Source organism: Poromitra crassiceps (genome assembly GCF_964638095.1).
Source record: "Poromitra crassiceps genome assembly, chromosome: 1".
In the NCBI taxonomy this organism is placed as follows: domain Eukaryota; kingdom Metazoa; phylum Chordata; class Actinopteri; order Beryciformes; family Melamphaidae; genus Poromitra; species Poromitra crassiceps.
Genome location: NC_139623.1, coordinates 88,564,642 through 88,668,928, shown reverse-complemented (window position 1 = coordinate 88,668,928; position 104,287 = coordinate 88,564,642). Strand labels below are relative to the sequence as shown.

The following is a 104,287-nucleotide window of genomic DNA, read 5'->3' as shown; positions in this document are numbered from 1 at the left end:
GATTTAGTCAGCGGGGGATCATACAGGTACACTCTTCAACACACGCAACCCCTGACTGAAGGGACCTCATCTACCTGGACCTAGACCACAATGCTTCCTGGGAAATGGAGCGCTGTGGCAATGCTCTCGTTGGCTTAAACGCTCTTAATCATTTACTCGTTCCACAGTCCCTCCTTTTCAGAGAAGGTTGCATTGCAATGTTTTTTGTTTTTTGTTTTTTACACATACAGTATCAAACTCAAAATGGACTCAAAGCATGCAATTTTTCTCCCCCCCCCTCCCCAGTGAAAATCCATATTGGAATAATATCTGCATATATATATATATATATATATATATATATATAATATATATATATATATATATATATATATATATATATATATATATATATATATATATATATATACATATATATATATATACATACATACATACATACATACATACATACATACATACATACATACATACATACATACATACATACACACAGTATACAGTATATATATATACATACACCCACACCCCACACACAACACACACACACACACACACCCCCACACACACACACACACACACACACACATACTGTGTATATATATACTGTATATATATAGTATTTTCAACCCATCATTTGTGGAATAGAACCATGAGGAATCAAAATATGTGTGTGTGTGTGTGTGTGTGTGTGTGTGTGTGTGTGTGTGTGTGTGTGTGTGTGTGTGTGTGTGTGTGTGTGTCTGTGTGCGTGTGCGTGTGTGTGTGCGTGCGCAATGTGCATGCATGTGTATATGAAAAGCATCTCATATGGGATTTTTAAGAAGTATATATGGCAGTCAGGGCAAACTTTTTACTAGGCAATTTGGCGAATCAGGGCTGGTCTCCCTGAGAGCTCATAGCATAGTTTTGTGTTATATGTTGTATGTTTATGTCTTCTATGGCATAAAATATCCTATACTATGGCTAGAGCATTACTCTGCAGTTTGATTTAATCACATGTTGATAAGGAGAACTTGATTTGCAGCAGTGAGAATGTATGGGAAAGCAGGGATGCTTAGTCGAAGGTGGCACAGCTCCAAGTCTCCTAATGTGTTGCCAAGGGAAAAAGACATGTTTTGTTCACAGCCAACCATTAATGTTGTCCCAGTGTGTTTTGCTTATAGACATCTCCACTATCGCTGCCAAGATTCATGTGTCAACAATGTTACATCTTTATCCTATTTTGGATACTTACCCTTATTTAAGCCACTTTTGTGTTGTATCAATTCATGTGTGGCTGTCATATTTTGGGGGGAAATGTTCTGCGTTAGGTTAACTGTACTGTAGGCCAGTATTTTGGCCCCAAAGTAAATGACAGATGCAATTAGCCTTTCACACTTCCCACCCAATTCACCAATTGTGTGTCTAAAAGGCAGGAAGTAACACAGGTGCAAGCAAAACATTAACAAGGACCCCGCCACTGGATCACCAAATTGGATTGGAAGTCGGAAACCCTCATTAATGTTCTGCTTGCACCTGTGTTACTTCCTGCCTTTTAGACACAAAATGGGTGAAATGCGTGGGAAGTGAAAAAGGACGAATTAACTTGAATGTACTGTACCTTCTACCACATTACGTTCTTCAGATATCATTCATGTAATGCAGTGGTTCCCAACCTTTTCCAACTCAGGGCCCACTTGAAAATCTCACAACTTTTCGCAACCCGCCTCATGAAAAATACCGCATGAAAAGTACAGAGGCCAAATAATGCGTTCTCAGAGGACTTCTTATTTTCCACAGTCACTAACAGCAACTGAACATGTTGCAACATTTTCAGTGTTACAGCTTTCAAGGAGCTGTCCATCAGCAAGTTTTTTTTATCTGTTAATGTAAAAAACTAAAACAAAACAAAATAAAAAACTGTCTAATGACTTGGCGGCCCACTTGCAATACCTCCGCAGACCACCAGAGGCCCACAGGTTGGGAATCGCTGATGTATTATGCTGTTTGTTTTTCTAACAGCAGACTGGACTTTTAATTCCTATAGTCATTTCTCATAGGCAGAAATAATCTGATTGGTTGAGTTAGACCTTAATAAATCAGTTTTTCAGTTAGCTAACTCTAAGTTGAATGTCAAAGAAGGGATTCTGCATGGTAAAAAATATACGGTAGGCTAAATTAGATTCATTCATGGCCATGGGTCAGTAGCCTATAGCTAACTCGCTTATAGCTAGGCTAATATGACTAGTTTTCTTCTTATTTTCCTTTCTTACCCCCGTATTTCTTGCTGGACTAAGGACTTCTCAACTTCAACTAAATGTTGAGGTTAAACTCTAAATGGTTTCTGCCTCCAGAGCAGCTCTGTATCTAAGAAATGTTACGCTAACCAAAACGATCCAATCTATTTTAGCTGTTACGTTGGTTTATCTTATGAAACCGTCCGCACACCTGTATGCAGCTTCTCAGAGTATAGCTGCGTCGTAAATCATGAAATATTACTTGAGCACACTGGTACTGTATTCTTCCTGCTTCACTTTATGTGGATAAAATGGCCAGTGTTAGAGACTTGTGACCAAGGGGTTATTTCCACATGAAGTGAAGTAGCAAGAATGCCAGTGTTCTTGAATCATTTATAGCTTTTTCATAAAAATAAAATAAAAAATCTGTGTCAATATTATTAACCAGAAAATGTGTCCACGTCTGACAATCTGTGTCCAGACTTTTGGTCACCTAGTTGCTGTCAAAAGCCCCAAGGGTTTGGAGTGTCATCCCTCCCCCCCCCCCCCCCCCCCCCCCCCCCACACACACACACATCCAATTGGATGTTGACGGAAAAAGAAATCTTCAAATGGTCATTTCAAGATGGCTTAAAGATTATCCTCTTTGTTGATCTATAACCAGTGTATTACTATTTTTTCGTGAGTAATCTTCCAAAATGTGCAATTTGACCAAGAATGAAACATATTCATGCAGTAGGTCCTGAGAAGTGCAAACTTCTTAAAGTGATACTGCAGGAAAGACAAATACAAGAAAGCCGACCATACAAGGACATTCTGTCTGAAATACTGTGAACTCTCCTGTTGGAAAATGCTTGAAGCTACAATAATTAAATGGAAAAATGCAGAGAATATTGGGGCTGGTATTTATTAATTTCTATTTGTGTAGAGGAAGGCATTTAAAGACTTTGCAGAAATGTGAGGCAAGAGTCAGCGTTATCCACAACATGTATTCCAAAAGATATGAGTGGATGGGGTATTGATTTAGCAGCGTTTGACAATTCTGACTATTTTCATAAATGTATTTCACTTTTCCATGATTGTACATCCACTCTGACCAATTATAGCTTTCCCACTGGCCTCATGTATTCTGAATATACATCCACAATGAAGGATCTTTGAAAGCAAAAGGCCTGGTCAAAAAGGCCACTTATTGTAAAACTGGACTGTCATAGGCTTTAAGAAAAGTGTATTTATGTGTGCAAAAATAATCAATGGCCAACACAATATGGCATTATTATTAGGTACAATGCAACATGTTAATTTTTACTTTGCACATTATCGAAGTGATCCCTACATTGCAACCTCAAAGCGGCAAAGCTGTTTTCCATTTATTTTTAAGTCAATTTTAAAAACAATTGCAGTCATCGAGATGAATAACCTATGATTTCGCTTGAGCTCATGATTTCTTATATTATGACTGTTTTCTCAACAGAATCTATATACCACTAAAACCATATTGGAATATTTGAAAAGTGGCTTCTCTGTATGGAATGCATGGCTGTCCTATAAATGTGAGCAATAAGTATAATTTAAATGCCAAAATCCATGTATAATTTGATTTTATGTTAAAGCATGGGTGTGAAAAACACTGTATATGACCCTATAATGCAGTGGTTCTCAAACGTTTTCACATCAGGGAACCCTAAACTGACACAAATTAGACCACGGACCCCCATTTGATAAGATTTTGTCCCCCATATCTAAAGAGATTTGCTTTTAGATGTTTACAGAAAGCGTATGACACACATGACCAAAATAGGCATACATTTTGTCATTGCGTTATTTATGGATGGTATTATAGTGAAAATAAATTATTCCCCTTTTTGCTGGGGACCCCCTGTGACCCCCTTCAATGCAGTTTGATGTTTCACCACTTACCTGGAATATGGATTCAGTGTTATGCAGTAGGCCTACATTTATGAATATATGTGATCAACTTTTTTTTTAATGCTGTGGCCATTCAAATAAACAAAAATGTTATTTACCAGAAAATCGGAAGAAAATCTTCAGTTTGAACTATTGTAGTGATCTTTGTCAGATCTAACATAATTGGATATAATCACATATACCTCTTCAATTTCATTTCGCCATCATCCAGTTCACTTGTTGGTGTAGCATTGTATACTCCTGTGTGTGCTTAAAATACCTGAACTGTCTTTGGAAACCTATTTTGATCTGCATATGAGTCCAAAATATTTATACAGATATGATATTGTAATGTATTGTGTATAGTTCTAGTGTATACAGATTACAAGGCCTCAAACCACGCTGGCAGTGGTTTGAGGGAGAAAAATAAATGTTAGGTGAAAATAATTATCTAAGAGGCCTGAGAGTGGGGATGGAAGGATGAATAAAAGGCACAAAAAAGGTGTGTGAATTTGTCATTTGTTGACTCATTTTTAGGGCTTGGTATATCGTCTAAAAAGTTACATGTACAATACCAGTATCCTTAAAGTGATACCGATACCAATAAAGTACTTAATTATATGCCTTTTTCTTTCTGTGGCATCTCCTTGGCACGCTGAAATGCCAACTTCATCACCACACCACAGACTGTTTGGGTTGTAGCTGCTGTGGTAGTGGGCAGGCAGCAGGCCCGTAGCCAGGATTTGAGAAATACAGAGGTCATTTTAGCGCGAGGTGGGGTGCCCAGCTAAGAAAATGCCAATTTTAAAGTAAAATGCTTCAATCTGGTGCACTTTGAGAGCAAAATTAGGAAGCTAGATCTATAATGAACTACAGACATCATGTTAGATTAATATCCTCTCAGGGGTGGGCAATTATTTTTCATGGGGGGCCATATGAGAAATCCAGATTGTTGCCGGGGGCCGAACAAATATTGTCATGCCGTAACCCAGGAACTTTGATGATAGAGTAGAAAAATGTCCTCGCTACCAGAGGGCCAGATTTTGCTGAGGGTTGGGGGGCGAACGGAGCCGGCGCGAAAACATTTGGGGCATTTGAAGTCAGGTTTAGAGGAATAACTAATTTTAAATTAACAGTTGTGATGTCATTATTCAGTCTTAAACACCAATATTTGATCCTTTTCTCATTCACTCCTATATCACCACCTGTTCTCCCTGCAGGGCTTGAAATTAACTTTTTTGACCACCTGCCAATATGGCTGCTAGATTTTAAAGTTACCAGCCAATTAGAATTTCCACTAGCCAAAATGTTTTTCTTGAAATAAGCCAGAATATTGGTTAATTTAAGCATAAGTATCAGTAAGTGGCCCGGGATTCTCAAAGCCTGTGTTGAGGGTCATACGAACAAAAATGCACTCTTGAAGCTAAAAAAAATCCAAAACCAACAAGTTAATTATTTACATTTTTACTTCAATGTAGAACAGTCATTTCTTACACATGAGATTACTTTTAGCCTTTTAGTCATAAAGATTATTGAAAGATATTCCATATTCCAGACTGAAATGTTATAACAGAAGTGGAGTATTGGCCAGAATGACATGAACATTTGGACACTTATTCAGCGGGTATCTTGCATGTTGCATTCAGGTGCACTGTAATTTTTTTTTTTTGCAATACCGCATGTGGCCCGCGGGCCGCCAGTTGCCCATGTCTGCTCTTACTGTGCTGTTGCTTTAAAGTGATACAAAAAATAAATGTCTCCCCAATATAATATATATTCTGCATAGGTCACATGGCAGAATACTGCTCAATTAAATACAATGGCCCATCTACACAAACATCACTTACAGGGGAGTTACTTACCCATTCACTTCAATAGAACTGTCCCCAAAGTCTAGCCCCAATGCAAAATTTGAACATTGTGGTGAGTTATGTCTCTTCCTTCTATAGCACACAGAGAGGAAGCAAATTGTTGCATTTCTGATCAACTGTCATATATCATGTTATTTATGAGGGCTTTAAAACATCAATGACAGATGAATAGATCTGGGGGCCGGGGCTATTTTTCTACATTTGTTTTTGTTTTTTATACCGAGGTCATGACCTCGGTGTCCTCAATGGTAGCTACTGGCCTGGTAGTGGACCAATCACACGTCATATTTAACCGAAGAACGCTTGCGGTGATTGGCTGCGAGCAAAACCATACAAATAGTCATTTCTGTGTACAAAAAGGATCAAATGCAGGTATTATTTGACTGGAGAAGTTTCTATACTACTTTGTACTGTGTTATTTCGGTCGATACCTTAAAAGGTATTGAGTACCGACACCCAGCCCTACTCATGTCTGACTGCAGTAACCCTATCATCTTGCATAATAGCCTATGCTCAGACTGCTGTCTTCCGAGTGGAGCTGTGTGTTCAGTTTTCACAATGCCCCATTCTGTCGTCATGCCCCAACTCCCCCCACCCCGCCCCCTCTCTACTCTACACCCGGAGGTGCTCCACATGTGTGAAAGCAACAATGCCTCATGTCTGAGCGGGTACACTTCACGTAACGCCCGGGTCATGCTAAGGGGAAGCAACCCCGAGATGATCCAGAGTTCATGTCTGAAAGTGGCTTTAGTTAAAAGTGGGCACGGGTGTCCGTGTGTGTGTGTATCGCTGATGATGTCACAATGCCTATGACATCATCAGTGATGTCACCAGTGGGACAACAATTTGAACAAACAGAGAACATTGCCCACTTGCTCAAATCTATGTTTAGAAGATAGAAGAATAGAAGAAGATAGATTGGGAGCGCTGTTGGAATACAGCGAACAGCCGCGCTCTCATTTTAGTGTAGAGCGTCTCAGATTCAATTCACGAATTTACCCATGATTTTAGCTTTTGTGACGACCGTCCCACTCTCCTGGCCTCATCTTGAAAGAGCCTGGCGTTGGGGTCAAGGCTCAGGCTGATTGGGTGCACCTGCCTTCAGCTGCTCTCCCACCACGGATGCACCTTTTGTTCTGTTTGTTTATTGCTTTAACTTTTACTTTGGTGTGTATGACTCCCCTCAGAAATAGCTAGCCAGTGGCAGAAAAGGACATGATACAACACATCCGAATTGATATTATCCAGCTAGAAAACGATACATAATTTATACGTAATCTATTGTAGCAAGATAGAGAAAAGGAAAAATAATATGACAGATTAAACATTAGTGAAACAAACTACCGTGTTGCATGATTATATGATTATATTATTTTTGAATTGCTTTATGTAAATGTCAAGTTGCATGAAAATTATGTTTCATGCCATTTGCAACCTGCAACTAGTTGTCTGGCTGAAAGTTTCACCAGCCTTAGGCTACAGTAAAATGTAGCTCTCTTTTGTGCTGTAGGTACATAGGCTACTCATCACCACTAGGTGGGGTGAATGTATGGCTAATAAAGATCAGCAGCAATAACCTATCCTGCTGTAGACTTTCCCAACACAAAAGTTGGCTACCATTCTTTGGTTGTAAGCCTATAGCGCTCTTCAATGGATTTTTTTTTTTTTACAGTAAGCCTATAGCGCTCTTCAATGGATTTTTTTTTTTTTACAATTTATTTATTTTTGCTGAAAGCTCGTCCCTACTCAGTTTTCAGACCACAGAGTAAAGCCATAATCTCCAGTTATGTCCCAAATCAAACATAAGCCTATTTGTTGTTGTTGTTTATAATCATTTATTATTTTTGGTTTGACATTATTATGCCATTAGTCATTAATTAGTTCATAATTTATTAGGTATGTGTGGGATTAATATGAACTAATTACCGGTGCTTGGATTTTGGGCCAACAACAGGCAGCATGAGGCTGCCTCCCCCTTGTAGGCTGCACTCACAGCTGTCCAAGTGAGACTGCACAGACAGACAGCAGTGAGTGCGCAGTGTGGTGAACAGAACCAGAGGCAGCCGGGGAGCTATAGCCTACGGGATGTCTTTGCAGGGGCTCACGGGGACCTTCGGAGTCTTGTTCCCAGGATTTTCTCTCGGTCCCATGAAAACGGAGCGCAGTCGGAGCAAGGAGCGTCTGGAGGCCAGCCTGGCCGGGCTGTGCGAGCTGGAGCTGCTGAAGCAGAGACAGGAGTGCCGGGTGCTCAGCGCGCTCTGCCTCGGCGACTCTCCACTGGCCAGACGGCCGGCTTGGGGAGCCCTCCGCCCGCTGCGCCAAGCCTCGGACGCACCAAACGGCGGCGACGACTATGGCTTCCGGCAGACAGTAAGTGCTGCTTTGGAGTGTTTTCTCTTATGTTAAAGTGCGATACACTAGGATCCACCAAATTGATCTGCATTCGACCAAAGCCCCCTGATTTGAGAAGAGAACGCACTGACTGTGTATTTTGGGAGTGTAACCTGTGATCAATCATTCGTCATTCTTATAGCTATATTTTCCTGCAATGCTAACTTCTAGGGAGTGAAACAGTGCAATTAAAACTAGGCCTACATTATTTCTCATTTTGGAAACTCCTCACTCTGGTGGTGGTCCCTGGGGCCCCCTTTTCAAATTTGGGAACCACTGGATTAGATGTTAATGCAAATGCCATGCACTCAGTATGAATGTAGCATGTAGGCAGCCTATGTGAAAATTAAAACAAACCTCAGCATGTCATTGATTGACCTCACTGCAGTTATGAATAATGGTATGTGAAATCATGGGGGCTCCTATCTCAGAGTGCAAAGAGCACGTTACCATTTAAGGGCAAATTTGGTGGATTCTGGGCTCCCGTTTCCTTATCTATTTCATGGTGAAGAAAATGGATCACCTGGACATCCCCACTGCTTATATTTGGGAATGATCTCACCCTGAACCTTGATCAAAATTATCACTTTATCACACATGGTTCAACACTGCGGTTTCAACACCACTCAAATCCACTCGTGGATTATGTCCAACCATTTTAGACACTTTAAAACCACAAATTGGATCCATTCATTAACAAAAAAGTGAGATTATGCTGCCTAGGACCTGTTCTCCATCTGCTTCGTATCCTCTGCAGATGATACTGTGTAGTTTAAAGGACTGAGTCATACGGCCCGCAAAAGTTTGAATCCCTGCAAGCAAATACCAATTTGGCACTTAATGAAATATAGTATCTGGAAATATTACGCTATAATATAATCATAATGCAGATAGTGTAGGATTGAATCTGCATTTACAGTTAGAGACCTAGCAGCACATTTCTTATAGCTACAAGACCGGATGCAACATGCAGGCTGGATTTCAAATCAGGGGTGCGAATGCTACAACACATTTATTCATCCACTATGGTTTCTCTTGGAGTCCTACAGACCGAAACTAGACCAAAATCCATTAAAAGTAAGGTATCTATGCAAATTATTACGATTTTAAGGACGTGACAAGTTTGGAAAGTGTCTGTGTTTTTATGTTCTTTTATGGGAAAAGGCGGGAGCTGCAACAGCATAATAGATATCAAATCTAGAGTGTGAGTCTGAAGTCCGTTTTTGATTAGAATTTGAGACGTAAAAATAGCAACAGCTATGTAGTAGATGCCACACCACAGTCGCAGTGCAGTCACAAGCATAGGTGCCGAAACCGTGGGTGCCCCGGGGCCCGAGCACCCACGGAGGGAGCCGAGCATCCAGGGGAAATGGGGGGAGCGAGAGAGAATTTATATGCAGACAATGCCACGTGTCTGTCCGTAATGGCAATATATACATTAAGAAGGACAAATCCCCTGCTCCCGGCGCTCCTAGGGGAGAGCAGAGCAAGGAACTAACCATTCTACACTGAAATGTATATTGATGTGATGTGTATATATACCACTCTCATACCATGTGTGTATCATTTAGGGAGTCATAGTCTATTTTTTATTTGTCTTTATTGAATGTTCCAAAACTGCATGTTTAACTAAGAATAGGCTAATGATTATTTCCAGCCACCACTTATTTAATTTGGTTACTTCCATGTCAAAAGTTTGTAAGGAACAAGGCATGCTGGGGGAAATATGCAAATGTGTTTGTCCAATGCTCCAATGGCATTGCTCTCTGTCAGAACTTGCTTGGATGTCCTAGTAGCAAAAGTAAATGCATAAATTAATAGCAGATGACATCAGGGTTTAGCAAGCCCAGATTGCAGTGCTCAAAGAGGAAGGGGAAAAGAGGACAGGATGACGATATATATTATTAGATATATCGGAGTGGGAACAAGTTGGTCCAAACTGGTTTGGTCTGTCTGGGCACAAAATGATTGTGTAATCAGAGGGCCTGACTCAGGGCAGGGAGAGGTGACATGGAGGTGAGTGAGAAAAGGCGACTGAATAATTACATCACAACTGTCTAATCTTAATGTTAATATTCCTCTAATCTGGCTTCAAGTGGCCAAGTTTTTTTGGCTGCCACACTATAGCATGGGGGGGGGGGGGGGGGGGGGGGGGTTGGTGCTTGTGGCTTGTGTTGGCATGGACACCCACTGGCAGAAACATAAATCGGCGCCTATGGTCGCAAGATCCACAAAGTTGGCTCCAACAGTCATGAAAGACATCTATAGATGCTTGGCCTGCCCTCTCCAGCGATGCTGCTCTGTTGGTGATGGGGCACAAGGGCAACCTTGTTCATGGTTGCCTTTGTTTGTCTGCTGTCAACTCGTGCGTTTGATTTGTATTGATGATGAGAATGATTCGGAGATTGCCTCTGGAGACCTTTCCAGGCAATTTTGCTCTCTTTCCAAAGTATAGTCTGCAAGGCAACCAGGTATGATTCAGCTTACTTTGACCTACTGTAGGCTATATGAGACTCAGCTTACTTTGACCTACTGTAGGTTATATGAGACTCAGCTTACTTTGACCTACTGTAGGTTATATGAGACTCAGCTTACTTTGACCTACTGTAGGCTATATGAGACTCAGCTTACTTTGACCTACTGTAGGCTATATGAGACTCAGCTTACTTTGACCTACTGTAGGTTATATGAGACTCAGCTTAGTTTGACCTACTGTAGGTTATATGAGACTCAGCTTACTTTGACCTACTGTAGGTTATATGAGACTCAGCTTAGTTTGACCTACTGTAGGTTATATGAGACTCAGCTTAGTTTGACCTACTGTAGGTTATATGAGACTCAGCTTAGTTTGACCTACTGTAGGTTATATGAGACTCAGCTTACTTTGACCTACTGTAGGTTATATGAGACTCAGCTTAGTTTGACCTACTGTAGGTTATATGAGACTCAGCTTACTTTGACCTACTGTAGGTTATATGAGACTCAGCTTAGTTTGACCTACTGTAGGTTATATGAGACTCAGCTTAGTTTGACCTACTGTAGGTTATATGAGACTCAGCTTAGTTTGACCTACTGTAGGTTATATGAGACTCAGCTTACTTTGACCTACTGTAGGTTATATGAGACTCAGCTTACTTTGACCTACTGTAGGCTATATGAGACTCAGCTTACTTTGACCTACTGTAGGTTATATGAGACTCAGCTTAGTTTGACCTACTGTAGGTTATATGAGACTCAGCTTACTTTGACCTACTGTAGGTTATATGAGACTCAGCTTAGTTTGACCTACTGTAGGTTATATGAGACTCAGCTTACTTTGACCTATTGTAGGCTATATGAGACTCAGCTTAGTTTGACCTACTGTAGGCTATATGAGACTCAGCTTAGTTTGATCTACTGTAGGCTATATGAGACTCAGCTTAGTTTGACATACTGTAGGCCATATGAGACTCATGCAGCAGTGGTGAGTGAGAAATACATTCCCGAAAAGGGAGACAGTGGTTACAAAGGAGGAACTGACCGCTCCTAGGGTCCATGCTCATGAGCAATGCAAGATGTTCCTAATAAAACAAGATGGACTTTCTCCAAGTCATGACAAAGGAATATTTTAAGAGTCCTGTGCAATGCTTTACTGAGATTTGGACATGGCCCAGACCCAAGCTCTCTGATTGTAATAGAGATGAAGGGTTTTCAAAGCATATTGCAAGTACAGAAGCTTACAGAGTCAAGGGGCTCTGGCTCTGATCCTAAACCTTGAATCAGAACTGTATGACTCTCCAGACATTTCATCTGCCCAGAGAATGTGGAAATCGTCTCATCTGTGAAGTTTATGTTCAATGCAGCAAGGCCAAGTGTACCACAAGCAATTGCAACATACCTTGAATGTCCCATTTTCCTCACGACGGGCTATAAATTCCATGGTAATGTTGATGGGAAATACCAGTGTTTGTGAGATGTTTTCTCGCTCACGTCTGTCTTTTCTCTCTCCTCTTAGACAGACCACTGTTTACTTCTTAAAACATGTCATGAGATATAGAGTTTAAAATTGCATTAGGTCTGTCTGCTTGGCCAGATGTGAGCTTGGAAACACTGAAGGCCTGCGCTAATGCGCTTGCTGACCTTTCTCACCCAAATTTAAACATGAATTAACGTTACACCTTGAAGGTTGGTTATTTTAATGGTTAGGCAAGTGAAACAACTTGGGTATAGGTTTGGTCATAAAAAAACACATCCGTGTTAAACATGTTTTAATAATGTGGCTTATGGACCAGTATGTCTTGCTAGCCTACTATGGCATTTAATAGCTAACGTTAGCCTCTCCCAGGCTAATATGGTATTGTTAACACTTTGTTTTTGCTCAATTTCCTAAGCTAACTTAACAGATGAATGTTTGCAGTGAGTGTAAGCTCAGTGGCCTTGTGGTTTGAGTGTCCGCCCTGAGACTGGGAGGTCGTGAGTTCGATCCCCAGCCGAGTCATACAAAAGACTATAAAAATGGGACCCATTTGCCTCCCTGCTTGGCACTCAGCATCAAAAAAGGGTTGGAATTGGGGGGTTAGATCACCATATGATTCCCAAGCGCGGCGCTGCTGCTGCTCACCGCTCCCCCAGGGGATGGGTCAAATGCGGAGAACAAATTTCGCACACTCAGGTGTGTGACAATGAGTGGGACTTTACCTTTACCTTTACGGCTATCGTGGTTACCGACTCACACTTTGACTAGAAACCAGAATTGTTTTAAGGTTAAACAAATAAAACGATTAACATTCTTCACATTCAGTAAGTAACGTTAACGCTAGTACTCAAGTCCATCTGGTTCGTCCATGTGTACTGTGCTCTACTGTGTGCGAATTATCTATCATATGTCCTTTGTCATTCAATTCGCTCGGTGGCGCCGAGAGGGGGTACTCAGCTGTCACATGATGCCTTCATGGTCCCTCGATAAAGTCTGCAGATGCACGTTACCTCGCCCCTCTCTCTCTAAAAAAAAAGAAGAGTCACGTGAGTGTGGTGTTTAAGGCCATCTGTCGCTACAAAATAAATAAATGGGATGTATTACTCAGTGTATTACTGGACAGACATATAACTAACTTTGCAGTCTGATCCATCTTACACAGCCTACACACAGTGCTGCAGTTTCTGTTTTTCTGGTGTTTTCTTTTTTCCATGTTTGGGACAGGCAAATGTCTCAAACATAGACTGATATCACAGGATGTTGTGAAGAGTACATGGCTATATAATTGGTAATGATTTTATTATTAAAAAAAAATGCTGTATTCTGTTCTTGCAATGTTTTATTTTTTTTGAAAGAAATTGCACCTTTCCCCCAAATCGTGCAGCACTAGTCCTATTCCTCTACGGGGCACTTTGACTTTCTCCGAACTCCGCTCCGAGGAGAAATATGCCAGCTGCAGCGCTTCTCAGGAGCGCTTCTCAGGAGCGGCATGCCTTTTCTGCACCTTGCGGTCGCTTCCCGTTGCTTTTGATGAGAAAAAGGCAGAGAAAAAATGCTATGTGAATGTGAACAGCCTATTAGACAAACAATAGCCTAAAATGGCCTAAAATTGACTTTAGCTTCCCTAACCTTATTTCCATCAGACATACTGGTTTCATCCCGAGGAGTTATTTAAGGGCAACACTTTAAGTTGTGTGCCAGATCATTTTAGAAGTTTACCAAAACCATGTGCATCCTTTAAAGGCTGTTTTCTCAAAATGAGTTTTTCCTCAAACTCTGAGTCAAAAATCTCCACTTTAGTAGCACTCACATTCACCAAACCTTCCAGTTTTATTCATATCTATATTCTGAAGATTTTTTACACAGGGGTTTGTTGATATATCATTCATAGTCTGATTTATATCACATTTTATTCCTAGAAACATGGCAAAGATGGGTTGATGACTGTTGACAATATTTTCTGATTTATGGAGTGATAAGAAGAGATATCCAAAATCCCCAGTGTAATTTTTTTTTACTCTAATATGTCAAGAAAATTAAACAATCATTTTGAACTTGGCTTTATCCAATGTTCAGATTTATGTTCTGGAAATGTATGCAAATTAGCACATATTTAAGTAGAGAATGCCTCATTTGCATATTAAAACATACAATTTCAGAAAACTTGTAATACAAAAATTCTTAGTCTTAATTACTTAATAAATAATCAACTGGGGAAGTTTCATTGTGACAGCTATTGGTTAATTCCCCCTCCCCCTCCCCTGCAGTAGAGTGTATCAGTACACTCTACTTGTATCTGTATCAGTACACTCTACTGCAGTGATATTCAACCCAAGGCTCTAGAGCCACATGTGGCTCCTTTGTGGGTAGTTGTGGCTCTTTTAAGTCCTACTTAAAATAAATAAATAAATAAAAATGTAAGAACAAATAATGGGAGGAAAGGGACTTTTTTTCTTGCAAAGATTCTTTTCGGGTCAATGTGGCTCTTGAGTAGGGAAACGGTTGAGTACCACTCCACTGCTCTACTGTATCTATATCAGTACACAGATCATTTGGTTCTGTAGGCTCACCTGTTTGACAACAGCTGTTCACTTGCCACAAATGTTGACTGTAGCCTGTAGCAAACCGTTCTAATCCTCAACAGCTGGTTATCAAGCATCTTTCAATTCACTGCAGTGTTTTCTCACCTGTGACCAACGTCCTAAAACTTTCCCCTGTGCTCCTCTTTCTAGCAAGTTGATGAGCACCATTTTCGTACAAGTTACTTATTTTGTTTGACCTATGACATCGTTGTTGACTGTGCTCATTTGTCCACTTACACACTTACAGTAGTCCACTGTAAACTTGGACAACTGTCCATGTGTCATCAACTGTATTGGTATATACAGTGGTGCACTTTCCATCTGCTCTTACAGCCAACCCATTTTAGTTTATTCTAGTTCTGTCTGTATTGGTGGCAGATGTTCTTCTCAGTTGTGTGTTCACACAAAACTTCTCAATTGTGATTCATCATTTCATACACAAATCAGCCTCATATACATTCCTGGGTAGCTGCAGATCAGTGATGTAGGTTCTCTGAATGGTATTCATGAAGCTCGTCCCTGTTAAAGCATAATAGATACAATCCCTTTTTCTTCCACTATGCTTAGCCTAGATTAGAACAATGTCTTCTTCATATCGCATAGTGCCCAATGCGACCATCAGTCAGTATCAAACAGAATTTATCGATGAATCAAAGTAGTCCAGTGCACACCAGGAGTAGATCGACCTTTTGGTTGAATATTTACTGTATAAAATATTGTGGCGAACAACGCGTCTTGAATCATGGCTTCTTCCTGCTTGACTTGATTGGCATCAGGTGTAGGTTAGTACATAGCTGCACCCTGACTTTCACAAAAACAAGTCCTGCAGTGCAATGGAACAACAAACCATGAAAAAAGGTACCAAGTAGGATGCCTTACAGTCAGGGTTTGGAATGGGTGTTACACTCCCTCCAAGATGGGATTCCCCGGGATTTTCAGGGAGTCTTCGAGCTTCTTGGTGGCCATCAAGGATTTCTTGGCTCAGGGTGATGTTGGTCAGAAGGTGATGCGTCACCTTCTGACCTTCAACCTTCACAGGGCTTGTCTGAGGCCCTCTCGGACTGCAGTTGAAGGCTGTTTGGCAGATGAACTGTCAGCCCTCGCTCTCTCTCCTTCTGGGCCAGTTGCTCCCTCTCTGCCTCAAACCTCTCTTCTAGCAGGATGCTCTGTGTCTTTCAGTGTCTGCATTTGGTGTTGCTAATTTGCCTGGAATAGTCTCTTCAGTGTCTTTTTCCTCTTTTCAACCAGTCCTTGGACTCCAAGTTCTGGGTTCGATCTTCTAACTCGTTGGATGAATTATAGCAGCTGTCTATGATCTTATTTTTATACATCTTGTACACATTTACAGTGTTGGAGTTTAACATAACATAACATAACATAACATAACATAACATAACATAACAGTTTGTGACAAAGTGGATGAGAACTCACCACTTGTGTCTCAAATATTCAGCTTATTTCTACAAGTTTCATTTGGCCATAATTTACCTTTGCTTTTGGTAAAAATTGCACCTTACTATCCCGGGTTTGTTTTTTGGCATTATGTTACAGTTTACATCAAACCATTATGGATACGTTAAAGCACACATACAGCCATACATTAGTTTCAATCACCTTTATTGAGTTGCAGGTTAAACATTGTTAATTGTTTGTTCTTTGTTCATCCTCACCAATTTGTTCAGCATCACCATGTGGGACTTTTGTTTGGGGAGGGGCCTGCTCTGAGCACTTCCTCCATTTTGTGGTGTTGGTGATGCGACTGGGCCAAACCAAGTGGAAAGGTTTTCTTTCTTGTACAAATGTTTCTTTTAGTTCATTAGATGCTGGTTTAGAGTAACTGTAGGATTATTTGTCTTTGTAGAGCCATTTAGCTGTGTGAATGAGCTTGCAAATGAGTCTTAGCATGTTATTTGATGTATTTGTATTAATGTGACTTTTTAGTTGAACCTTCAATGCAATGGTAGTCTGGGCACCTTTCATCCCGCTTTTTGTCATGGGGCGTAAACCACGGAACCAGAATGAACACCGGAAGGCAGTGCGCCAAAATACGTCTTTGTTGCCGTTAGCTTGACGTCTCTTGCCTCGATTACGGTAATTGTCTGATGCAAAGCTTCTGTATTGGCTTAAAAGATGTGAGATTGTGAATCCGCAATGTTTCTAAAATAACTTCTTCAAAAACGTCGTACGGTACGTCCATCTTTTGTTTTGTTGTTTGCCGTTCTGATACTTGGGTCAAATTGTCAAGTTAACGTGAAAGTTGACGAGCTAGAAACGCTGCCCTTCCTGTCTAGGGCGGGCTCTAGGCCGGAACCAGGTAGGGTGACAAAATCAATTGTGAGCGGAAGCCAGGCTCTTTCTCGCCGAGAAGAGCCTGGTGACGCGAGGTTAATGCAATGGTGTAGACTGATGTGAGTCTAGGTGTCAATTTGACACCCTATAAAGCCAGTTGGGTTTTGCTCCTCTGAGAGACAGGTCAGGCCGTGCTGCCATAACCACGTGCCTTCATTTTGCGGTTCTATTAGTTCATTTGGCGAGTTGTTTTCTTTGTGTTTTGTCTCTTAATCTGTAACTGGAAGTCCTGTCAAAATAAATCTCCATCTTTGAGAACTGAAGTTGTCTGCTGAGTCTGCCTACCACCTTCCTTGCCACTCGGGCCGGCTTCCCCACACAGTTTAGCATAGTATAAGTTTAACATAACATAACATAGTTTAACATAACATAACGACATGACATGACATATTCTATTAAGTGCTTTTATATATTTTTTAGAGTGCCTTGTTGCAATACCCATGACTGCATGCGTGGCACCAGTGGAATCAAACCCCTAACCTTGTGTTACTGCATGCTTAACTCATTAAACTGGCCTTTGGGATTTCTAGTAGCAGTAACTGGCTGTTCAGTAGTGTTGGAGTACTCAAGACCGGTCTTGAGACCACATTTTGATTTCAGTCTCGTCTTGGACTCGTCCTCCCTTGGTCTTGGTCTCAGACAAGCCAGACTCAGGATTGTATTTCATGACCAGTAAAGACCACAAGGCCCATTCTGAGCCAGCAAAAACCCTGTCTTCCATTGTGTGAAATTATTTTCAAATAAATGTTTGTTTCAACATAACCACTAGACTAATGCTTAATGAACAGCATACTCCAACATACATATCATATACTGTATCATCATACAGGTTATTACATAGGCTATTGTGTCATTTACCAATCAGTGGCTGACAGTTTGGGGGACTCATAAGCAGCAGTAAGGTGTTTTTACACTTCATTCTGCCCACTGTGTTGAGCCTTTCTGAAGGTCAGTGATATGGAATTGCAGTGTTTCAGATCAAATGATTGCCTTCTGTCACTGAGTATATACTGTGTACAGCCATTTTTATTTTACAAAAATTCCCAAAGAATTTTTCGTTATCAGAGCAATGATGTGTAAAGGTTAAGCCATCATTAGAGTAATGAAAATGGTCTCGCATTGGTCTGGTCTCGGTCTCGCCCCCCCCCCCCCCCCCTCGGTCTTGGTCTCGGTCTTGACTCGGTCTCGGCTTAGGTCAGTGGTTCCTAACCTTGGGGTCGTGACCCTAAGTAGGGTCGCCTGGAATTCAAATGGGGTTGCCATTGCAGTGTTTAGTTAAAATTTTGGTCACACTTAGAATAGGTCATTATCAGGGCCGTGCAGAGAGACCCTTAGAGGGGCAGGGGCTCAACATTTAAAAAAGGGCACAACACCGCGGTGCGGGGCGGTTTCACTGTTGCTGATCCGCCAGTCAGTCGGAGCTCGGCAGCTGGGCAGTGGGCAGGATGGCGAAGTAATGATCCGCCCATCTCTGCCTCTGATTGGCGCAGGAGATGAGGAAAGACGCAGGATAGGATAGCCAAGCGAATGTGATTGGATCAACAACGTTTGACGCTAGGCCAATCAGAGGCAGAGAAGGGCGGGTCATGCCGTCGCCATCCTGGGGAAAAAATATTGTGCACGTCACAGAGACGCAGACGATTAATTAACTTCTGGTTGAAAGGTCAACATGTGTAAACTGTCCAGACATTTTATTAGACATTAGACATTATTATAAGTTCTTCTTGAAGGGTGCTGGGCATGCCTTCACTGTAAAAATAAATAAATGGGCATGTGCTTGGGCACTCCTAGTACCCCCCTCTGCACATGCCTGGCCATTATTTACGCTATATCACTCTGTTCCAATTGCTGCTTATCTGTGTGTATGTGTGCACGTGCATGTGTGTGTGTGTGTGTGTGTGTGTGTGTGTGTGTGTGTGTGTGTGCATGTGTGTGTGCGCGTGTGTGTGTGTGTGTGTGTGTGTGTGTGTGTATTAGTCTGTGTGTGCATGTGCATGCCACAAAAAAGAAGGAAGAAAGACAAAGAAGAGTGCACTGTCTGTGAGGAGAAAGAGAGCGAGACAGAGGGTGAGAGATGCTGGGAAAGAGAGAGAAAGCGACAGAGAGAGAGAGCGACAGAGAGAGAGTATGTTTATTTTGCAGGCAGGCCTGTGCTGCTGACAGACAGCCATGTGATAGCAGACAGCAGCTGGGAAAGCCTTCACTGTGGCCTCCTGTCCTGTAACACAGGGGAGTCATGAGAGGGCAAGTCGAAGTATGGAATGCAAACGGCTGTGAATGTTAGGCATAGTGCAACAGAAGAACTTCTGTGAGTGTTATAGTGCAACAGAAGAACTTCTGCCGTGAGTGTTAGGCATAGTGCAACAGAATAACTTCTGCTGTGAGTGTTAGGCATAGTGCAACAGAATAACTTCTGCTGTGAGTGTTAGGCATAGTGCAACATAAGAACTTCTGTGAATGTTAGGCATAGTGCAACAGAAGAACTTCTGTGAGTGTTAGGCATAGTGCAACAGAATAACTTCTGCTGTGAGTGTTAGGCATAGTGCAACAGAATAACTTCTGCTGTGAGTGTTAGGCATAGTGCAACATAAGAACTTCTGTGAGTGTTAGGCATAGTGCAACAGAATAACTTCTGCTGTGAGTGTTAGGCATAGTGCAACATAAGAACTTCTGTGAGTGTTAGGCATAGTGCAACAGAAGAACTTCTGTGAATGTTAGGCATAGTGCAACAGAAGAACTTCTGTGAGTGTTAGGCATAGTGCAACAGAATAACTTCTGCTGTGAGTGTTAGGCATAGTGCAACATAAGAACTTCTGCTGTGAGTGTTAGGCATAGTGCAACAGAAGAAGAACGTCTGGCTAACGTGTGATGATGGTGAGCCAGGAGTTTATGCTTGTTCTATTATTGGATGTAAGATGATCTGGGTAACAGCATTAGATAAATGCCTACACACATACTGTACTTCCTGTACTAGTTCATGTTCATATGTTTATCATACATACTATACATACTGTACAATAAGCTATAACATTATTAACAACTACAGGGGACTCGGTAGAGTGCATACCTCCGCCAACCTTTCTACAAAGTTTCGTGATGGTATGTGAATCTGTTCAACACATTTTATGTGATTGGCCACACCTGTTGCCATGGCCCCTTTTGGCCAGCGGGTGTGGAAAGTTAATCAGGTCTAAGTTGGCCCATGACCTACTTTTCCACAAAGTTTTGTTCAAAAGTTTTCATAACTTTTTAAGATATCCTGTGGACAAACAAAAACAAACAAACAGACGAATGAGGCTGAACAGCATGACCACCCGGTGGAGGTAAGAAGCAGGCTTGTGACAACTCCCCCCCCCCCCCCCCCCCACACACACACACACACACAATCAACTGCTGAGGTTCCCCCAAACAAGGCACTGAACCCCCAACTGCTGCTGCAGTGGAGCTGACAGTTAGCCTGTGGTTTACTGGGCAGCTCCCTGCATCATGAGCGCATGTCTACATGTGGTATGTTTGTGTGTGTGTGTGTGTGTGTGTGTGTGTGTGTGTGTGTGTGTGTGTGTGTGTGTGTGTGTGTGTGTGTGTGTGTGTGTGGATCTCTTGAAGCCTGTACGTTCCAGTGGAGACCACTGCAGCTGTGTGGCCAAGTGTCCCTAGAGCCACACACCCATACAGACAGACACACACACACACACACACACAGTAATGGATGTGTTTTGCTTGCGTTTCGCACCTCGCTGTGCTGGGCAAACGCACCACCATGTCTTTAGCTGTTAAAGGCACCAGTGGTGTGTGTGTGTGTGTGTGTGTGTGTGTGTGTGTGTGTGTGTGTGTGTGTGTGTGTGTGTGTGTGTGTGTGTGTGTGTGTGTGTGTGTGTGTGTGTGTGTGTGTGTGTGTGTGTGTGTGTGCGTGCGTGCGTGCGTGCGCGCGTGCGCGTGTGCGTGTGTGTCACTTGTGAGGTCTGTGTGTGTGTGTGTGTGTGTGTGTGTGCGTGTGTGCGTGTGTGCGTGTGTGCGTGTGTGCGTGTGTGTGTGTGTGTGTGTGTGTGTGTGTGTGTGTGTGTGTGTGTGTGTGTGCGTGCGTGCGTGCGCGCGTGTGCGTGTGTGTCACTTGTGAGGTCTCTCCAAGACAAAAAAACGCCACTTGGCTACAGTACTTTAAATCACAGCTGGGCAGTTTGAGGGGTGCCAGAGACCAAAGAAAACACTGATTACTGTGAGGCCATAATACCTTCAGAGACCTCACTGTATTTATCAAGGTTACCACCAAAACCTGCAATCAAGTCTAATTGGTCTCCCTGACTTTCCCATGTGTTAGATTGAGATAGCTCATGAAGAGAGTAGAGAAGAGGAATAAAACGGTATGCTTATCACACAATACCATTTCATACACAGTCAAAGTCTGACAGTCTATGTTTATTTCTGAGGCACACATCTTTCCAGCGATGGCGATGGCATTGGCTCGCTGGAATATAAAAAACGATTTAAAACTGTCATTACAAAATGCAAATATTGTAATATTATTTGGATGGAGAGCTTGTGAAATTGTGATGGTCAAGCGTCTCATTTGTGATTACTACAGCAGAATTGAAAGTAGCGTCCTGAGTGTGTCCTGAGTCGGACACTATGGCCAGGGTGCTGGCACAGCCATCGGGAGCAATTCGGGGTTCAGGGTCTTGCCCAAGGACACTTCGACATGCGGACTGGAGGAGCCGGGGATTGAACCACCGACCTTCTGATTAGTGGACGACCCGCTCTACCTCCTGAGCCACAGCCGCCTCGCCGTTATCATGACAAGGAACCAGAGCTCAGAGCGCTTTGGTCGGGCTCTTCTGACCGGACTGGATCGCTCCGTGGAATTGGAGCTTAAAAGGGACGATTGTGATTTGTTTACTGCAGTTCTCCAATGAGCAAGGCATGGTTAAGTGGTTAATAGATGGGTTTAGTCCGAGGAGAAAATATGGACTGCGCTTGACCACGCCCACAATTTGCACTGCGCCTGGCCTTAAACGCAATGTTAAGGCCAGGGGAAAGATAGGGCCCACAAACTGTAAAGGGGCTTAGACTGGGGGAATTGGCAAATGAGTCACCACCCATCAATGTCCAGAGTGAAGTCATTCTTCTGCTCTCCCATTGCCAAGACAGATGCTATCTACAGTACAGTTGTACCAGAGACTGATTGTTAATCAAATCAGATTCTTCAAGTAGACTATGATTCATGCAGGATTAACCACCTGATCCACACAACACAATGGACTCTCACAGTTCTGCTGGAATGAGGTCCCAAAGCAAATGCAGGCAATGAAGGAACAGCTCTAAAAATCAAAGATTGAGCTGAAAATAAAACTGAAGAATTGGCATAACGGAATTCAACCCATGTCAGGGGGAAAGGTTCATAGTATGTCCAACAATAAGCCCCAGGATGTGTTCATGGTTTCAGTCATGTAAGCAAATGAGCAGGCCATGATGTGATCACTCTAGGATACATTACTGTGGTCATCAACACATTTTTCCAAGAAGGGATCTTCCCTCTTTTCTGGATAGAGGAAGTCATTAAATGTATTCCCATTCCTAAAACAGCTCCTTACAGTATTAACGAGCCCAAAGCAATCAATTTAAACAGCTCCTTACAGTATTAATGAGCCCAAAGCAATCAATTTAAACAGGCAGTTTTCTCAAGTCTTAACAGCTTGTTGCTGCATGGATACGGAAAGATTTTGGTCCAGAACTTGACACCTTGCAGCTTGGCAGTAAATACCGAGGGCTCTATTCTCCCCCTGGCCTTAGGCGCTAAACTGGCGTTAAACGGGGAAAAAAACACGCTTTGCGCCTGCCTATCCATGACTCGGGAAGATAGCGTCATGTTTTTACGCCCCGAAATGTGCTTTACGCTGAAGAGGCGGGGCGCAGTGCCAGAATAGGCCAGAATGGGCGTTTCGGCCTTAAATACCAGCCTAAAGCGATCTTCCCAACTGGCGTAAATTTTGGGGTTAGCGCTTTTCAAAACCAGGCCTTATTCAGTGAGCGGCTCCCCTACCAAACGCCACATACAGACACACATGTGCATCTCTCCCAGCATGCATTGAGGCTTAATACATTTTGACAAGATAAAGCAACCAAATCAAGTGGTAGATCGAAATAATATTTATGTTAACACAGCATGCAATTCTAGAACATTTCAATATTGGACAAAATAAAACATAAAAATCAAAACACAACCCTATGTGAAACATACATGTAATCCAGGTCGTATATATATCCATCGCAAATACAACGTGGTATAATCGAGTGACAACCATAACACGGTTGTACTGTGATGTCCGCTCCAACAAGACTTAGCTTACTTGACACGTACTTTTTCAATAAAAACACATTTATGCCATGACTTTACATAATGTAGGCTATATTTATGTCACATCATTTAGCCTGTGCTGTGATGTGCAGGAGCAGCAGGTAGCCTACACGTTATAAAACTAAGCCTGCCCTGAATCAGCCGAGTGGGGGTGCTTGTTCACTATTGTGAAAGTTATGCGTTTACAACATAAAGATCATGGAAGTGGATGGTATCAGGAATGTCACCGATAGTTAACGTTCTATATTGTACAGGGAGACCATCAGCCCTGCTGAACAGATCTGTATTTGCCTGTAGGTTGAATCATTTTATTCAGGCTATGATCTGTGATGTGCTGAGATATCCAAATTGGCATGAAGAGATGACCGCATGCAGCCGCAACCGGACTGGATTCGCTTTCTCCTGGATCGGAGCTTGGAAGGGAAGAATCTGATTGGTTTACAGGAGGTCACCAATGGCCACAGTTGTGAATAATGCTACGCTTAAAAAGGCGTGGTTAAATAGTTAGCGCCGGCTTTAGCGCAGAGGAAAAATTAGGGAATGGGCCTGACCACGCCCACTAATAGCGCTAGGCCAAGCCATAAACGCAAATTTAAGGCCAGGGGGAACATAGAGCCCCACGACTCCATATTTCTGCTGTGATTCCAATGCATTAGTTTTCCAACAGACTTAGCATGTGACTGTATCGGCTGCAGAACAGCTGCACACTGCCTGCTTAACCTTGGTGTGAAACCCGAGCTGCTCCCATGGATCTGCAATGTTATGGTCATTCATCAACAGAATGCGCAATACCAAGGCCAGTGGTCCATTTGAGTCCAGCCATATAGACCCATTTGGAGTGGACGTCACAGGGTTAGTTGTGCACGCGTCGCGGTATGGCAGCTAAATGGGCCTATACTTCTCCCTCTAATAGCTAAATGTGTCTATACTTATCCCTCTAATAGCTAAATGGGTCTATACTTCCCCCTCTACTTGCGGCAGCCCTACAAAAAACCTTGCCTTGGTATACTGACGATACACGCGCACAAAAACTAACATGCAGAAAACTAGAAAATGGCGCTTGATAGCCAGTGTTGGGAAAGTTACTGAAAATTGGTAATTAGTTACAGTTACTAGTTACTTCCCTCAAAAGGTAATTTAATTACTTTAAAGTTACCAGTTACTTCAAAGTAATTAGTTACTAGGGAAAGTAACTTTTGCGTTACTTTTAAAAGTCCGCTTCGATTGTTATTAATGCACACATTATGTTAGTGTTGCTGTGCCACAGTGTGGCATTGAACCTTCGCTTATTGGGGAGGCTTATAGCCTATCAAGGTCATTAGCCTCTGGGGCTCTGGCTGCAGCTCTCTCCCCGGACTAGGTCTGAGGATCAGAAACTGGGTAATCCTCTGAAGTTGTCCGTTATTTTCATGTCCTAAAGTAACTAGTAACTAGCCCAGTTACTATTTTAGTAACTGTAACTAAGTTACTGAATTTGAAAAAGTAATTAGTCAGATTACTAGTTACTGAAAAAAGTAGTTAAGTTACAGTAACTAGTTACTTAGTAACTAGTTACTCCCAACACTGTTGATAGCTTATTGATTATTAAATGCCAATGGAACTTTAATTTTATACAACAGCGCTCATCCAAGCTCGAAGTCTATTGACTAGCTTGGGGTGATAGCCTATTGAAATACCTATCAGATCTTATTAACACTAATAAAAATAATCAAACATTTCTATTTGACACGGTCGCAAATCTTACTCGCAAACCCTCCCCCAATACAAACTCTCCATTTACAGCTAATGACTTCCTTGACTTCTTTAACCGCAAAATTATCTGTATTAGAGATGAAATTAGCAACTCTTTAGTACTCACAAAGGGTGTTAACCCCTCTCCTAGTCCTGTTCTAAGAACCTTAGATGAGAGTACCATACTCATACGCATTTTGAGACTATCTCTCTAGATGCGCTTTCTAAAATAGTACTTTCATCTAAATCTACAACCTGTTTATTTGACCCTCTCCCTGCAAAGTTGATTAACTCATTCATGGCCAGTTTAGGACTGCCAATATTTAGCACAGGCCAAAGATTTTCATAATTGTTGGTCATCTTTCAAGACCCACAGTAAATTATCTATTAGCACCAAAGTGATTTGCAATACCTCAAAATGAAGATGTACGTCTCTGGGTTCACCAGGGAAAAAAAAGTGAGCTTTTAGCATGTTCTGTACTCTACTTATAGCCATTTATATACACCCTGTTTTCACCAAAAAGGTCTCTCTGAGAAGATAAATTGCAGAAAATGGCATTTTTCTAAATCACACAATCTCAGGCAGAACTCGCTCTCAATTCTTTTATTTTGAACTGTATTGACATCAGACATGTAAATATTATTCGTTATGACACAAATGAAAAAAAAAATATATATATATATATATATATACATGATGTGCTTTTTTTACATTCAACAATACAGTTTACTCAGTTTGAGTGAGTGTGATCATAGAATAGAATGCAGAGATCAGTGTAGTCTCTCACACACACACACACACACACACACACACACACACACACACACACACACACACACACACACACACACACACACACACACACACACACACACACACACACACACACACACACACACACTCCTTACCGCGAGATCATCCGGGTCCTGTCGCATTGGAATCCAGTCTTCCTAGCCCTCGACAGGAAAGTGGCCGTGCTGCTTCGCTCTGTGTGAAAGCCATTTCTGTGGCGAGGCTGCTGTTCTCCTCCAACTCACACAGTTGTGACTCCGTCTCGTCTCTTTCGGGCTGGGACACAGGAACGGGGTCGAGGGACCAGGATCGATCATGTTGGTCACGGGTTTGACTACCGCGAACGATCGATGTCCGCTGTCCTGCAACAAGCCGATCAGCTCGTGCAGCGCGCCGAGGAGCGTTTCAATGGCGTTTCTCCTCTCTGCACAACTTCACAAGGAAGCGCGTTTCTCTGTTCTCTGTTTTTCCTCCTGCTCATTTCAAAACAACAGCTGCGGTATGTGTTTGATCGCGTGTTGTCGGCTTGCTTTGTGGCTAGGGACCTGATAACATGTCACAGGCTGGGGAAGTGTTTGAACTACGCGCTGTACTAATAAAAACAAAAACACGTCAAACACGTCATTGGCGGGGAGGGCTATTTCTGATAACACGTCAAAGACGTCTTTGGCGGTGAATGAGTTAAGGAACTTCTTCCAATATTAGGCCCCCCCCTTACTTAACATTATCAATAGCTCTCTCTCCTCTGGCATTGTCCCTGCCTCCTTCAAATCTGCTGTAATTAAACCTCTACTTAAAAAGCCAAATCTTGATTCTGAGGTTCTCAACAATTTCAGACCAATCGCAAATCCCCCCTTTCCTCTCTAAAGTTCTTGAAAAAGTAGTCTCGACTCAATTAACTGACTACCTCTCGTGTAATAAACTTCTCAATCCCTTTCAATCTGGTTTTAGATTGCTCCATAGTACTGAAACTGCTCTTACAAAAGTAACCAATGACCTTCTCCTCGCGTCAGACTCTAATTTTTCCTCTCTTCTCATTCTATTAGACTTAAACGCAGCCTTCGATACAATCGATCATAACATCCTCCTAAACTGCTTATCTAACTACATAGGTATCCGGGGCGCTGCCCTATCCTGGCTAAACTCATATTTGTCTGATAGGACACACTGTGTCTCATATAAAAATATTATGTCCACATTCTCCTCAGTGGAGTTTGGTGTACCAGGGATCAGTCATGGGTCCCTTACTCTTTGGTGTTTACTTACTGCCTCTTGGCGAAATCTTCCGTAGATATGGCATTAATTTCCACTGTTATGCCGATGACACACACATTTTTATACCAATTAGACCAGACGATTGTACGGAGCCCTTAAAGTTCTGAAAGGTAATATTTATTTTGAGGATGCTAAAGTGTGCGCACACTTTAGTATAGTGTGCGCACACTATACTAAAGTGTGCGCACGATTTAACTAAAACGTGCGCACGATTTAACTAAAACGTGCGCACGATTTAGTTAAATAGTAAAAAAAAAAAAAAAAAAAAAAAATATATTAAAAAAAAAAATATATATATTAAAAAAAAAAAAAAAAAAAAAAAAAAAAAAAATCGTGCGCACGATTTAAGTAAAACGTGCGCACACTATACTAAAGTGTGCGCACACTATACTAAAGTGTGCGCACACTATACTAAAGTGTGCGCACACTATACTAAAGTGTGCGCACACTATACTAAAGTGTGCGCACACTATACTAAAGTGTGCGCACACTATACTAAAGTGTGCGCACACTATACTAAAGTGTGCGCACACTATACTAAAGTGTGCGCACACTTTAGTATAGTGTGCGCACACTATACTAAAGTGTGCGCACGTTTTAGGTAAAACGTGCGCACGTTTAACGTGCGCGTGCACGCACGCACACACACACAGAGCAAGGCACGGCACACATCCAGAGATGCAAGCCAAGCACATGTCCTGGTCTGAACAACAGGTAATCCAAATGCAATAAACCGTAGCTTAGGCCTACTTATGCAGATAACTTTGAAAACTATAAGAATCATAAAACGTTAGGGTTACATGCTTAATAACTCTGCTTGCTTATGTTTAGCTCTAACATTCATTCTTCATGCCAAAGACCTGCCAGCTATCTTCCCGTCCCAGCAGCTAGCCACGAGCTGCCCCTGAACAACAGGTAATCAAAATGCAATAAAACGTAGCTTAGGCCTACTTATGCAGATACATTTGAAAACTATAAGAATCATAAAACGTTAGGGTTACATGCTTAATAACTCTGCTTGCTTATGCTTGCTTGCTTATGCTTGCTTGATGTTTAGCTAGAACGTTCATTTTTCATGCCAAAGAAGCCAGCTATCTCCTGTCCCAGGCTGCTAGCAGCTAGCCACGAGCTGCCCCTGGTCGTCGGCTACATACAACACACAGCACACGTCCAGAGATGTTTCCTGTCCTGAACAACAGGTAATAATACTCATAAAACGTTGAGGGTTACATGTTAATAACTCTGCTTATGACGGTGTTTAGCTGCTAACTAACGGGTTAGATCAACAACATGCCAAAGACTAGCCAGCTAGTCACGGGCTGCTCCTAGGCTCGCTTGCCAGAATATCTCCCTGCTTCTGCACCGGGAGATATCATGTAGCTAATACTGTGTTGTTTGTGCACTTCTATGTTTGTGCATCTGGCTAGATAGAGGATCGCTGCTATGGAAGATAGTTTGAGAAACTTCTTGATGGATCGGGGTGTCGGTGAAGAGATAATCGAGAAGCTAGCCACTGAAAACGTAAGTAGCAACACTGTTTAATAATTACTACCACCTGGCTGTCGCTAACGTTACAGCTTGAATGTGTAACCCCCTAGCCAATGTCGTAACGTTAAAATGCCCAGGTAATATTGACTCATCGGGCGGTGGTGGCAGCACGGCTTCAACGTTATGTCAACTATTTCAGTCAACTGTAACACCACGCTGAGTGTTGAAAATGGCTTTAGCCTAAAGTTAAGGAAAGCTAGCGATAGCTTGTTAGCCGTTAGCTTGCTAAGATGTTGACAACTGCAGCAATGGTCGCTAACGTAAATATTCAGTTACCAGCGATGAGGACACTCTTAAGTACATGTTCAATGCATTTATTGAAGAGAAGCTCTCACAAAGAAATAGCATTCATTTGATTGTAACGTTAGTTGAAGACAGCCTTGATGGATCGGAGGCGATATTTTCCCCCAATGATGGCGAAGGCATGACTCGCCCCTCTCTGCCTCTGACTGCACTCGGCTGCTCTCTCCTGCTTCCCAGGCGAGGCAGAAATCATCTCAGACGAGCCTAATATTTCATTCAATGTCACGATGCAGCAAAAAAGGGGGGAAAGTAGGCTACTTCCAAGCATGATTATTAGTGGTGTGTTTGCTGGACAGCTAACATTCATAGGCTACTTTATTAAAAATGACTATGCAGTTGCTGAGGCTATAAGGGTCTAAGCATTTTGTTCATAACGTTAGCAGCAGGTGCAAAACAATCATTAAATCAACAAGCATGGCAGCTGGCAGCATATTGAATGTTACAATTGCAACCCGTATAGTAACTGAGTTTTTTAGGCCTACTTAGCCTTTGCACAGACATAAATGTGTATTTTTTCTTCTAAATGTCATCGCCTTGTTTCTTCTGATTTATATTTCAGTTCAAATACATGTCACTGTGTTACAATGAGCTGAATTGAAGTTCACTGTAATGCATTGACCCTGTTTTTATATCACCCTTGATCAATTCTCATGAGTCTTTTATCTTTTCTTTTTTTTAGATTTCTCTATAGGCTACATACGTACACTGACACAGTGGCATCTTTCATGCAGGCTAGCAAGCAAAACTGCTGTCTGTCTGATCCACTGAGTCTGACCACAGACTGTAGAAAGAGATGCAGGATAGCCAAGCGAATGTGATTGGATGAACGTTTGACGCTAGGCCAATCAGAGGGAGAGAGGGGCGGGTCATGCCTTCGCATAGCCTTCGCCATCATGGGGAAAAAATATTGCGAGGCATCATCTATGCATTTGTTCATAAGTGAGCAGCAGGTGCAAAACAATCATTAAATCAACAAGCATGAGATAGCAGCATATAGAATCAAAAGGCTATGTGTGAGATCTTACTTTATTATATTAAACGTTACAATCGTAAACCGTATAACCGAGTTATAGCCTTATATCTCAGTCAGACCACTGAGTCTGACCACAGACTGTAGAAAGAGATGCAGGATAGCCAGATTCTTCCCCAGTAACACACACGCACACCTTGCAGAAGATGTGATATTTTATGCAAATAGTGAATCGGTCATTAAGAAAATCAGGTCTAAAGTCAGGTGTTCCCCAGATAAATCTGGTAATCTCCACCACTGGATACAAGACTTAATGCTTAGGTCACTTTCACATAAAAGCTGTTTGGTCCGCTTTTAACGCACCAGAGTTTGTTTCCTCGGATAGTCTGCTTCGTTTGCGGTGGTGTGAAAGCGCAAACGAACTGTGGTGCGGAACAAACAAGTGATCTCTGGTCCGCTTGAAAACGTAGGTCTCGGTTCGTTTCCAAGTGAACCCTGGCGCGGTTCGTTTGTGGTGTGAAAGCAACCCGGACTAAACACAAGAGCAAATAATAGGAAGCGTCAGTGCAACATGAGTAGAAGGCGGTAGAAGAAAGCAAAACAAACACTGCGGCGCGCACATGTGTACAGTACATGTGTGCGCGCCGCGCTGCATAACAACAACAACAACACATTGTAGTCTCAACAGAGGGCTCGCCTTCTCCTTCGGTACTGCCTCGCTCGTCTCATTTGAATAATGAAATTTGCTGCTGCTCATATTGGGCACATTCTTGTGCAATATTTATTTGATAGTCACACCAAAGTCAATCTGGGAACCCAGAGTATAGACTCTGGGACAGCCCTACCTTTTTTCCCAGCTTCCTGTACAGCGCGCCTTTCCTGCCATTGTCACTTCCTTTTCCACGTCCGTGCTCCACTGTAATAGCAACTTGCGCCGTGACTTTCCAGTAATTTTCCACTGTTGTTGTAAGACGAGTTGACGTCTTCGATGCAGTGTATTTATGCGTTAACGTTATTAGCGAATAGCCAAAACGGATGCGGAAAAGGAAGTGACGGTGGCAGGAGAGGCGTGCTGTACAGGAAGCTGGGAAAAAAGGGAGGGCTGTCCCAGAGTCTATTTTTTCAAATAAAAATAGACTCTGGGTTCCCAGATTGCACCAAAGTAAAACCAGAAATCCCAAGATCACAGGTGGTGTTGCTCCATGGTGTGTGTTTTGCGGATTCACTTGTGTTGTTCAGTCAGCCCTCAGCCAGGCAAGAAGCCTGCTGGAGAGGAGAGATTTCCCTTCTCTATTCTGTCCAATAGACGAGTGACTGTTTCGACCACATGACATTGTTCAGAAATGTTTGGTGCGCTTGGCAAATTGTATGTGTGAAAGCGAACCAGACCAAATTAAAAATGAGTCCACCAGCTTATATGTGAAAGCGACCTCAGACTTTTTTGAAAACCTACATCACGCTCAATGCAAAATCTCCTCGCTCCCCTCACATATTCTGGTTTGAATACTGTACACTTTCAACTGAATTGTCATTTAATATTTTCTCCCCTTTTTATTTGTTTTCTCTTTGTAGATTGACACATCTGTGATCCCATTAATGTCAGACAATGACTTGGCAAAATACATTCCAAAATCTGGGGACAGAATAGCCACAGTGGCCTTCTGCAGGCGACCCAGCGCGTCCAGTAGTTCAAGAAGAGAGCAGATAGTCTCACAACTGAAACGGAGATTAACAACAGATGAAAAGAGACCTGCCAAAAAATCACGCTTTTCTTCGGTTGGGAACACATTTGCACAGAAGACGGAAAGACGTATTGAAGTTGGATGGATGATGTTTGACATGAAAGAACAGCGCTACAAGCAAATCAAGGCAATAAAGGGTGGAGGGACAAGACACTTGACTATTGATGTAAACAAAACTGTGGAGGATTTGAAAGTCGTTGCAGAAGATCTGTTTTTCCCCAATGGACTCTCAAAAAAGAAAAAGCTTTCAGATTATTCGACAGAAATGCAATCGTCTCAGATTCAATTAGACAATTCTAGCACTGTGGGTGAACTTTACAGTCAAAGCAAGGTTAAAACCCTAAGACTATATCTTTGCACCAAATTAAGGATTGATGAGCTGTCATCCGATGAAGAAGGAGGGACTCAGTCCAACAACCTCAGAATCTCAACCCCAGTTGTAGATCTAACAAGTGGTCCGGATATTTCAGCTGAGAATGTGATGCACAACATGGCCGAAGAACAGATTGCGTTGGTTAACCTAGAATTTATCACTCAACCTACTACAGATGATGGTGCCTCATTAGATGCCACACTATCCTGGGATGGTCAGCCTACTCCGGCTCTGGATGGACTTTCCCCAGTATCTTTCCCCACCTTGCACATGCTTGATCTTGATGGATTTGAAGTGGTTTCCTTTTCCTTACCACAGCCTTTGATTGGACAGTCTGTTAGTGGGCCTGGACCATCTCTCGTCACACAGCCTTTGATTGGACAGTCTGTTAGTGGGCCTGGACCATCTCTCGTCACACAGCCTTTGATTGGACAGTCTGTTAGTGGGCCTGGACCATCTCTCGTCACACAGCCTTTGATTGGACAGTCTGCTAGTGGGCCTGGACCATCTCTCGTCACACAGCCTTTGATTGGACAGTCTGCTAGTGGGCCTGGACCATCTCTCGTCACACAGCCTTTGATTGGACAGTCTGCTAGTGGGCCTGGACCATCTCTCGTCACACAGCCTTTGATTGGACAGTCTGCTAGTGGGCCTGGACCATCTCTCGTCACACAGCCTTTGATTGGACAGTCTGTTAGTGGGCCTGGACCATCTCTAGTCACACACGATCGTGATTGGTACATGGAAACTGGATATCCACCACAGATAGCTACCAAGCTAAGACTTCACAGGGGACATGTCTTCAGAGAGTTAAATGCTGCCTTTAAGGATGGACTTGTAGCTGTCGATGACACTCTGTTAGAGATAGAGATGGTCCTCCCAAATGGTAAATCTGAGAAAGGGGAGGATAATGGTGGAGTGTTGCGTGACGCTTTGACTGAATACTGGAAAACCTTTGAGATGAAATGCACCACTGGAACCGTCCAGAAAGTACCAATGACCAGACATGATATGAAGGATGAATGGGAGAATGTCGCTAAAGTTATGGTTCTTGGGTATAACCAGGTCAATTACTTTCCCATATCAATAGCCAAGCCCTTCCTCTCCTACTGTCTCCGGCTACCAATCACGGAAGATGACGTCTTTTCAGCATTTTTGGATACTCTTCCAAAAGAAGAAAAGAACATTGCCAATCAGGCAATGAAGGACTTCGAATCCATTTCTGAAACAGACGAATGGTTGGACTTCATCGATGCTCATGAAATTAAAGTTCTGATCAGCAATGAGAATGTGAGGAAAACATTGCTGGAGGTTGCTCATAAAGAAGTTGTGCAAGATGCTGCATATATTGCAGACTGCTGGAGCAGTGTGTTGAAAGGGCTGAAACTGCCACCAGGGGGACTTGATGAACTGATGTCCAGCCGCATTCCTACAAGTAGGAAAGTTATAGCCATCCTTCAACATGATACATCCCTCACCAAGAGACAACAGGAGATTCTGGGTTTCCTCAAGAAGTTCATCAGGAGCTGTAGTGATGGTGTGCTTAAGGATTTTCTCAGATTTTGTACAGGTAATCATTTAGTTTTAATAATGTGCAGTTTCTTGATAGTTTCTCTTTTGATTAATGTTATTTCTTCCACAGAATCCATTGCTTTTGTTGAATTAATATATTATCACGATAAAATGATTTTATCTTGATTCATGGTGGTACTGCGACCGACCAGCACATGATCATCATTACTTAATGCATTCACTAATATATTATCACATTGACCTTTGTCTACAAAAGGTGCTGACCTACTCTTGGGCAAGACCATCCATGTCCAATTCTTTGAACCTGAGAGTGAGTACACAAGATGCCCCGTGGCCCACACTTGCGGATGTGTACTGGAGCTCCCAAACAACTACAAAGATTACCTGGATCTATCAGAGGAATTCACCCAGCTCTTCGCTGCAAATATGTGGGTGATGGACTTCATTTAAGAGTAAGTCGCATGTGCATGTAAAACTTTTTGTCTAAAGTGTGTCTATATATCTAAACTAGAAACTTAATACCCTATTCACCTTATGTAGCCACGCCCATTTGACCCGGTTGTGTGGTTGTCTCACGACTTCTGGCTAAAAAAAATCAAAATCAAAAGGTCTGCTGCTCCAATATCATCTAACTGAATTAAATAAGAATTTTTGCCAATTGTATGTAACATACCAAAGAAAAGCAAACGGCAATGTCTAAGAATGCAACGCCATGTAACTGGCTCGTTAATTCTCGCATTCAAGGGAATTACGTTAATGTCTGCGGGGCTTATAGACGTAAGTGGCTCGAGTGCTCGGAGGAGAGAAAACCATCTAAAGCTTTCTTTGTTGGAGTCCAGGTATGTTTTACAAGAAAGTCCTCGTCATTGTCGACGATGACGTTATCTGACCTGGCTAACAGTGGATACTCTGCTTGCTTGCTGTGTACCAAGCTCAAAGTACTAGGCTACGTTCTTTATTTTATCCCCTGCACTGTCCGCTACAAAAACAATTTTATTCTTCTTTTGGATTTCGCGCCGTGACCGCCGGAAGTGTTAACACAACCCGGAACAATTTGGCCCACCCCCGCGTATGAACATAAGGTGAATACTGAGAGAGAATTTGGGGAAGGTTTAAAGATATAAAAAATTTGATACTACCCAACCCTAATGTCTTTAACATGCAGTATGTAATTTTCTGTCACTAGGGCTCTCAAACTCAAAACAATAACACAAGATGACGTGTCATGGCATCGTGCAGTATTGTGGAATTATGCGAGCCATTTTATGAGATTAGGTTTCCCTCAGTCTTCATCGTTAAAGCCCCATTCAGTAACTTTTCCAACTGTGCCCTCTGCGTGCATTCGTATCGATAACGATATCGCCGTTCAAAGTCAACAAAACACAGCGCCAGAAAGCTCTATGTACATGTTGTGACATCGGGTACTCACCACGTGATGAAATAATAATCCATAGTTCCGTGAAACATAATTTTCGTAGCGAATCCGAATCGAGTTACTTCCTTGCTTTCAGGCAGACAGCACTTATGCTGTACAGCGCATGCGCACATCCTTTTCTTTTTTCCGATTGTATTGAAACGGGACGCTGACAGCAAACTGCTTAGTCCCAGTGCTGGCCAATGGAGGGCGGTGTGGGATAAATAAAGCCGAGAGTCTCCCTATTACCAGTCAATCTACCATGTCCTGTGACTAAATAGCTGTTTTTTTACAGTAAAAAATGTCAAAAATCTTACTGATTGGGGCTTTAACAAGGTTTTTACCGGGAGCCGATACCCGCAGCGCAATTCCCAGTAAGAATAGACAACAGTGCCTTGGTTGCATCTTGGCTCTTGCTCGGTTTACTAGAAACCACAGCGCAGCAGCAGCAATGCTGTCTGTGTGGACACAGGCGGGCGAGCGGCAGCAGGTCAGCAAGGTAGCAATCACGCACAGATCAGAACGGACACATGCAGGCTGTGTGTCCAAGGCATAATAGTAGTTGGATCTGTGTTTTTTATATCTGTTTTCTGTCTCTTTCCTAGGTGGTTCGGTGACTGACTGCAACTTCAGGGACCTGCATTGAACCTGGAATGGAAGTGTTGTGTGCTGTTGCACCAGGTTTTTATTACTGTTATTTAGGGCTGGGCAATATGGACCAAATTTTGAATTATTTTTTTTGATAATAAACCATCAGTAATGTGGACATAATGACTTAGTGGGTAAAGGCAAATAATAGAACAGCTATGTAGAACAATCTGGTAAGTTCAGAAAATGACATTTTAACAGCCTTTATAAACGGAAAAGGACAACATATATACCATATTATCATACCCAACATCTAAGACCATATCTACTCCCATATCATAATCACAATATCCATATATTGCCCAGCCCTAGTGTTATTTTATTTCTTACACATTGATGTATTTACTCATGTTTTAAAGTAGCCTGGTAAACCAGCCGGTCACGTGAACTCACATTTCATTAGAATGAAATTAAATGTGAGCAAGGAACGCATTTGCAGAACACACTCCAGCTCCTCTTGATCAAGTGGCATGGCACAGTCCTCAGTGTCCCATAACTTTGGGGTAAAGTACATCACATTTGGTATTCCATATGGCACATTTGGGTTGGACACAGGTCGGATTCGGTGTGCGTTCCAGACATCTTTGATGCTATAGAGAGGCAAAGTGAACGGCACTTCCTGCTTCAGCACTGTACCAAAGATTTTCATCTGCTATAAATTTTCCCATAGACATTTAGTAAAATGCTTATATATTTAGAAACAGGAGAGACCACAGAACATTTCACTCAGACCCAAACGTTATAAAAAAAAAAAAAATTTAAAGAAAATATTTTTTCTATGTTTTGTTCCGAGTGAAATGTTCTGTGGTATCTCCCGATTCTAAATATATCTGAACCGTTTGGTTTGAACAAGTAAAACTATTTTTATAAGCATTTTACGAAATGTCTATGGGAAAATAAATGGCGGATGAAAATCTCTGGTACAGTGCTGAAGCAGGAAGTGACGTTCACTTTGCCTCTCTATTCAGCTCTTCCTAAAAACAAACAAAATGTATATTATAATGAGCTAAATGAAACAACAGAATGGATTAATCACAGAATAAGTTATGATCATTTTAATTGCTTGATATTGGCTAGTTTTGCAATAAGTGTGACCACATAAACAGCCAATCATACCTGAATTACGCACAGCTGAAGTATGGCCTTGTCCAGTAAACTTCCATCAAACCCTCCTTCGTCCCGTAGCTCCCCAAGAAGCTGGATCCAATATTCAATGCCCTCTTTCCGGAGGACGCCCCACCAACTCTCAATGTGTTGATTTGCTGTACTCACTCCAGCGAGGTAGCTTTGCTCTCCCGACAGATCGTCTCCATGGTTTGTGCGTAAATGTATCTGCAGGTCTCGTACAAGGCCATTTTCTGTGCCACAGTCAGTGCGCACACGCTTGAGACAGTTTCTTAGTGTTTCTAAAGCTTCTACAAAATTCATCGACACCCCGATCCATCAAGAAGTTTCTCAAACTATCTTCCATAGCAGCGATCCTCTATCTAGCCAGATGCACAAACAACACAGTATTAGCTACATGATATCTCCCGGTGCAGAAGCAGGGAGATATTCTGGCAAGCGAGACTAGGAGCAGCCCGTGACTAGCTGGCTAGTCTTTGGCATGTTGTTGTTGATCTAACCTGTTAGTAGCTAAATACAGTCATAAGCAGAGTTATTAACATGTAACCCTCAACGTTTTATGAGTATTATTACCTGTTGTTCAGACCAGTTCAGGACAGGAAACATCTCTGGACGTGTGCTGTGTGTTGTATGTAGCCGACGACCAGGGGCAGCTCGTGGCTAGCTGCTAGCTGCCTCTGGAGATAGCTGGCAGGTCTTTGGCATAAATAATTAAAGTTATAGCTAAACATAAGCAAGCATGTAACCATGTAACCCTAACGTTTTATGATTCTTATAGTTTTCAAAGTTATCTGCATAAGTAGGCCTAAGCTACGGTTTATTGCATTTGGATTACCTGTTCAGACCAGGACATGTGCTTGTAATGCATGTAATGCCATGTCATTCTGACACGTGGCTGCATGCCATGTCATTCTGACACGTGGCTGCATGCCATGTCATTCTTGACACAGTCATGTTCCTTTCTGGTGTTTTGACATAATTTTTGAGGGCAGGTAGCACTGTGGGGACTCCAAAATCTCTCCTCACACACAGCCAGTCTCCCCCAAATCTCTCCTCACACAGCCAGTCTCCCCCAAATCTCTCCTCACACAGCCAGTCTCCCCAAATCTCACCACACACAGCCAGTCTCTCCTAAATCTCTCCTCACACATCTCCCCCACACACAGCCAGTCTCCCCCAAATTTCTTCACACACAGCCAGTCTCTCCCAAATCTCTCCTCACACATCTCCCCCACACACAGCCAGTCTCCCCCAAATCTCTTCACACACAGCCAGTCTCTCCCAAATCTCTTCACACACAGCCAGTCTCCCCCAAATCTCACCACACACAGCCAGTCTCCCAAAATCTCACCACACACATCTCCCCCACACAGCCAGTCTCCCCAAATCTCTCCTCACACATCTCCCCCACACACAGCCAGTCTCCCCCAAATCTCACCACACACATCTCCCCCACATAGCCAGTCTCCCCCAAATCTCACCACACACAGCCAGTCTCTCCCAAATCTCACTTCACACATCTCCCCCACACACAGCCAGTCTCCCCCAAATCTCACCACACACATCTCCCCCACACAGCCAGTCTCCCCCAAATCTCACCACACACATCTCCCACACACAGCCAGTCTCCCCCAAATCTCACCACACACATCTCCCCCACACACAGCCAGTCTCTCCCAAATCTCACCACACACATCTCCCCCACACCCAGCCAGTCTCCCCCAAATCTCACCTCACAGAAATCTCCCCACACACAGATCTCGCCACACACCAGAAACACACAAGTCAGTTATAGAAGCGGCTGCACCACTTAAAAAGCTATACAAACTCTTTAAACCCCCAAAATAGCCAAAGACTGCCGTGCTTACCGTATTTAATTATGAAGTGAAAGTGTTCAAGAGGTGACCTTGTCCGTCTGCTACTATTTATATTGAGCATCAAAAAACAAAAAAGCCTCAATGCCATTAGAGCACTGACTGACTTACTGCCATAGACTACCATGGTGTTTTAGTCATATGTGATGATTTTCATGGCTTTCAAAGTGTTTAAGATGAGCTATATTTTCTTTAGATGTGCTGGAATTCTATGGTAATGATGAATCGACATAAAATGGCTGCCAAAATATCTCAATGGAGAAAAGATGCATAACAATTCTGTGATTGAAAATCATGGTCAGTACATCACATTACATTTAGATTTACATTTACACATCACACATCACACACAGCTATAGATAAAGTACAACTAAGAAGCCAGTTAGACATTTCACTGGCTCATATCTCACCTAAAGGAGAGGATCCAGTTCCCCAAAGACCACCTTCACTGTGTGTGTGTGTGTGTGTGTTTGTGTATAAGAATCATAAAACGTTAGGGTTACATGCTTAATAACTTTGCAGCGTTAATTCACATTCTAGGTAAATTGTGCGCACGTTTTAGGTCAATCGTGCGCCCTCGGTTCACTGCTGGTTTTGTAGGCATTCAGCCAAATTACTTTTCGAGAGAAGCCGTCGATACATCCATTAATGCACAGTGCACACACCAAAAGGTTTTAACTTGTCATATGAATCGATGTGCCAGAGGTAATTGGGTCCCTTTGAGAAGTACTGTCTCCTGTGAAGTCTCCGTTGCTGTCTGTGTGCTGATCCTTCAGGATCTAGTTCAGCTAATATCATTCTAACGTCTTCTTTTTTTGCTTTGAGGCCGTTTTCTCTGCATTTAGTAAACATCCATCTATACCCATGCATCTTCCCTGGACCCTGTAATTGTTCCTGGATGAAGTCAATTACATGACCTAAATCTGCGTAGTCTTTCTGTCGGCTGAGCCTGTTGTCCTTCAATATGCGCAGCAAATGATTCCTGCTTATGACAATCCCATGTCTACGTGCAAGAGCAGCAAGAATTTCATTGTATGACATTCCGAGGTTGAAATAAATCTTGATTAGCCGAGTTCTCTCCATTATGGTGTGTGACTCTTCAGCTCCTCTTCCTCCCTCAGTGCAGTGGTCCTGGCCTCCTCTTCCTCTTGTAGAAACGGGTGAAGCTTTAAACTCCGGCCTGGACCTGCATGTGTTCTGCTGGTTCTTTGGAGTCTGAAGTCATATTAAGGCGCATAACTCACATTTAATTAGAACTAAATGAAATGTGACTTCACGTGACCGACTGCTTTACCAGGCTAGTTTTAATGTGGATCTCCAATGATTTTCAACAGTACTGTATGTTACTATGGAAAGGATTTGACATTATTTTTCGAGTGCCCAATAACGTCTCAGGGCCATACTGTAGTAATGAGATATTGTAACGCTGAAAATCAATGGAGTTGCTCATCAACTGATACCTCAATTGAACCTGAACTGAAAGAGCTGTGTGGTGTTCCAGACAGGTTTTTAGGAGTTTTATATTTCATATAAAGTTTTTCTTTCATCAAATGTTTTTGGTGGACCGTTGTCATGTGTTTAACCCATGTTGGGAAATACTGTATAATTGTAGTTGAACCTGCACTGTCTGCACCCTTTCTTTGTTTCAGTTTTATCCACTTTTTTTTGAATGCCCCGTTGTAAAATAATATACTGTATAATTGTAGGTGAAGCTGCACTGTGCACTTTTCTTTGTTTCAGTTTTATCCACCTTTTTTTTGAATGCCCCGTTGTAAAATAATATACTGTATATTTGTAGTTGAAGCTGCACTGTGCACTTTTCTTTGTTTCAGTTTTATCCACCTTTTTTTTGAATGCCCCGTTGTAAAATAATTATGGGTGCAAGGTCCGGTTCAGAACGTGACTGATTGTTGCAGCTTGCGCATTTCCTCTTAACACTCCTACGCTGGGGGGAAAAAGTTGTTTGTCACAATAAATACACTTGTTTGACGACTTATTTGTGGGAATGGAATCATTTTATCTATCACATCCACTATTTCTGTTGCTCTTTGAACAATTCTGTTCCAGTCAAATCATTTTCAAAGCACATACATGTGGACAAAGTTTTGTTTTTGTTTTATAATTTTATTCACATTTTGTCAAAATAGAAAAATGCTCTACATCAGTCAGCCTTGATTAAAACGTTGGGAATTTATATTATACTGTGTCAAGCAATCATTTAAACGCAATTCTGTTACAGGTGTAGCCTAAGTTTGTGCATTATTTATGCAAAGGTTAAACAAGCTGCAGTGTGTGAAAGCAACTTTTATTTCATATTTGTATGTTGGATAAACATTGTTTTGTGCAGATAAAGCATTTTCAAATTGACCCTCTAGACTGTTCTTGATACAGTTATAATACACACATAATTGTTAGTTTTCATATACAGTAATTCACAACATACAGAAATGGGAGGTAACTAAGTACAACTACTGTACAAATACGTTGTTATTGTACTTAAGTAGGATTTTCAGGGATTTTTATTATATTTTTCTGACAACTTCACTTTTACTCCCTACAATTTTGTTTAAAACACTTTAAATTCCATGCATTTCTACTTATTCAAGGCAAAGGTGCAGCGGGTCTACTCTGAGTCCCTCATGGATGACTGAGCTTCTCACCTTATCCCTAAAGGAGATGCCATCTCAATTGTTTTGATGTGATTTTTGATAACCATCAGTAATGTGGACATAATGACTAACCATTTTCTCTACTGCCCTGTCAGTTCTAGTAAAACTCTTTCTAGCCTACATAACATCTACATGGTCTTTAACACTAAAGTTAAACAGACTTCGGTACATTATGAAAGAGCACCATTTCATACCTAGTCTAAATATCAATATATGCATGAGCGATATTAGCTGCAACATAAACATGTTTTATTGACTTGGTGGATGAATGCCTTCAGAAGCATGCCATATCCATGTATTGCATCCAAATATGAAGAAATATACTGATCTTTGAGGGAATCACAGTATTTCTAATCAATCATTGTTCCCATGTCTAGAATGCTGACCAATGAAATTCTCTATAAAGAGAAATTAGGTTTGACCATAGGTTTGACAGGATCATTTATGGGGAGGGTATATATTGTTCCGCTCTGATTCGCTAAACCAGTGGTTCTCAAACCTTTTCATGTCAAGGACCCTTAACTGACGCAAATTAGACCACGGACCCCCACTTGATAGGATTTTGTCCCAGGGACCTCCATCCAACGAGACTTTTGCTTTTAGATGTTTTATTACAGAAAGTGTATGAAACCCATGACCAAAACAGTCGTACATTCTGTCATTGTGTTAGTTATTACTTGAAAATAAAATAAATGATCCCCCTTTTTGCTGGAGACACCATGCAATCCCATCAAGGACCCCTGGGGGTCCCCAGACACCACTTTGAGAACCACTGCCCTAAACAATACATTTCAGATTCTAAGAAGAGTCAATATTTACAGTGCACAGCCACTTGGATAAATAGCCTACACAATATCAGAATCATAATCACTTTTATTGCCACAATATGCAAGATTACATACAAGGAATTTGTCTTAGTATTGTCTTAGTATAGAATATAGAATAAATGTATTTTAAATTATAATCCTGCTAGGATCTTGCACGCTTGATTCCTAGGCTCGCCCGCTGTGCGGCCTCGCCCGTCCTGCAGCTCGCATTCGCAGCTCAATGAGACCAGCATCACTGATTATGTCAGATTTATGACATCACTGATGATGTCACAGTGGGATTTATGACATTAAGGATGATGTCACAGTGGGATTTATCACTGATGATGTCACAGTGGGATTTATGACCACTGATGATCTCACAGTGGGATTTATGACATCACTGATGATGTCACAGTGGGATTTATGACATCACAGTGGGACAGAGAAACAGACAGAGCCCTAGCTCCCATTTATATACTGATGATGATGAAGTTACACCCCAACCTGTTTGCTACTGATGACATGAGTGAGAAAAGTAGCCTATATCAGGCAAAAAAATATCTAGTCATCACTTAGTTCCATGTTGATAGCATTCCTGAGTGATAAATACAGATCAATAGCTTCCAGAGGGCTTTTACTGGGGAACTGTAAGCCCAGTTCCTCCACAAGTATCATACAAAGATCAAATACATCTTCATCGCAAGGAACGCAACTGCGGAACACACATTGTCCTTTGGACATATCCAGCTCCTCTTGATCAAGTGGCATGGCACAGTCCTCAGTGTCCCATAACTCTGGGGTGAAGTACATCACATTTGGTATTCCATACGGCACATTTGGGTTGGACACAGGTCGGATTCGGTGGGCATTCCAAACATCCTTAATGCTATTCAGCTCTTCCTATTTAAAAAACAAAGTAAATTATAATAAGCAAAATGAAACAGACTGGATTAATCACCGAATAAGTTATGATCGTTTTAATTGCTTTATATAGGCTAGGCTACTTTTGCAATAAGTGTGACCACATTAACACCCAATCATAGCCTACCTGAATCATTCCCATTACGCACAGCTGAAGTATGGCCTTGTCCAGCAAACCTCCATCAAACCCTCCTTCGTCCCGTAGCTCCCCAAGAAGCTGGATCCAATATTCTATGCCTTCTTTCCGGAGGATGCCCCACCAACTCTCAATGCGTTGATTTGCTGTACTCACTCCAGCGAGGTAGCTTCGCTCTCCCGACAGATCGTCTCCATGGTTTGTACGTAAATGTATCTGCAGGTCTCGTACAAGGCCATTTTCTGTGCCACAGTCAGTACGCACACGCTTGGGACAGTTACTTAGTGTTTCTAAAGCTTCTACAAAATAGCCCCCAATAACCCTCGGGTCACTGCTGGTTTTGTAGGCATTCAGCCAAATTACTTTTCGAGAGAAGCCGTCGATACATCCATTAATGCACACACCAAAAGGTTTTAACTTGTCATATGAATCGATGTGCCAGAGGTAATTGGGTCCCTTTGAGAAGTACTGTCTCCTGTGAAGTCTCCGTTGCTGCCTGTGTGCTGATCCTTCAGGATCCAGTTCAGCTAATATCATTCTAACGTCTTCTTTTTTTGCTTTGAGGCCGTTTTCTCTGCATTTAGTAAACATCCATCTATACCCATGCATCTTCCCTGGACCCTGTAATTGTTCCTGGATGAAGTCAATTACATGACCTAAATCTGCGTAGTCTTTCCGTCGGCTGAGCCTGTTGTCCTTCAATATGCCCAGCAAATGATTCCTGCTTATGACAATCCCATGTCTACGTGCAAGAGCAGCAAGAATTTCATTGTATGACATTCCCAGGTTGAAATAAATCTTGATTAGCCGAGTTCTCTCCATTATGGTGTGTGACCCTTCTGCTCCTCTTCCTCCCTCAGTGCAGTGGTCCTGGCCTCCTCTTCCTCTTGTAGAAACGGGTGAAGCTTTAAACTCTAGAAAAGATAAAAGACTCATGAGAATTGATCAAGGGTGATATAAAAACAGGGTCAATGCATTACAGTGAACTTCAATTCAGCTCATTGTAACAGAGTGATATTTACTATGAAATAAATATTGCACAAGAATGTGCCCAATATGAGCAGCAGCAAATTTCATTATTCAGATGAGACGAGCGAGGCAGTACCGGAGGAGAAGGCGAGCCCTCTGTTGAGACTACAATGTGTTGTTGTTGTTATGACAATGTACATCACGCAGCGCGGCGCGCACACATGTACTGTACACATGTGCGCTTGATTTTCTTAATGACCGATTAACTATTTGCATAAAATATCACATCTTCTGCAAGGTGTGCGTGTGTGTTACTGGGGAAGAATCTGGCTATCCTGCATCTCTTTCTACAGTCTGTGGTCAGACTCAGTGGTCTGACTGAGATATAACGCTATAACTCGGTTATACGGTTTACGATTGTAACGTTTAATTTAATAAAGTAAGATCTCACACATAGCCTTTTGATTGTATATGCTGCTATCTCATGCTTGTTGATTTAATGATTGTTTTGCACCTGCTGCTCACTTATGAACAAATGCATAGATGATGCCTCGCAATATTTTTTCCCCATGATGGCGAAGGCTATGCGAAGGCATGACCCGCCCCTCTCTCCCTCTGATTGGCCTAGCGTCAAACGTTCATCCAATCACATTCGCTTGGCTATCCTGCATCTCTTTCTACAGTCTGTGGTCAGACTCAGTGGATCAGACAGACAGCAGTTTTGCTTGCTAGCCTGCATGAAAGATGCCACTGTGTCAGTGTACGTATGTAGCCTATAGAGAAATCTAAAAAAAAGAAAAGATAAAAGCCTCATGAGAATTGATCAAGGGTGATATAAAAACAGGGTCAATGCATTACAGTGAACTTCAATTCAGCTCATTGTAACACAGTGACATGTATTTGAACTGAAATATAAATCAGAAGAAACAAGGCGATGACATTTAGAAGAAAAAATACACATTCATGTCTGTGCAAAGGCTAAGTAGGCCTAAAAAACTCAGTTACTATACGGGTTGCAATTGTAACATTCAATATGCTGCCAGCTGCCATGCTTGTTGATTTAATGATTGTTTTGCACCTGCTGCTAACGTTATGAACAAAATGCTTAGACCCTTATAGCCTCAGCAACTGCATAGTCATTTTTAATAAAGTAGCCTATGAATGTTAGCTGTCCAGCAAACACACCACTAATAATCATGCTTGTAAGTAGCCTACTTTCCCCCCTTTTTTGCTGCATCGTGACATTGAATGAAATATTAGGCTCGTCTGAGATGATTTCTGCCTCGCCTGGGAAGCAGGAGAGAGCAGCTGAGTGCAGTCAGAGGCAGAGAGGGGCGAGTCATGCCTTCGCCATCATTGGGGAAAAGTATCGCCTCCGATCCATCAAGGCTGTCTTCAACTAACGTTACAATCAAATGAATGCTATTTCTTTCTGAGAGCTTCTCTTCAATAAATGCATTGAACATGTACTTAAGAGTGTCCTCATCGCTGGTAACTGAATATTTACGTTAGCGACCATTGCTGCAGTTGTCAACATCTTAGCAAGCTAACGGCTAACAAGCTATCGCTAGCTTTCCTTAACTTTAGGCTAAAGCCATTTTCAACACTCAGCGTGGTGTTACAGTTGACTGAAATAGTTGACATAACGTCGAAGCCGTGCTGCGACCACCGCCCGATGAGTCAATATTACCTGGGCATTTTAACGTTACGACATTGGCTAGGGGGTTACACATTCAAGCTGTAACGTTAGCGACAGCCAGGTGGTAGTAATTATTAAACAGTGTTATCTACTTACGTTTTCAGTGGCTAGCTTCTCGATTATCTCTTCACCGACACCCCGATCCATCAAGAAGTTTCTCAAACTATCTTCCATAGCAGCGATCCTCTATCTAGCCAGATGCACAAACATAGAAGTGCACAAACAACACAGTATTAGCTACATGATATCTCCCGGTGCAGAAGCAGGGAGATATTCTGGCAAGTGAGACTAGGAGCAGCCCGTGACTAGCTGGCTAGTCTTTGGCATGTTGTTGTTGATCTAACCCGTTAGTAGCTAAACACTGTCATAAGCAGAGTTATTAACATGTAACCCTCAACGTTTTATGATTATTATTACCTGTTGTTCAGGACAGGAAACATCTCTGGACGTGTGCTGTGTGTTGTATGTAGCCGACGACCAGGGGCAGCTCGTGGCTAGCTGCTAGCAGCCTGGGACAGGAGATAGCTGGCTTCTTTGGCATGAAAAATGAACGTTCTAGCTAAACATAAGCAAGCATAAGCAAGCAGAGTTATTAAGCATGTAACCCTAACGTTTTATGATTCTTATAGTTTTCAAATGTATCTGCATAAGTAGGCCTAAGCTACGTTTTATTGCATTTTGATTACCTGTTGTTCAGGGGCAGCTCGTGGCTAGCTGCTGGGACGGGAAGATAGCTGGCAGGTCTTTGGCATGAAGAATGAATGTTAGAGCTAAACATAAGCAAGCAGAGTTATTAAGCATGTAACCCTAACGTTTTATGATTCTTATAGTTTTCAAAGTTATCTGCATAAGTAGGCCTAAGCTACGGTTTATTGCATTTGGATTACCTGTTGTTCAGACCAGGACATGTGCTTGGCTTGCATCTCTGGATGTGTGCCGTGCCTTGCTCTGTGTGTGTGTGCGTGCGTGCACGCGCACGTTAAACGTGCGCACGTTTTACCTAAAACGTGCGCACACTTTAGTATAGTGTGCGCACACTATACTAAAGTGTGCGCACACTTTAGTATAGTGTGCGCACACTTTAGTATAGTGTGCGCACACTTTAGTATAGTGTGCGCACACTTTAGTATAGTGTGCGCACACTTTAGTATAGTGTGCGCACACTTTAGTATAGTGTGCGCACACTTTAGTATAGTGTGCGCACACTTTAGTATAGTGTGCGCACGTTTTACTTAAATCGTGCGCACGATTTTTTTTTTTTTTTTTTTTTTTAATATTTTTTTTTTTTTTTTTTTAATATTTTTTTTTTTTTTTTTTTTTTTTTTACTATTTAACTAAATCGTGCGCACGTTTTAGTTAAATCGTGCGCACGTTTTAGTTAAATCGTGCGCACACTTTAGTATAGTGTGCGCACACTATACTAAAGTGTGCGCACACTTTAGCATCCTCAAAATAAATATTACCTTTCAGAACTTTAAGGGCTCCGTACGATTGCTCTCAACTCTCAACTCGAGACATAAAATTGCACAAGCCCTATTGCAGAATTTGTTTAAATCATACATACCCGTAGATAAAAGAGAATATAAAATCAACAATAAATACCAGCAGTGAGATATTGGATAAAAGAGTAAAAGAATAAAACATTAAAATAAGATTAAATGATAAGTAAAATAAATACGATTAGAAGGTAAAACATGGGGCTATGATTACCGTTCCTACTTAGAGTGCCTCCACCTACATACTGTGGATTGCTACAGCCTGGGGGAAGAGCAGGCTGTTTGTTCAGAAGTGCAATCGAGGTAGGGAGGAAGGAGAGCTTATAGCGGTTGCTCCTGTATCTGCTGGCTCTGAATCTTCTGTCAGAAGGTAACAACTCATATTCTGAAAATAAAATGTGAGAAGGGTCGGTCAGAGCTCTGTGTTATGTTAAGTTAAGTTAAGTTATCCTTTATTTATCCCCTTGGGGAAATTCATCCTCTGCATTTGACCCATGCTCTACTAGGAACCTTCCTAGAACCCACACGGACACGGGGAGAACATGCAAACTCCACACAGAAAGGACCTGGGACGGACCGGGTTTTCGAACCCTGGACCTTCTTGCTGTGAGACAACAGTGTTAAACACTGAGCCACCGTGCCGTCCTACTGAGCCACCGTGCCGTCCTGTGCTAGCCTAGGTAAACCCAGCCACCACGTGACCTGCTCTCTCAGTTCCCAGTCACTAGCATTACTTATTTGCGGGAGTGCACGGGGGAAGTGGAGATTAATCGTGCAGCACTAGTACATTAGGTTATAAGTACATACCTCAGTCAGACTCTGGCAAATCCGACATGATTTGCAATCCTGTTGGTGTAGTTTCACACCAACCCTCTCCAGGCGTAGAAATACCCCCTTCTCGAGTGGTTTGCAGCTGCCCAACTTGCCTTTAGAACGAAGGTTTATCTTACACAACCTGCAACCTGTGGTTGCTAGCAGTAGCCTAGTGAGTTAGCTAGGTGGAGTTAGCTCGAGCGCTAACAACAAAGGTCGCAGAGTGATGACGCCATCTGCTGCACTGCGCATGTGCTCTGTGCACTAAACTGGTTGGATGATGGTTGCGCAATGGAGTGGTCTATCGGGGGGGCCCAACAACCGCAGGAAATCGATTAACAATGGTGGGATTCCAGACCATAGTGACTGAGAACAGGTCTGAGAGCAGGTCACGTGGGGGATGGGTTTACCCAGGCTAGTCCTGTGCCAGGCTGATTACCTTTTTCTTAAAGATTGACTGGAGCGTCCGTGATTATTTCTTTTGCCGATCACTTTCATGGCTGTGTTAACCATTTTTAAAATTCTGGATTTGAGCTTGACTGTAAGAGACCCAAACCATGCAGCCATGCCATATCTGATCAGGCTTTCCAGCACATCATTGTAAAATGTGGACTGTAGAGTGTTAATTGTGTGGAGTGGAGTGGACTGTAGAGTGTTAATTGTGTGGTGTGGAGTGGACTGTAGAGTGTTAATTGTGTGGAGTGGAGTGGACTCTAGAGTGTTAATTGTGTGGACTGGACTGGACTGGACTGTAGCGTGTTAATTGTGTGGTGTGGAGTGGACTGTAGAGTGTTAATTGTGTGGAGTGGACTGGACTGTAGAGTGTTAATTGTGTGGAGTGGAGTGGACTGTAGTGTTATTTGTGTGGAATGGACTGGACTGTAGAGTGTTAATTGTGTGGAGTGGAGTGGACTGGAGAGTGTTAATTGTGTGGAGTGGACTGGACTGTAGAGTGTTAATTGTGTGGCGTGGAGTGGACTGTAGTGTTATTTGTGTGGAATGGACTGGACTGTAGAGTGTTAATTGTGTGGAGTGGAGTGGACTGGAGAGTGTTAATTGTGTGGAGTGGACTGGACTGTAGAGTGTTAATTGTGTGGACTGGACTGTACAGTGTTAATTGTGTGGAGTGGAGTGGACTGTATAGTGTTAATTGTGTGGAGTGGAGTGGACTGGAGAGTGTTAATTGTGTGGAGTGGAGTGGACTGGAGAGTGTTAATTGTGTGGAGTGGACTGGACTGGACTGTACAGTGTTAATTGTGTGGAGTGGACTGCACTGTACAGTGTTAATTGTGTGGAGTGGACTGGACTGTACAGTGTTAATTGTGTGGAATGGACTGGACTGTAGAGTGTTAATTGTGTGGAATGGACTGGACTGTAGAGTGTTAATTGTGTGTAGTGGACTGGACTGTACAGTGTTAATTGTGTGGAGTGGAATGGACTGGAGAGTGTTAATTGTGTGGAGTGGACTGGAGAGTGTTAATTGTGTGGAGTGGACTGGACTGTACAGTGTTAATTGTGTGGAGTGGAGTGGACTGTACAGTGTTAATTGTGTGGAATGGACTGGACTGTACAGTGTTAATTGTGTGGAATGGACTGGACTGTAGAGTGTTAATTGTGTGTAGTGGACTGGACTGTACAGTGTTAATTGTGTGGAGTGGAGTGGACTGGAGAGTGTTAATTGTGTGGAGTGGAGTGGACTGGAGAGTGTTAATTGTGTGGAGTGGACTGGACTGTACAGTGTTAATTGTGTGGAGTGGAGTGGACTGGAGAGTGTTAATTGTGTGGAGTGGAGTGGACTGGAGAGTGTTAATTGTGTGGAGTGGAGTGGACTGTAGTGTTATTTGTGTGGGATATAAACAGTAGGCCCAGTCGCTTTGTAGTTTGACCTCTGTAGATCAACTAAGGCCTGATTGCAGGGCTTACAGCGTAATGCTTCTGAGCACTGAAGGTGTGTGCACTTCTTGTGCGTGTCCATGCATAGTTGCATGTGTATGTGGGTATGTTGCGCATGCGCGTGTGTGTGCGTGCGTGCGAGTGTGCGCGCACGTGTACATGGGGGGAAACAAGCAGCCATTGAGCCAGTGTGGTCTCACATAAGTAGCTCCTTAAACCCACACACACAGGCCCTTTCATCCAGTGCATGCCTGACATTAGCCCAGCTTGCTGCTTAATTTCGCACACATCGTTTCGAACTGTCTTTTTATAAAATGTTAGAAAAATGTAAAGTATTTAGCTAGTTTGCTCCTGTACTATTTGAATAGAGTTGAATATATTTGCCACTGTCAACACTGACCTTAGAGGAGAAACTGCAGTATGGAATGGTTTTCTCTCACTTTCATTCCAAATGAAATGTGAGTTGAAGGCAGCCTCATTATTTTCCGATGTCTAACGGTTGTTTATGATGAGAAGTGAAGGATACAAATTTGGAAAGCACAGATGAGCATGGCTTTGCTGTAAATTAAACTTTTAAGAACCAATGTGTTCTTCTTTTAGTTCAATGCGGTGCTGGATCTCTCCATGGCAAAGAGACTCCCAGTAAAGTTCAATATGAACTCCCGCACTCAGGAAAAATGTCAGTCTCTTTTTATTCATTATTCAACATGATGTCCATTGTTTGTGCAGCCAAACGTTTCGGCTTCTGCCTTCCTCAGTGGCTTTTTGCTGTAAATAGTCATAGTGCTGGAAAACAAAGAAGTATGCTATGTTGAGTCAGTGTGCTTGTGTGCTCCAATCTACTCCCTACGCCATTTTTCAGCTCAATGTTTGAAAGGTCACAGATGTAAGCTCTCCAACTAAAATGTATTGTGTGGGCTGAAGGCCTTAAATGAATACACTACATTTCAGTCAACTTGTGCTGACCTTACACCAAAAAAACGTTTCAAGCGATTTCACTGTTGCAGACAAATTGACAATGTTGAGATGAAATCACGAGAGTTTTGCTGTAGTTGTGGTGTGCTCCCTTCTTCTCAATTGTTTGGTGTAAGGCGGTGATAAAACTCAGGCCGAGCTGTGTGAACTCAGTCTTCTTCTAGTCTTGATGCTCTGACAAAATAATATTATCGAGAGTCTTTAGCCTTACCTCATGCAAATAGTGTAGCCCTGTAGTTCAATGACGTGAACATTGCCAACAACCAATACTTTGTGCTTCTTCCAGCACCAAAACAGGACACAAATAAATGCAATTATACCGTGTTGAGCTCCGCGAGTCTGTCTCTTTCTCTCTCTCTCTCGTTCTTTCTCTCTCTCTCTCTCTCTCTCTCTCTCTCTCTGTTCGTGAACTTCTCCTTGTTCTCCTTGTTGACGTTACACTGCACCTGCCAAGTTGCGTCCGCCTACTGTCTTTTCTAAATAAAATCACTTCCATGTTTATGGGAAATAACAAAATAAAAGCAGTTGCCTATATACGTTAGCTTACACGTGTGTCACACAGTCTAGCCATTTCCACACATGAAGTCTGGACTATGCCCGGTAAATCAGGTCCCGGTCTGCCAGCGATGCGGACCTTGTGCTTGAGGCTGTGGTGGTAATGTTTCCGCGCTCATACTGGATAATTGTTGCTAAACATGCAGGCCAACCGAGTAGTGTCTGGGAATGTTCAGGAATTCACTGCATGTTTAGAAATGGCTTCTGTGACTTAAAATGAGAGGGTGTCAGATTTAACCTTTTCAAAGTCTTCTAGTGTAGGTAGGCAGTCTTTTCAACATCGTACAGTAAAACACAGTGACTTATGACTCATTGTCCTTAGACGTGAGCTGATGTGAGAGCGTGTCAGACTTTAGTTTTTCAAAATTCTCTAATGTATTATGTGATGAGAGCCAAAATCATCCAGATTGTTCTCTCTGGTGCTCCATGCTAACATACATTTAACTTTGGCTACACTATGTTGACCTTTACAAAGTTGTTGTTTTTCTTTATGTATTCTTTTTATGTATTTCCATCTCATTTAAAAATGAAATATTAACTCAATGTAGCTGATATAGCCAGATTTATGTTTGGAACTATTTCAGGTGAGCAAGCAGCCAATCCAGTAGGCTGTAGGCCTATAATGTGACTCATCACCCACCACTTCACTTCCTATGGAAATAGGGAAAGTAGTTCATACAGTTTAGTGCACAAAACTTCCCGACGTAAGCCTAGTCCTTACCATTGAGCTTTAGAGCTGTATGTGCTCATTTTCTGACTTTTGAGATAGGCTAATGCTACTGGCCTATACTATCACTCAACATAGTGTGCTAAAGTGTTAGCATGGCGTACTATTACTCAACATTGTGTATGCTAGAGTGTTAGCATGGAGCCTACCAATCACCATAGTGTGCCATATTATATATCATCATGGTAAGTCATCCAAAAGGTTGTGCTGCAACCAAGCAGCTTCAGTTTAGGTTTCAGAAGTAACTTTCCAAAAGCAACACTGGCCCACTTTCTGCAGCGAATGGGCAGATGTCATGTGACTAGGGAGATGGTCAGATGTCATGTGACTAGGGAGGAAAAGGGATTTCAAGACTTACATGCACATTTTCTACATTCACATGCATGTCCTCTACAAAGCAGCCCGTGGAATTGGAGGTTGTTAGCCGCTCTTGAGATACCTGCCTGCTTTGATTGGCAAAGTCTCAGTGAAGCAAGAGCATGCCGCAATGTTCCCAAAATGGATTATCTGAAACGAACCGGGCTCGCCGCAGCTCTATGCAGACACAGTTCTAACTTTGTTTTTGTAAGGGAGTTAATGTGTGTTATTTGGTTCCCTTGATTCAGGGAGTCAGTCATCCATGTATAATTTTGCTTCCCTAGGATATTATTATGTATTGTATTACATTACATGCACAAAACCAGGGTAACAAAAAACAGATTTTAGAGCTCCCCATCCCACCCCTCCTCCTTTGTACTGGTGCATCCCTTTCCAATAACGTATGTATTCCCTCAGTCAGTGAGTCTAAACCGTGAGTCAGTCATCTCTCTCTCTCTCTCTCTCTCTCTCTCTCTCTCTCTCTCCTGTCCTCTCATAAATTATACTATCAATTAGTCAAAACGTGGCTAATGCTCTAGTACAATACTACTGAAAATTCAAAATTAACATCCATAAAAAATAAGTGTGTCAAATGTCCCCACACAGGGATGCAACAACACACAACATCTCCCATTCCCTCCCCACCCCATCACTCTCTCACATTCCCCCTTCTCCTGCTCTCTCCTCTGCTCTCTCTTCATTTCTATATTTTCTATATTATCAATTGTTCAAATGTTATCTTTATTCTGTATATTCTTGTTACTGTTGTGTCAGCTAGAATCAGCTAGACATACTTTCTGTGAAGCCCTCTGAGACATGCTTGTGAATTAGGGCTATATAAATAAACTTGACTTGACTTGACATGCAACAAGAATTTTTGAGGTCCTTTTCCAATAGTATATATATATATATATATATATATATATATATATATATATATATATATATATATATATATATATATATATATATATATATATATATATATATATATATATATATATATATACATAGTTAACCTTCATTGGTTTGTGGACTCTTGTTTTGAAGCCTCGAGTTTGGCATTTTGACCGTCACCATCTTGGTTATTTGGAGCTATTTCCTACAGAGCTGCTATTGGTCTGATCCATCCCGATTGACGAGCTGCTGGACAGGTGACCTGTCAATCACACACCAAAGCATAGTCTGCTTTATCGTCTATTTTACTCAAAATGGGACCATAATTTACAAAATGAACATCATACTGTATAGGACGAATCAGCGTGACGTCACTGCCACCCAAAAATGTGTAACCCTGCAGCAGTTAACTAGTATGAGTTGTGCCAAACAAACGTTAATATCTCAAAAAGTATAGATCACATCACTTATATTTTGACATTCTGAGTGAGCAGAATTAGCTCAAGAGTTTGATGTATAATATATGCATGTCGTGTTAAAGTAGTGTGAACTGTCGCAGTTTTTAAATTGTAAACACGGTCAGCCGGCTAGAGTCAGACGCTCAAACTCAGGCTCCATATAGGGTTCCATTGCCGTTGTTTACCAAAATGCTGCTCGGCTGATCCCTCATATTGAATAAGATGTCAAACTAGCGATTGAGACCATAAACTCATTAGGAATGTGTTTACATGAGGTGATAAATCAAGTGAGAAGTAGAATAATTTTCCCATTGACTTCCATACAATCAGACTTCTTTTTGCAGTCAGTGGAGTCGCCCCATGCAGGCCATTTGAAAGAATACAGGTTTATGGCTTCATTTTTCAGTGCCAAAGGTTGCCCCTTGGTCACCACATTTCAACAGGGGAAGAACAAAAGAAGAGTTCCATATTGGGAATTGCGTGTGTAATCAGGGAGAGAGTAAAATTACGTATCAAAGGTGATGTGATCAAATCAGCTGCTAAAGTAAGGCTCCACAGGTTATCAGGACCTGCCCATTTTATTCACCTTATTCAGAAGAGACCATCTGGCTTGAGAGACTAACAGGAAGTGTAAATACAATCGGAGGTTACGATTGTATTTACACTTCCTGTGACTCATAAACCTAGTCTGACACATAAGTGAGTCAGACTAGTTTGAGCAGGTAAAACAGCCGGAGTTTTGAACAGGAAGTCGCGATACAATGGGTCAAGTGGGCGGGGCTGCATAAGGTGGTTTGAAGGCTTTACACACTTCTGAGACTGTAACCGGATTAAAACGAAAGGCTTGACCCACCGTGATGACCCTCAGAACAAACAGCAGGGGAATTTCCATGAGCAATTTGGAGAGAATCGAACAAGAAACCAGAGCCAATGAAATGCTCATTAAAACAACCAAGCATTTGGGCCTTATCAGATTTTTTTTTGTGAATGCTTAACAATGCATGGGGGGTGGGCTATGGCATTTTTATTTCCAGTTTCGGTGAGGAAATGATCAGCTTTGGCTTTTCTAATTGCACAGTCACCTGAAAAGCAGTCAGTCTGACTCAAGACTAAAGTAAATTGGATAAATCTGACGTGAACCATGCATTGTCCATGCATTTTACTCTGTACCTCCCGAGGGAGCATGCTTGTCATGAGATGCATCGTCCCTCCAGGCTTTGCCAAAATCTCTTCAGTGGTCCAAAGAGGAATGGAGACACAAGAAGATCAATCCACAGCCCTTGTGTTTTTTACATAGAGTTTTTCACATCTGCAAAGGATTGTTAGAAGATAGGGTTATGTGAAAAATCTCATTGAACTCTCAGATCAAATCTGATTCTGACTCTAATGTAAGATAGAGCAGGGGTTCTCAAAGTGTGGTCCAGGGACCCCCAGGGTTCCTTGAGGGGGTTCCAGGGGGTCCCCAGCAAAAAGGCAGATACTTTATTTTCACTATTAATCCATCCATAAGCAACACAATCACAGAATGTATGACTATTTTGATCATGGGTTTTCATACACTTTATAAAACATCTAAAAGCTACAATCTTACCAGATGGGGGACCCTGGGACAGAATCTTATCAAATGGGGGCATGGTCTAATTTCTGTCAGTTTAGGGGTCCTTGATGTGCAAAAGTTTGAGAACCACTGAGATGGAGGCTATTCATCGTCCAAGGTATCACAATACAGTTGACAATAAGTTATGATTGATTTTTCCTTAAATGCTCTTCAGTTCTCAAGCAATTTCTTTATGGGGTGTAAAAAAGGTACGTAGGCTATTTATACTGGATATAGGTTTATAAATGCATTGTGTTAAAATATATAATCCTCAATCTCTTTATCACTATAATATTCATAGGATTTAATGTGTTCCTCTCGTACTCAAGAGGGAGTTTATAGTAACCCAATACCCATACTCCTCACCTCCATCCGCCGCCGAGACCACATCACTCCTGTCCTTCACGACCTCCACTGGCTCCCAGTTAAATACAGGATTGACTTTACAATACTACTCACCGCCTTAAACAACCTGCACCTACCTGTGCAGTGAAGGCGAGAGAAAATGAGATCATTCTGGCCAAACAAATGTTCACTGCCTGGCTTCGCTCCCACAGCCACACATGTGAAATCTCCCAGCATGCATTGGGCTAATACATTTCGATAATAAAGCATCCAAATTAGCCTAAATAGATAGAAAGGTAGATAGAAATAGATCGAAATAATGTGTAATGTTACCACAACATGCAATTGTAGAACATGTCAATATTGGACCAAATAAAATCGCGAAATCCAAACACAACCCTATGTGAAACATATATGTCATCCTGGGCCTATATATATCCCTCGTAGTTTTAACGTGATTTAGATAAGTGACAGCGTAACGCGGTTGTGAGGTCTCCAGACCATAGTTCAAGCAGAAGGCCACTCACGCATAATCCGATCATCCCCTGACGTCAGTCAAGTTCTAGCATAACGTGGTCAGTCAAAAATCCTAGTATGACGTCTGCTATGACGTCAAACATGACGTCAGTTAATCCTCATATATATAGCAAGGGTTCTACGTCACCTCTCTCTCTCTGGCCGATCATAGCAGCAGCAGCCCACGGCAGTCCATCTCCCTTGAAGCCGGCCTCCGAAGCGTTGTTTTGCGGCCTCCGAAGCGCGTTTTGCTCCACATCTGCAGACCGAATCAGCATCCTCAAACCTTCTCCACCCGTGGATATTCATCTACTGTCATGTGCTATACTGTGATGTCTGCTCCAATAAATTGGCCCTACTTCACATTTAGTTTTACAATAAAAACACATTTCCGCAATGACTTTACATAATGTAGGCTATATTTATGTGCATCATCCTACCTGCAGCAGGGGAGAGAAAACGATATACTTCTGGACAAACTTTCACCAATCTAATCTCATCATAGGGATACGCTATTTTTTTCTAGCCGATGCATTTAGAACATTCTTTTCACTTTGATCTTGCTATAGTGTAGCGTATTTACATGCTTGCATGTATTTAAACTGCAGTTAGATTGGTTTGAGAAGCATAATAATATGGAATAATAGCCTATATATGGAGACAGACAGACGGGATGAAGGGAAGGGGGGGGAGCAGAGCGCTTGGCTTGTCTGGTTTTACTGGATTGCTTTGTGGAATTGGAGCTTAAAAGGCAAGCTTGGGACTCGTTTACTGCACTTCTCCAATGAGCAGACTGTGCATAATTTTACGATTAAAAGGCGTGGTTGTAATGCTTAAGGCTGCATGTAGCGCCGATACCAAAATATGGAGTGGGCTGGTCCACGCCCATTAATCTGCGATGCGCTGGGCGCAGTTTATAGGCTGATGCAACGATAGAGCCCACTAACTAACTGCTGGAAGATCCCCAGGACCAAGCTCCGGACCTGGGGCGACAGGGCCTTAGTTGCTGCACCCTCCCTCTGGAACACTCTCCCCATCCACATCCGTCAAGCAAACACCCTACCGTCTTTCAAACAGGCCCTCAAGACCCACCTCTTCAAACTCGCCTTCACCTGCTAACTGAAGACCTGCTCATTATTTATATTCTACTTATTTTTTACCACTACAAATGTACATATTAAATTATTTTATTCTGTGTGTGAAGCGACTTTGAGTGTCTAGAAAAGCGCTATATAAGTTGAATGTATTATTATTATTACTTTATGGTATTTATTTCTGTGATGTTACCACACTAGGATTTTTTGCCTCTGACATTTTGAATATTATCATTCTAAAATTTAGTATTGGATTACAATTGTTCTTTTTTATAGGGTAATGCCATAAAACAAACTAGCAATGACTAATAATCTACAGTTTGACATTTGATTGATTCTCATGGAAGCCTCCGAATGTGAAGCATGCTTGAAATGTGAAACATGTGAGTTTGTTTTAACAAAGTCAGCTGACTTTCTGGTCATATGTTGCTTTTTGGAGCTTTCTCTCCATTTTAAAGCTGATGTTATTCAGTGGCTATAGTTAAATTTAATTTATGGATTGAAAAATGAATTGTGAATGGAGGGCTTGTCTTCTGTGGGATGTTGATTCCTCTCTCCTCTCCCTTTTCTGTCTCTTTTGTCCCATGCCTCGCCTGTTTAGACAGCTTAAACTCCTCAGAGTGTGTGTGTGCGTGTGTGTGTGTGTGTGTGTGTGTGTGTGTGTGTGTGTGGGGGGGGGGGGGGTAGAGAGAATGGCTTGTTATTGTTCCAGTGTTTTGTTAATAAGTGCTTGTGGTCGTATAGCTGTCTGTGAATGTGAAGGTTGTGGGTCTCTGTGTCTGCCCCTTATCCTGGTAGAGGAGGAGGGCATTATAGGCTCCATATGCATGTGTATACTCAGATTTATGTATGCAAATTCTTAGTGTATTTGCACATAACAGCCTGCTCACCAGAATAAAATGTCGGCATTGTATGTTTCTGCAATCAGAGACGTAGAATATCACATTTCCGAACCAAAAATATTGCACATCGTGTTTCTAGATACATGTATATCAATGTTATAGAGTGTGCTATTGAAATAGTGTGGTGGTCGAGGTGGATGGAGGGCGTAAACACTATTTTAAGCCTAACCCAAACCATAATCCTATCCTTTAATTGCTTAAATTGCCTAAACATAACCAAAGTTTCTTTACTTGCCTAAACATAACCAACGTTGCTTTACTTGCCTAAACATAACCAAAGTTGCTTTACTTGCCTAAACATAACCAACGTTGCTTTACTTGCCTAAGCATAACTAAAGTTGCTTTACTTGCCTAAACATAACCAAAGTTGTTTTACTTGCCTAAACATAACCAAAGTTGTTTTACTTGCCTAAACATAACCAAAGTTGCTTTACTTACCTAAACATAACCAAAGCTGTTTTACTTGCCTAAACATAACCAAAGTTGCTTTACTTGCCTAAACATAACCAAAGTTGCTTTACTTGCCTAAACATAACCAACGTTTTTTTACTTGCCTAAACATAACCAACGTTGCTTTACTTGCCTAAACATAACCAAAGTTGCTTTACTTGCCTAAACATAACCAACGTTGCTTTACTTGCCTAAGCATAACCAAAGTTGCTTTACTTGCCTAAACATAACCAAAGTTGCTTTACTTGCCTAAACATAACCAAAGTTGTTTTACTTGCCTAAACATAACCAAAGTTGCTTTACTTGCCTAAACATAACCAAAGCTGTTTTACTTGCCTAAACATAACCAAAGTTGCTTTACTTGCCTATAAATAACCAAAGTTGTTTTACATGCCTAAACATAAGCAACAATGTTTTACTTACCTAAACATAACCAAAGTTGTTTTACTTACCTAAACATAAGCAACATTGTTTTACTTACCTAAACATAACCAAAGTTGTTTTAATTGCCTAAACATAAGCAACATTGTTTTACTTGCCTAAACATAACCAAAGTTGCTTTACTTGCCTAAACATAACCAAAGTTGCTTTACTTGTCAAAACATAACCAAAGCTGTTTTACTTGCCTAAACATAACCAAAGTTGCTTTACTTGCCTAAACATAACCAAAGTTGCTTTACTTGCCTAAACATAACCAAAGTTGCTTTACTTGCCTAAACATAACCAAAGTTGCTTTACTTACCTAAACATAACCAAAGTTGTTGTACTTGCCTAAACATAACCACAGTTGCTTTACAGGCCTAAACATAACCAAAGTTGCTTTACTTGCCTAAACATAACCAAAGTTGCTTTACTTACCTAAACATAAGCAACATTGTTTTACTTATCTAAATATAACCAAAGTTGTTTTAATTGCCTAAACATAACCAAAGCTGTTTTACTTACCTAAACATAAGCAACATTGTTTTACTTACCTAAACATAACCAAAGTTGTTTTAATTGCCTAAACATAACCAAAGTTGTTGTACTTGCCTAAACATAACCACAGTAGCTTTACTTGCCTAAACATAACCAAAGTTGCTTTACTTGCCTAAACATAACCAAAGTTGCTTTACTTGCCTAAACATAACCACAGTTGCTTTACTTGCCTAAACATAACCAAAGTTGCTTTACTTGCCTAAACATAACCAAAGTTGTTTTACTTGCCTAAACATAACCAAAGTTGTTTTACTTGCCTAAACATATCCAAAGTTGCTTTACTTGCCTAAACATAACCAAAGTTGTTTTACTTGCCTAAACATAACCAAAGCTGTTTTACTTGCCTAAACATAACCAAAGTTGTTTTACTTGCCTAAACATAACCAAAGTTGCTTTACTTGCCTAAACATAACCAAAGTTGCTTTACTTGCCTAAACATAACCACAGTTGCTTTACTTGCCTAAACATAACTAAAGTTGTTTTACATGCCTAAACATAACCACAGTTGCTTTACTTGCCTAAACATAACCAAAGTTGCTTTACTTGCCTAAACATAACCAAAGTTGCTTTACTTGCCTAAACATAACCACAGTTGCTTTACTTGCCTAAACATAACCAAAGTTGTTTTACTTGCCTAAACATAACCAAAGTTGTTGTACTTGCCTAAACATAACCAAAGTTGCTTTACTTACCTAAACATAACAAAAGTTGTTTTAATTGCCTAAACATAACAAAAGTTGTTTTAATTGCCTAAACATAAGCAACATTGTTTTACTTGCCTAAACATAACCAAAGTTGCTTTACTTGCCTAAACATAACCAAAGTTGCTTTACTTGCCTAAATATAACCAAAGTTGTTTTACTTGCCTAAACATAACCAAAGTTGCTTTACTTGCCTAAACATAACCAAAGTTGCTTTACTTGCCTAAACATAACCAAAGTTGCTTTACTTGCCTAAACATAACCAAAGTTGCTTTACTTGCCTAAACATAACCGAAGTTGCTTTACTTGCCTAAACATAACCAAACGTTATTGTTTTATTTGTGTTTAATGTTTGAAAGGCAGCAAGGTTTTCAAATGAAGCGTTCTTTTCTTTCAAATTTACGTTGAGATTGTATGTATCCGTAGATTGCAGAAACATACACTAGCCTACCGACATTTTATTCTTGCAACTCTATCCAAATGTCCGGACAATTGATAGAATGTTTAGGGAAAAAGGTTTGCTACTTTTGGGTTAGCACTTGGGTTAAAATAATGGAGCAGATTTTGAAAGATTAACACATCAACTTGCCTGTTAAGCGATGAGAACATAGGCACCAATATTCTCCATGTATCCCTGGTACTGTAGATCGTTGCCACCAGTGCTACTAACATTTTAGCATGTGACTGACTGATAGTTGTTTCACTAGTATAGTTATTTCACAGTGACAAAATTAGAACTTTAAACTAAATGCCATGTAAGCTTACTATCCTGAAATAACAGGGACTACTTCCCCTGTTTCCAAGGGAAGTGAAGGTGGTGGGTAATGAGACTTTACAGCTAAAAATCACGTGGTTGCATATGTGGTTGCTCACCTGAAATAGTTCAAAAAATGTACCTGCTTCATGAGCTATGAGCTGATGAAATTTCATTTTTAGGAATATACAGGCCATATCAATAAAAAAACACTAATGTTTTATTACTAAAAGGTCAGTCTTCTTATTTAGGATAATGCTATGGCCTATCACTCAAAGTAATGTGACTGTTATACTAAATATGGCTAGGCGATACAGTATGGAAAAAAATCTAATATTTATATTGCAACAATATTGTAGAGATGACCACTGGTACTTTCACAAAATATTTACACAATCAGATTTTTGATAAATAATCATCAGTAATCAATGTCAATGTGGATATAATGACTAAGTGGTTAAAGGCAAATAATAGAAAAGCTAGAACAGTCTGGTACAATGGGCCCTATTCTCCCACAAGCCTTCGGCGCTAAAACGGGCCTTAAACGCAAAAAAACGTGCCTTGCGCCTGTTTTGGGACGATATCAATATGGCTTTACGCTGCCAAATGCGCTTTAGGCCGAATGGGCGTGGCGCAGTCCCAGAATGGGCCAGAGTGGGCGTGTCGGCCTTAAATCTCGGCATACTGCTATCTTCCCACCTGGCATAAATTTAGCGCTTTGCGCTTTTGAAAAGCAAGCCTATTCAGTGCGCCAGTTGCGCGGAGCGCTCCCCTCTGGCTCTCTCCCTCCCCTCTGGCTCTCTCCTCTGTCACCCTTCTCTCTGTCACTCTCTCCCTCTCTCCTCAGTCTGTCCGCTCCAATAACTTGGCCCTACTTCACATTTAGTTTTACAATAAAAACACATTTATGCAATGACTTTACATAATGTAGGGTATATTTATGTGCATCATTCTACCTGCAGCAGGGGAGAGAAAACGATATCGTTCTGGACAAACTTTCACCAATATAAAATTAATCTCATCATATAGGGATAGGCTATATTTTTCTAGCTGATGCCTTTAGAACATTCTTTTCACTTTGATCTTGCTATAGTGTAGCATATTTACATGCTTGCAGTATTTAAACTGCAGTTAGATTGGTTTGAGAAGCATAATAATATGGAATAATAGCCTATATGGAGACAGACAGACTGGATGAAGGGAGGGGGGGGGGGGGGGGGGGGGGGCAGAGCGCTTGGCTTCTGTCTGGTTTTGCTGGAGCAGTGGAATTGGAGCTTAAAAGGCAAGCGTGCGATTTGTTTATTGCACTTATCCAATGAGCATGATGGTGCATAATTTTACGCTTAAAAGGCGTGGTTGTAATGCTTTAGGCTGCGTCTAGCGCCAAGACCAAGATATCAAGTGCGCTGGTGGTCCACGCCCACTGCGCCAGGCGCTCGGCGTAGAAACTAGGCCGATGCAACGATAGGGGCCAATAAGTTCAGAAAATCACTTTACTGTAATGCAGCCAAACCAGGAAAAGACAACACTTATGCCATATCACGATATCCAAAATCTAAGACTATAGTCTCATATCACGTTATCGATATAATATATTGATATATTGTCCAGCCCTAATACTAAAGTGTTACCACACTTGTGTATGTATATCTCTCCTTTGAGTGTGCCTGTGTTTCAATCATTCTGATGTGAGCATTCTCAAGGAACACCATCCCTTGTTTCTCTTGTCTTCCAGAGCAGTCTCCAGTGTACTCCATGGGGTCTAATGGCATGTTTAGAGCAGCAGGTGGCGGAGCTGAAGGTGAACACAAATGCCAAATCAGTGGATTCACCTGCTGATGTGGAGGACAGCCGACTCAGTTCAGGTAAGAGCATAAATAGATCAGAATCCCCCAATGACACATCAATTCATGTCCGTTTTGCTATGCTCTATCACTGATTGAGTGTTTACATGTACACTAATAATTCAATCTTAAAGCGATTAATTAAGTTATCTGATAAAGGTCATTTTTCGAGTAAGCATAACCAGTTCAATCTTTTGATTTATTGGGGTTGATTATATTATTATATTATTATATTTATTATATTGATTACCGTATATGTAAACACCTTAGATTTATTTTGGCTTTTTCAAACTACATAAAAATAACAGATTTTGCCTGTTTCCACTTTGATTATGGCCATAATTGTAAATTTTGTAACATTATAGTGGTAATGATGACAGATACCGATGCAAACACTGGTCTATTGTCAGTTGCCTCTGTGTGCAGGATTACATTGTTCAACACTGCTAACACTTTAATTAAGTCACCACAAATTTAAATGACTTCAGTACTGACTTCAGGAAAAGTATTGGCTCAACTCTGTATCAAGGGAGCCATACTCATTGTATGCTCTAGTTGCACCCAAACAGTTACACCATCTGACTCTCAGTCATTATCACAAGCAATGATTCTCTCTGTTTTCCACACTGAGCTCATTAGGGAGCATGTGCTTTAGGGCCTGGCAGGAGCAGCAGCAGTCAGACAAATGCATTACACTTCCTTAACTAATGGTTAAAGCGTCCTCTATCACTGCAACTCAGCATTATTTTATAGAATAGCTGAGGCCCAAAACTGCATGCTGTGATGAGAAATGGCCCCCAATCCCACCCTTCCATCACAGAGCCAGCAATCCCATGGTACTGACTTTACCTGCGTCATAATTAAACTACACATTGGTCTAGCTAGCGAGAGCAATCTTGCATTGAAATGTGTGTAGGAGTACATTGAAAGAAAATAAATTGCTAATGTGTAAGTGTATCAGGTGAGTGGTTTCTGTGAATTATATGTGAAATTCAACTTGAAAAGTACCCACAAAGCTATCATTTTGGGTCAACTGCAGTTTGGGTACTTTTAAACCTTTTAACGACTATAGTGTTACATTACGTTTAAAAACTCATTCAAATTAATTGCATTGAGTCTTTGGAATGACTCTTAGTTTTCATACAGTAATATAAAAAGCCCCCCACAATCCATGTGGGGGGCTATTTTCCCCAACTTGTTTGGCTGGAACTGAAGTGCATTCCACTGACCACAATGAATTCAGTGATGGCTTAAAATGTGCATTACAGAGAGAGGGGAAAAGGTCAACCATCTAGTAGTTGCAACTTTTGAGTAAAAGTAGATTTTGACATTTTCCCTGAAATGGCGATTCTAAAGCAGCAATTCTAATGTATTAATGTACAGTCGTGGTGACATGTTAAAGTGAACAAACCGGAAAATAATAGTTTCATCATATATTAATTAGAAGTTAAGCAATATAACTGTTTTTAGATTTTAAATTAAACTTGTCTTTGCCCTCTTTAACTCAGTTTCAATATCAACCATACATGAAAAACAAGACTGGTTAAGCCAGATCTGGACTGCTGTCGCTGCTGCTCAACACTCACACATGCGTGTTTCAACAATGGGGAGTCAGTCAGTCAGATGCTCACCACATCTGGCTCGGATGCAGCACAGCGCTCCAAATTCCCCAAATATGTTAATTAGAATGTTAGAATAATAGAATAGAATAGAATAGAATAGGATTAGGGAAGACCTGAAGAGATGGGATTTAATACCTTTTTTGAACTTTGGATCAAGAATAGAATCGATAAAAATGAATATCTTGCCGAGAGTGCTGTATCTCTTTCAGTCCTTGCCATTGGAAATATCAGATCAACAATTTCAAGAATGGGACAAAATTATATCGAGATTCATTTGGCAAGGGCGTAGAGCTAGAATCAGATATCGGAGTTTACAGTTAGCCAAAAATAAGGGTGGAGTCGCACTCCCGTGTCTGAGAGATTATTATACGGCAGCCCAGATAAGACCTCTGGCATGCTGGTGTAACTCAGAATACTCTGCAAGGTGGAAGGAGATTGAGAAGGCTAGGACAGAGGGATACCCAATTCAAGCGGTTTTGGGTGTAAAGGAATGGAGGAATGACTTAATGGAATTGGGGAATCCCTGGATTAGTTTGTCACTCAAACTGTGGAACAAGGCAATTGTACAATGCCAATTGAATGAAGCTGTTAGAGTCTTGAGATGGGGGGCGTTTGACCCAGAATTCACTCCCAGTAGAGTGGATGCGAGATTTAGGGGTTGGACGGATAAGGGCTTAACAGCTTACTGTACCTTTATTGAACAAGGGTCCATGAAAAGTTTCAGAAATCTGAAGATGCAACATGACCTGACTGATGAAGACTTTTTTAGGTTTTTCCAAATTCGGCATCATATAGAACAGCTACTGAGGGAAAATAAAGAAAAATTAAAGGACAATATTTTTTTACAAGTTTTTACAGAGGCATACGTCTCTTGCTCGAGTCAAAAAACCATCTCAAGACTCTACGGGGGCTTGCAACAAACAAAGGAAGGCACAGGGTATGTAAGACATAAATGGGAAAGGGATGGAGACATATATATAACTGATGAAGAGTGGGAGAATTTGTGTGTGTTACAGTGGAGGACTTCAAGTTCAGCCTCATGGAGAGAATTCTGTTGGAAGGGCCTTATGAGATTCTTTATTACACCGGTACAATCAAGACATTATACCAACTCTTCCATGTGCTGGAGACAGTGTGGGTCATCAGAAGCGAACCATTATCATGTGTTTTGGTCTTGTCCGGTATTAGTCAGATTCTGGGAGGAGGTACATGGGGTGATGGAAAAGGTGTTTCATGGGGGAATTCCATTTAAAATGGAAACGATGTACTTGGGTGCCCTATCATCAGAAAATGCTTCTCCTCCGGATGGGTACTTATTCAGGATTCTGAGTGCAGCGGGCAGGAAAGCAATTACTAGAAGGTGGCTAAGACCGGACAGACCAACAGTAGATGAATGGATTGATATAATTTACGAAATATATAAAATGGAGAGAATTACTTTTTCAATTAGACTGCAACAGGACAAGTTCCTGAAAAGATGGGAAAGCTGGATAATGTACATCATAAATATTAGACCATCATTTGTGTAAACTGTAATAGTGTTTGTTTTTTCTGTCTGTTTGCTGGTTTGTTTTTATTTCATCTCCCCATAAGATAAGGGGTTAGAGTAGTATGAAGGCACACCCCATTGCTCGGGTTCGAGCACTATAAAAGTGTGGATTATGGATGTAAGTTATTGACATAGGATAGGAAATTGGGGATTAATGGTCAGTAACAGTACATAAGTTTAAGAAAGACAACATCATTATTGGAAATGACATCGGAATGATTGGGTAGGATGGTTGTATATGGTTGTGTATGATGAAAAGAAGGATACAATGATGAAAATGTGTGAAATGTATAATGGACCTGATAATTCTATAATAAAAAGAGAATTTCAAAAAAAAAAGAATAGAATAGAATAGAATTATATTTTTGCTGTATGCTGCAACCTGCTGCAGGACACGATGAGGTGTTTAACACATACAGTATATTTGCTTTATGATCTGTACAAATTATAGATTTAGTTTTTTAATTAATATGACTGTTTCACGTAGATCCCTCCAATGGTTATGAAGCAGCTTACACTGTTTCCGTCATGCTATTTTTTTCTGGCTAAAAATAAACATGAAAACGTGAACTTTAAAAATCTAGCCAACTAGCCAACCTTTCCTGTCTTATTGAGTCGAGGGGCTGGTTGAATTAGAACATAATACAGTAAAACAATTATATATGCACACAAGTCGCTCCCTCCAATTGGATGTGTGACATCAATCACTTTTTATGGATCAAAATACTTTGGGATTCCCTCTCAGGGGTATCCCCCATTCGTGCTGTTGTTGTTGTTGTTGTTGTTGTTGTTGTTGTTGTTGTTGTTGTTGTTGTTGTTGTTGTTGTTGTTGTTGTTGTTGTTGTTGTTGTTGGCAGCTGAGAGTTGAGAAATGAACAAGGAAAGGCTTATTATCGAGGTGGAGAAACACAAAGAGCTCTATGAGCCACAAAAGCAGCATTATAAAGACAACACAAACAACAGTGTTCAACACATTGCCTCGCGGTGTCGCGGGGCTGTACGGACTCAGTGCTCACTGGCTGGCCAGCTCGCCTCCATGTCTGGCATGTTCCTGAGCAGGGAAGCGGATGCCAATAAATGTTAATTATCTTCGCAAATAAGCATGCAAATCTTAAAAAGCGTGAATATCTTCGTTTCATGTATGCAAAGGACTGTGGACTCAGCTTGTTAGAACACGCATTTCAAAAATCACTATTTGTCTCTCCCTGGGTCTTTCCCCTTCTCCAGGCTGCCCCCGCTCACTGCTCTGGACACAGCCCCACTGCAGACAGTCCACCCCGGGCCGGACTAATGTACTATGTATATATATACAGTATATGTATGTATATATATATATATATACTGTATATATATATATATATATATATATATATATATATATATATATATATATATATATATATATATTTATATATATACTGTAACAAGCGAATTCCACAGTCCTTTGCATCTACATTAAATGGAGATATTCACATTTGTTTTTAATTTTGGATTAATTATTTGCAAAGATAGATTAACATTTATGGGCTAGCAATGTGCTTCTAGCCCTCTGCTGCCGCTGCATGCTCATCACTCACGTATATGCGTGTTTCAACAATGAGGAGTCAGTCAGTGAGTCAGTCAGTAAGCCCCTGAGACTTTCACACACTTTTGATCAAGTTTGTCTTCACCTTCAACTTATTTTTGATTCAAAATATCAGTACTGTGGCTAAGCAAAAGTATTAAAGTAGACCTCTGTTCATCTGAGAGAGAAGTTTAAAATCCTTCATCAAGTTGACGTATACATTTCAAAAAAGAAGTGCCCATAACTCTAAAGTCTGTCCCCCTCTTCCCCTGACCCCATTTCCCTGGCTTGAAAGCACTCGGCTGTTTACATTTTGGCAAGGCAGCAGCTGAGTAGCAAAGACATTGGACTTGCCAGATAGAAACAAGCCGCCCCTCAACTAGATTTACTGTGGAAATGCAACATTCATTTGCTGAAAGGAATGAATGGAACACTGGCAAGACTGGACACTATGGGCCCTATCTTCGTACACTATCGTTTGCGCTGCCATTTGCGCGGCTCTTATTGCTATCTTCCCTGCGTCTTAAGCTATCGTCTGCCTCCACCGTCCAGTTTTGTGCTGGGATCTAAGCGCAGACACAGGTGTAGGCGTGGCCCAGGCGTGTCCGTGGGCCTCTAGCCTATCATCTGTCTCCCGCAAGTGTCATTTTGCGCTCTGGTGAAGATACTGTCGCTATGTTCCGAGCGCAAACAGAGGTTTGGGCGTTGCCCGTTCCAAAATAGGCGTTCCAGCGCAATGTGTTCGAAAAAGGCGCCTTGGGTGCTCTCAACCCCACTACGCCAGGTGTACGCCTGAGTGCAGACAGTATTCTCCACGCGCAGTGCAGGAAATCCTTGCTTGGATACATTTACGCACGGCATGGATGTCACTCTCCAACACCTCGCGCCTGCACACACTCTTCTCTCCTCAAAATGCCACGTTGATTTTCAACTATAGAAAGGGAAGGGAGAAAGGGTAGGAGAAAATGAAAAGCAAATGTTGATCTTTTCCAACCATTAGGCTACGTTTAATAGCACCGCAATAGCCCTCTACACTTCCCTCGTCGGGGAGAGAGAGGGAGACACGGGGCATACTGTCGGCCTATAATGTTACCCAGATCAACTTAACTGCCTCATCAACGTCTGGTTTTGTCACGAGTAGCCCTTAGCTGAAGTCCCTCTCGCCATTAAGCTGACAGTGACGGAAGCATGTGTCTTTATGTGCCCCAAGGGGAAATTGATGGACTAAATTGGTAGGATTCAATATATATATACCGTAAAACTGCCAATAAGGGCCTGGGCGCTTATTATGCTAAATCAATTTGGACCAGGCGGTAAAAGGAAGACCAGGCGGCAATTAGAGTCAGGCGGTTATTTCCATTTGGGCATAATTGAGCCAGGCGGTTATTATTTTTTTTACATAAATGCCTGCTCAGCAAAAACGTAAAGTATCAAATTGCTTATTTAAACCAGTGAGATAGTACTTAGTACACACAAGAGGCTAGGTACAGGCAGTTTAAACCAGTGAGATAGTACTTAGTACACACAAGAGGCTAGGTACAGGCAGTTTAAACCAGTGAGATAGTACTTAGTACACACAAGAGGGTAGGTACAGGCAGTTTTGACAAAAACAACAATAACAACGGTAACCAAAAAAATATTCCATTTCCGGCCCGGGCGGCAATTAGAGTCAGGCGCTTATTATGCTAAATCAATTTGGACCAGGCGGTAAATGGAAGACCCGGCGGCAATTAGAGTACAGGCGCTTATTAGAAGAATTACGGTATATTAATAGAAACAAATAAAAAATAGCTGATTAATAAAATGTGTGCTGGTGGAACAAAATTCAACTTCAAATAGAGCAGCATCACTCATCGCGGTTCTCAGTACGCTGCGTAATTACGCATGCAGCCCCGCAGCGGAGATGCAGGAGAGAGAGCTGAAAAGGGATAAGCATACGTCCGTCCATATAACAGCATGAAAGCTGAAAAACATTTATGGCAGTAAAACACACACATACCGTTCCCATTATTTGAGCCGCGGCAACATAATTGCACACTTTTTTATAATGTCCTACTAGGTCTAATAACTGTTTGTTTTGGTCAGTCTGAGTATATGTGACAACGGCGGAGAGTTGAGCTCGGTCCGCGTCTCAAGCGGGTTTTTTAGGACCATTGAGAAGATAACTATTCATGACAGCCATTAAGAAAGGAGGACAGCACTCCAAGTTGAATACTTTTATTACCACACAGACGTTTGGGCAGCAGCCCTTTTTCAGAGCGTGAAATGGCAATAATACACAGGTGATTCACAGGTGGGCATGAGCACGTTATTTGATTTGTATGCATGACAGCCTCACATCTCTCTCTCTCCCTCTCTCGCTCTCCCCATCTAGGCTATCTTTTCTCTCTCGCCCTCTCTCTCTCTCTGACTCTCTCCCTCTCTCTTTTCTCTCTCTCTCTCTCACTCTGTCACTCTGCTTGCACTGAGCAAGAAAGAAGCTGCATGCTGTCACAAACGTGATGGCGATGACGCTGTGGCTTTTAAGGGGAGTGATCTCACCTTGTAAATCCTGTTATGGGCATAAACACGCCTATGGAGGTTTGCGCCGAGATGACGTGAAGCGCAGAGGCCCGATACGCCCACAATTAGGGCTTTGCGCGGCGCCATTCCAGCGCAAAACGGGCGCTAACGCAAAATTACCGCCATTGCGAAGATAGGGCCCTTAGTGGTCATGGCAGGGGTAGTAAAAAAAATGGGGGGCATGTAGCTATGATCGACGCCCTGTTTTATATGGTTCACATCATAGGAGCATAAGCTACATTGCTATGGACTATAGAGTGATGGATTACATTGTAGAGTGAATACAGCAATCAATGATGAAATCATGAAAATGCTATTAAAATGCTAGGCCTACCCTAATAGGCCTACCCTAATCGATAGGATGGTCAGCCCTAAAAAATAATGAAGAATCTCCAATGACTGTCACCAATCAGTACAGCCTTTTTATTACTAACCCAAACAATGGGATTCAAAATTTAAATAAATTCATTTGTAGCGCTTTGCTCAGTCTTTACTAGCAAGACAATAAAGTGTTTTTCAATAATGCCAAAGAAACAATGTGTCTTTTGCTGTGTAGAAAACCTCAAAACCAGGCATCAGTGTCTGTTTCTTACATCATTTCATGTACAATATGTTTACTTCTTCCGTTTAAGAATCCACATCTGCTATTCCTTTTGCCTTGCTAATAGTGTTCATTCATTGCTTTGAAGTGCTTGTTTTTATCCCAGCACTACTTTATAGCAAATAAATTATTTGTTTTGTGCATAATACGGTTTCCCACTTTTTGTTTTTTACGAGCTAGTATTAACCCAGGATTCTAGTTAATATGAATTAACATTTGGATTGAATACTCAACCCATCTTGCTAGATTAAATGACCACCCTAACTTACTCAGAGCAATCTAGTAAAAGAGTGGACCAGTGGAGGTCCAAAATGTGTGACTCAGTAGTAGGGCTGGCACGGATCAGAAAACCCACGGATCAGATCGCGTGACGGATTTTGAGCCACGGATCACGGATTTTTCGGATCAGCAAAAAATATATAGGCTATATCAGATTTTTTCTCTCAAAATTAGATTTTCGATTTGATTTTTTAATACCATTATACTTCTCTAACCATTTGTTGCCCTGCACAGCTCAAAAAATATGTTTTTCTCATGACACAATTTATGCTTTTACTCTGAAGGCAGAACAACCCAACTTCCTGTTTTAGGTGGCACTGCGCCTAACTTCCTGGCTGTTGCTTGCTAACGTAGTCACTTGACACGGGTACAGACCAGACCGGGTGAGTCTGGAAACATAACGTTGATGCTACGTTAAGCTACTCAGTGGCTCCACGTGTTGTTTTGTTGTTATGTGTCCAAGGCAACATTTCACCGTCCGGTGATAATGTGTTCGTGAAACGTGTGCGCGTGTGTGTGTGTATGTGTGTTGTGGCTCTCATTATCTTGTGCAGCCCGCAACACGCTGCTCGCATTCCTGTGCTTTTTCAGAGGTGTTGAAATAAGTTTGTTGTCTTTAGTAGCCACTAACCACAGACCATTGACATTCCGAACCGCGTTCCGAACCGTGGGGGCTGATCCGTACGGGTCACGGATTATCCGTGATCCGTGCCAGCCCTACTCAGTAGCCAATGAATAGCCAGGAAGGGGGCTCGCATTACCTTTGAATGATAAAATAAAGCTGATAATATACAATTTGATTCTTTAAACATCTGACCCTTTCAAAGAACATCACAAATGGTCCATTTTGCTGCAACTCGACAGTGCCGCTTAATCCAGAACCTTAGTTCCGGGAACTTTTGTGAGGTAAAAGAACTGGTCCATTGATGTAAATGGAGATGTTGCAACTCTTCTATTATATGGCTCTGGTCTTACTGTGTTAGGTTAACCCAACGTGTGTTCTGTATATAGTCACCCAGCAGTGTGGTTGAAAACTACCCAAATCTCTCTTTTTCAAGGGAGTCCTGAAATTACACTGGTAACTGAACAAGAAAAGTACCAATAGCTACTGTACAGAGCAACATCCTGCTTGCTGCCAAAACTTCATCCATATTTTACTATTCATTCTGGCATGGCATAAACTCTTCTTTGGCTATAGGGATGTGAATATGCACTCATAAACTGAACTGTCATAGAGGAAGATCAGTTTTAGCACTGAAATTCAGTACCTATTGCATTTGGCACTTGTCCTTATCCTCCAACCATTCAGCAACACTAAGCAAGACGACTTAGGACACAAGCCTACAGTACTGTATATCTCTTTGGAAATTATATTTTGAGGACTTTTTTTGCGATCAATTTCTTTATGCCTCCGCCGGCGATAGCCAGGCCAGAGGCATTATGGATCCGGGTTGTCCGTACGTCTCTACGTACGTACGTCCGTCCGATGTTCGTTAACGAGATATCTGAGGAACGTCTTGACGGAATTTCACAACAGCGAAAACAGCGACTTAGACTCAAGGATGATCTGATTAGATTTTGGTGGTAAAAGGTCAAGGTCACTGTGACCTCTCGAACGCCATTTTCAAGCTTGTTAACGCGATATCTCAGGAATGCCTTGACGGAGTTTCATCAAATTTGCCTCAAACATCGACTTGGACTCGAGGATGAACTGATTAGATTTTCGTGGTCAAAGGTCAAGGTCACTGTGACCTCTCCAACGCCATTGTCAAGCTTGTTAACGCCATATCTCAGGAATGCCTTGACGGAATTTCATCAAATTTGCCTCAAACATTAACTTGGCCTCAAGGATGAACTGATTACATTTTGGTGGTCAAAGTTCAAGGTCACTGTGACCTCATGAACGCCATTCCCAAGTTCGTTAACGCGATATCTCAAGAACGGCTTGATGGAATTTCTTCTGATTTGGCTCAAACATCGACTTGCACTCAAGGATACAATGATTAGACTTTGATGGTTAAATGTCAATGTTCAAGGTCACTGTGACCTCATACACCCAATTTCCAAGCTCTGTAACGCAACATCTCAGGAGCGCCTTGACGGAATTTCTTCCAATTTGCCTCAAATGGCGATTTGGACTCAAGAATGAACTAATGGCGGAGGCATAAATCCGCGGTGCGGTTGTTCTAGTTTATTAATAGCAACAAGCATCAATTTCCATAACAAAAAATAGAGAAGGAAAAAAAGAAAAAACATACATAAAACAGAAAACTACAATTCAACAGCCAGACACATCCATAGCAGGTTATGCAGGAATGCCAGAACTAAATTCAGCACCCCGTAAGACCGCCTCCAAACCCTCAAGGCCTTAACGCCACTTTGTCACATCAGCAATAGAGGTGTAAAACACACGTATCATCACAATACCATGTTATATAAATTATTTGGACATCGGAATGAACAAATCACAAAGTCCGCTGAGTTCAAAACGTTACGTATACGTAAACAAAATGAGAAAGAAAAAAGAAAAGAAAAATGAACAAAACATGAAACGCACCACCCCCCACCCACATCCCAAAAGAGGCCTTGTATTTCTAAAACTTTGTATAGCTTATATAAGTCTAATTTGTGTAATGTATCATTCTGATCATTTTCTTTGTCATTGCCAGGAGAGGTCCATATGGCCAATCAAGATGGACCACCTGAATCTGGGTACCACCCCTTGGCCCCTCGCTCCTTTGTAGCCACCTGCTCCCCCATGGAGGGAGTCACTGATGGGACAGGTCATATAGAGACAGGGGAAACATGGCTCTTGGACCCAAGGAAGGGGAGAGAGGGCGAGGATGCCTTGGGGGAGAGGAACGATGTTGAACCTACTGAGGAGGATTATCAACAAGCCCAAAAGGTGGAGACCTATATGTTTGGATTGATCCAACGGCGATCCCTACCCCCACGACCCTCAAAGCCCCGCACTAGCCTGGCACATGATGCCCGAGCGATCACTGTGGCAAGGCAGAGCAGTCTATGTCGCAAGGAAGATCAGCATTCACCAAAGCAGGTGTCTATTCAAGGAATGCATGAGCTCCCTGCGTCGTCCCAAGGTTCAGAGGCACCGCCTCCACAGGCCTGCCATAGCCTGGATCAGGAGCGTTATCTAGAGACAAGGTTTATTGAAGACTCCCCACCCCCTTACCACCACCTGCAGCAAAGTGCCCAGCATCAGCCAAGCCACTACCACAGGCCCAGGCAGCCTCCCCCCCGCTCAACCTCTCTGGACTATCCATCCTGCAGAGGGCTGCAAACCCACCAAGACTCCAGCAACAGTGAGCCTGATTCACCCCAGTGCTTCCACAGCTACCCTTCCCCACCACCTCTGTCACTGCCTCACCAGCTGCCATCACCTGATGAACAACTGGTCAACGCCGAGTATATCCCAGCCCATCCCTGCCGAGCCTCCACCAGAACTTCTTCCCATCACCACTCCAACTCCCCGAGGGGCTCTGGTGGGCCAAAGCCCAGCAGAAGCACATATTCTCCAGAAAGGGTCCACCAACATCAAGAGCAGCAGCCCACAGCTCCACAGATCCAGCACAACAGATCCAGAGGGGCACCCAAGAAGTGTCGCTTGAATGAAGACAGAGGAGGCGCCACTAGGAAGCCAGGGAAGAAGGCGTGCCGATCCCAATCAGAGAATAGCCTCCAAAGGGCTCCTGAGCGCAAGTACAATACCGTGGAGAGGGATGGTGGTGGAAGTGGAAGTGGTGGAGGGGGAAGCCGCAGTAGTCAATCCAGGGGGAAGAAGCCACAGCAGGGGAGCGGAAGCTACCGGCGCTGGCGTTCCACCCTGGAGCTCAGCCAAGACGAGGCTGACCAGCCACCCGTGCAGGCACCCCCTTTAGCTCCAACCCAAAGGGACCATTGTGCACGGCGCACGCGCAAATCTCGCCCTTCACACACGTCATATGCCTACCCCCACCACAACCACCAGCACCCCCACCAGCACGTGGAGTACCAGTTGGAGAGGGACCAAGTGCCACTCTGTCAGCCCAGTGAAGGCTACACTCACCCAGGTCAGGGTGAGTCTGAGTCCAGCATGAGTGAAGCTGACTCTCCGGATTCCAGTTCTTTGTCCAGTGACTCAGACGAGAGTGGGGGTCTGGTTTGGCCCCAACAACTGCCCCCCCAACTTTCACTCCCATCGGCCCCTACCCCAGCAGGAGCCCCTCTGCAGCCCAAGGCCTTTGTCAAGATTAAGGCCTCACATGCCCTTAAGAAGAAGATCCTGCGCTTCCGCACTGGTTCACTGAAAGTAATGACCACTGTATAAAGTGGAACAAGAAGCAGTAAGCTACATTGCTATGGACTATGTAGTGATGGATTACAGTGTACAGTGAACAATGTACATGAAAATGCCATTATCTAGAGTAGACCTACCTTAATTGATAGGATGGTCTTAGGTCAGCCCTAAAAAGTAATGAAGAAACTCCAATGACTGTCCCTAAATCAGTACAGCCTTTTTGTTGGCATACTAATACAAGGAATGGGATTAAACATTGTACATAAAGTGTTAAGTTTTGCTAAAAGTCTTATGACTTGTTTTGACATAAGGTGCTCTGAAGTGGCCATATTGGCCCCTTGAAGTCCTATCCACCACACCCTGATAGATAGACCATGATGCCATAGACCATGATATTGTCTTTGGTGTCACAGTGAGTTGTGTTTCACGATTTTCATTTGTTTGCCAGATGCAAGTTAACCAAAAAATATCCTGCATACTAAGGGACAATGTGATTGTGATCTAATGTTCGGCATTAGAACAGCTTATATTTTTGGTTGAATATACCTTTAAGTTTGTGTACATACCCGCCTGCACATGTGGGAGCATAACCATGTATTTATGAATGTTGTATGCAAATTTTATATAGTCAGTGGGTGACACAAAGGCCAAACTGATGAATTACATCTGCTTAAATGTCTCCAACATTCCCCTACTGTTTTCCCTGTATACTTTAGGATCAATATATATTATTACTAGACCCGTGCCCTGGGAGTTAGACCTCCCTGGTCTGGAACACAGTGGTCAAAGCCTCCGGGACACAATGATATCGCTTATCTAATTTATCTATCTATATCTATCTATCTTATAATCAGTATATAAAAGGGAGCTGGGGCTCTGTCTGTTTCTCGGTCTGTCTCACTGAGATGTCATAAATTCACTCTGATGATGTCATCAGTGATGATGTCATCAGTGATGTCATACGTAGGCATTGTGACATCACTTATGATGTCATCAGTGTGACACACACACACACACACAAGAGCGACTGAGGGAGAGGGAGAGAGAGAGATGTCATCCGTGATGTCATAAATTGTGATATCATCACTGATGTCAGAGGCATTGTGACATCACACACAACAGACAGACACACACACCGACAAAGTCCCAGTGATGATGACATCAGTGATGTCATAAATTGTGACATCATCAGTGATGTCAGAGGCATTGTGACATCATCAGTAATGTCATAAGAGGTTGTGATGTCATCAGTGATGTCATAAAAGCAGTTGTGACATCATCATTGATGTCATTAGAGTCCCTCATTAGTGATGTCATAAGAGCAAAGTCCCAGGGGCAGACACCGAAAGAAGTGGGAGTCTGGCTTCAGACCGCCCATGTTGCCAGCTCCAGGACAGGTGATCCAGCATCCCTCAAGATTCAATCAATTTATTGCCATGTCAACAGAGTTAATAGGAATTTGTCTTGGTTCACTCTCAGACAAAAAAGACAAGACAGTGCAGCAGCACACCATATACAATCAATAACGCATACAAAAAATAACATTCAGGAACAGTATCCAGCAGCATTGTATTCAGCAGTAGTGCATACAGTTTCAAGTGCTATAGGTCAAACATAATCAATGAATCGGTGCAAGTTCAGATGTCTAATGGCAAGGAGGTAGGTGCTATCTCTGAAGGGAGATGTTTTGCTCTTGATGCTTCTGTATCTCCTGCCTGATGGGAGGAGATTAAAGAGGTAGTGTGCCGGATGAGAGTTGTCTGCTATGATTTTTTTAGCCTTCCTGATTATTTTTGTGGAAAAGAGTGATATAAGTGAGGGGCCGATGATTTTAGCTCTTTCCAGACAAGTCTTGTCCTGAGTGGTTGTGTGACCAAACCAGACAAGCATGGAGAAAGTAAAAACACTCAATAGCAGACCTGTAGAAGTGGGTCATGGCTGCTTGACTGACCTGAACTTTTTCAGCTGCCGCAGGAAATAGAGTCGCTGGTGGGATTTGCTGATCATGAGACTGGTGTTGAGATCCCATGAAAGGGATTCATGGATGGTGGTCCCGAGGAACTGGAAGGAGGTGACCCTCTCTACCACTTCTCCATTGATTGAAAGAGGGGGAAGGAGGCTGGTGCTCTTTCTAAAATCAACGACCAGGTCTTTGGATTTTGAAATGTTAAGTATCAGGTTGTTGTTTTTACACCTGGTGTTTTGCTGGCGAAGCAAGGTTCTGACGGCAAGTTCTGAGATGGTAGGTGGAGAATCACCCTACTCTCTGGGAAAAGAGGGGGACTGATGGATTTCACTGTCGAACCGACAGTAAAAATCATTAAGCCTCCCAGGAGTCCAGAAGATTGTGCTTGGTTTTATAGTCAGTGATAGCCTGCAGGCCTTGCCAAACACCTTTGATGTCATTAGCTTGCAGTTTGTTTTCTAGCTTTGCTTTGTCGGAAGCCTTAGCCTTAAACGCAGCTTGTTGAACTTCATATTTCGGTAGTTTGTATTGCACCATGTCACCACGTTTGAAAGCATCATGTTTCTTCCCACATAGCAACCTCACTTCGTTATTAAACCAGGGCTTGTTGTTATTAAAAACAGTCACAGTTCTTGTTGGAATACATACACTCACAGAAGTGAATATAGCATGTAACAGTGTCAGTGAAGGTGTTAATATCATCCTGGCCATCAGTCCAGAAGTTGCTCCATTCTGTGGAATCAAAACAGTCCTGTAACGTGTCTATGGCTTGTGAAGACCATTTGCTAACATGTTTAACAGTTGGTTTTGCCACCCTCAGTTTCTGACGATACTTAGGGATAAGTAGGATGGTGTTGTGGTCAGACTCACCGAGGGGGGCTCTGGCCACAGCGTGATATGCCTCTGCGATGGGAGAATAGCGTTGGTCCAGTGTTTTATCCATCCTGGTGGCAATGTGGATCTGAGGCTTATATCTTGGTAGAGCCCTCTTTAGGGAGATGTGATTAAAATCTCCCAGCACGAGCATGACTGCGTCTGGATTAGAATTCTACACCACCATGATGTGATCGGCCAGTTGCTGCGTTGCAGACGGAGCTGAGGCGCTCGGTGGGATGTAAACAGCAGTCAAGACTATGGAGGAAAACTCGCGCGGCAGGTAGAAGGGCTTGCACATAACTGTGAGAGACTCTAACTCTGGTGAGCAGGTTTGTGACATGATTTTAGAGTCAGTACACCAATTCCTATTGATGTAACAACAAACACTGCCCCCGCGTTGTTTGAGTGAGTCTCTGGTTCTATCTGCACGGTGGAAATGAAAGCCTGGTTGCTGTAACGTGGAGTCCGGTATATTCTCGTCCAACCAGGTCTCAATGAGGCATATAGCAGCAGCGTCCCTAAAGTCTCTCTGTGAGCGAATGAGCATAGAGAGCTCGTCTTTCTTGTTCGCCAGGGAGTGGACGTTGGAGAGGATCAAACTAGGTAAAGCAGGGCGGTGGACACGAGGCCTTAACCGGACGAGTGCACCTCCTCTTGTACCCCGCTTCCTTGGCTGCCAACGGTGTTTCAGCCGCTCCCCGTGTGATTGCGAAGTCCGGTGAGAGATCGGGCAAGAAAACGGGCCCGAATTGTCCCGAATGTAAAGTAATTCCGTTTTATCATACTGAATGAGACTGAAGCTGGGTTCCGAGAACATACAAAATAACACCAAACAAACACTTACGGAGAGCAGAACCGAGTTGCCATAGAGCGGCGCCATCTTGGACACCTCACGTCACGTCCCTGAAGTATGCCATCAAGGAGCAGCCAGGGCGAGGACGCGAGGTGGGCCAGCTGCAGGGTGGGCGAGGCCGCCTAGTGGCCAAGCTAGGAAGCCCGCATAGCGGGCAAGCCTAGGAATCGAGCGCGCGTAGCATGCAAAATCCCTAGTAGTATATAAAAGGGGCAATGTGGGCTCTGTTTGGTGTCTGTTCTCTGTTTCAATTTTTGTCCCACTGACGATGTCATAGTGACATCACTGATGATGTCATCATTAGGTAATTAGGGCAATCATTAGGTAATTAGGGCAATTTATCTGCCCTAATTGCCTAATTAAAAGGTTAGGTCACCCGCAGGGGTGCTCTTTACACTTCCATAAAGATTCAGCCTGATCGCACGTAAAATGGCATAGCTGTGGCCGAACACAATTCTGCTCACTCACACACAGACAGAGACTTCACATTCTTATGATAGGATTAGCAATAATTACTGTGCACTTTGAGAATATTGTTGGAAATAGTAACCTACAATGCTGAAATGGCCCATACTTTCCTGGACTGTGAAATCCACTGTTCTTGCTGAAGTGGTCTATTGTTAGTTAATTACTCAATTATAATGAAATCAAATGACTGAATATAACCTGAATAACCAAAAGTTAGCATACTTTCTGAAGGGGTATGTGCTTGTGTTTGTCTCCATGCAGCTATTAAAAGTATTCTGGGTGGGAATAATTTTTCTTGGCATATGTGAAAATGTGACCACAGAAAATATAATGAGTTGCGATGGAGTGGATGTTAGCATTAGATACTGGTACAAGGGTCTGCTAAGTTAAAGAATTTGTGGTTGAGATAAATCTCACTCGAGATACAACTGACAATTTGTGGCAAAGAACTATGTAAAGCTTTGACATTGCAGTATATTGTATCAGACACAAACCAGCAAGATACAGCAAGATTCAAACCATCTCTCACCCACAGAGCAACTGAGTATTCTACAATGGCATGGTCCAAAAGGATGAATGAATAACAAATTACAGTTTTTGCTGTAATAGTAATATAATAACAGGCTATTTGCTGACTAATAAGAATGTGCTAGCCCAAAGAATGTATTTAATGTTACATTGTCACTTTGAGTAATTGATGGTATGATCATTTAAAGTGCACTAGCCAACTTACTATTAGCTCCTCCTTTGTACTAGATTTGACTAAATGCAGTGTATGAAATTAAAAAGGTTTCTATTAAAAACTTATTATAAAGACACTTGTGTTTCTTTAAAATTAAAATATCGGAAAATGAACTCAACCAATAGCTATTTTTGTGGAGGTATCATCAATGCATCAACTTTATCAACTTGCTTAAACCAACCCTTTATGAGACATTGCCTTAGTGTTTTACTTAATATAGTTTATTATTTTACAGTATTATATATGTTAAAAAAAAATATATATGCTAGTGGACTTAGGGAAATTGCATGCAACTATGGCCTGTGCTGGCCTCATCATTGCACTAATCAGTTATATAAATTCTTCTGATATGTTCCAAACATTTGTTTGGCTTGACCTGCTGACATGGAAAAAGTGCCATGTTGCATGACATTCCTGACAGCAGGAAGACCACACAATGAGAGAGGTAGACACACACGCACACACACACACACACACGCACGCACGCACGCACGCACACACACACACACACACACACAGAGAGAGCAGTCAGCTCTAATAATAATAATAGTAATGATGTAAAAATGCAATCTCTCTCAGTCTCTAATGTACCTCAGTGTACCCACACACCCTTGCTGACACGTGTGTGCATGCGCGCGCACATGCCCTTAATCATCAGACACCCTCATAGCCCACTCATCCGTCACACTCAAGCCCACTCACAAGTAGAAAGCCACTCACCTCACAGTCTGTTTCTAAAAGAGGCCAAATGAATGGGTGAAGAGATGTGTGTGTGTGTGTGTGTGTGTGTGTGTGTGTGTGTGTGTGTGTGCGTGCGTGCGTGCGTGCGTGCGTGCGTGCGTGCGTGTGTGTGCGCGCGCGTGCGTGTGTGTGTGCGTGTGCACATGCACATGCACGTGCATGCTTTTGTGTGTCTCCCTGTGTGTCAGCAAGGGTGTAGGGTCTATGGGTACAGTTTGACATCTCTAGTTACAGACACAGATTCCATCGGCATGGGGTGAGTATAGATAATGACTGAATTTTCATTTTTGGGTTTACTGTCCCTTTAATGTCACACTGAAATATAATTTCTTTCTGCCTTTTTAACTCTTTCTGTCATGGCATACAGCTATTTCATCATGTATGCCAAAACTATAATTTTACAGATTTTTGAACAATCCCATCCCTCCACCCATGCCATCAACTGCTGATCTCCTATTGGATTCCACTTTGTTGTACTGGTGTAGGCCTACAGCAGTGTCCAAGAAAAGAAGACAAGGGGATTTCACAGGGTTGTGCTGTTTTATGACATTAAGATTCAGTTGCAGCTGCCTCGTGTCATTAAAATAGAAATGGGGGAATAGAAGAGGAAAACAGGGCAGGAGCAGGAGCGGTTAATGTGTGCCACCAGAGGGTAAAGAACAAAATGTCACACTTCTTGTGAAAAACGTAAAGCTCTTTATCGTCTCGCCATCTTTCTCTGTGTTGCAGACATTTTCCCAGCCTCCGATATCCTTGCCCTCTCATGTCTCTGCCTCCCCTCCCTCATCCCTCCATCTGTTAGTGGTTAGGAGAAACATGCTCCCTTCAGGGCCAGGAACCTGGAGTATTTCCTGCTCTGCCATGGAGAGAGCGAGGGGGAGAGAGGCAAGAGAGGAGGAGGCCAAGGGGAGAACAGAGGGAGAGAGCGAGGGGAGAGAGGCAAGATAGGAGGAGGAGGCCATGGGGAGAACAGAGGGAGAGAGGAGGAGGAGGCCATGGGGAGAACAGAGGGAGGAGGAGGCCAAGGGGAGAACAGAGGGAGAGAGGAGGAGGCCAAGGGGAGAACAGAGGGAGGAGGAGGAGGAGGCCAAGGGGAGAACAGAGGGAGGAGGAGGCCAAGGGGAGAACAGAGGGAGGAGGAGGCCAAGGGGAGAACAGAGGGAGAGAGGAGGAGGAGGCCAAGGGGAGAACAGAGGGAGGAGGAGGCCATGGGGAGAACAGAGGGAGAGAGGAGGAGGCCAAGGGGAGAACAGAGGGAGGAGGAGGAGGAGGCCATGGGGAGAACAGAGGGAGGAGGAGGAGGCCAAGGGGAGAACAGAGGGAGGAGGAGGAGGCCAAGGGGAGAACAGAGGGAGGAGGAGGCCAAGGGGAGAACAGAGGGAGGAGGAGGCCATGGGGAGAACAGAGGGAGGAGGAGGAGGCCATGGGGAGAACAGAGGGAGGAGGAGGCCATGGGGAGAACAGAGGGAGGAGGAGGAGGAGGCCAAGGGGAGAACAGAGGGAGGAGGAGGCCAAGGGGAGAACAGAGGGAGAGAGGAAGAGGAGGCCATGGGGAGAACAGAGGGAGGAGGAGGCCATGGGGAGAACAGAGGGAGAGAGGAGGAGGAGGCCAAGGGGAGAACAGAGGGAGGAGGAGGCCATGGGGAGAACAGAGGCAGGAGGAGGCCATGGGGAGAACAGAGGGAGAGAGGAGGAGGAGGCCATGGGGAGAACAGAGGGAGGAGGAGGCCATGGGGAGAACAGAGGGAGAGAGGAGGAGGAGGCCAAGGGGAGAACAGAGGGAGGAGGAGGAGGCCAAGGGGAGAACAGAGGGAGAGAGGAGGAGGAGGCCAAGGGGAGAACAGAGGGAGGAGGAGGCCAAGGGGAGAACAGAGGGAGGAGGAGGAGGCCAAGGGGAGAACAGAGGGAGGAGGAGGCCAAGGGGAGAACAGAGGGAGGAGGAGGAGGCCAAGGGGAGAACAGAGGGAGGAGGAGGCCAAGGGGAGAACAGAGGGAGGAGGAGGCCAAGGGGAGAACAGAGGGAGGAGGAGGCCAAGGGGAGAACAGAGGGAGGAGGAGGCCAAGGGGAGAACAGAGGGAGGAGGAGGCCAAGGGGAGAACAGAGGGAGGAGGAGGCCAAGGGGAGAACAGAGGGAGGAGGAGGCCAAGGGGAGAACAGAGGGAGGAGGAGGCCAAGGGGAGAACAGAGGGAGGAGGAGGCCAAGGGGAGAACAGAGGGAGGAGGAGGAGGCCAAGGGGAGAACAGAGGGAGGAGGAGGAGGCCAAGGGGAGAACAGAGGGAGGAGGAGGCCAAGGGGAGAACAGAGGGAGGAGGAGGAGGCCAAGGGGAGAACAAAGGGAGAGAGCGAGGGGGAGAGAGGCAAGAGAGGAGGAGGAGGCCAAGGAGAGAACAGAGAAGCACTGAGCCCAAGGAGGAAACCCACACCAAGAAAGAGAAACAGAGCAACGGAGAGGGAGAGGGAGAGAGAGAGAGAGAGAGAGAGAGAGAGAGTTGAATGAAGGCCTCATGTGCATACATCTGGTTTTGATTAGCGAGACAGAGAGGGTGATGTTGAGAGAGAGAGGGTGATTTTGAGAGAGGGGAGACAGAGGGACTTTTATTTTTGGCACTTTTGGGGATATAGAGTGATTGACCCATTTTCCCCCTTCCTTTCTGATGTTTTCTTATTCCTGCTCGCTTCATTCACATCTCAAATCTGTTGAAGCTATACTTTTTCAGACCGGCGTCTCGGCAGACAAAGCAGGAGAGGCAGGCTATTTAAGGTGTGGTCCACTCCATTTTGGGACAGGATTTTCTCCTTTCTCTTTGTTCTAGTTGCCTCTCACTTCTCTATACATAGTCAAATGATATAAATGGGCATTTTATTCAAACAGGTATCAGTTGAACAGCATTATCTTCTTCTGTGGTTTCAAGAAGTCAACACAATTCAGATAGCAACAAGCTGGCCCAGGGATAGCGGAACGCATCTGAACTTGGGGGGGCCGGGGGGCGTGTCCCCCCGTCGGGGGGGGTGCTGTAAGGAATGGAATCTCGGCAGCGCCGAAGAAAATTTTATGTTTTTTGGACTTTTATCCATATTTAGAAGAATATTTAATTTTAAATTAACATTAGGATTATACTGTTGTGATGTCATTATTCAGTATCTTCTCCTTTTCTATTATTAGTATTAGTATTAATATTAAATACTGAGTATCTCATGAAAAACTATTAATATTGCATCTTTTGTGTTTAGCTCCGTCTCACACCAGAACCAAATTACAGAGGGGGCCTGCCCCTAGCTTGGGGGGGCCAAGGGGGGTCCGGGGGGATTCTCCCCCGGAAGAAGATTTTGTACATTTTAAAGTAAAATTCGTCAAACTGGTGCATTTGAGAGCAAAAGGAAGAGGCTAAATCTATGAGGAACTACACACATCTCTAATGTGTTGTGACTTTACAAATAGGCCTAAACAATTAATATTAAATGTATTTACACATTGTGCACAAATTGCATTCATTGTGACAAATTTACAATAGTTAATTAATATCCAGCCAGAATCATTGCAAATGGAGGTTCAAAGTAACAGTTAGCAATAGCATTCAGTTAATCAATGCCTAATGACAGCCAGATTCCGTTTTAAACTTTAAAACAGAAAAACGGAAAAACGTTTTTAGCACACACAAAAAAAAAAAAAAAAAATTGAATGGGGGGGCCAGTTTAGGGAATGGGGGGGCCCGGCCCGGTCAGGCCCCCCTCCAACACCGGGCCTGTCTCACAGCATTGTAACATTGTAGTGCAGCAAGAAAGGAAAACTACTGTAAACATTTGAACCACATTTCTTGTTTAGAACCTATAGCTAGCAACATCGCCATCTCCTGAAAAACATTAATATTGCACCTTTCTTGTGGCTACATCACAGCATCTACTGAAAAACATTTATGGTGGATCTGACTTGTTTAGTTCACTTTAGATTCACATCACATCTGAAAAACAACCAGTCGAGTGTAATAAGTAAATGAGGTTTAATTGTATAAAAAAAAAAAAAAAAAATCTAAAAAAAAAAAAAAATTTTTTTTTTTTTTTTTTTTTTTTTTGGGGAACTGAAAAGTACCCGGGCCGCGGCCCGGGTGGCCCGGGCGGTTCCGCGATCCCTGAGCTGGCCAACATTTGTTACCCAGCAACAGTGGGTAGGGTAAACTGGTCCAGTTGGCTACACGTTATGGCTGCCATTAACCAATTACCTTTAGAAAGAGTGGGACCCATCACAAATTTGGCCATAAGTCTATGACAGTTTCCATTCATCTTCATCATCATCATCATTATGAAACTTGATATGTTGAGTAGTACAATAGGGAGCCATGTCTGCTGAGGCACTTTAGAGACAATGAATATGAGGCACCGCAAATGGCCCAAAAATGCAGCTCTTAATCTGGCCAAGTACATTTAATCAAATTTAGCACACATGTACAGACAAAAATGTAAAGCTGAAATAGGCAACATCACACTTTGGAAGCCCCACGTGGCAGCAAGACGGTTTCCAGTTTTGAAAGTTTGAAGGATTGGGCACAGACAAGAACACCGCACCATATAGGAGAGCTGATGACAGAAATGATTATAGTAAAGTGCACTCTTCATCTTCTTCTTAGTGTCTGCTAGGGTGTATAGTGGTGAAGATGTGTAGCCATTGTTGGTGGGTCCAGTTTTCTCTGACTGGATGAGTAGATTGCCTGACACCATTCATTTCATTAATTGATTTCATTTGGACAAATATAGCAGATAGTCTCAATTAACAGAGATAAGATGCTCTTCTCTTATTGCAACCTGAGTTGCAATTTTGGCAGATACAGGTAATAGCTAGAAATGTTGCCTAGCATTGACATTTAGATTGGTGTATGTTGGCATCCCATAATAACTTGTAACTCAAGGTGGGTTCTCACTATAGCCTATTAAACATTGTAAAGTCAGAGCCTCAGGGTTAGGCATTGCGTAGCAGTGTTGTGATTGTACTGTAGTAGTTGGGTCTGAGTCTAGGATAAAAGCCATGGAAGTCCGACTGCTGAAGGAACAACAGTGACCATCAAAACTGTGAATGTGGGTTGGTGTCAGAGAGGCCAGTGTTTCTCCACTCCCTGGGAAATGTCACCCAGTCTCCGACAGATTTTCCCCAAGGAGCCCCCACCCCCATACCCCTGTATAGTGTATATTCACGTCCATTTGAAAAATGTGAGAGAGAACGAGAACAATTTACGCATATCACACATTGTATGACTGCACTGCACAGTGTTTATGAAACGTCGCCTTTCAGGATGAAAGTCTGCCAGATTATCTTCAACATTAATTGCTCCAGTGGCAAACATTTCATGTAACTGTTACAGTCAAGTCTGTCTCTAGCTGCTGTTGCAGAAAACAGACTGAACCGGTAATGTCAATGTCAGGGTATCTATAGGGTCCTTAAAACGTCTGAAAAAGTCTCACATTATCTCAATTTAAAAGGTATTTTTTTGCCTTAAAGACAGTTATTACATGTCTTAATTATTTGTAATGTCTTTGTTGTGCAATGGCAGGATTATTTGCACTGCATGTCCATTCACTCATTTGGAACAGGGGTAGCAGTAGGTTTAGGTTTATATACCATCTGCTTCCCGGTGAGACTTCGAGCATAAATCGTTTTGTTTAAAGTGAGTGAAGTTTATGACAGCTGGAGTGTTTTGAGCTGTTGATTTGTAATAGACTTCACTATGATGAAGATTGAAATTTTGTTTTTTTACAAGTTAACCAATACACGCTTTAGATAATACCAGTCAAGTATGATTACTTGGCATTATGCTAAAAATGTTAGCATGCATACCGGTCAGAACTTTCTATTGGAGACATGCACAGAGGTGATTTTGGTTGACACATATTGGGTATCATAGACGAGCCATTGCAAATCAGTATTACGGTATATTATCACATCATATATCACAGTATTGTAAGTACTTGGAGATGTCTAAATAACATAAAAACAGTCTCTACAGGAACAAGTCCATATGAAGTTGACCGCAACACTCCAGAAGAACAGGGTGACCAAGGTTATATCAAAAGATCATATTTATTTTAGCAGAACAACGCGTTTCGCAGGCTTGCTGCTTCATCAGGTTCATAGTAAAAGTGCAGTGATTACAAACACCTTTGTAGCAGGCCGTGTGACTGAACGGCCCGCCCCTCAATGAACAGGTTGGAGATGTCTGTTGAAGTGTGCACTCACCTTGTAGGCTAGATATTTTTTTAAGCGGTCATTATGTGAAATATAATCAGAGCAGCCAACAGATTTATCCAAACAAAACAGTTACTGCAAAAGTGGCACACTTGTGTTATGCTGCTTCCCCCTTGAGGTTAGCTGCTGTAATCACATGGCAAATGATATAAGGCCATCTCTACGTGCTTTTATGTGTGAAATTAATGCACAGCCCTGTTAGACTTGTCAAGCCATCAATCATCACAAACAAGCTGAAAGAGTCAAGAGAGAAAGGAGAGAAAAAAGCTAAATATGTCTCAGTCAATATTGTTTTGCAATGCTTTTTTCCAAGCTCATAAATACTAATTAATAGTTGTGAAAATAATACAATAGATGCAAATAAATGCTGAAAGTAAACATTTAAATAAAGATAAAATAAATAAACACATAAGAATTTATTTTTTATTTTTATTGATGTCTGTAGTCTATATTGGTCTGTATCATTGGTGTGTACATTTTCCATTTCATATTTTTGTAAAATCTGTAAAATCATAGCATAACTCTAATTTAACCCTCATTTACAGAGAAAAAAGTGCTTTCTTTGTAACCCTTTAAAGAATCCCCATGCCTGTCAAAAAACAGATCAATGTTTTTTTTCAAGAATGTTGTTGCTGCTACAGAAAAATCACTTCTGTGACTGTATACATCCAGCGTTCGAATAAATATACTGAACACCTTTTGGGAATCATTTATGGATGTTAGAAGTCTGTTAGGACCTTCAGGCAGACAGAAATTCTGTGTTATAAACAGAACAAATACCTTCAGACTCAGAGCACTTCCCAAGGTTTATGTAGCAGTGCCAATGATGTCAATGGACCTACAACATAGTTTGATTTGGTATTCCTCTCTCCACATAACATGCCAATCGCATACTGTATATTAGTATCTAACTGCCCATAGGAGCCAGTTCTGAACTGTTGTCTGTTATTTCTTCAGTATATGTACGTGCTGGGTATTTCTTTGGAGTGGCCTATAGGAGGCAGTATACTGCTCTGTAAACCAGTCAGGTTAAAGACATACAAGAACACTTCTCCCTGATCAGTGATTGAACTTGATTATATATATATATATATATATATATATATATATATATATATATATATATATATATATATATATATATATATATATATATATGTTTATTATGTATATATATATATATACGGTATATATATATATATATATATATAAAAAAAATGCCATTTCCACCTTACCGGTTAACTAGATAACTTTACAGACAGTTTACACAGATGCTTGACAACATTGGAACATGTCATTTCTTTTTTGTCAAGTCAAGTCGCAAGTCATCAAAACAGGGACTCAAGCCGACTCAAGTCCAAGTCACCATGAAAGTCTCAAGTCCCCATCTCTGTTTTACAGCCACTGCAAACACAAGCTCCATTGTAGAGAGAGAGTGGCCTGGATTCGCCCAATATGGCTTTTTGAAGACTGATATTGATACCAATATTATACAATTTTTGCGTCGATGCTGCCGATAGGCAATAATTTGCGCTAATATTTAATATCTTCATGTTTGATCATTTTCATGGAAAGCTGAACATCATTGAACATGAATGAAATTAATTGTGGGGCACCCAGGGACTCCCAAGAAACACGAGGAATTCGCTTAATTTTGAAATAAGTCAGTAGAAATTATCCCAATAGACTACTTGCACAACTCCGCTACTTCCTGAAATGAGTAGGGCATCTTGGTTTCCTGTCCTACACTATTGGATGAACTGATTAATGTCAGGTGTGCCTGACTGCTGCAGTCACAACAACAGTGATCAGGCACTCATTTCAGGAAGTAGTGGAGTTGTGCAAGTAGTCTATTAGATGTATAAGAGTATAATAATTGCTATAGTATAATATTACTATTATATATATATATATATATATATATATATATATATATATATATAGATATATATCAATAAGAAAGTTACTCGTGCACATCCAAAGGGAGGTGCAGGTCACAGCAAGATAAATCCAAGGAACTAAATAAAACATCAGCTAGTCAGGAACAAGTCCATAATGTAGACCTATATATAGGTCTATATATAGTGCTACATGTGACTGATTTGGTCAGAGCAGGTCACAAATCACTAAACCGGAAGTGATATTGACGTTGCCCTGTCAAACATGGAAGAACAAAAACAAAACAGGAGCAACAAAGTTTTATGCGTTAGGAGATTTTTTTTAAAGGTTTGTCTGAGGGAGGAGAAATGACGCCGTGATGATAGGAGGCATGAGGAGTGATGCCGTTTTGTGCGAGGACTGACAGAGGTTTTGTATGAGCTATGATAACTGAGAAATGAGGACTGATGATTGACAGAGGTTTTGTGTGAGCTATGATAACTGATGGAGTTTGGAACGAGGACTGACGAGTGACGCTGTATTGTGCGATGACTGACGCGTGAGGAGTGAAACAGTATTGCAGGAAGAATGACAGCGTTTTCGTGTGAGGACTGAAGGCGTTAGTCCAACTCAATTAATCTTGAGCATCTCAAAGATTCCTCACAAAAATGTATGAACAAAGCATGTAGAGACAATTGCACACAAAATGTATGCAATGAGCAACTCAAAAACCCTTATCGGTCAATTAAGTTAATTCCTTTTATCTTAAAGGAAAGTACCACATTTCAGAGAGATTGTCCTACTGCTAACATGCTAAGACTTAGAGGCTACTAGCATTAGTTATCTCAAAAGTGAGAAAATTAGAACTTGTAGCATGTACAAAGTATATCATTTTAAAAGATTTTTGGAGATTTGTCAAATTCACAAAAAATGGGCTAATCTAACGTTGTGAACTAGCAGGGACTGCCACCCACTCAACATGCTATGCTGTTAGCATGGAGTCAACACACAATAATTTTAGTGTCTATGTTCTCACCATTAACATTAACAAGTTGACCAATGGACCAATTGGCCAAAAAGGTGTAGCCTTTTCCACAGGTCAGGACATCTACACTCTGTGGAAATTATGGAGATGTCCCCATTTCACTTGGTCCAGTAATGTCATGACCACATTGTTCCATGACACAGTTGGGGCTCTCACTACAGTAACAGCTGTAACACATATTTTGGGCCCAGGCCAGGCTGACATGCTATACTGTTTAGTAAACTGGCCTGGATACTCAAACGCTCATTTGGTGAGGGTTGAGATTTGCGTCACAAAGGAAAAAATTCACCCTGAATAGCCTACTGGAAGTTGTATCTGCAGTTAGTCTTGTTACCTTCTTTCTACATTGTCAGACAGCAGCATTAAATTAAGTGTAGTAGTTTACAACAAATACTGAAATGAAAACTAGAGGTATCATGTAACTTCAAATTGTAGATCCTATTTACATATAGTCCAAGAAGGAAATGTCCTGTCCCTTGAATCCATATTCTCAAATCCCATTTGTACAATAAATATTATAAAATTATTATTATTAGCATTAATAGTTGGAGTATCCTGGATTTTAATTCAATATCCTGGTCTAAATGCTGTTTCAGAGCTTTTCCACCATGCAAGAATAAAATGATAAGGAGGATAAAAAATACTTGCTATTACAGTAGCAGCATTCAATCCAAAAATTTCATTTTGGGTAACTTTTTTTGAATGGACCTTATTTGGTCATTACACCTTAACCTTCCCAAAAGATATCCCTTGTATATGGGGGCAGTCAGACATACAAAAGTTACACAATCCATGCATCAGAGACTGTGGTGTTAGAAAGTTCAAGTGATCTTTGGGATGCCGGTCCATGCGGGTGGTGCTGGTTCAGCTCCTCAGGCAGGGCGGGGCAGCCTCAGGGTGGGTGGGGGAAGGAGGCGGGGTCAGCCGGGACCCCATTTGACTGGCCGGTCCAATAGAGGCCTTCCTGATAACAGTGCTGCACCAATGAAAAGGGATACAGTCAGGTGGATAAGTGGATATTCATCACACTAATAGTGGATATCAAAAGTCTGCACTTTCAAATTTAAAGTAAATTTAAATTTCGAGTAGGCTATTTATTGCCTTGAGGCCCTAATCAGAAGGAGAAAAGGATGAGGAGCCCATTCTGAAATGGAGGAGCTAAAGTTGAATGAATGAATTAATTTATGACAGTTGTTAAAAATACACAATGAACAGATAAACACCAGTATTAAAATTGTGGAGGAATTAAAACACAATAAAGTCCAGGACTTGTTTCCATTGTGGTCCTCGTCTGTAAAAAACAATGCTATTACTCGTCCAGAAAATGTAAGAGGCTAATTACTTCCCTTTACATTCTGCTAATGTTTTCCCTGTCATGGTAGAAATGTGTCTGCGCACAAGTACAATTAAATTGTCCCTTATCTCTCTTTTGACTTCTGTTCTTTACGTCTTCACCTCCTCAGAATTAAGTCATTTTTATTATCCAAAGCTAGTCTTAAGTCTTAAGACTAATTTCAATAATGAAGACTACCTCAGGCAATAGAGGGTATGCATGTGATGTCACAGAGGCAGAAGTCACTGTGGGGTCACGCCCACTGAGTCACAGCAAGACTGAGCTTGAATGCAGTAATCAGCCTAGATAAGTGACACCTGCTGCTCAGGGAGGAATTTGACACTCACTTTGACACTCGTTCCTGATTGAGGGGGCGTGTTCCAGTGGGTGTGCATACCCTCTATACCCAGTCCAGGTTATATCATCCCATTCATTGATATGCACGTCCCTTTCATTCATGCTTCTCTTCTTGTCCATTCACAGTGTCCCATGCTCCCCCTCTCTGGCCAATATCCAATCAGATCAAGCCACTTAATTTCCCTCGCTTTTCTGCTGGCCATTCACCTAACCGGAGTAGTATATCAGAGTCCATGTTTTTTACTATGTCATAACTCACCTATCTGTGCTGTCACCCCTCAGTTGCTGATCATCGCTGAAGCAGTTGTTTTGGTAACCCTTTATTTTACAGGTACCCTAGGAACTATTTGTAATTACACATGAACACCAAATGTAATTACACAGTAATTACCAATAGTTATAAATGAAGTTCATATGTAGTTACATTGTAACAGACCTGTAAAATGGAGTGAGTCTGTTCAACTGTAGTTCATTATGTAGTTACATTGTAACAGACCTGTAAAATGGAGTGAGTCTGTTCAACTGTAGTTCATATGTAGTTACATTGTAACAGACTTGTAAAATGGAGTGAGTCTGTTCAACTGTAGTTCATTATGTAATTACATGGTACCGGACCTGTAACGTGGAGTGAGTCTATTCAACTGTAGTTCATATGTAGTTACATGGTACCATACCTGTAAAGTGGAGTGAGTCTATTCAACTGTAGGTCATATGTAGTTACATGGTACCGGACCTGTAAAGAAGCTCTGGCCTGGGACAGAGATTGCTAAAACCCAGAGTGAGGATTTGTTCCAATGCCTCAATTCACTGTCCATAAATGTTCTGTAAATATACCATAAACCACAATTCAGAATAAGAAACACTGTGACTACTTTAAATAAAATAATAAAGTGCATTAGTTAAAATCCCCCAAAAACACCACCCGAAGACCTCATGACCTTGGATGAAAAAATGTAATGCTGTGTATCAATAACTATTTTCTGAAAATGGCTCAGAAAAACACTTATCTGTACACCCCTTTTTTTATGTATCTACATTCTGGGTCTAGACTAGAGAGTTTAACAAAGCTGTGATTATCCTAGAGCTCACAATAGGTAATTTTACACAGTATAAGGTCAAGTAAAAAAAAATCGTCACATTTTGAAATGGTTACTATGAGGCCATATTCCATCACACATTAAATATTGGGCTCTTTGGATTCACAAGAGTCTCAGCGTTGTAGCCATAGATAGCACATTTATACAATTCCATTACTGTTTTGGTACCACAGTGTGCAGAAAAAGGGAAACAAAAAAGGCAAGAATAACATATTTTCACTGCATGCAGACACTGTCTTTAGGACCCTGGAGCTCATATTTTATACCCTATGTAGCTGACATACTGTATGTCAGACATGGCTGTAAAGCTGAGACTCGTGTGGTTCTAATTAGCCCAATTTCATTCAGATATCTTGATGTGAGAGGTCAAGGGACCTAATTGAGTAGTCATGCCCATTTATGTTTTTTCAAAAACTGCAGAATTTTGAGCTATTACACCCGCTTCCCAGCGAGCTAGCATAACATGGCAGGCTCAAACCCCGTAAAAAGGGTCTAAACCCGCCTATGATAAACAGATACCTGCATAATGAGACGTTGTTGGAGTGTAAACAATGGCAGAACCGGAAGTCTTGGGGCAGGACTGCTCTACACCGAAAACCCCGAAATATTTTAGTCTATTAGTGTTATTAGTTGTCAGACTGATAGACTCTAGGTAGCCATGTCCAATCCCAGCATACTCAAAGTCACATAACATTTTAAGCCTAAGCCAAACCATAACCTAACCTTTTATTAACCAGACTGTAAACATGTTTAATCGTGTTGTAAACTCGGGGATTTTAACATAGGGGTGAATGGGGAACGACTCTCTTTTGGAGCCAGCCCCACGTGGCCATTCGAGGAACTACAGATTGTCGGCTGGAAACTACAAAGAATGTCACAATCTAACAAAAGGCGTTATTGTGAAAATGTGTTTTTGTTTGTTTGTTTCGTTTTTACGCTGTGGACCAAAATTGCCATGACACAATTTGCTATGAGACTGTGTTAGTCAAATCCTAATAGAGACCCAGAGGAGATGGGGGTGCAGGGTGAGGTCATAACATAACCTTAATGTAACATAACCTTGTTCTTACCCTTCCTCCATGTGCTCCTGCTGCTCCCCATCCACAGCGCCCTCTGTCTGCTGAGTGGAGTTGTCCTCCTCCTCATGACAGCCCCTGTGGCATGGTCTAGAGAGCTCCCCGCTCCCCCCCGGCTCGCTCTGCTCTGTGGACTCCACCACAATAGAGGGGAGACGCTCCCTGCGGTAGAGAAAGTCCTCAGGAGGATAGGAGCTGCTATCTGACTCTGTGTCCATCTTACATTCAGGGAAGATCTGGATGGGGCGGAGATCAATAGGCAGCTGTTATGTGAAATGAGGACTGTCAATTTAGTCCCTGCATCTTTTATAAGGCAAGGTGAGTTCCACACCAAAGTCATTTCATCTAGTATTTCCTCTTTAAATTATGTTTAAGTGGTGCAGCCGCTTCTACAATTACACTTGATTCAGAAAGTGAATTGTACCTGGTATGATCTGCTCCCTTTTCTCTCAGTCTGAACTGGACTCTCCTCCATGGGCGAATCCACTTGGCTGAGCACCGTGATTATACTGCACACAGAAAAAAAATGAAAAAAAAATGAAAAAAATGAAATGATTTTACAGCAGACATAGGACTAAGTCTCAAAGTAAATCCCAAGTCATCCAAGGTGCAAGCAAATCCCTGTCCCAAGTCATTGTGTTTTGGGCAAGTCAAGTCAAGTCAAGTCACAGGTTATATCAAGTCAAGTCCCAAGTCAAGTCACTATTTTTGCACCAAAGCTACTGCAGTCTTACCTTCCTTCATGAAGAAAAAAGACAAGGTATTAGTAGTACCTGTCTAATAGTGATTATTGGCCAAATTATCTAACCTGTTCAAAAAGTATGACAATGAATTTAATCTGTATTATAATGATTGATATTCAGCAAAATAAATTTAATAAAACAAAAGTCAAATAACTATAGCTTATTTATTTATTTATTTATTTATTTATTTCTGCTCAAGTAACAATGACTATACTGTAGGTACGGTAAGCGCCTTCTTGAAAAAACAAAACCATCCAGTGAGAGCAGCATGAGTGACAGCCAGTCATCCAATCATGACGATGCCATTTCCACCTTACCGGTTAACTAGATAACTTTACAGACAGTTTACACAGATGCTTGACAACATTGGAACATGTCATTTCTTTTTTGTAAAGTCAAGTCGCAAGTCATCAAAACAGGGACTCAAGCCGACTCAAATCCAAGTCACCATGAAAGTCTCAAGTCCCCATCTCTGGTTTTATAGCCACTGCAAACACAAGCTCCATTGCAGAGAGAGAATGGCCTGGATTCGCCCAATATGGCTTTTTGAAGACTGATATTGATACCAATATTATACAATTTTTGCGTTGATGCTGCTGATAGGCAATAGTTTGCGCTAATATTTAATGTCTTCATATTTGATCATTTTCATGGAAAACAGAACATCATTGAACATGAATGAAATTAATTGTGGGGCACCCAGGGACTCCCAAGAAACACAAGGAATTCGCTTAATTTTGAAATAAGTCAGTAGAAATTATCCCAGTTAGATGTATAATAATTACTCTTAATCATTTCACTCTTAATCATTTCACTCTCACTATTTTAACCCCCACACATGCATTGTAGATAGTCAGACAATTCAATACTAAATCAACAGCAACAAAAATCTGGGTCACTGGGACAACGTTTTATCAATGTGGGGCCATGACATGAAAACCTTTGAGAACCTCTGCAACGCAAAGCTGGATTGAGGACTCAACATTTGCATTATCTGTACTGTATTATTATTAGTTATGCTGCACGTCAGTAAGCTGTAGCGTTGAGTTTTTGCTGACCCATCAAACGTTCAAACGTTTGCTCGCTCCTGACCCCAAACCCAGGGTCTGCTCAGAGTTTTTACAGCCCTCGTAGCTTTCACAGATATAAAAGTCTACTAAAACGTGACCTAAGATCAGGCAGCATCATCTCAGAGGGATTATAAACTTAGCTCAAGTCCACAGGGAGCGGCAGCCAGATGAGTGCATTGCTCTCTGTTTAACCAAGACACGTTCCAATGCAAAAAAAGGTGCATGGTAGCTCGACTAAACGGGTTAAGAGCAGCAGGGGAAGGGCAGGGCAAGCGTTTTCCCCCGCTGTGCTAATCTCCAAGTAAGAATAAGAACTTAATGACATAACAGGCTTGATTAGCAAGTGACTCTTCAACTAGTAGGATGGAGGAAGGGAGGGAGAAGGAAAATAAAAGATATGGGATGATAATGATGAAGAAGTCATTAAGAGAACACTGGGCTCTGAATGGTGGTAAAAGAACACAATAGGCCTAATCGTAAATTTTGGGGAGATTAGCCAATTACCTGTTAAATGACACCAAACCTATCCAGGTGCCCCTGGAGCGCCAAGTGCTCCATTCAAACACTTTAGCATAATTATATTATGTGTTGAGTGATAGTAGGCCACTAACATTATTAGAAGATTGACCTTAAAAAATAATAATAATAATAACTAGAACATGCTGAATTTCCTAATGAAAATGTAATTGTGCTTGCTGTCCTCACCACACCCCGCCCCCTTGCAACAGCCCTGCCCATGCAGCCCCAATCGGCAATGTATAGCTAGGATGTCTCTTTGTGGTTGCAAGGTTGTAGTAATTGGTTGCTAGGGTGTTTCCGGCTGGTCGCTATAGGGCGTTTGTAGATGGTTGCTAGGGTGGACTAAGTAGTTATGGGTGGGCCTATGTGAGTAGAAGTGGGAGGAGCCATGGAATCCAGGGGCGAAATAATTTAGAATTTTGATTGTAGACACTACAGTCCAAAAGTTATGGACCAAAAGGTAAAGAGGGTTGTTAGGAAAAAATAATTTTGATTGTAGAAGCTACAGTTCCAAAGTTATGGACCAAAACGTAAAGATGGTGGTTATAGCAACACCGTCAGGTCAATCGGTGTAATTTTTTAGACCAGAGTAGAAGAGTACTCTATGAGCCTATGGACCCAATTTGAGAACAGTCGCTCTTATGGTTTGTGAGCTACAGGTATAGACGAAATGACAAAACTGTTTTTTAATCAGCTCAGAATACATACTTGCACAGATGTACCAAGTTTGGTTAGCATTGGACAATGCGTTGCGGAGCTATGCCCATTTTTGTGAAATAGGCCCCACCCGCAGAACTTTGGAAGTGGATTATATCGCAATGGTGCAGTCTTTTCAAAAACTGCAAAATCAGTTTTGTCCAGGACAGTCCACACATGATGTGTGCTTTGGTTTGGTGAAGTTTGGACAACATTTTAAGGAGGAATAGCAAAAAAAACAGTTTTGGACAAAATTCAAAACTTTAGTCAGACGGAAATGTCAGTCAGTAGATGCGGAAGGATCTAGGATTGATTATGAAAGTTATGGACCAAAATGTAAAGAGGGCTGTTATAGCACCATCATCAGGTCAATTGGTGTAATTTTTTGTGGATAGTAAAATGCCGCTCTACCAAGTTTGGTAGCTCTACGTCGTATGGTTGCTGAGATGCAGCTAATTTAATGCAAGATATTTCGAAAATGAATGGGGAAAAAATGTGCGCTTAATCGTGAATAGCTTGACGAAACCCTTAGCCAAGCCATAGCATACTTGTCCTCAATGAGCTGCACGTTTTGAGGTCCGGAATGTCTATGTCGTGTGAAAACTGTGGCAGTTATTACGTCCCACAATTTGTGGATGGCCCAGCCTGCAGGCGACGACTCGACTAACTCCAAAAAGAAGTGAGATTGTATGGAAGTCAATGGGAAAATACCCCTGCTTCTCACTTGATTTATGACCTCAGCACCATCCTAATGAGTTTATGGTCTCAATTGCTAGTTACAAGTCATGTTACAGCACGATGTTCATTTAGTAAATTATGCTCCCATTCAGAGTAAAATAGACGATAAAGCAGACTATGTTTTGGGGCGTGATTGACAGGTCGCCTGTCCAGCTCGCCGATCATGGACCAGCAGGTGGAGCTGAGACTCTGGGAAACCCCTGGTCTCACACCATCTGCTTCTGTCTCCAAATAACCAAGATGGCGACGGTCAAAATGCCAAACTCGAGGCTTCAAAACAGGAGTCCACAAACGTGAGGTCACAGTGGCTACATCCATATTTTTATCCAGTCGTTTTGGAACTATCGTATTTCAGCTGCTTCGTAGTGATTTTGGTGCCTATGTTCGGCAATCTACCATAAACTTGGTGCATTCCTTAAAAATGGGGGCCCATGGGGAGTTTTTGCGTCCACTTCATCACATACAGTAGCTCTAGTTGCAGACAGTATTGACTTGTCTTGAATTGTGTAGTACTACGCTCGCTGTTGACATTTGAGCTACTGCATGATTGACAAGACCCTTACCCCATTGGTGAGCTGCTGGTGTGTAATCTCATTTCCGATTTGAGGTTTCGATCAATTTAGATTCAGGTATAGGAAACCTCTTGAAACATTCATCTTGTTGGTAGCTTGTTCAATCTACTTTTGTTACCCACACCTTCACCGCAAAGGGAAAGACAGCGGTCTCTATCTTCATTATATTAGACTTCATTTCTACCATTGTACTCTGCTAGTATAATACTGTACATACATGGCACACTTTACAATTTCTCACTATGGTGGTTTGAACAAGTAGTTATACTACTATTATGTTAAGAGTATTGGAATTCAATCATAGCCAATTCTGTACCAGACTGGCTTTTCACTTCTCTAGAGTTGAACTACCTATAGCTGACCTGGCTGTACGAGGCAGGAAGAACTACCTATTACTGTAGCTTACCTGTGTGAGGCAGGAATACAGCTCATCTTTGCTGGGACCTAAAGGCAAGGAGGACCCAGTGGACCAAAATAGGAAGGTAGTCCAAAGTGTTCCCTCAAAGAAGTGGCTGAGGAAATGGACTTTTCCCAAAGTCACACACTCTTTCTCATCGTCTACCTCTCTCTTCTCACCCGTCTCACAGGTTCCGTTTGCATCTAGTTCCCCCTCCCTCTGTTTTCCCACAGCGTCTCATTCAGTGACGCACACAATGGCACATTCAGATAGACGTGCAACCTGGCTTTCCCAACCGTCAGGCTTAGTGCCACCTTCAATTAGAGACAAAGCCATGACACAACACGTGAGTGTGCAGTAATGGGGCCTCATAGATTACCAGGTCAGCTGTGTCATGGATGTACAGCTACATTACATTTCGCAGATTATTTCATAAGGTAATGCCAAGGGCTCTCCCTGCAGTAAACACTCGGACTAAACGATCATTCAGCACATTTTGATGCCACAGTAGATTTTTTTAGGGTGTTCATGGGCGAAAACCACTGACCTGAAAAATATGGACACAGCTATCCCATTGATTTTGGGTTCCCGTTTTAAGTTGAAGTGTTGGCCGCTGCCATCTTGATTTTTCATCAGCAGAGTGGGAGGGAATTTCCCAGAGCCACAGCTCCACCTGCTATTGGTGCGTGATTGGCAAGCTGCATGATCACTGTACAGGCGACCTGTCAATCATCCCCTTTTCTATCGTCTATTTTACTCCAAACGGGCGAGTTATATAAAGAATGACCCCCATACAGTTGTTATGAAAAGATTAAATTAGCTATTATAGACTATACTATTTTAGCATGGGGGTGAACGGGAACGACGGGACTTCTGAGCCCTGCCTCAAGTGGCCATTTGAGGAATTACAGCTTTCAGGGTTACTTCCTGGTCCTCGTGGGAAAACCTTGTGCCTTGCCCACTGGCGAAAACAGGTCTTTGTGGGATATTACTGTGTGGGTACAAACATGCAAGGATAAATTCTACCATACTAATTGAGAATCGCCTAAATCAGTGATTCCCAACCTGTGGGCCGCGGCCCCCTGGTGGGCCGCGAAGGTATTGCAAGTGGGCCGCCAAATAATTTCCAAAAAAGTATGATTTTTGAAAAAAAAAAAAATCAAAAGATGATTTTGAAAAATCATACTTGAAAAAGTATCATTTTTGTTTCTTTGATGTTATTGCTTTTGCTTGAATTGAAGTTTCATCTTTACATCATCTTTATATTGGGTTTGTGTTTATTTGTAACCCTATCGATTTAATGGGCTTTCTTCTGATATTTGGATTTTGTTTGGATCTGATATTGGATGTCAAATTGTTATGAGAATGCATTTTTCCATTGTTGAAGGATACCGTTATTTATTAATCATTTGTTAATTAGCCTGTTACAGACAGCCCCTTGCTTGTCATTTCTGACATCTGTGTGGTGCTGATGGACAGCTCCTTGAATGATTGGTGTGTGTGTGTGTGTGTGTGTGTGTGTGTGTGTGTGTGTGTGTGTGTGTGTGTGTGTGTCTGTGTGTGTGTGTGTGTGTGTGTGCGTGTGTGTGTGTGTGCGTGTGTGTGTGTGTGTGTGTGTGTGGACAGCTCCTTGAAAACTGTAATACTGAAGGTGTTGCAACATGTTACAGGTGCTGTGTTAGTGACTGTGGAGCTTCCAACATGTTTCTCCTGTATTCAGTTCAGTCCTTTATGTTCAATTTTCAATAAAAAAGTGCTCTGAGAACGCATTATATGGCCTTTGTATTTATGGGGTCGGAGGTGGGCCGCGAACATTTTTGAGACATAAAAGTGGGCCCTGAGTTGGAAAAGGTTGGGAACCACTGGCCTAAATGCTACTTATTTTTACATGCAGCCACACATTGGGATGCTCAGTAGGCCGATAATAAGAGCCATTTTCTCTTCCAACCACTGGGAGGTGCTGGCACAGTTTGGGGCAGTATTGTTTCCATGTAGTGAATTGGATTTTGCAGTCCGCCACCACTGGGTGGGTTACATGAACAGGCAACAACAAAAAGTATCTTAATAGACCCTTTCACGGGGGCCATTTTGTGTCAAAAAGGCAGGGGAAACACAGCTGCAAGCAAAACACTAATGAGGGTTAATGGAAGTTGGAGTGACATTTACAAAATCAGTAGAGACAAAAAAAACTGAGTAAAACAAGTCAAGGCAAATCTGTAAAGCAATAAAAATCCTTCAAACACACTATGAAAACATGGTTAAAAGATAACTGGTGTGTGAACCATTAGTCCTTGTCTGTCTGCATGTCACTTAATTGTGCATGTTGCATAATTGTTATTGTATATTTTGACATACAGTATTCTGTTTTGTTTTTCTTCTCTCATCATGATGCTGCATGATTGCATTGTCTGTCTGCATGGTTCTATGGCTGTATTATCTGTCTGCCTGGCTGCATCATTTCTCTGCTTGCTTGCCTGCATGAAGCCTAACTTTGTATTGTCATGTGCTTTTGTGCATTTACCCGGCAATCAACAGAGACTACAGTTGAAAAAAACTACCCAGCTAAAACTGGCACATTAGCAGCAATGTTGATTGTTGTGCATTGTCCCTGTACCAAACTAATAAACTACAGGTGCAAAAAATAAAAAACACTTTTGTTTTTGCTTCAAGTGAAATGTTTTATGGTCACTCACGATTCAATACAGTAGGTCACTGGTTGGCTTGGTTCCGGCCTTAAAACTCATTACCGGTAGGCTATATAAGGATTTTTCAAAAAGTCTATGGAGAAAGTGAATGGGGAATTATTTTCCGGGGCTGGAGACATCACGTGATTGTTGACCTCTATTGTTACAACCCAGCTCAAGGAAATAACAAAAGGAGGGCGACACATGCCATAGTAAGAACAATTATTTATTACCTAAAACGAAGGACTAAACAACACAAACGACTACAAACCAACAGAAGAAAAAGATGCACACATAGGTGAGAATGGAGAGACTGATGGTCTGCAGGCTTTTAAAGCCCAGTGTGCCAGGCCCAGGTCAGGTGCACCCAATCATCCTAACGACACCAACACCAGGCTCCTGCAAGACAGACAGGGCCGAGAGGGAGGGTTACTTTTTGAGTGCTGCTCACAAGCTGTTTACTTGTAAGCTTGATTTAATCTTGGATGATTTATTAGGTTCAGACTGGAACACGTCAAAATAAGAGCTAAATAGTGCGTAAATCATTCAAAATGTCTCTTCTTCTTGCTCTTAATGAATACAAGTCTGACCACTCTACATTCTGAATGCCTTCAACTTTCAAGTGTGAAAATACTAGCAATATTAATGCATTTTGTCAAATATACCCTGAATATTAGGAGCCACGGCTATACAAATGAAGTGATTCCAGAGTCTATTATTCTTCCATTATTTGCCGACAGTATGTGACTCTCCCGGCATGCAGCAGTGGCTGGCAGGGTGAAAGCACCCAGTGTTAATCCTGTAGTTCGGCCAAGCCAGCAGTTTCATAGCGAATCATTCCACCAAACAGTGTCTTGACCACACAAACCCCAGTGTATGGAGTGTGCATCAGTATCCATGATGGGAATAATAAAGGACAAACTCAGCCATAGTGGTCATACACCTTTGCAAAGTTGGGGAAATGCAATACATGATATCAGAATCAGAATCAGCTTTATTGGCCAAGTGTAGATATACAAGGAATTGACTCAATTGAATTTAAATAACTTCTAACTCCCTGTTTGAAATTGTATTCATGACTACAGTGTTACTCCAAGTCCACTTTTCTATGCTATGATTTGATGTATCATCAGCCAAAACTATGTTAAATCCATCATTTCAAGTTGTAACATGTTTTCTTTATCATATCATGATCGAAGGGGCTTTTTTAATTTCATATGTTTATAAAGCATCCAACAAATACATTTCCCTCTTCTAATCGCGCTTTATTGTAACATTAAAATGGCCAATTATTTGTAGTCAGATTATCAAAAACTGCATGTATAAAGTTTGAAATATGCAGTTTGAAATTAAATGAAAGTGAGAGATCAACAAAGATAATGTGAAGCGGTGCTGTGGAGTATTTATAAAGAGAGAGAGAGAGGAGGGCAGTTCACTCGAAAAGTCAAAACAGAAAACAGTTGGGACGAGAGAGAGAGAGAGAGAGAGAGAGAGCACACAGACCCATTGAGACACGGCAGGAGGAGGAGAGGAGAGACGGGGGACAGAGAGAATAAATGGATGAGGAGACAAACGGAGAGTGCGGGGATTTTCAAGAAGCAGTGAACCGGGCGAAGGGAGACTGCTGCATTTCTGGAGAAGAGTGAATGAGTGAGTGAGTGAGTGAGTGAGTGAGTGAGTCAGTCAGTCAGTCAGTCAGTCAGTCAGTCAGTCAGTCAGTGAGGGTGGGAGAGGAAGACAAGTTGGAGGGTGGGAGGGGGTGAGAGAGGGCACAGGGTGACAAAAGTGAGGAAGGGGTGAGAGACAGTGGTGGGGACTGCAAGAAAAAAATCAAGGCACCGAAAAAGAGCCATTGGACAGTTGACAAAATAAGAGATTTGGCGCTCTTCAAAACATGACTGTCACAGCAACGGCTACCGATTCAGGTCAGTGGTTCCTGTTTGTACTGTAACAAAAGGGGGAGTTTTTAAGATTAAGATTGATAGGAAAAAGTAAACAAGATTATGAAAATGAATAATTAACTGATTTGGTGGGGGGGGGGGGGGGGGGGGGTGAGGAATGAAGAATCACTTTGAAGCCTATACACATATAGCACAAGTTTCTCCATTGGACTTCCTTTGTTGTAGTAGAACGTTTGGAGCCACTTTTGAATCGAGGGAGTGGGAAGAGAGGGAGAGAGGCTGAGAGAGACTCAAACACCAAAAAAGGTCTGGAGTC

The 104,287-nt window shown here is 42.1% G+C and overlaps 1 protein-coding gene across 1 annotated transcript; it reads left to right on the top strand.

Annotated features, from left to right (window-relative positions):
- Nucleotides 1-8,083: 8,083 nt before the first annotated feature.
- On the top strand, nucleotides 8,084-76,015 carry LOC310797756 (uncharacterized protein; the record flags this gene model as incomplete). The annotated part of the gene is made up of 3 exons (XM_083660180.1): nucleotides 8,084-8,368; nucleotides 63,403-63,532; nucleotides 74,358-76,015. 3 exons carry the CDS (start codon nucleotides 8,084-8,086, stop codon nucleotides 76,013-76,015), a joined length of 2,073 nt encoding a protein of 690 aa, XP_083516306.1.
- Between the last annotated feature and the right edge of the window lie 28,272 nt (nucleotides 76,016-104,287).